General features: G+C 60.4%; 12 protein-coding genes and 1 long non-coding RNA gene across 18 annotated transcripts; 7 read left to right on the top strand and 6 right to left on the bottom strand.

Moving 5' to 3' along the window:
• Positions 1-2,460: 2,460 nt before the first annotated feature.
• TMEM132A (transmembrane protein 132A) lies at positions 2,461-6,523 on the top strand (the record flags this gene model as incomplete). Its single annotated transcript, XM_062637119.1, has 3 exons — positions 2,461-2,743; positions 4,866-5,057; positions 5,414-6,523. Coding segments are annotated over 3 exons (1,558 nt in total), but the record flags the coding sequence as incomplete, so codon positions are not given.
• Positions 6,524-8,410: 1,887 nt separating this feature from the next.
• Positions 8,411-15,503, top strand: CD6 (CD6 molecule). Its single transcript, XM_062637118.1, has 11 exons — positions 8,411-8,668; positions 9,811-9,879; positions 10,160-10,219; positions 10,314-10,622; positions 10,808-11,107; positions 11,241-11,306; positions 11,421-11,549; positions 11,674-11,970; positions 12,220-12,300; positions 13,883-14,050; positions 15,136-15,503. Exons 1-11 carry the CDS (start codon positions 8,614-8,616, stop codon positions 15,396-15,398), a joined length of 1,797 nt encoding a protein of 598 aa, XP_062493102.1. The 5' UTR covers positions 8,411-8,613; the 3' UTR covers positions 15,399-15,503.
• Positions 15,504-19,920: 4,417 nt separating this feature from the next.
• On the top strand, positions 19,921-26,188 carry CD5 (CD5 molecule). The gene is made up of 10 exons (XM_062637117.1): positions 19,921-20,014; positions 20,644-20,682; positions 22,001-22,294; positions 22,582-22,635; positions 22,802-23,110; positions 23,762-24,043; positions 24,185-24,316; positions 24,659-24,712; positions 25,830-25,952; positions 26,060-26,188. Exons 1-10 carry the CDS (start codon positions 19,975-19,977, stop codon positions 26,143-26,145), a joined length of 1,413 nt encoding a protein of 470 aa, XP_062493101.1. The 5' UTR covers positions 19,921-19,974; the 3' UTR covers positions 26,146-26,188.
• Positions 26,189-27,650: 1,462 nt separating this feature from the next.
• On the bottom strand, positions 27,651-31,630 carry VPS37C (VPS37C subunit of ESCRT-I). The gene is made up of 4 exons (XM_062637130.1): positions 31,196-31,630; positions 30,506-30,677; positions 30,052-30,134; positions 27,651-29,540 (listed from the first exon to the last, which is right to left on the bottom strand). Exons 1-4 carry the CDS (start codon positions 31,286-31,288, stop codon positions 28,860-28,862), a joined length of 1,029 nt encoding a protein of 342 aa, XP_062493114.1. The 5' UTR covers positions 31,289-31,630; the 3' UTR covers positions 27,651-28,859.
• An 8,022-nt stretch (positions 31,631-39,652) lies between these two features.
• On the bottom strand, positions 39,653-40,875 carry LOC134173289 (uncharacterized). The gene is made up of 2 exons (XR_009968200.1): positions 40,451-40,875; positions 39,653-40,125 (listed from the first exon to the last, which is right to left on the bottom strand). It is a non-coding gene; the product is annotated as an uncharacterized LOC134173289 (long non-coding RNA).
• A 2,393-nt stretch (positions 40,876-43,268) lies between these two features.
• LOC134173288 (pepsin A-like) lies at positions 43,269-46,838 on the top strand. Its single transcript, XM_062637129.1, has 9 exons — positions 43,269-43,409; positions 43,625-43,772; positions 45,025-45,142; positions 45,344-45,462; positions 45,555-45,754; positions 45,941-46,057; positions 46,155-46,293; positions 46,412-46,504; positions 46,594-46,838. The coding sequence occupies exons 1-9, from the start codon at positions 43,354-43,356 to the stop codon at positions 46,741-46,743; spliced, it is 1,140 nt and encodes a 379-aa protein (XP_062493113.1). The 5' UTR covers positions 43,269-43,353; the 3' UTR covers positions 46,744-46,838.
• A 1,681-nt stretch (positions 46,839-48,519) lies between these two features.
• VWCE (von Willebrand factor C and EGF domains) lies at positions 48,520-60,191 on the bottom strand. 2 transcript variants are annotated; one of them, XM_062637132.1, is made up of 20 exons: positions 60,067-60,191; positions 58,067-58,161; positions 57,208-57,297; positions 56,926-57,054; positions 56,711-56,827; positions 56,080-56,196; positions 55,772-55,900; positions 55,366-55,682; positions 55,181-55,277; positions 55,021-55,103; positions 53,674-53,761; positions 53,449-53,534; positions 52,235-52,352; positions 51,137-51,222; positions 50,888-50,984; positions 50,493-50,575; positions 50,251-50,341; positions 50,063-50,145; positions 49,901-49,976; positions 48,520-49,771 (listed from the first exon to the last, which is right to left on the bottom strand). In XM_062637132.1, the coding sequence occupies exons 1-20, from the start codon at positions 60,174-60,176 to the stop codon at positions 49,368-49,370; spliced, it is 2,496 nt and encodes an 831-aa protein (XP_062493116.1). In that variant the 5' UTR covers positions 60,177-60,191; the 3' UTR covers positions 48,520-49,367. The 2 variants fall into 2 exon arrangements, with proteins under 2 accessions (XP_062493116.1, XP_062493115.1); XM_062637131.1 differs by lacking the exon at positions 49,901-49,976 and having other exon boundaries at positions 49,392-49,771; positions 60,067-60,180.
• Positions 60,192-62,244: 2,053 nt separating this feature from the next.
• Positions 62,245-80,556, bottom strand: DDB1 (damage specific DNA binding protein 1). Its single transcript, XM_062637123.1, has 27 exons — positions 80,460-80,556; positions 78,662-78,810; positions 78,433-78,549; positions 76,170-76,391; positions 73,591-73,705; positions 73,382-73,479; positions 71,725-71,883; positions 71,284-71,367; positions 71,025-71,141; positions 70,569-70,671; positions 70,338-70,413; positions 69,606-69,714; positions 69,246-69,424; positions 68,996-69,159; positions 68,811-68,918; positions 67,938-68,145; positions 67,090-67,185; positions 66,774-66,885; positions 66,137-66,260; positions 65,337-65,501; positions 64,884-64,978; positions 64,577-64,747; positions 63,717-63,826; positions 63,394-63,563; positions 63,026-63,128; positions 62,575-62,698; positions 62,245-62,408 (listed from the first exon to the last, which is right to left on the bottom strand). The coding sequence occupies exons 1-27, from the start codon at positions 80,518-80,520 to the stop codon at positions 62,325-62,327; spliced, it is 3,423 nt and encodes a 1,140-aa protein (XP_062493107.1). The 5' UTR covers positions 80,521-80,556; the 3' UTR covers positions 62,245-62,324.
• TKFC (triokinase and FMN cyclase) lies at positions 76,405-87,279 on the top strand. 2 transcript variants are annotated; one of them, XM_062637124.1, is made up of 18 exons: positions 76,405-76,408; positions 82,905-82,933; positions 83,012-83,201; positions 83,270-83,380; positions 83,706-83,887; positions 83,963-84,041; positions 84,142-84,231; positions 84,335-84,369; positions 84,466-84,550; positions 84,630-84,719; positions 84,794-84,910; positions 85,025-85,144; positions 85,255-85,392; positions 85,922-86,028; positions 86,109-86,212; positions 86,295-86,328; positions 86,859-86,948; positions 87,050-87,279. In XM_062637124.1, the coding sequence occupies exons 2-18, from the start codon at positions 82,928-82,930 to the stop codon at positions 87,200-87,202; spliced, it is 1,731 nt and encodes a 576-aa protein (XP_062493108.1). In that variant the 5' UTR covers positions 76,405-76,408; positions 82,905-82,927; the 3' UTR covers positions 87,203-87,279. The 2 variants fall into 2 exon arrangements, with proteins under 2 accessions (XP_062493108.1, XP_062493109.1); XM_062637125.1 differs by lacking the exons at positions 76,405-76,408; positions 83,012-83,201 and having other exon boundaries at positions 82,642-82,933.
• A 313-nt stretch (positions 87,280-87,592) lies between these two features.
• LOC134173286 (lysosomal membrane ascorbate-dependent ferrireductase CYB561A3) lies at positions 87,593-93,021 on the bottom strand. The gene is made up of 6 exons (XM_062637126.1): positions 92,897-93,021; positions 91,267-91,472; positions 90,993-91,201; positions 88,792-88,946; positions 88,448-88,600; positions 87,593-88,346 (listed from the first exon to the last, which is right to left on the bottom strand). Exons 1-6 carry the CDS (start codon positions 92,926-92,928, stop codon positions 88,055-88,057), a joined length of 1,047 nt encoding a protein of 348 aa, XP_062493110.1. The 5' UTR covers positions 92,929-93,021; the 3' UTR covers positions 87,593-88,054.
• TMEM138 (transmembrane protein 138) lies at positions 92,994-96,441 on the top strand. The gene is made up of 5 exons (XM_062637128.1): positions 92,994-93,113; positions 94,309-94,544; positions 94,624-94,795; positions 95,931-96,006; positions 96,110-96,441. Exons 2-5 carry the CDS (start codon positions 94,417-94,419, stop codon positions 96,220-96,222), a joined length of 489 nt encoding a protein of 162 aa, XP_062493112.1. The 5' UTR covers positions 92,994-93,113; positions 94,309-94,416; the 3' UTR covers positions 96,223-96,441.
• A 258-nt stretch (positions 96,442-96,699) lies between these two features.
• TMEM216 (transmembrane protein 216) lies at positions 96,700-98,126 on the top strand. Of its 3 annotated transcripts, none has more exons than XM_062637115.1 (5): positions 96,700-96,827; positions 96,943-97,044; positions 97,155-97,247; positions 97,600-97,801; positions 97,892-98,126. In XM_062637115.1, the coding sequence occupies exons 1-5, from the start codon at positions 96,815-96,817 to the stop codon at positions 97,905-97,907; spliced, it is 426 nt and encodes a 141-aa protein (XP_062493099.1). In that variant the 5' UTR covers positions 96,700-96,814; the 3' UTR covers positions 97,908-98,126. The 3 variants fall into 3 exon arrangements, with proteins under 3 accessions (XP_062493099.1, XP_062493100.1, XP_062493098.1); XM_062637114.1 differs by having other exon boundaries at positions 96,725-96,827; positions 96,926-97,044; XM_062637116.1 differs by lacking the exon at positions 97,155-97,247 and having other exon boundaries at positions 96,712-96,827; positions 96,926-97,044.
• A 1,298-nt stretch (positions 98,127-99,424) lies between these two features.
• Positions 99,425-110,385, bottom strand: CPSF7 (cleavage and polyadenylation specific factor 7). Of its 2 annotated transcripts, none has more exons than XM_062637121.1 (10): positions 110,319-110,385; positions 109,059-109,172; positions 105,181-105,402; positions 104,611-104,714; positions 103,656-103,801; positions 101,883-102,291; positions 101,682-101,800; positions 101,401-101,569; positions 100,685-100,858; positions 99,425-100,233 (listed from the first exon to the last, which is right to left on the bottom strand). In XM_062637121.1, the coding sequence occupies exons 2-9, from the start codon at positions 109,110-109,112 to the stop codon at positions 100,690-100,692; spliced, it is 1,392 nt and encodes a 463-aa protein (XP_062493105.1). In that variant the 5' UTR covers positions 109,113-109,172; positions 110,319-110,385; the 3' UTR covers positions 99,425-100,233; positions 100,685-100,689. The 2 variants fall into 2 exon arrangements, with proteins under 2 accessions (XP_062493105.1, XP_062493104.1); XM_062637120.1 differs by lacking the exon at positions 110,319-110,385 and adding an exon at positions 110,086-110,182.
• Between the last annotated feature and the right edge of the window lie 842 nt (positions 110,386-111,227).

Genomic DNA, 111,227 nt, shown 5'->3' with positions numbered 1-111,227 from the left:
ATCCCCACGTGCCGGTACCACCTGTGCCCCCCATCCCCATCCCCTGCTCCCCCCCGTGTCCCATCCCCATATCCCAGTACCCCCCATCCCCACCCCTGTCCCTGTGTCCCATCTCCATGTCCCCATATCTGCCATGTCCCATCCCCATGCCCTGGTACCACCCAATCCCATCCCCATCCCCGTGTCCTGGTGCCCCCATGTCCCATCCTCATCCCCGTGTCCCAGTGTCCCTGCGTCCCATCCTTATCCCCATCCCCATCCCCATCCCCATGTCCCATCCCCATCCCCATAACTCATCCCCATACTCTGCTACCACCCAATCCCATCCCCACCCCCGTATCCCTGTGCCCCCATATCCCATCCCCATCCCTATGTCCCAGTGTCCCCATGTCCCATCCCTATCCCCATCACCCTCCCCATCCCCATGTCCCATCCCCATCCCCATGTCCCATCCCCATCCCCGTGTCCTGGTGTCCCCATATCCCCATCCCCACCCTCATGTCCCATCCCCATCCCCATCCCTGTGTCCCAGTGCCCCCATATCCCCATCCCCATGTCCCATCCCCATCCCCGTGTCCCATCCCCATGCCCTGGTACCACCCAATCCCATCCCCATCCCCGTGTCCTGGTGCCCCCATGTCCCATCCTCATCCCCGTGTCCCAGTGTCCCTGTGTCCCATCCCTATCCCCATCGCCCTCCCCATCCCCATCCCCATCCCCATGTCCCATCCCCATCCCTGTGTCCTGGTGTCCCCATATCGCCATCCCCATCGCTCATGTCCCATCCCCATCCCCATCCCCATGGCCCATCCCCCATCCGCATCCCCATGTCCCATCCCCATCCCCGTGTCCCATCCCCATGCCCTGGTACCACCCAATCCCATCCTCATCCCCGTGCCCCCGTGTCCCCATGTCCCATCACTATCCCCATCCCCATCCCCGTGTCCCAGTGCCCCCATATCCCCATCCCCATGTCCCATCCCCATCCCCATGACTCATCCCCATGCTCTGGTACCACCCATCCCCATCCCTGTGTCCCGGTGTCCCCATGTCCCATCCCCATCCCAGGAAGCTGTCCCCATGTCCCATGTATCCCCATCCCCATGTCCCCCCCATGTCCCATCCCCATCCCCATGTCCCATCCCCATCCCCGTGTCCCAGTGTCCCTACGTCCCATCCCTATCCCCATCCCCATCCCCATCCCCATGTCCCATCCCCATCCCCACGCCCTGGTACCACCCAATCCCATCCCCATCCCCGTGTCCCGGTGTCCCCATATCCCCATCCCCAACTCCACCCCCATGTCCCATCCCCATCCTCAGCCCCATGTCCCATCCCCATCCCCGTGACTCATCCCCATGCTCTACTACCACCCAATCCCATCCCCACCCCCGTGTCCCGGTGTCCCCCTGTCCCATCCCCATCCCCATGTCCCATCCCAATCCCCATGTCCCATCCCTGTGGCCCGTCCCCATGCCCTGGTACCACCCAATCCCATCCCCATCCCCACCCCCATGTCCCATCCCCATCCCCATGGCCCTGGAAGCAGCAGTGAGGTCCCCATCTGTCCCAGTCTCCCCCTGACACCCATCCCCATCCCCATGTCCCCCCCATCCCCATCCCCATCCCAGGAAGCCCAGTGAGGTTGGGGTGGCCCCCCATATCCCCATCCCCATCCCCATGTCCCATCCCCATCCCTGTGAGGTCCCATCCCCATCCCCATCCCCACTCCCATCCCCCAATCCCATCCCCATCCCCGGAGTCCCGGTGTCCCCATATCCATCCCCATCCCCATCCCCATCCCCATGGCAGGAAGCTGGAGCAGTGAGGTTCCCATCCCCATGTCCCATCCCCATCCCCCCCATCCCCATGTCCCATCCCCATCCCCATGAGGTCCCCATCCCCATCCCCATCCCCACCCTCATGTCCCATCCCCATCCCCATCCCCGTGCTGTCCCATCCCCACCCCCATGTCCCCCCCCATCCCCATCCCCACCCCCATGTCTCCCCATCCCCATCCCCATCCCCATCCCCATCCCCATCCCCATGTCCCCCATCCCCATCCCCACGCCAGGACCACCCAATCCCATCCCCATCCCCGGGCCCGGTGTCCCCATATCCCCATCCCCATCCCCATCCCCCTCCCCATCCCCATGTCCCATCCCCATCCCCATCCCCATCCCCATGTCCCATCCCCATCCCCATCCCCATGTCCCATCCCCATCCCCATCCCCATCCCCATCCCCATCCCCATCCCCATGTCCCATCCCCATCCCCATCCCCGTGACTCATCCCCATACTCTGGTACCACCCATCCCCATCCCTGTGTCCCGGTGTCCCCATGTCCCATCCCCATCCCTGTGTCCCGGTGTCCCCATGTCCCATCCCCATCCCCACTCCCTGGTACCACCCTATCCCCCCCCCCGCCGGCCCCGTTCCCACCTCCCGGTGCCCCCGCAGCTCTCCGGAGGAGCCCGGTGCCGGTGCCGGTTCCCGGGATGGGGTCGGCCGGGGCCGCGGCTGCCGCCCTCAGTTCCAGCGCACGGCGCTGCGGGTCCTGGCTCGCTTCGCGGCGCGGCCGCTGGCCGGGGGCCGGCCCCTCGCCTTCCTGCCCGGCCCCGCCTGGCTCCTCGATGTCACCCCCTTGGTGGCCGCACGCACCCGCGTCCAGGACCCCCGCGTGGCCGCGCTGGAGCCGGGACCCGTCGTGGTGGGGCTGGAGCCAGGGGTCACCTCGGTGGAGGTAGGGATGGGGATGGGGATGGGGATGGGGATGGGGATGGGGATGGGGACAGGGATGGGGATAAGGATGGGGATGGGGATGGGGACAGGGATGGAGCTGAGGGGCCTGGAGGGAGCTGGGGGGGGAGCAGTGGGGTCCTGGAGGGAGATGGGGGGGGCTAGGGAGAGATTGGAGGGTCCTGAGGGGTCCTGGAGAGAGATAGGGGGGGGCTAGGGAGAGATTGGGGGGTTCTGGGGAGAGATAGGAGAGTTCTGGAGGGGGTCCTGGAGGGAGATGGGGGGGTCCTAGGGAGAGATAGGGGGGTCCTAGGGAAAGAGAGGGGGGTCCTAGGGAGAGATTGGAGGGTTCTGGAGGTCCTGGAGGGAGATAAGGGGGTCCTAGGGAGACATAGGGGGGTCCTGGGGGATCCTGGAGGGAGATAGGGGGGTTCTTAGGGGTGCAGTGGGGTCCTAGAGGGAGATAGGGGGGTCCTAGGGAGAGATTGAAGAGTTATGAGGGGTCCTGGAGGGAGATAGGGGGGTCCTTGGGAGAGATAGGGGGGTCCTAGGGAAAGATAGGGGGGTCCTAGGGAGAGATTGAAGAGTTATGAGGGGTCCTGGAGGGAGATAGGGGGGTCCTAGGGAAAGATAGGGGGGTCCTAGGGAGAGATTGGAGGGTCCTGGGGGGTCCTGGAGGGAGATAAGGGGGTCCTAGGGAGAGATAGGGGGGTCCTAGGGAAAGATAGGGGGGTCCTAGGGGGTCCTGGAGGGAGATAGGGGGTTCTTAGGGGTGCAGTGGGGTCCTAGAGGGAGATAGGGGGGTCCTAGGGAGAGATAGGAGGGTCCTGGGGGGTCCAGGGGAGAGATAAGGGGGGGCTAGGGAGAGATAGGGGGGTTCTGGAGGGTCCTGGAGGGAGATAAGGGGGTCCTAGGGAGAAATTGGAGAGTTATGGGGGGTCCTGGAGGGAGATAGGGGGGGCCCTAGGGAGAGATTGGGGGGTCCTAGGGAGAGATTGGAGGGTCCTGGGGGTCCTGGAGGGAGATAAGGGGGTCCTAGGGAGAGATAGGGGGGTCCTAGGGGGTCCTGGAGGGAGATGGGGGGGTTCTTAGGGGTGCAGTGGGGTCCTAGGAAGAGATAGGAGAGTCCTGGGGGGGGGGGTCCTAGGGAGAGATAGGAGGGTCCTGGGGGGTCCTGGAGGGAGATAGGGGGGTTCTGGGGGGAAATAGGGGGTCCTGAGAGGTGCTTGGGGAAGCTGTGAGGGTGCAGGGGTGTCCTTGGGGAAGCTGACATCGCGTAAAGGGTCCTGGAGGGAGATAAAGGGGTTCCAGGAGGGGTTATAGGGAGCTGGGGGTGTGTCAAAGGGGTCCTGGAGGGTGCCAGTGGGTTCTGAAGGGAGATAGGGGAGTCCTGGAGGGAGGTAACGGGGTGCAAAGGGGAGCAGTGGGAAGCTGGAGAGGTGCAGGGGCTGGAGAGATGGAGGGAGGAGGGGGTCTGGAGCCAGAGGGAGGGAGATGGGGGGCTCGAGGTGGGCAGAGGGGAGCTGGGAGGGATGCAGGGGGTGGAGGGGAGGATGCAGGGGGTGGAGGAAGGGATGGAGGGGGGGATGCAGGGGATGGAGGGAGGGGTGGAGGGAGGGATGGAGGAGACAGAGGGAGGGATGGAGGAAGGGATGGAGGGAGGGATGGAGGAAGGGATGGAGGGGGGGGATAGAGGGGAGGGAGGGATGGATGGGAGGGATGGATGGAGGGGATGGAGGAAGGGATGGAGGGATGGATGCAGGGGATGGAGGGAGGGGTGGAGGAAGGGATGCAGAGGATGGAGGGAGGGATGCAGAGGATGGAGGGAGGGATGGAGGGGATGGAGGGAGGGATGCAGGGAATGGAGGGAGGGGTGGAGGAAGGGATGCAGAGGATGGAGGGAGGGATGCAGAGGATGGAGGGAGGGATGCAGAGGATGGAGGGAGGGATGCAGGGGATGGAGGGAGGGATGCAGAGGATGGAGGGAGGGATACAGGGGATGGAGGGAGGGATGCAGGAGCTGGACAGAGGGAACTGGAGGGGCTGAGGATCAGGCCATGGGTGTCAGAGGCTGGAGGTGTGATCTGGGGGCTCACAGTGTCCCATTCCCCCCTCCAATGGCCCAGGTCCGCTCCCCGCTGTCGGACTCCATCCTGGGGGAGCAGACGCTGGTGGTGTCGGAGGAGAAGGTGACGGTGACGGAGCTCCGGGCCCAGCTCGTGTCGGGGCTGTCCCTGGCGGTGCGGGCAGAGCCGGGGCACCGCGGGCTGGTGACCGCCAGTGCCATGGGCACTGGGACCCTGCGGGTGCCCAAGCAGGTGAGAGCTGGGCTGGGGGTGAACCGGGGCTGAGCAGCTCCAGTGCCTGAAGGGGAAACGTGGAGAGGGGCTTGGGACAAGGGATGTAGGGACAGGCCAAGGGGAATGGCTTGAACCTGCCCGAGGGGAGACTGAGATGAGCTCTTAGGCAGAAGCTCTTCCCTGTGAGGGTGCTGAGGCGCTGGCACAGGGTGCCCAGAGAAGCTGTGGCTGCCCCATCCCTGGCAGTGTTCAAGGATACAGGGGCTTGGAGCCCCCTGCTCTGATGGAAGGGGTTGGGGTTGGGGCTGGATGAGCTTTAAGCTCCCTTCATCCCAACCCCTCCCACTCCTCCCGGTGCCATCCCACCCTTGCAGGAGGCGACGCTCTCGGTCTGGTTGTCCTTCTCCGACCACACTCTGGCCCCGCTGGAGCTCTATGGGTGGCAGGACACGGCTTTGACCGTAACCTCGCTCGACCCCACCGTGGCCACCATCGGGGGCTCCCCGGGGGTCCCCACCGCGCACCCATGGGTGGTGGCCGAGGGCCCGGGGCGCGGGGCGCTGCTGCAGCTCAGCCTGCACCCTCCGGACGCCTGCCGCCGGGGTCGGCACCGAGCCGCCGCGCTGGCCACCGGCACCGCCTGGCTCGAGGTGCTGGGGGGCCACCCCGCTGCCACCCCCGGTCCCCCCCATGGGCCCAGCTCCCCCTTCCAAAGGGCGGAAGGGGCCATGTCGGGGGAGGCGGTGACGGCGGCCAGCGAGCCCCGCAGGAGGGATGCAGCGGGAGCGGGACCGGCCGACACCAAGCTCCAAAGGGGGGGGTCTTCCTCGGAGGAAGAGGAGGATGGGTACGGCCGTAACCGCGCTGGGGAGGAGGAGGAGGAGGAGGAGGAGGAGATGGTGAAGGCTCCCGAGCGCGTAACCGACCTGGAGATCGGCATGTACGTCCTGCTGGGGGTCTTCTGCTTGGCCATCTTCATCTTCCTCATCAACTGCATCTTCTTCGTGCTGCGCTACCAGCAGAAGGAGCTGCCCGACGCCGCCGCCGCCCCCTCGGCCCCGCAGCCCCACAACTGGGTCTGGTTGGGCACCGACCAGGAGGAGCTGAGCCGGCAGCTGGACCGGCGGCAGCCCGAGCCCCCGGCCCCCGACGAGGCCCCCGATGGGCGCTGCTGCTGCGGCTCCGAAGCGGGGGGTACCCCCAGCCCCCCAACCCCAACGGGTGCTCCCCAGCCCCATAGGGAAGGTGGAGCCCCAAGGGGTGGCCGGAGGAAGAGGGTGGAATTTGTCACCTTCTCCCCATCGCGGGCCCCCGAGGAGCCCCCCGAGCCCGTCCCCAACGTCCAGTCCATCCTGGTGGCCAGCGAGGACGACATCCGCTGGGTGTGCGAGGACATGGGGCTGCGGGACCCCGAGGAGCTCCGCAGCTACATGGAGAGGATCCGGGGCAGCTCCTGACCACGGCAGGGGGCAGCTCCCAGTGTTTCCCCCCTCCTCCTCTTCCTCCCCAGCCCCGGGCAAGGCAGTAAGGGACCGACCTCCTCCTTGTGCCGCTATAGGGACACACATGCATGGGCTCGGGGACCGCTCCGTGGTGGTGGTGGTGGTGCTGGGGTCTTCACGCAGGTCCTTGGGGTCTGTGGCCATCACGCTGGTGAAAGGGGGGTGTCCTTACTGCTTAGGGTCTCGTTGTGCCCTTGTGTTCATAGTGATGCCGATGATGCTGGGTCCTGTGGTGGGTCCGGGTTTGTACGAGTGATGTTTTTGTACCTGTCCCATGTGCTGGGAGGGGGGGGGGGAAAGGGGGGGTGTTATTTATGGAGGGGGGTTCACCCCGACCTTGCGACAGGCAATAAAGTGTTGGAGAGGACACGAGCAGCTCCCGGCCGCATCCTGACCGCAGGGATGCAGGTCGTGGCATGGCTCCAAAGCCTCGTGCTGCCTGCGGTCCAGGAGGGTGACCTTGGCGAATGGGGGTCTCCTGCCTTCCTCCTCCTCCTCTTCCTCCCATCCAGCTCATCCCTGCCTGCTCCTGGGGTTGTCCCGAGCTCCAGCAAAGCACTCCCCCCCCCCAATGACAATGGGTTCCAGCCCATTCCCAGCCCCAAGACACCCCCAAATCACCCTTGGAGTCACCCTGCTCCTGCTAGGATCCCCATCCTTCCCCTTCCCGCTGCCCCACATGGGGCTCAAACCATCCCCCCAGCTCCCCATGGGGACCACAGGGATGCGGCTCCCAGCCAGCACCGTGGTGATGGGCAGCAGAGCCCAGACCCATAGGAGGCACAGGCTGGGGCCCACAGACCCATAGGAGCCCAGGCAGGCATCGGCCTCCGATGGGTGAGCAGGAGGCCCCTGGGAGGAAGAGGCAGGCATGGGGTGCACAGGTACCCCCACAAAGGGGAAGGGGCTGCCCCAGGTTGGATGTGATGCTGCCTGCTCCAAGGCCTCCATCACCAGCACGGCCTTGCAAGGGGCCTGCCCCTCATCAGCCCTATTAAGAACCAAAGGGCTTGGTGCTGGCTCCTCACCCCACCAAGTGTCCCATCAGAGCCCTGTGCTCTGGTCCCTCCCCACCTCCCGGTTCCTCATGCCTGCTCCATGCAAGCCCCATACGATGGCCCAGGACTGCAGGTCCCCATCAGCCAACGTGGCTTCTCCTTGCTGGGGGCTTTCCTTCTGCTTCCTCCATGCCTGGAGGCCTTTGCTCACCCTCACTGTGGTCCTCAGCACCAAAGCTGGGGGCTCTGCTGCTGTCGGGGCGTCTGAGCCCCACGTGCACCCATCAGCACCCATCGGGGTCAGCACAAAGCCCAAACAACCCTCCCCTGGGGTTCCCTAGGGTTGGAAGGGAGCTTCAGGCTCACCCAGTGCCATTGCAGGGACCCCTGTGTCCAGCCTGGCCTTGAGCACTGATGGGGCAGCTAGGGAATGGGGCACCCTGTGCTAGGGAAGAGCCCTTCAGGATGGGACCCAGTCTGGTCACAGCACCCAGCTCCCTGCTGCCGACCCCCTTCCTCCAGTGCTAACTGGTGGCACGTCCTCATGGTCCCCATGGGCTGTCCCCTGCGGGTCTGTGGCATGGATCTGGATGCATCCCACCTCCCAAGCATCCTCCTGCCCACATCCCACCCCAGAGGAGGAGGAAGGAGCCCCGCGCTCTGCTCCATCACCCCATAGAGGTCCTAGCACCTGGGGGAGCCTGAGCCCCACCGTGTGATGCTGTCCCAGCCCCGTGATGGCAAAGATCCACATCCTGCAGGGGCTGAGCATGGTCCTGGTGCCTCCCGTCGCCCCGAGGGATGCTGCAGGTGCGTGGCATGGACCTCGCCTCCCCCGGACCCCCCATTTCCTCCCTCTGAACGTGCAGGATGGAGCCACCCCATCGAGCTCCTCCGCCCCACGGCGCTGAGCTGGCTTCCTGCACCCCCAACCACAGGCAAGGAGCAGAGAGCAGTGGGTACCGCGCTGGGGCACATCCACACCATGGCCCTGAGCTGCTAGAACAGGACAGGACCACGCGCCCCACAGCCCCCCCCGACCGCTATGGGGCTGCCCCACATTGCCTGAGGAGGATGGAGAGGATCTGCCTCGTCGTGGCAGCTCTTTCTGCTGCGGCATCTGGACAAGGTACATCAGCATCCTCATCCCTTCCCTTCCCATCCCTTGCTGCGTGCCAGGGCAAGGAGTCCTGGTCACCTCCTTGGCTGGGTGCTGCTGGGGCAGCGGGTGCTGTGGTGTGGATAGGGAGGGTGCTCTCTAAAGGCCAGGTTTTCTCCTTCCCGAGGCGCTTGCCGCGCTCATCCCATCCTCACTGGGTGGGAGTAAGGAATATGGGGCTGGGAAGCCCTCAGGTCCATCCCCCCTGCAGCCCCGCAGGGACAAGGCGATGCTCTCCTGCTGCCGGCAGCACCAAAAGCCCTCCTGGTGTCAGCAGCATCACGCAGGGATGGTTTTGGGGGTGATGCCGCTTGCTCCCCACTGTCCCCGGTGGGGCTTTAGGGTGGTTTCACATCCACGAGGGTGCCAGGAGCAGCCTCAGATCCATGGGGAACGGTCACCATCACCCCCGCTTCCGCTAACGGCTCCTCTCCATGCCTTCCACACGATGCTCTGGGCTGGAGCACGGTGCCAGCAGCACCAGGAGCCCATGGAGCAGCTCATCCCGAGCTCCTACGTTCATCCCTATCCTTCTCCTTTAACACTAAGCCAAAGCCTAAAAGGGGGGGGGGTTTCCCATGGAGACACCCACCCAACGCATCCCCCTAAACACCTATGGGTGCCTCTCGCAGTGGTGGATGAGCACAGGTGGGAACGGGCTCCAGCAGTGACCCATGGCCAAGGACTGGGCTCCATCAGCACGCTGGGAGGACACAGCAGTGGCAAAAAGTGCCCTTTTTTGGTCAAAACTCATCGGGGCACCGAGCAAGCCATGGTTTTGGCGGTGGTGATGCTGAAAGCTACCTCAGCTTCAACCATGGGGGTGCATCCTTCATCCCAAAGGAGCAACGGCTGGGGTTTTCCAGGGATAACCATGGAAAAGCGGCTTGGCTGCAGGCGTGCAGTGAGGGGAAGGGATGGGAAAGCGGGGACAAGGAGGATGGGATCGAGCCTAAAGCAGCACCGTGGTGGAAACAGCATCCACGCACCTGCAGTGATGGCTCAGAGGGGCTGGGTTGGGGATACAGGCGGATACAGGTGGATACAGGTGGATACAGGTGGATACAGGTGGATACAGGCAGATACAGGCAGCAAGAACCCCTCTCCATCAGCAGGAGCAGCGAGCTGGGCAGCGGCAGCATCCCGGGATCGTGGTACCCAACGCTTTGGCTTCTCCACCCGTGAGTCCTGCCCCTAAATCACCGCCTTTAGGGCCAGATCCTGCCTCCCCCATCCTGTGAGCGGATCCCGCACCAGGATTGGGCCCTGGGGGGGCCGTTCCCATCCCAAGGCGGATGTAAGGCCCATTGGGATCGAGGTTGAGGGGTGCAAGAAGAGGCCGTCCATTTTGTGCGGCTGGGGAAGCCATTTTGAGCATCCTTCCCCATCAGAGCATCACTTCACGGGCGCTCATTCCTGCCCCCCTTCTGCCCCCCATCCTCTTCGCCTTCCTCCTCGCAGCCCCCACGGATCCACCAGCACCTCCCAGCACCCCAGTGGGCACCGCCTCGGTGGCGCCAGGTGAGCAGGGCAGGACCAGTGCCCCATTGGGATGCCGGCACCGCTGCTCCCTATGGGGGACCACCGCGGCCGCCCTCATCCCGCTCCTCCGCAGGTCCCGGTGCGCTGCGGCTGGCGGGGGGCCGGAGCCGGTGCGAGGGCCGGGTGGAGCTGGAGGAGGAAGGCGCTTGGGGCACGGTGTGCGACGACGGCTGGGACCTGGCCGATGCCAACGTCGTGTGCCGGCAGCTGCGGTGCGGCCGTGCCGTGAGCGCCCACGGCGGTGCCGCTTACGGCCGCGGCAACGGCTCCATCCTCCGGGATGAGATGGGCTGCGAGGGCCACGAGGAGCACCTCTGGCAATGCCCGGCGGAGCGGGAGCACGACTGCAGCCATAAGGAGGATGCCGCCGTGGTGTGCTCAGGTGGGATGGACACCGCGGTAACGGGTGCGTTGGAAGGGCTCTTAAACCTCCCCCCGGTTCAAGCAGCGAAACCTTCATCCCCCGGAGCATCTCCCTTCCATCCCAACCCGTTCCCTGCTCCGCGATTGCTGCGCCAGAAGCCGCGGGGACGCATCGGCGCGTCCCAGCTCCCCGTATCCCTGCAGAGCATCACCGGTGGCGGCTGTCGGGGGGCCGGGATGGCTGCGCTGGCCGGCTGGAGGTGCTCTTCCAGGGTACGTGGAGCACGGTGTGCGACAGCGCCTGGTACGAGCTGGAGAGCAGGGTGCTGTGCAGCTCGCTGGGCTGCGGGGCCCCGCTCCGGACCCTCTCCTATGGGCACACGCTGCCGGCGAGGATGTTCTACAAGTGCGAGAGCCTCCAGCCGTCGCTGGCTTATTGCCACTGGGTGTTCAATAAGTCATCCCCTTGCTACCAGTCCCGGGCGGCCGGCGTGGTCTGCAACGGTACGGCTCCCCATCCGCCTGCTCTTGGTGCCTCGGTGGGTATTGGGGCAGCTGAGCCACTGGGGACCACCAGGGATGAGCTTCTTTGTGTGTGTGTGTGTGTGTCCCCCACATCCTTCTCCCCTCCTTCCAGGCTCTTTGGGTTTGCAGACCCCGACCCCGATGGCAACGGGGACCCCGAATACCACGGTCCTGAGAGGTGGGTGCTCTGCAGAGCAGCCCGTTGCCCTAGGGAGGAAAAAGGGGGGGGATCCGGGTGTCCCCCATCCCTGCGGGAAGGGGCATCCCGAGCTGTGCCCGTTCTCTATCCCAGCCGATGGAGGTCCCTCGGATGCAGGATTGGGATCGCCCCTCCTCATCCCCTGCCTGGTGCTGGCAGCGCTGCTCCTGCTCACCGTGCTGGCCTTCACCGCCGCCCTGCTGAGGGTGAGGAAGAGGAGCGGTAAGGAGCCAACCCCCCAGGGGAAGGGCAGGCTCTGCCCATGGATGGGGCCACACTTCCAGCCCATCCACGGCCACCCCACACCCGTGGGGCCGCTGAGCATCACATCCCCCTTGTCCCACAGCCCACACCGTGGCCTCCCTCGGGCTCTCTGGACCAGTCCTGGTGACCCACAGCGCCCAGCACCCCGCTGTGTCCTCCGGGACCTCCAATGACTACAGGGAGATGCCCCCGAGCGTTCCCAAAGGCCCGGGTACGTCTCTGCTCCCCCCCCTTTCCCTATGGGCAGTGCCTGCCCCAGCCCCATCTCAGCCCTGCATCCCGCTGCTCACAGCCCTGCCCGAGGGCTCCGACTCTGATTCCGACTACGAGCACTACGACTTCAGCAGCAAACCCCCCGTGGCCCTGTCCACCTTCCACAGTGAGCATCGCACCCGCCACGGGACCCCCATCCCACCCATCCATGGGGTGGCCCCACTGATGGCCCCTCCATCCACCCCATCCATGGGGTGGCCCCACTGATGGCCCCTCCATCCCCTCCATCCATGGGGTGGCCCCATTGATGGCCCCTCCATCCCCTCCATCCATGGGGTGGCCCCATTGATGGCCCCTCCATCCCCCCCATCCATGGGGTGGCCCCATTGATGGCCCCTCCATCCCTTCCCCACAGATTCCCTGCGGCGGCAGCCCCGGGAGCAGCTCCTCCTGCTGATGCCCAACAGGGATGGGATGGAAACGTTCCCTGAGGAGGGTACGAGGTGATGGGGGTTCATCCCATATGAGGTGATGGGGGCTCATCCTATATGAGGTGATGGGGGTTCATCCTATATGAGGTGATGGGGGTTCATCCCATATGAGGTGATGGGGGTTCATCCTATATGAGGTGATGGGGGTTCATCCTATATGAGGTGATGGGGGTTCATCCCATATGAGGTGATGGGGGTTCATCCCATATGAGTTGATGGGGGTTCATCCTGTATGAGGTGATGGGGGTTCATCCTATATGAGGTGATGGGGGTTCATCCCATATGAGGTGATGGGGGTTCATCCCATACGAGGTGATGGGGGTTCATCCCATATGAGGTGATGGGGGTTCATCCTATATGAGGTGATGGGGGTTCATCCTATATGAGGTGATGGGGGTTCATCCCATATGAGTTGATGGGGGTTCATCCTGTATGAGGTGATGGGGGTTCATCCTATATGAGGTGATGGGGGTTCATCCCATATGAGGTGATGGGGGTTCATCCCATACGAGGTGATGGGGGTTCATCCCATATGAGGTGATGGGGGTTCATCCCATATGAGGTGGTGGGGGTTCATCCCATATGAGGTGATGGGGGTTCATCCCATATGAGGTGATGGGGGTTCATCCCATAAGAGGTGATGGGGGGTCATCCCATATGAGGTGATGGGGGTTCATCCTATATGAGGTGATGGGGGTTCATCCTATATGAGGTGATGGGGGTTCATCCCATATGAGGTGATGGGGGGCTCATCCCATATGAGGTGATGGGGGTTCATCCCATATGAGGTGATGGGGGTTCATCCCATATGAGGTGGTGGGGGTTCATCCCATATGAGGTGATGGGGGTTCATCCCATATGAGGTGATGGGGGTTCATCCCATATGAGGTGGTGGGGGTTCATCCCATATGAGGTGATGGGGGTTCATCCCATATGAGGTGATGGGGGTTCATCCCATATGGTGTGATGGGGGTTCATCCCATATGAGGTGATGGGGGTTCATCCTATATGAGGTGATGGGGGTTCATCCTATATGAGGTGATGGGGGTTCATCCTATATGAGGTGATGGGGGTTCATCCCATATGAGGTGATAGGTGCTCACCCCATATGATGTGATGGGTGCTCACCCCATATGACGTGATGGGTGCTCACCCCATAGAACGTGATGGGTGCTCACCCCATATAACGTGATGGGTGCTCACCCCGTATGACGTGATGGGTGCTCACCCCATAGAACGTGATGGGTGCTCGCCCCATATGACGTGATGGGTGCTCACCCCATAGAACGTGATGGGTGCTCGCCCCATATAACATGATGGGTGCTCACCCCATATAACATGATGGGTGCTCACCCCATGTAACATGATGGGTGCTCACCCCGTATGACGTGATGGGTGCTCACCCCATAGAACGTGATGGGTGCTCACCCCATATAACATGATGGGTGCTCACCCCATGTAACATGATGGGTGCTCACCCCATATAACATGATGGGTGCTCACCCCATATAACATGATGGGTGCTCACCCCATATGACGTGATGGGTGCCACCCGCAGTGTGGGGCTGATATCCCTGTGTCCCTCAGCACCGGCCAGGCCGGGATCCACATCCCATGGCAGCACCTCCACCTCTTCATCCGCATCCATGGCGCCCTATTGCAACGCCACCGTGTCCCCATCGCTCTGCACGGGGCACCCTGACAGCGGCACCCACCAGCACGTGGCACCCACTGCCCATGGCTGCACCGGCTCCGGTGGGTGCTGCCGGAGGGATGCGTGGCCATGGGGACCCCAAGGGATTGGGATGGGAGCAGAGATGGGAACGGCCCTGGGGAGGGGAATTGGAGTGAGGGGCCCATAAGGATGGAAGGAGATGGAAGCAGGGATGGAGGGGCCTCAGGAGATGGGAGTAGGAACAGGAATAGGGATGGAGATAGGCCTTGGAATGGAGTAGGGGACTCCAAGGATGGGAGCAGGGATGGGGATGGAAGCAGGGATGGAGGGACCCTATAGGATGGGAGCAGGGATGGGGATGGAAGCAGGGATGGAGGGACCCTATAGGATGGGAGCAGGGATGGGGATGGAAGCAGGGATGGAGGGACCCTATAGGATGGGAGCAGGGATGGGGATGGAAGCAGGGATGGAGGGACTCTATAGGATGGGAGCAGGGATGGGGATGGAAGCAGGGATGGAGGGACCCTATAGGATGGGAGCAGGGATGGGGATGGAAGCAGGGATGGAGGGACCCTATAGGATGGGAGCAGGGATGGGGATGGAAGCAGGGATGGAGGGACCCTATAGGATGGGAGCAGGGATGGGGATGGAAGCAGGGATGGAGGTACCCTATAGGATGGGAGCAGGGATGGGGATGGGAGCAGGGATGGAGGGACCCTATAGGATGGGAGCAGGGATGGGGATGGAAGCAGGGATGGAGGGACCCCAGGGGACAGGAGCAGGGATGAAGAGAGCCCAAAGATGGAAGCAGGGATGGAGAGATCCTATAGGATGGGAGCAGGGATGGGGACAGCCATGGAGAGGGGAATTGGGGTGAAGGGGCCACAAGGATGGGAGCAGGGATGGGGACGGGAGCAGAGATGGAGAGATCCCAGGGGATGGGAATAGGGATGGGGACAGCTCTGGGGAGAGGAATTGGGGTCGGGGGTCCCCAGGGATGGGGATGGAAGCGGAGATGGGAGTAGGGATGGGGACAGCCCTGGGGAGGGGAATTGGTGTGGGGGGACCCGAAGGATGGGAGAGGGATGGGGATGGGCGCAGGGATGAAGAGACCCCATGGGATGGAGCAGGGGTGGCGGGTACCAATCTGACCCCATCTCCACAGCGCCCCATGTGCCCCCCCCAGCACTGCCCCATAGGGGATGTGAGGGGGTCCCCGTGTCCACAGCAGCCCCCGAGCCCAACGACAGCTCCAGCACCTCCTCGGGGGAGTGGTCCAAGAGCCAGGGCATGGAGACACCGGGGGGCCCAGCCCCATGGATGGGGGGGGACCCAGCCCCATGGTACGGGGGGGACCCAGCCCCATGGATGGAGGGGGACCCCTCCGAGGGCAGTGACTACGATGACATCCAGGGCTCCTTGTACTGAGGGGCCCAATGGGGGCCCTGGCACTGCTGGGTCTCCTCCACCCCTCTCCCCCATGCTGGGGTCAGGATGCGCTGTGATGGGTTGTGTGCTCCCATTAAAAGCTTTTCCCACTGGATCACCGCATCCCTTGGTCATGGAGGTCACCGGCCCCATAGGGAGGCTGGGCCACCAATGGTTCCCAGTTGGGGGTAAGTGACCCAAAGTCTCTCCATCTCTTCCTGTGGTCGCAGCCATGGTGAGGAGCATCACCCGTGGGTCTGGAGCCAGACCAGACCCATGGCATGATCCAGCCCCATAGCGTTGGGGTGGCCATCAGCGCAAGGGGAACGTGAAGTGGTGGTGTCCCACAGTGTTCCCAGCACTCCACGGTGACACAGTGATGGATATGGAGGTTACTGGTCCATGGTCCTCCCCATCCATTTCCATCACCTCCATCACCTCCATCTCCATCATTTCCCACTGGGCCCATAAATGTGGCTGGGGGACTCAAAGGATGCTGGCACCAGGGTCCAAACCTGAGCACCTTGGATGGTGCTGGAGGTAAGGTGGTGCTGGGGGGCCTGGACCCTTCTGACCCCCATATGGGGCTGGGAGAGGGACACCGAGGTGAGACAGAGCCCACATCCAGCCCAGGGTGGGTTTACCCCGCTCACCCAGGGCTCAGGAGGTGGGATATGGGTCCCAAGGCATGGGTCCTCGCATCCAGCATCCCCCGTGCTGGGGTGAAAGCTGCAGCATCCCCTGGTCCAGCCAAGCCCTGGCGGGATGCAGAGCAAGGGAACATCACCCGGAGCCAGGCACGGCCTGGGGACAGGGACACTGTGCTGTGGGGGCTGCACGAGCCACAGTCACTGTGGTGGGGGCCCCATGGGCCATGCAGCCCACAGGGATGCTCCCCACCGCTCCATCACCTCCGTCTCCATAATCTCTATTGCCATCACCTCCACGTCCATTGTTTCCATCATCGCCATCATTTCCATTCCCAACATCTCCATCACCTCCATCTCCATCATTTCCATCTACCCTCTCCATCTCCATCATCTCCACCATTTCCATCTCTATTATTTCCATGTCCATCATTTCCATCTCCATCACCTCCATCTCCACCACCTCCATCTATCACCTCCATCACCTCCATCTCCATCATTTCCATCTATCACCTCCATCACCTCCATCTCCACCATTCCCATCTATCACCTCCATCTCCACCACCTCCATCTATCACCTCCATCACCTCCATCTCCACAATTTCCATCTATCACCTCCATCACCTCCATCTCCATCTCCATCATTTCCACCTCCATCACCTCCATCTCCACCATTTCCATCTATCACCTCCATCACCTCCATCTCCACAATTTCCATCATCACCTCCATCACCTCCATCTCCACCATTTCCATCTATCACCTCCATCACCTCCATCTCCACCATCTCTATCACCTCCATCACCTCCATCTCCATCACCTCCATCTCCACCACCTCCATCTACCACCTCCATCACCTCCATCTCCATCACCTCCATCTCCACCATTTCCATCTATCACCTCCATCACCTCCATCTATCACCTCCATCACCTCCATCTCCATCTCCATCATTTCCACCTCCATCACCTCCATCTCCACCATTCCCATCTATCACCTCCATCTCCACCACCTCCATCTATCACCTCCATCACCTCCATCTATCACCTCCATCACCTCCATCTCCATCTCCATCATTTCCACCTCCATCACCTCCATCTCCACCATTTCCATCTATCACCTCCATCACCTCCATCTCCATCACCTCCATCACCTCCATCTCCATCACCTCCATCACCTCCATCTCCATCACCTCCATCTCCACCACCTCCATCTATCACCTCCATCACCTCCATCTCCATCACCTCCATCACCTCCATCTCCATCACCTCCATCACCTCCATCTCCATCACCTCCATCTCCACCACCTCCATCTACCACCTCCATCACCTCCATCTCCATCACCTCCATCTCCACCATTTCCATCTATCACCTCCATCACCTCCATCTCCACCATCTCCATCACCTCCATCACCTCCATCTCCATCACCTCCATCTCCACCATCTCCATCACCTCCATCACCTCCATCTCCATCACCTCCATCTCCACCATCTCCATCACCTCAATCACCTCCATCACCTCCAACACCTCCATCTCCATCATTCCCATCTATCACCTCCATCACCTCCATCCCCTCCACCTCCACCATTCCCATCTCTCCCCTCCACCACCTCCTCCCCAGGGTGAGGTGGAGCTGCAGCAGAGCTCACCCTCTCAGCCCTGCCCCATGGAAACTGCCTCCCCACCACATCCTCCAGCTCCTCACCGAGGCGAGAGGCTCCCGACAAAGGGGCTGCACCGCAACAACGGCGCCGGAAGCACCAGAATAGCACCGGAACCCCACACAAAGGGATAGGAGCGAGGAGATGGGGGCCGGCAGCCAGCGGGGACAGGGGGTGCCCCACTCCCTCCCTGCTGTGTCCTGGTGATGCCACCTTCGCGCTCGGTGCTCCCCATCCCGCCCTGGGGGATGCTGATGCTCCCATGTAGGGTACCAGTGCCCTTGGGGGTATCGATGCGCGAGGAGGGGACACCCCGATTCCCACGGGGAACGTGCCCCCTCCAGGTACATGGAGACCACGGGGAAGCCGCTGCTTCCAGCCGCTGCTGGAGCCCACAAGCCCCTTCCTACCCCGCCAAGGGCACCTCCTGCCTCTGCGAAGGGAGCGAGCGAGCGCATCCCATCGCTCCCCCTTCCACCGGCACCTCCGGGACATGCTGCAAGCACCCTTAGGTGTCCCAGCAGCCGGATGGTGCTGAGCTGCCTCGCACCGCCGGCACCGAGGAGGGATGCTCTTAACCCTGGCGGCAGCATCCCGGCGGCTCCAGAGGTGCTGGAGGGGGGGGTCAGGGAGCCTTGGATAACACACGGGAGGTGGAGCTTCCTCATCCTGGCTTGCCCAGGGTGGATCACGGACCCCAGGTCCGGTTGGGGTGATGGGGCTCAGCTCCTGCCCGTAGGACGGAGCCCTATGGAAAGGGTTAACCCAGGAGCAAGCCTTGCATCCCTATCCCGAAGCGTTGCCCAAGCCATGGAGGCTGCAAGGGGATGGGATCCAGTGGGGTTATCCCCGGGGGCTGCTGGAGATGGGATGCTCGTGGTGCTGGCATCACCCCGCACGCATCGCTGCCTGCACCCAGCACCCGCAGGCACTGCAGCACCCAATGAGCTTCCTCTTGTGTCATGGAAAACCTTCAGCCCAAAGGGCAGGAAACTCCCAGGGGAACCAGAGCATCCGGATGGCCACGGAGGGGATGGGAGCTCTCATAACCCCACTGCACCGCTTGGGAAGCTCATTGCCCCCCCCCCCCCCAGGGCCCAATCCTGTCGCTGTGTCGATGGGAGCAGAGCGCGTGAGCTGGCTTCACCGGGATTCAATAGCACTGGATCAATGCCCTGACCCTTCCTGCTGTGCCCCACGTGTGCCCTTGTGGGGAGACAGCAATGGGGAGAAGAGGGGATGTGCCCTGGGGAAAGCCTTCCCCATCCACAGCACGGGGTTAGGGTTGGGGTTAGGGTGCTTTGGGTGCTGCTGGGGTCTGCGGTGGCTTGGAGGGGTGTGGGATGGGATCAGAGAACCATGGGATGGGGTGGGATGGAGGGAGCTTAAAGCGCATCCGGTTCCAAGCCCAAGCCCTTCCACTGGAGCTGCTTGCTCCAAGCCCCCCCTGTGTCCAGCCTGGCCTTGGGATGGGGCAGCCACAGCTTCTCAGCACCCTCATAGTGAAGAATTCCTTCTGGATCCCCTCTGGTTCAGCTGGAACCCAGCACCCCTCGTCCCATCACTCCCATCCCTGATGGAGCCCATTCCCAGCATCCCTGCATCCCCTTCAGACACTGGAAGCTGCTCTGAGCTCCCCACACAGCCCCAGCGGTGTCAGCCTGGCTCCGGCCGGGGGGAGCTGCCCCACGGTGCCGTGCTGTGCCATGGGTGCCCTGCACCACCCCATCTGCAGCACCCCCCAAACCAGGGCACGTTTCCTGTCCTGCTGCCTCTCACCTCCCTTGGTGACTGCAGACGGTGGTGATGGGGATGCTGCAGCCAGCAGGAGGAGGAGGAGGAGGAGGAGGAAGCACCAACAGAGCCTGCTTTGGCCTCAGGTCTCCCATCGGAGCCGGTGCTCGGGGTCATGCTTACACTGGTTTCCCCACACAATCCAGTGTGTTTGCTCCCCAAACACCTTACTGGGAGCTCCTCCTCCCATCTCTGCTCCCACCCCAATCCCCCCAATCCCCTTTGGACGCCCCACGCTGCCCCCATCCCTGCCTCCATCCCTGCCCCATGTGCTCTGCAGAGATTGCGGGAGCCCAGGAAGGGGATGAGCACCGAGCCCCCCATCTCCCCCCCTTTCTTTATAGGATGTGGGGAGGCAGCTGCCAGGTTGAGGCTTCAAACAAGGCCAGAAGTGACGCAGAAAACCACAGAGGGAGGAAAACAGCCTCTGCCTGCCCGCCCCGGCCCCACTGCAGCACCCCGGGGCCGGCCGTGCCGATGGCATCCCGGAGCCTGCTGCTCCTCCTGGGAATGTGGGGTGAGTGCCAGGGCGATGGGGCTCGGTGGGATGGGGGGTGCCCAGTGAGCACCCAGCCCTTGGGGTGATTCAAAGCACATGGGGACCCCCCCAACCCCCCGGGTTTCCTGCTGTTGGGAATAATCTGGGGGGCTCAAGCTTGTGGGTTCTTATGGGGGTCGCTGGTGATCATTTGGGGGTAAACCCAAAGCATGGGGGGCTCTGGACAGGCAAGGGTCCTAGAGGGGGCCAGGGTGCACCAGTGGGTGCTGGGGGCATCCATCCATCCCTCTGTCCTCATTCCAAGCTCACTCCATCCCTGGCTGTGCCAGGAGATGCTCTCCTATGGCCAAGGAATAACCCAGCGTGATCCGAGCTCCCCACTCACTCCCATACACTGGGATATGGGGACAGGAGGGTCCCCCCAGCCGGGTATGAACAGGGAGCTCCTGGCCACCATCACCAGCTTCTACCCACCAGCAGCACCCTTACATGGGCACAAGGCTGATCTGAGCCCCCAGAACGGCCTTTTCTCCCCCAAAACAACCGCTGAGAGGCCGAAAGCTGGGAGCTGCTGCCCCAGGTGGGGGGATCCCACGTGCCCTGGGGTGAGGAGCTGGACTGATGCTCTATGCCCATCTTCCTTGCAGCCATCACCAGCCATGGAGGAGCTGCGCCGAGCACTGGAGGTAAGAGCAGGGATGGGGACCATGCTATGGCTCCGTTAGCATCCCTTTGGGCATGGCTCCGTCAGCATCCCTTCAACCATGGCTCCATCAGCATCCCTTTGTTCATGGCTCCATCAGCATCCCTTTGTCCATGGCTCCATCAGCATCCCTTTGGGCATGGCTCCGTCAGCATCCCTTTGGGCATGGCTCTGTTAGCATCCCTTTGTCCATGGCTCCATCAGCATCCCTTTGTCCGTGGATCCATTAACATCCCTTTGACCACAGCTCCATTAGCATCCCTTTGACCGTGGGTCCATTAGCATCCCTTTGACCGTGGCTCCATCAGCATCCCTTTGGCCATGGCTCCGTTAGCATCCCTTTGACCATGGCTCCATCAGCATCCCTTTGGCCATGACTCCATTAGCATCCCTTTGTCCATGGCTCCATCAGCATCCCTTTGACCATGGGTCCATCAGCATCCCTTTGACCATGACTCCGTTAGCATCCCTTTGACCATAGCTCCATCAGCATCCCTTCGACCACGGGTCCGTTAGCATCCCTTTGTTCATGGCTCCATCAGCATCCCTTTGACCATGGCTCCATCAGCATCCCTTTGACCATGGCTCCATCAGCATCCCTTTGACCATAGCTCCATCAGCATCCCTTTGACCATAGCTCCATCAGCATCCCTTTGTTCATGGCTCCATCAGCATCCCTTTGACCACAGCTCTATCAGCATCCCTTTGGCCATGGCTCCATCAGCATCCCTTTGACCATGGCTCCATCAGCATCCCTTTGACCATGGGTCCATCAGCATCCCTTTGACCATGACTCCGTTAGCATCCCTTTGACCATAGCTCCATCAGCATCCCTTCGACCATGGCTCCTTCAGCATCCCTTTGACCACAGCTCCATCCCCCTTTGTTCATCCCTTTGGCTCCATCAGCATCCCTTTGACCATGGCTCCATCAGCATCCCTTTGACCATGGCTCCTTCAGCATCCCTTTGACCACAGCTCTATCAGCATCCCTTTGACCACAGCTCTATCAGCATCCCTTTGACCACGGCTCCATCAGCATCCCTTTGACCATGGCTCCTTCAGCATCCCTTTGACCATGGCTCCTTCAGCATCCCTTTGACCACAGCTCCATCAGCATCCCTTTGACCGTGGCTCCATCAGCATCCCTTTGTTCATGGCTCCATCAGCATCCCTTTGGCCATGGCTCCATCAGCATCCCTTTGGCCATGGCCTTCCGCAAGAAGCCCTGGTGGGGACATGCCTACAGAAAACACGCTGTGGACGGAAGGAAATCCCCTTCCACCCTTGGTTTCCCCACAGAACCCAGGCTGCGGCTCACGGGCGGCGGGTGCCGCTGCTCCGGGATGCTGGAAGTCAATTGGGACGGCAAATGGAGCCGCGTGTGCCAGGACGTTGTGGTTGGAGCCAGTGCTGATGGCATGTGCCGGAGCCTGGGCTGTGGTCCCCCCATCACCGGGCCCCTCCGGCTTGTGCCCAGCACCGGGAAGGAGCCACACCTGGGTCCGCTGCGGTGCCCGGTGCTGGTGGATGCTCCAATGGGATGCGTTTGGGAGCCGGCAAACTGCACGGAGCACGCGGTCCTCAGCTGCAGCGGTGAGTACAGATCCCAGCTCTGCTCACCAGCATCCCCATGGGCCTGGCCCCTCTCTTCACCATACAATCACGGCATGGGTTGGGATGAAGGGAGCTTAAAGCTGATCCAGTTCCAGCCCCAACCCCTTCCACTGGAGCAGGGTGCTCCGAGCCCCTGTGTCCATCCTGGCCTCGGGATGGGGCAGCCACAGCTTCCTTCCTTACATCCAGTCTGGATCCGCCCTGTTTCAGTCCGAACCCATCACCCCTGCTCCAACCCCTCCATAACCACCTTGTTCTTGCTTCAGAGCCAGCAAAAACCACCCCGGCACCTCCTCCAGCCACCACACCGGAGCCCACCGGTAAGGCCCCAGCCTTGCTATGATGGAATGGGTTGAAAGAAGCAATGCCCAACCCAGACCCCCTTTGTTGATTGCTTCGCCCCATTGACAGCGTTTGGGGCCAAAAAGTGATGTTTTGGGGGACTTCCTGCTCTATAACACAATGACCCCCCCCCATTGCTCACAGCCCCCCCCCGGCTGCGCCTGGTGGATGGTGATACCGCTTGCTCGGGCTTCCTGGAGCTGCACAAGGCAGGGATGTGGGGCTCGGTGGCCTCGGGCCGGAGCATCCCGGTGGCGTTGGCGGCCCGCGTGTGCGGGGCCCTGGGCTGCGGGAGCGCCCTGGAGGGCTCCGTTGCCCCACAGCCGCGGTGGGGCAGCCCCCTACCGGTGCGCTGGGAGGTGATGGAGCCCTGCGGGAGCCTCCGCCTCCTCGAGTGCTTCAATGGGAGCAGCGGCCGGAGGGGAGCGGAGCCCGCGTTCATCCGGTGCTCAGGTGAGGACCGTCGGGGTTTGGATACGGGGGTGCTGGGGGCAGCTCCCACCGCCTTCACCCCACTCATCGCGTTCCTCTCCTGCATGCGAGGGTAAAACAGGGGGGCCCCCAGGGCAGCTCTAAGTAGGGGAGGGGGGGGTCCCAATGGATATCCCTGTGGAGCTGCTTGGGGCTGGCGCCCTGGGAAGGAGAGCTGTGAGGAGCGGGCTGGCTCCCCCCATCGTGGATTCATGGGATGGGTTGGGATGAAGGGAGCTTCAAGCTCATCCAGCTCCAACCCCAAGCCCTTCCCACTGGGGCAGCTTGCTCCAAGCGCCTGTGGCCTTGAGCACTGCCAGGGATGGGGCAGCCACGGCTTCTCTGGGGCCGCAGCCCCCATCCCAGAGCAGGATTCCTTCCCAAAGCGTTCCCACCATCTGCCCGCGCTCCGAATCCCTCCCGTGGGATTCAGGGATGAGCCGCAGCAGCCGGCAGAGCCACGGGCACAGCTCCCAGCTCCTTCTCCCTGCGGCACAAAGGGGAAGCGGTGATGCCAGGAGCCCATCCCAGAGGATGGAGGCTCACACCGCGGGCGGGATTCCAAGCCCTGGCAGCCGGTTCCAACGCCTCCCCATGGATCTGATCCCTCTTTCTCCCCCCCCCCCCTTTCAGACTCCCAGCCCAAGGCCCTGCGGAGGCTGGCATCCGGCCCCACACCATGCGAAGGGGACATCGAGGTCTTCCATAGGGACCAGTGGCGGGTGCTGTGCGACAGCAGGACCCTGCGGGCTCAGTGGGGCAGGGAGCTGTGCCAGGAGCTGCGCTGCGGGAACCTCTCATCCAGCACCGAAACGCGGGACCCCCCTCCTTCCACGGGGGTCACTTGTGGGGTCCCCAACCTGCACCTCTGCCCCCTCAGGGACACCCCGAGCTGCTCCAGGATCCGAGTCGTGTGTAAGCCGCTGGGGGATGCTGAGCTCTATGGGGGTTACACTGGGGAGCGGGGGGGCAAAGGAGATGGGTCCAACGGGGGCTCAAGCTCCCAGCATCAGCGGCAAGGGTCTCATTCGGTGAACGCTGGTCCTCTCTCCCCAGGCCAGGACTCGAAGCCGCATCCCAGCGGCACGGCCCCGGGTACCATCGTGAGCATCTGCCTGGCCCTGCTGCTTTTCGGCATCCTCTTGCTCCTCTGCGGGCCTCCCGCTTACAGGAGGCTGATGAAGAGAAGTAGGGCACAAGCCCTGGATCCCCTCTTCCTATGCCCTTTGCAGTGCATCCATCCCTGCCTTGCTCCTCCACTGAGGGCCTTCGGGAGATGCTCCGCGCTGATGCCCATTGTCCCTGAGCCTGCCCCACATGGGGTGGGCACAGAGAAGGGGGGGGATTAAGCACTGAGTACACACAATAGAGCAGACAGGGGGGGTCGGGAAGGGGATTACCAGGAGGAGGAGGTGATTGGGGATGACATATGGGGCCGGCGGGGTAGCGGGGGGGACAGCAGCCGGAGGAGGAAGCGGCATCGGGTCCATGGGGAGCTGCACATCGCATCCCCTGCCCTCTGCCTTCCAGGGTCCAGAAAGAAGCAGCGCCAATGGATCGGCCCCACGGGACTCAACCAGACGGGTGAGGGGGTTGGGGGTGGGTTGGGGCTGGTTTGGGGCTGGTTGGGGCTGGTTTGGGGCTGATTTGGGCTGATTTGGGGCTGGTTTGGGGCTGGTTGGGGCTGATTTGGGGCTGGTTTGGGCTGATTTGGGGCTGGTTTGGGGCTGATTTGGGGCTGGTTTGGGCTGATTTGGGGCTGGTTTGGGGCTGATTTGGGCTGATTTGGGGCTGGTTTGGGCTGGTTTGGGGCTGATTTCGGGATGGTTTGGGGATGGTTTGGGCTGGTTTGGGGCTGGTTTGGGCCTGGTTTGGGGCTGATTTGGAGCTGGTCTGGGGCTGATTTGGGGCTGGTTGATGGCTGTTTTGGGGCTGGTTTGGGGCTGATTTGGGGCTGGTTTGGGGCTGATTTGGGGCTGGTTTGGGGCTGGTCTGGGGCTGATTTGGGCTGATTTGGGGCTGGTTGGGGCTGGTTTGGGGCTGGTTTGGGCTGATTTGGGGCTGGTCTGGGGCTGGTTTGGGCTGGTTTGGGGCTGGTCTGGGGCTGGTTTGGGGCTGGTTTGGGCTGATTTGGGGCTGGTTTGGGCTGATTTGGGGCTGGTTTGGGCTGATTTGGGGCTGGTTTGGGGCTGGTTTGGGCTGGTTTGGGGCTGGTTTGGGGCTGGTTTGGGGCTGGTTTGGGGCTGATTTGGGGCTGGTTTGGGCTGATTTGGGGCTGGTCTGGGGCTGATTTGGGGCTGGTTTGGGCTGGTTTGGGGCTGGTCTGAGGCTGAGTTGGGGCTGGTTTGGGGCTGGCTTGGGCTGATTTAGGGCTGGTTTGAGCCAATTTGGAGCTGGTTTGGTGCTGATTTGGGGCTGGTTTGGACTGATTTCGGCCTGATTTGGAGCTGATTTGGGGATGGTTTGGTGCTGATTTCGGCCTGATTTGGGGCTGATTTGGGGCTGGTTTGGGGCTCGCAGCAGGCAGAGCGCTCCCGTTTCCTGCCTCCACATTGACTCATAGCACGATGCGAACCCGGCCCCGCTCGTGGGTCCTGCTTTGACTCAGCCCCTTCCCCTCCGAGCAGCATCACCTCCAATGGGCTGCTTCAGCCCCAAATCCCCCCCCCCTATTCCCCACTGTTCCCATCTTCTCCTCCAGTTTCCTTCCACCGCAACAGCACCATCACGCAGAGGCCACGGGCAGAGGGGCAGCGGGTGCAGGGGGGGGACAACGACTACGCTCAGCCCCCCAAGAAGAGCCCTCACACCCCGGAGTACCCAGGTGAGGGCAGGAGGATGCTGGCAACGGCTCCTCCGGGCTCCATTCCCAATGGGAACCACCCACCCATGATAACCCCTGCATCCATCCATCCATCCATCACCCCACAGCCCTGGAAGGAGCGTTGCGACCTTCCAGCCCTCCGGAGAACACCTCGGACAGTGACTACGACCTGCACTCTGCGTGCAGAGTGTGACCCCAAAGGGTGCTGGGTCCCAGCCCAGCCCTCCCCCTGCTCATGACACTCTGCAAGTGCTCTTTTAGTGGCTTTCCCTGCATTCTTTTTTTGGGGGGGGCAAATGAACTTGGTTTCCTTCATCAGTCCCCCTTTTCCATGGGGGTAAAAGGGGGGGATGAAGCACCAGGAGCAACCGGATCAAGCAAGAAGATGGCCTTGCCTGTGGTTAGGGGTGGAAGGAGATGATCCTGGAAGGTCTTGCCCAACCCAAACCCCTTCTGTGTGCCCACGCAAGGATGAACGGATGGGAGGTGATGGAGGATGCTGGCACAGGGTGCCCGGAGGAGCTGTGGCTGCCCCATCCCTGGCAGTGCTCAAGGACGCAGGGGCTTGGAGCACCCTGCTCCAGTGGAAGGGCTTGGGGTTGGAACCGAATGGGGTTTAAGCTCCCTTCATCCCAACCCATTCCATGGCTCCAAGAGATGTCAACACCCTGCACTGCTCCCCTCGGAAGGAAGCCTGCATCCCCAAAGGGATGGGATGAGCTCTACTCAGCCCAGAGCCAAACCTGCCCCTGCTCCTACCAGCACACGAAGCCATCCTAAACCCAGCTGGGGCTGCTCCCTGGTGCTCAAGCCCCATCTAAGGAGGCTTCTCCCACTGGAGAGCGCGAGGAGAAGGGGGTTTAAGCTCTTTGCATGGGTTTAAGAGGCACATCCATACCTGCATGAATGGGGCAGCCATGCTTTGATCCCTGCTGAGCGGCACCACCAGCTTCTCCGTGCCTCCAATCCCGGATCCACCACACTCCTCCTCTGAGCCAGGCCAGGCTAAAAGCAGCTTGAGCTGCCCTGTGCCAGGCAGCTTCAGGACAAAGGATGTGAGCCCCTCGTCTGCCTGATCCCGTTGGAGCTGTGAAACAGGGGTGTGAGGAGCAGGGGAATTACTGGCAACAGGTCAGGTGTTTAATAAGCACCAACCACGGCAACAAAATTGGGAATTCTAGGAATTACGTCTTGTTTCCTTCCTTCCAACCCTAGCAGTGCTATTCCCAGGCTAGAGAGCTCCTAGTGATGGAGGACAGGTCCATGGGGAGGCTGCCCCTCTGCTCCGTGAGATCCCACCTGGATGCTGCATCCAGCCCTGGTGTCCTCAGCATCAGGACATGGAGCTGCTGGAGCGAGTCCAGAGGAGGCCACGAGGATGCTCAGGGGCTGGAGCAGCTCCCATAGGGAGCCAGGTTGGGAACATTGGGGCTGCGTGGAGAGCAGCCTGAAGGGGATGCAGGGATGCTGGGGATGGACTGGAGTGATGGGATGAGGGGCAATGGGTTCAAGCTGAAACAGGTCCCTTAGGAAAGATGGGAGCAAGGAAGAGGAGTTTGAAGCTGATCCTGAAAGAGGCTGAAAGGTTTCAGTAATGAAAGCGAGAGGAAGCTGCTCTGAGGATGCCAATGGGAACCAGGATCAGGATCAATGCAAGCGTGAGGCTGGTGCTGGTGCTGGAAGCAAGCACCCCACACACAGTTCATCGAGTTTTATTACTGCCATTAACCAGAGCTATGGAATGCCTTCCATCAAACCTTGTCCTAGGCCATTAGTAACAATTCCTGATAAATAACTTACAGGGAGACAGGCAGGAGCTGGAGGATAAAGTGCTGAGCAAAGCAATCCCATTCCCATTCCCATCCCGCATCGGCGCTCCTTCTGTTAGTGTTACCTGAGAAGGGGGATGTAAGGAAAGCTGGAGCCTGGGGCACCTCAATAACAACTCTGCTCTCCCCATGGGAGAGGTTGGGATATGGGAAGCACCAATTCCCGACTCCCAGATGCAAAGCAGCGATGCCCCAGGTCACTGTGCCAGCCTGGTTTACATCAAAACCATGGAGAAGATCCATGCAGTGAGCCCTGGGAAGGGACTGGAGGCTCCAAACCCTTGGTGGGACAGGGAACAGTGGCAGAGCGAAGAGGTTTGTGCTTCCCAGTGGGCTGGGATCACTGGGGCCCATCCAAACTGGGAATTGCCTCTGCTTTGGAGCACACCAGGACTCACCACACAGGCAGAGGCAGTGCTGGGATGGGCTTGAGCAGAGCCGGAGCGGAAGTTATCCCACATCCAAGGATAACACCTGGATAGATCCCAAGGCCTGGCTCATCCAGGGAGCTGTTTCTCCCTGCTGCAACCTGTTGGGAATGCCCTGCAAGCCAGGCTGGCTCTGCCTCTCGCTTCCAGGCGCATCCCAGGACTGCTTTGGGGCCCCAAACCGGTGGATGTGGGGCAAGCAGCGGGTGGTTTTGTGCCAGGAATACTGTCCAAGATTCCCAAAGTGTCCTCTGAGCACTCGTGGAAAGGTTTAGGATTAGGATATGACATCTGAGACCCATAGAGCACACAACTCTTGCACGCTCATGCTCTCTTGCACACACAGAGGGGGTCTGGCTCTTGGAGCTGCCATCACCTCCCATCGAGTACCACAGGGTCTACCTGGATTTCACACCAAAACCTGGATGAATCCACCTGGGATTGGCCACTCCAGCCCCCTCAGATGAGCACAAACCTCAGGAGATGTGGCCCATGGGGACAGCATCAACCTGCCTGACCCCCGGTGCTGCTGCCCGTGTAATGCTTCTGCCCCCATGGGTTGAAGAGCATCACTCTTCCTCCTCACTCCCTGAAACAGAGGAGGGGACTGCAGCAGATGTCCCACATTCCAGGAGCCAGGAGTCCCACGTTTAGTAGCCAGGCCAAGCAGGGCGCTGGGGATTGGGAGGTGGGGGGAATCCAAAGGGTGGAGGTGCTCCAGGAGGATAAGGAGGTTGGGGGGGGATTGGGAAGTTCGGGAGAGGAGGCTGGGTTGGGTACGGACACTGGGGCCTCGCTGCTCCAGGCGGGAAGAAGGGAGGGTATCCGGGTCTGGGCGGGGGTGGAAGAGGAGGGGGATGAGAGCCAGGAAAAGGGGGGGGCTGAGGTGGGCCCCTGGATGGAGACCAGGAATAACCCGGGGCTGGAGCAGAGCCTCCTGAGGGGGGTTTGGGATAGCCGGCTTCAGCAGCTGGGGCTGGAGGAGGTTTATAGGGAAAGGTGGGCTGGGCGTTCCCCATGGCGACTGGGGAGCCAGAGAAGGGAGCAGGGGGCAGAGCTCCATGGGCTGTGGGCCCAGCTGGCACACTCGGGGCTGGGCTGTAGGGCAGGGGGAAGGAAGGAGCTGCTGAAGGCTTTGGGGTCTCTGTGGGCACAGGTCCGTGAGGAGCTGGCTGCTCCTGAGGCTCCTGCGGCGTTCCCGACTTCCTCAGGATCTCCTGGAGCTTGTCCACCCTCACCCGGCGCAAGTGGGACAGCTTCCTCAGGCTGGAAAACTGCTCCAGGAAGGTGTCCAGGGGCACGGCGCCCTCCAGGAACTTCTCAGCCATTTGCTGGAAGAGAAGCCAGGATCAGTGCTTCAGCCCCAAACCCAGCTCAGGATTTAGGGGGGGACACACAGGAGGCACCAAGGACTGTAGGGACAGGCCAAGGGGTGAGGGGTTTGAAGTGAAACAGGGCAGATTTAGGCTGGATTTAAGGAAGTTCTTCCCTGTGAAGGTGCTGAGGCGCTGGCACAGGGTGCCCAGAGAAGCTGTGGCTGCCCCAGCCCTGGCAGTGCTCAAGATGGGGCTTGGAGCAAGCTGCTCCAGTGGAAGGGGTCCCTGCCTGTGGCAGGGGGTCGGGACTGGATGAGCTTTAAGGTCCCTTCCAACCCAAGCCATTCCATGCTAAGAGCATCACCCCCCACACCACCAAACAGAGGGCAATCCAGTTCCTTTAGGAGCACGAACACCAAAGCACAAAGAGATAATCCTTGATTCAAAGCCTTAAGCTTGGGATTGTAACTACAACTGGGAGGACTTCATCGCTTGCCTTGCTCAAGGATTTAAACCTTAAGCTCACCTCAGACTCCTCTTCAATCTTCTGGCTTTCCACCTGCAGGAGATCCAGCAAGGTCTGGGGATGCAGTGCTGCAGAGAACTTCTCTGGGGAGGGAAGGAACAAGGAGAGCAGCAGAGCACAACATCAGACACAAAAGGAAAAGGAACCAGCAGCACCCAACCCTGCTGCGCTCCGCCAGGAGCCAATTCCTGCCTTGGGAAGTGGTGGTGCAAGGAGAAAAGGAGAGGAAAAGGTTCTGGGCACTGCTGCACCAGGAGGGGGGGGTTTGCTGGGTGATCTGCTCAACTGGATCTGACTGGGAAACGGGAGAAGAGAGATCTTATAGGCAGCCCAGTGTGCCACCACCCCCCGACAGCTCAGCATGGCCAAGGGAGGGAGAAGCAGACGGGAAAGCTCTTGCTCTAAGTGCAGCCCTTGTGCCTGTATCGGCCAGCAGAGGTTGGCAACCACTCACCCAGCTTTGCCTTTTGCTCCTGGCACCTCTGAGCCAGCTTCTGCAGCTCCTCGTACTTGCTGCCCAGCTCCGTGCGCCCCGTCTCCAGCGGTGCCTGGAACTTGAGGTTCTGCTCAGCCAAGCTCCTGTTGGCAGCCAGGGACATTTCCCTTTCCAGCTGCAGCTCCTGGACCTGGGCAAGGAGATGGGGAACTCATGGAAGCAGGGAACCAACCAGGCTGGAAGAGACCTTGAAGAGCATCACGTTGCCCCAGCACTACCAAGGCCACCCTAACCCATGGCAATGAAGCCTTCTCTATAGGGGTTGTGAACATGCGCAGGGCCGCTGCCCTGGGCAGCCTGTTCCAATGCCTGAGCACCCTCTGGGGCAGGAATTGTTCCTCAGCTCCATCTAAACCTGCCCTGGGGCAGCTTGAGGCCGTTTCCTCTTGTCCCATCCCTTGTTCCTTGGGAGCAGAGCCCAGCCCCTCCTGGCTCCATCCTCCTCTCAGGCACTTGGAGGCAGCCATCAGGTCCCCCCTGAGCCTCCTCTTCTCCACACTGAACCCCCCAGGTCCCTCAGCCCTTCCCCATCACACCTGGGCTCCAGGCCCTGCTCCAGCACCCCAAGGTCTCTCTTGCAGTGAGGGCCCCAGAGCTGAGCACAGGATTCAGGGTGCAGCCTCACCCCCCCCCTCCATCCACACGCACCTCCTGGGACTCCAGCGCCAGGCGCTCGATCTCCTCCGTGTTCTCCTGCAGCTCCTGGAGCTCCTGCACCGTCCGGTTCCTCAGGGTCTCCATGCTGCCCGCAGGAGCTGCACCCTCCCCTGCCACAGGGAGGAAGCCCAATAACACCTAGGTTTCCTAAAGCCACCTGCAAACAGGCACTAATCCTATCAGGGATTGAAGCAGCTTTGTTAAACTGCTTCAAGCGGCCGCATCCTCCTGGGCCTCAGCTCCCATCTCATTTGCCTGCTGTTGCCCTTTCCGGATACAGGGTGCCATTGCTTCCCTCGGAAAAGGCATTATTCACCCATGGGGAACGGGATCCAACACTTGGGACTTGGAAAATGGGTGAAACGTTACTAAAATCAGGGAATAAATCCGGTTTCCTGCACTATCCATGACTTATTTCTCCACTCTCCATCAAGTAACCGGGGCTGCCCGATACTATTAAGCAAATAGCAATGTTCAAGGCACAGTTTAGAAGAGGTGGGATGGGACAATGTGGGAACACAAGAAAACCAAGGGAGAGACACAGCAGTGAGAGGGGAAAGGGAGCTACAATGGGAATCCCAGTGCTGTCCTCATCACCTGTGGTTCTACCTTCCCGTGGGTGACGCAGCCCAATGCTGAGCCAGCCTCTGCGCCTACCATGGAACGACAAGGGAAGGCTCAGGGTTACCAAACGTCCTCACCCAAGATCCAGCCAAACTTGTCTGTGGAATTACCACGTGGAAGAGAGGGAAGCTGCTGCTACGGACACACGGGGGTGACTTCATCCCTCTGCCAACAGAAATCGACTTATGGGGTGGCTTTTGTTATTAATGAGGCTCAAGGAGGGAAAAGGGAGAAAGAGGGGTGAAGGGAACGTTCAGTCCCTGCTGCTGTGCAGGTGTAGAGGGCATGGATCATAGAATCATTGAGTGGTTTGGGTTGGAAGGGAGCTTAAAGCTCATCCAGCTCCAACCCCAACCCCTTCCACTGGAGCAGGGTGCTCCAAGCCCCTGTATCCTTGAGCACTGCCAGGGATGGGGCAGCCACAGCTTCTCTGGGCACCCTGTGCCAGCGCCTCAGCACCCTCCCAGGGAAGAGCTTCTGCCTAAGAGCTCATCTCAGTCTCCCCTCGGGCAGGTTCAAGCCATTCCCCTTGGCCTGTCCCTACATCCCTTGTCCCAAGCCCCTCTCCAGGTTTCCTGCAGCCCCTTCAGGCACTGGAGCTGCTCTAAGGTCTCCCCTTCAGGAGCCTTCTCTTCCCCAGGCTGCCCCAGCCCAGCTCTCTCAGCCTGGCTCCAGAGCAGAGCTGCTCCAGCCCTATCTCCATGCCCTCCTCTGGCTCCCTCCATCAGCTCCACGTCCCTCTGGTGCTGTTCCCGCAGCGCTGGCTCAGGGCCGCAGTGGGGGGGGGGGGGGTCCCCCTCCCCGGAGCACACCAGGAGGAGCTCAGCCCCCTCCCTGCGCGGTCAATGGGCAGCAGCCGAGCGAGGCTCCCCCGTCACGGATCTCACCGGTTTCCGCAGCGAGCCGGTGCCACCACCGGGACACAGCGGGGCCCGCTCCGCGTAGGCCGCGCCTACGGCACCGGGAAGGCCTCGGCCTAGGGGACGGCGCTTCCGCCGCTCCCGGTGCAAGGCGCGGTCGGAACCGACTGCAGTGCCCCACCGGAGCGGCTGCGAGCGTTGGACCGGGTGGGGGGAGCCCCGTTACCGGCACTCACCGCCGCCTTACCGGACACCCCCCCCCCTTCCCTGTCCCCTCAGAGCGCTTCCGGGTTCCGGTGCCGGGGTGGGCGGTACCACTGTGAGGGGGGGACGGGGGGGAGGAGGCGGGTGGTACAGCCCGGCGCCGCCATCTTGGAGCGCTCCAGGAGAGGAGGGATGGGGGGGGGTTGTGGCCTTGTGGAGGGGTTTATTAATGGTAATTAAGACAGTAGTGATTAATTAATGATGGTTTAGGTGATGAATACTCTGTATGGGCCTGCTGGAGGGGCTTTCCTGAAGGGGAGACCTGAGAGCAGCTCCAGTGCCTGAAGGGGCTGCAGGAAACCTGGAGAGGGGCTTGGGACAAGGGCCTGTAGGGACAGGCCAAGGGGAATGGCTTGAACCTGCCCGAGGGGAGACTGAGATGAGCTCTGAGGCAGAAGCTCTTCCCTGGGAGGGTGCTGAGGCGCTGGCACAGGGTGCCCAGAGAAGCTGTGGCTGCCCCATCCCTGGCAGTGTTCAAGGATACAGGGGCTTGGAGCAAGCTGCTCCAGTGGAAGGGGTTGGGGTTGGACAGTGGGATTGAGTGAGCCCTCAGCAAGTTTGCCGATGGCACCGAGCTGTGTGGTTCGGTTGATACGCTGGAGGGAAGGAATGGCATCCAAAGGGACCTCGACATGCTTGTGAGGTGGGCTGATGCCAACCTCATGAAGTTTAACCATGCCAAGTGCAAGGTCCTACACCTGGGTCGGAGCAATCCCAGGCCCAGCTACAGGTTGGGCGGAGAAGAGATTCAGAGCAACCCAAGGAGAAGGACTTGGGGGTGTTGGTTGATGAGAAAATGAACATGAGCCGGCTTCAGTGCGCGCTCACAGCCCAGAAACCAACCGTGTCCTGGGCTGCATCCAAAGCAGCGTGACCAGCAGGTCCAAGGAGGTGATCCTGCCCCTCTGCTCTGCTCTCGTGAGACCTCACCTGGAGCATTGTGTGCAGTTCTGGTGTCCTCAACATAAAAAGGACATGGAACTGTTGGAACAAGTCCAGAGGAGGCCACGAGGATGATCAGGGGACTGGAGCACCTCCCATATGGAGACAGGCTGAGAAAGTTGGGGCTGTTGAGCCTGGAGAAGAGAAGCTGCGTGGAGACCTCAGAGCAGCTTCCAGTGTCTGAAGGGGGCCTATAGGGATGCTGGGGAGGGACTCTTCATTAGGGACTGTAGTGACAGGACAAGGGGTAACGGGCTCAAACTGAAACAGGGGAAGTTCAGATTGGATCTAAGGAGGAAATTCTTTCCTGTGAGGGTGCTGAGGCACTGGAATGGGTTGCCCAGGGAGGCTGTGAATGCTCCATCCCTGGCAGTGTTCAAGGCCAGGTTGGACAGAGCCCTTGGGTGCATTGGTTTAGTGTGAGGTGTCCCTGCCCCTGGCAGGGGGTTGGAACTGGATGATCTTAAGGTCCTTTCCCACCCTGTTCTATGATTCTATGTATCTTAAAGCAGAAACTTGTCAAGCTTGCAGATGTTGTTACTCTGGCTGTCTTCTGTTCCTTTTCTTTCTATGGATCCCATTTAACCAAGAACGTCTTCAATGTTAAGTTATGAATCTTACCTACTACAATTCTGCTTCACCAAGCACAACGGCTGCTTAAGCAAGCAGGCACCGCGTTAACCCCTTATTCCCAGGTACCAGGAGCTCTTCCTCGTCTGAAACAGGAACATCCCCGAGCAGATGAGACCCAGGAAGCTCCAATCCCTTCACCCTCTTCTGTCCCAGCGGTGCTTCTGCATCCCCACAGACATTCCCTCTATTCCAATGGAGCAGGTTGGAAAAGACCTTTGGGATCCTCCCTGAGCAGGCCTGGGAGCTGCCTTAGGAGGAAGGGAAGCTCGGTGCTGAGGTGAGGAACACGAAGGGCACTGCTGAGGGCTGGGCAAGGTCCTCCAGCAGAGCTGCGGTCCAGGTGCGTATCCGCTCGTCCCGGCTGGAGACAGACCCTGTGTTGATTGAGTTATGTGGATCCCGATAGGAAACCTGGCCTTTAATCACTGGGGCTGATAACCAGGTCAAAGCCCGGTGTTAGTGCGCCAAGGGACGTGGCTTTCCAAAGGGAGATGGAGATTTCCATGTGGAATTGTTGCCGTGGCCCTAGAAGGACATTGAGTTAACAGCTTCCGCTCAGCTCTAAGGGCTGAGTAGAGGATGCACTACGTTCTGCTCCGATTTACTCCTTGCAAAGAAGGAAGCCTTGGGTGAAATGATGCAGTGTGACCCAGTGGGCACATCCCAAGTGCCAAGTGGGTGCTTTCTGGTTAACTCTGGAGCCCTCTGTGCCTTACATCTGTTAGGCAGCATCTTTGATGACGTTACCACCGGTCCTCGGGACACATCCCACGGTTACTGTGAGGCTGAAAGGTGCAGAAGTCAATATCCAATACACACCAAGAGCAAGAGTGACTGAGGACGGGTAAATACCCAGCTTACAGCAAGCAGGAGCTGAGCTGAGGATCCACAGAGCACTCGCCTGGGGGTAAAGACACCAGAAAGGAGCAAAATGCTTGCAGAAGGGAGCAAAATGATGCAGAAAGGAGTAAAATGCTTGCAGAAAGGAGTAAAACGCCTGCAGAAAGGAGCAAAATGATGCAGAAAGGAGCAAAATGCTTGCAGAAAGGAGTAAAATGCTTGCAGAAAGGAGCAAAATGCTTGCAGAAAGGAGTAAAATGCTTGCAGAAAGGAGCAAAATGCTTGCAGAAGGGGGCAAAATGATGCAGAAAGGAGTAAAATGCAGAAAGGAGTAAAAGGCCTGCAGAAAGGAGCAAAATGCTTGCAGAATGGAGTAAAATGCTTGCAGAAAGGAGTAAAATGATGCAGAAAGGAGCAAAATGCTTGCAGAAAGGAGCAAAATGCTTGCAGAAATGCTTGCAGAAAGGAGTAAAATGCTTGCAGAAAGGAGCAAAATGATGCAGAAAGGAGCAAAATGCTTGCAGAAAGGAGCAAAATGATGCAGAAAGGAGTAAAATGCTTGCAGAAAGGAGCAAAATGCTTGCAGAAAGGAGCAAAATGCTTGCAGAAAGGAGTAAAATGATGCAGAAAGGAGCAAAATGCTTGCAGAAAGGAGTAAAATGCTTGCAGAAAGGAGCATTTGGCTCCAGAACTGGCTTCTGAAGCAGCTCAGGGCAGTCGGGAGCCTTCCTATGCCAAGGAAAGGAAGCTGGAAGCTGGCAAGTGAGTGCAATGGAAACTTTGTGGGGTTATCAGTGCAGGAGCTCGTTGGCACTGGTGTTTGCAGGTGATGTTTGCAGCTCCTTGGGGTCCCAAGAGGAGGGTGGCAGCGTCGAGAGTGGGGAGCGAGTGAGCACACAGGCAGGGAAAGGTTAAACCAACAAAGCCTCACGTGCGGAGCTGATGGCAGCTTTCCCCCCTGGCGTTGTTATCAAAGGCCAAGTTCATTTGTGGCTTTGGTGGAACGTTCCTTCGGAGCCCAGGGGTCAAATGGAACTTGGAGAGTTTCCCAACTAAAGGAAGAGCGCGTTGATGGGGATGGTCTGGTTTCTCTCTTAATGTGATGCTGGTTGGTTTCAAGCCGATGTTGTGGGTGTTCCTCAATGGGATTCAGAGGTGGAAGAGCCTGTGGCAGAATCCCACCCTTCTGGAGCTGGTCTGAGAGCACCATGTCCACAGGAGGCCATGGAGATGCGGCGAGGGCTGGAGCAGCTCTGCTCTGGAGCCAGGCTGAGAGAGCTGGGCTGGGGCAGCCTGGACAAGAGAAGGCTCCTGAAGGGGAGACCTGAGAGCAGCTCCAGTGCCTGAAGGGGCTGCAGGAAAGCTGGAGAGGGGCTTGGGACAAGGGATGTAGGGACAGGCCAAGGGGAATGGCTTGAACCTGCCCGAGGGGAGACTGAGCTGAGCTCTGAGGCAGAAGCTCTTCCCTGGGAGGGTGCTGAGGCGCTGGCACAGGGTGCCCAGAGAAGCTGTGGCTGCCCCATCCCTGGCAGTGCTCAAGGACACAGGGGCTTGGAGCACCCTGCTCCAGTGGAAGGGGTTGGGGTTGGAGCTGGGTGAGCTTTAAGCTCCCTTCCAGCCCAACCCACTCTGATGCTCTGGTGGCTGCCAGCTCTTCTCAGCACCACGTTCCCCAGCAGCCTGGCTGCTCACCTCAAAGCAGTTCCCCTCTGCTCTTGCTCTTGCACACTGGAAGCTTTGTGGTCCGCGTGGTCCAGCCCTAACTGATTTAACAACCGCAGACCGAGCCACTAATGGTTTTTAGTCACCCACAGCAGGGAGGAAGAGCTGGGCCACCCTGAGCTCCTAGCCCAGCAGAAGCCCTCCCACCACCCGCTCAGCCTATATCTCAGGAGGCTTCCTTGATAACTCCATCAAACACTCGTAAATCAAAGGGGTTTTGACACTCTCAAGAGTCAAACTTGGCCTCCCTCCTCTCCGCCTTTGTGCCTTTCATCTGATAAAGCCACAGTGTGATACCGCCTTTACGGGAAGGACAGGGAAAACCAGGAGCAGGGGCTGGAAAACAAGTTTGCTTCCTTAATCTGCAGTTCCTAAGATAAGGAATATCTCCATGAGGTGACTGTTTTTCCAGCTCCACAGATAACGTTCAGGCTGTTGTGGGCTTAGTCAGCCAAGTCTTTGCCATGGAGAAAATCCATATATGGTCCCATTTGGCCCAAGGGGTGAGTCCTGTGGCACTTAAACCCATCCTGAGCGTTGTTACCCGGTCCTGTGCAGTTCCCATTGACAATCCCAGGCAGGTGGCTGTCAGGATTGAGTGTGGAAACAGGCTCCTGGCCTTGTGTTCCACATGAACGTGATGGGTTGGTTTGATCAGGAGCCAAGCAAGATTCTATTCCATAGAACCGTGGAATGGTTTGTGTTGGAAGGGGCTTCTGCCTCAGAGCTCATCTCAGTCTCCCCTCGGGCAGGTTCAAGCCATCCCCCTTGGCCTGTCCCTACAGGCCCTTGGCCAAGGACCCTCTCCCCGTTTCCCCTTTAGGCACTGGAGCTGCTCTAAGGTCTCCCCTTCAGGAGCCTTCTCCAGGCTGCCCCAGCCCAGCTCTCTCAGCCTGGCTCCATCAAAGTTCTCCAGCCCCTTCTCCTGTTGTCCATGGCCTGGATTGCTCAGGGTACCCTACAAGTGACCTCCAGTCCATCCCATGTACCCTTTAGTGTTCCTGTGTCCTCACACACTGATTGCTGCCCATCAGGGACAGCAGCAAAGCATCAACCATTCCTAGCAGCAATCCCGCAGGAATGGAGGGGTCAAAGTCACCTCTCAGCTCTTCTGCCTTTGCAGGCACCCCCAACCACTTCAACCACCAGTTATCCTGCACCCATCAGTGCTCTTGGGTGCTTTAGTTTAGAGCTCCTTACTTACTTAATGCATCTACAATAGCCCAAACTCGTCGTGAGGCCAGGCTGAGCCTCCAGATGCTGGGATCTCACTTGGAGATGGACACAACAGGCATTAAATCCTACATTTCTCTGGATAGAAACATCTGTCTTTGTGGATTTGATCCAACAGGAATCCTCACCCAGCCACCAATGCGTCAGGCCCAGGCAAAGCAGAGCTGAAAGCTTCCAGATCCATCCCTCCGCCTGGATTTGGGGATCTCAGCATCGTTTGGTGCCCTCTGCCGCCCAGTAGAGCTACAACAGAGCACCCGAACTGGGCACCCAGCCTCCTTCCTCCTTCTTTGCCGCGGTGGGCGTGCAGCAGAGTTGTGTTTCACGCTCTTCACAGCTTGGTTTCGAGTTTCCTCAGGGATTCCTTCTCCTTCTGGGAGCAAATGGAAGATTATTGCAGAACTGGCATGTCTCATTCCCTCCATTTCTCTACCAAATGCTGATTTCCCTCTCCCATCCCATGCCATGAGGCTGGAAGGGGGTTACTTGAGTCACACCACATCTGCTTCCAAAGTTCCCCAAAGGACTTTGAAAGCCATAAAGACTTGAAGGGAGCCTGGGTGGGAAGAGGTTGGGAAAGAGGCAGAGCCTTGGAGTTACACTGCCACCAGTCCACAAGGAAAGGGCTGGAATTCATCTTGTCCTGCCAATGGAACTGCCCTGGGGCTTCAGGAACAAGAGCCAGGTCCTGGAGGAACAGGACCCTTATCTCTGGGGCCATCAACATGAACCTCGACCACTTCCAACGCAGGACAAACCAAGCCTGTGGGTTTCTCCAGGCAAATCCTAGGAAGGAGGGGATTGAAGGGAATCTTCTCTGGGCACCCTGTGCCAGCGCCTCAGCACCCTCACAGGGAAGAGCTTCTGCTTTATCTCCAACCTGAACTTGCCCTGTTTCAGTTGGAACCCATCACCCCTTGTCCTATCGCTCCAGTCTCTGATGAAGAGTCCCTCTCCAGCATCCTTGTAGCCCCCTTCAGACACTGGAAGCTGCTCTGAGGTCTCCACACAGCCTTCTTTTCTCCAGGCTCAACAGCCCCAGTGTTCCCAGCCTGGCTCCATACGGGACCTGCTCCAGCCCCTGAGCATCCTCGTGGCCTCCTCTGGATTTGCTCCATCAGCTCCATGGCCTCCTGATGCTGAGGACACCAGAACTGCACCCAGTGCTGCAAGTGGGGCCTCACGAGGGCAGTGGTGATGCCAACTCCGTGACCTGCTCCTAGACCTCCCCTCCAGCCCCCACGTTCCCAGCAGGGTTTCCTCACCTCAGGAGCTGTCTCCACAGCCCTTACGAAGTCATCTTGCACCTAAAGGTGGTTCTTTTTCAGCCTCCCCCCCCCCCCCATCTCTTTTGCTCCTCATGGGAACGGTGCCAAATATTTGCTCTGGGATTGGTTTTGTGGGGCTGAATTCCATAACTGGAATTCTGGCTGTACTTATACATACCAAAAATCAATACCTGTCTGGGCACAGCTTCCCATTGGCTGCTGGTGATGGAATCTATTGACAGAGGAATGAGCTTATCCGAAAACTTCCCCTGCTTTAACAAGTTAGTTCTTTCCGTTGGAAGGAAAACTGAAACCTGGATCCTCCGTGATTCCAACTGTCCAGTTGCCTCCAGGAGAACCTTGGAAAATGGCTACGGGTCATCACTGCATGGTAGAATCCTGAATTTGGGATGCCGTTTGGGTGTTTGGAAGAGCCCAGCTCAGCTAAAGGTCTGTGTAAGGGCTCAGAAACATGGGATGGAGATAAATGGAACTGGTTTTAAGCTGCTGTGCTGGATCCAGTCCAAACCCATCGCTGCCAGGGTGGAGAACGAAGCAAGTTGTGTTCCCTGGCATTACAGACCAGGTTATAGATCCCTAAAACATGAGGCTCTTCCAGTTTCTTTGCTAAATACAAGGAGAGGATCCATCCCAAAGAATTTAGCACTTGACCTTCCCATTCTTCCGCTCATTACCACAGGGAATGCAGGAGGAGCCCTTTGAGGTAGCTCATCCCTCCATCACCCCACCATGAGCTCTGGATGAACATCCCAGCTCACACCTTTCCCAGTAACAGAGGAGAATCCACCTTGGCATCACCAGGACCTCCACCTCTCTGCTTCCAAACACCCAATGGTTACCTCCTGTTCCCCACTACGGGGCTGGACCAAGGACCAGTCCCAGCAGGACCTTCCTCTCCATCACAAGTTCTCCACTGTGGGAGCAACAGCAACACATGCCCGTGGCTACTTCGTGGAGCTCCAGCCACCTCCACCAGCTCCCATGGACCTCCTATGGTGTTCTCTGCCCCAGCATGGAGCACATGGACCTCCTATGGTGTTCTCTACCCCAACATGGAGCACATGGACCTCCTATGGTGTTCTCTACCCCAACATGGAGCACATGGACCTCCTATGGTGTTCTCTACCCCAACATGGAGCACATGGACCTCCTATGGTGTTCTCTGCCCCAGCATGGAGCACATGGACCTCCTATGGTGTTCTCTACCCCAGCATGGAGCACATGGACCTCCTATGGTGTTCTCTACCCCGACATGGAGCACATGGACCTCCTATGGTGTTCTCTACCCCAGCATGGAGCACATGGACCTCCTATGGTGTTCTCTACCCCAACATGGAGCACATGGACCTCCTATGGTGTTCTCTACCCCAACATGGAGCACATGGACCTCCTATGGTGTTCTCTACCCCAGCATGGAGCACATGGACCTCCGATGGTGTTCTCTACCCCAGCATGGAGCACATGGACCTCCTATGGTGTTCTCTACCCCAACATGGAGCACATGGACCTCCTATGCTGTTCTCTACCCCAACATGGAGCACATGGACCTCCTATGGTGTTCTCTACCCCGACATGGAGCACGTGGACCTCCTATGCTGTTCTCTACCCCAACATGGAGCACATGGACCTCCTATGGTGTTCTCTACCCCAACATGGAGCACATGGACCTCCTATGGTGTTCTCTACCCCAACATGGAGCACATGGACCTCCTATGGTGTTCTCTACCCCAACATGGAGCACATGGACCTCCTATGGTGTTCTCTACCCCAACATGGAGCACATGGACCTCCTATGGTGTTCTCTACCCCGACATGGAGCACATGGACCTCCTATGGTGTTCTCTACCCCAGCATGGAGCACATGGACCTCCTATGGTGTTCTCTACCCCAACATGGAGCACATGGACCTCCTATGGTGTTCTCTACCCCAGCATGGAGCACATGGACCTCCTGTGGTGTTCTCTACCCCAGCATGGAGTACATGGACCTCCTATGGTGTTCTCTACCCCAACATGGAGCACATGGACCTCCTATGGTGTTCTCTACCCCGACATGGAGCACGTGGACCTCCTATGGTGTTCTCTACCCCAACATGGAGCACATGGACCTCCTATGCTGTTCTCTACCCCAACATGGAGCACATGGACCTCCTATGGTGTTCTCTACCCCAACATGGAGCACATGGACCTCCTATGGTGTTCTCTACCCCAACATGGAGCACATGGACCTCCTATGGTGTTCTCTACCCCAACATGGAGCACATGCTTCCGAGCAACCTTCCTGGAGGAAAACCCAGGCTCTCAGCCCTTGGGGAGTGAATGGGTGGGAACGTGGGAGCTTTGTCATCTCCAAACCACCCCCCAAAAGGACGATCTCGGCAGGGTCCAGCCTCTGCCTTCCACCAGCACCAAGGTGGCAGGAAGCTTGCAACGCGTGGGATAACGGGGGAAGAGCCAGGCCAAGGAGCAAGCCCCGGCTGTGGATCTCCCTGTATCCCAACGGAATTTGAAGCAGCTCTTCCCAATACCTGCAGGAAGTCACCCAGAGCCTTGTGGAGATGTGAATCCCCCTGTGGAGCGCGGAGGAAGGAGTGGGAACGGCCTCATCCCTGGGTGCCGGCGCGCAGCGCCTTGGGGAGAAGGAGTGCTGCCTTCACAGTGGGGATTCTCCGAGCACATCCTCAAGGCCCCTTCTCCAGTGCCTTCTCCAGCTCTGTGTTTTCCCTGTGGAAGCACACGGATGTGGGTGCAGGGAGCCAGCCCCTTGGCTGGGGCTGCTCCGTATCCGAGCTCCTGTGCATCACCCACGCTGCTTCCCTTGTGCAGGGCAGGGATAGGCTGGAGTGAAGTGGGAATTAGATGCTCTCTGGTTCTCTTGGCAGTTCACAGCTACCTGCAGGCCCAGACTTGGCTCCTGAAGCTGCCAAGGCTCCATAGGGGGGTTGGTTTTGAGGCTCTGGCTTCCATCCAGCTCCAGACTTTCCATCCTGGGGGTCAGCCAAGACCTTCTCCTCAGCAGAGCCTGCTTACCCCAACAACGCATCCCGTCTTCCTTTGGACGAGGTGCTTTATCCCTTTCCTCCCGTCACCAGCCACCAAACCCTCCCAGGATCTCCTTGATCTCATTTCCTTGGTGCCATTCAACATCTCCCCTCAATTCTCTGTTACCCAGAGCTGGGGTGAAGCTGGTGCTGAGGGATGAAAGCCAGTTCCAGCCCCTATGGTGCCTGTGGTCCTCAGCACAGGGTCTGCCTTTGTTTTCCTGCAGGCCAAGGTGACCGTGCCAGCACGGGGTGCTGTGATGGAGGCCAAGGAGCCTGGTCCAGCACCGCTGACGTAGCCCAGCACCAGTGACCTTGGCTTTGCTCAACCAGCAGCATCCTGAGCTGGGTTTTCCCCTGTGAGGTCCCACTTTGACCCTTCCCCATCCCACTTCCCCCCACGCAGCCATGGGACGGATGAAGGACCAGCAGTGCCTCGCTGTTGGGACACCTGAGGATGCTGCTCTCCCAGCTCCAGCCTTCCCCAAGCATCCCCCACGGCCCAGCTTTGGACTGGGGTGAAGATGGGGAGCCCTCCGCTTGACATTGCCCCGGTGCCTCCGTTAAGGACGTCGTGATAAGTGCCCCACAGAGCTGTTTGCCTTCCTTATCGTGAGCGCTGCCCAAACAACGCGCTTGGGGATATAAGGAACCTGCTTGGGACGCCCTCACTGGGTCTGCACCTCAGCTGCTAGAACCAGCATGAAGCTGCTCCTGCTCTTCAGCTTGGTGGCCCTGGCTCAATGCCTCCTCCACAGGTAAGCATGGGAGAGGGGTGGGATGGGATTTAGGGTGCTGAGGACCCCGCAGAACCCATGCAGGGGACAACGTGCAGCCCCCCCCAAGCCATTACGTGGCCAAGGCTCCCCACAGCAAGGAGATGGCTGGGTCCCACATGAGGGGAGGGACCTGCAGGTCCGCTGAGCACATCCCTGCCTGGCTCCTGGTGAGGGATCCCTCTGCTGTGTCCCAGGATCCCCCTGAGGAAGGGCAAGACCCTGCGGCAGTCCCTGCAGGAGCATGGCTTGCTGGAGCGCTACCTCAAGCAGCACCCCTACAACCCGGCTGCCAAGTACTTCAGGACCCTCGTCTCTTCTGAGCCTATGCAGAACTACATGGATGTGAGCATGGCAGGGAGAGGGCTGGCCCCTTCCCATCCCACTGCCCCCTTTCCCATCCCTCTAGCTCCTTACCTGACCCACTAGCTCCTTACCCGTTCCCCTAACCCATTCCCTCCCCTGCTAGCCCTTTACCCATCCCAATAGTTCCTTACCTTTCTCTCTAACCCTTTACCCATTCCCCTAACCCATTCCCTACCCTGCTAGACCTTTACTCATCCCAATAGTTCCTTACCTTTCCCTCTAACCCTTTACCCATTCCCCTAACCCATTCCCCACCCTGCTAGCCCTTTACCCATCCCAATAGTTCCATACCTTTCCCTCTAACCCTTTACCCATTCCCCTAACCCATTCCCTACCCCGCTAGCCCTTTACCCATCCCAATAGTTCCTTACCTTTCCCTCTAACCCTTTACCCATTCCCCTAACCCATTCCCTACCTCGCTAGCCCTTTACCCATCCCAATAGTTCCTTACCTTTCCCTCTAACCCTTTACCCATTCCCCTAACCCATTCCCTACCCCGCTAGCCCTTTACTCATCCCAATAGTTCCTTACCTTTCCCTCTAACCCTTTACCCATTCCCCTAACCTGTTAACTTACCCACTGGCCCATTACTTGTTCCACTAGCCCCTTACCCATTCCCCTAACCCGTTACCCATCCCACTAGCCCCTTACTTGACCCACTAGCCTCTTACTTAATATGCTAGCTCCTTACCTGTCCCTCTCATCCTTTACCAGTTTCCCTAACCTATTGAGTCATCCCACTAGCCCCCTACCTGTTCCATTAGCCCTTTACCCTTTTCCCTAACCCATTCCCTGTCCCACTAGCCCCTTACCTGACTCGCTAGCCCCTTATCCATTCCCTTAACCGGTTAACTCATCCCTCTGGCCCCTTACCTGGGCCACTAGCCCTTCAACCATTCCCCTAACCCGTTACCCATCCCTCTAGCCCCTTACCTCACCCACTGGCCACTTACCTGACCCACTAACCTCTTACTTGATAGGCTGGCTCCTTACCTGTCCCTCTCATCCTTTACCAATTCCCCTAACCCATTAAGTCACCCCACTAGCCCCTCACCTGAACCACTAGCCCCATACCTGACCCTCTAACCCTTCACCTGGTGTTAGTTCCTTACCCTAATCCTTTACCAATGGCACTCATCCCACTAGCCCCTTCTGCATCCCAGTAGCCCATTACCCACCTTGCTAGCCCCATCTCCACCCCACTAACTCCCCACCCACCCTCCTTTGGCAGAGCTCCTACTATGGCACCATCTCCATCGGGACCCCCCCCCAGGAGTTCACCGTCATCTTCGACACCGGCTCCTCCAACCTCTGGGTGCCCTCCGTGTACTGCACCAGCCTGTCCTGCAGTAGGTGTCTGCTAGCCCTGTGGCCACTGGGCGAGGGGAGAAGCCCCCAGGATTCCCTGGGAGCCCTTGAAGGGATCAGGAGATGAGGATGGCTCTGCCCTGTCTCTCCCAAGGGATTTAGGGCCATGGGGAGGCACTGGAGATGCATCCTCAGCCCTTGGGGTCAGGCTGGACCGTGACCATCTCCTTGCATCCCCACAGGCAACCACAAGCGTTTCAACCCAGCAGAATCCTCCACCTTCATCAGCACCAACGAGAGCCTCTACGTTGCCTATGGCACTGGCAGCATGACTGGTATCCTGGGCTATGACACCGTCCAAGTAAGGCACCGTGCCCCAGCTGCCCCCATCCCATGGGACTGAGGCCATTGGGACACCCACACCGAGCCTTTCTCCCCCGTTTCTTTGCCCAGGTTGCAGACATCGAGGTCTACAACCAGATCTTTGGGCTCTCTGAGACCGAGCCTGGGGACTTCTTCTACTACAGCCCCTTCGATGGCATCCTGGGGCTGGCTTACCCCAGCATCGCCTCTGCTGGAGCCACCCCTGTCTTTGACAACATGATGAGCGAAGGTCTTGTGGCCAGGGACCTCTTCTCTGTCTACCTGAGCAAGTAAGTCCTGGCCAGAGCCACCCAAGCCCACGGGGAGGATCTTCTCCCATTGTCTCCCTACCGAGGCTGACTCCAGGACCATTCCTTGGTGCTGTGACACCCTATGGCTCCCGGGGACATGCTGGTGCAGGCATTGCCATGGTGGTGATGGGACAGGGCCCTCATCTGATGGTTTCCCCCTTCCAGGGATGAGGAGAGCGGCAGCTTTGTCCTCTTTGGTGCCATCGACCCCTATTATGTCACCAACGGCATCGTCTGGATCCCCCTCTCTGCTGAGACCTACTGGCAGATCACCATGCGCAGGTAGCCCTGGGGTAGCTGCAGTGGGGGGGGCTCCCCTCGCCCTGGCTTTTGGGGGTGCAGCACCCATGAGCCTCCCCCTGCGTCCCTTTGTCCCCAGTGTCTCCATCAAGGGCAAGGCAGTGGTCTGCCAGAACGGCTGCCAGGCCATCGTGGACACGGGCACCTCGCTGCTGGCCATGCCCAACCAGGACCTCACTGAGGTCCTCCGTGCCCTTGGTGCCACCTCCAGCGGCGAGGTGAGACCCAGGGGAGCGCACAGAGCTTTGGGGCTCCCATGGGGTGCGTGGTCCTTCTTGGGGTGACCACAGACACACACCCCCCCCACTTACCACCGTGTGTCCATCCCCACCCCAGATCGACTGCAATGACCGGTACAGCCTGCCCGACATTGTGTTCCACATCAGCGATGCAGAGTTCCCTGTGCCACCCAGTGCCTACGTGACGGAGGTGAGCATCCTGCTGGGCTGGGGACCGGGAGGGCTCAGGGAGGAGATCCAGGAGCTGGGAATCACCCTCCACCGTGTCCTTGCCTGCAGAGCAATGGGGTCTGCAGCCTGGGCTTTGAAGGCATGGATGTCCCCACTGAATCCGGCGAGATGTGGATCCTGGGTGATGTCTTCATCCGTGAGTACTACGTGGTCTTCAACAGAGGCACGAACATGGTGGGCTTGGCCCGCCTGCCCTGAAGGACGAGGCAGGGCTGCCCCACTGCCCTGCAGCCCCAGCTTGGCAGCTCCCCGCCACCTCCTGCCGTGACCACCAATAAAGCTGTATAGAAGCACCCTTGGGTTGTGTCTCTGGGTTCAGGTGCCACCACGGCCCTGGGCATGGAGCGTGGGCACCTTGGTGCCACCTTCACCCCCCTGATGAAGCTCTTGACCATGCAAACATGGCCAGGGCTCCCCAAACCCCTTCCTCAGCACCATTCCCTTAGGATCAACCTCCAAAGGTCCTGTCTGGGTGCTCTGCTGATGCTCTTGACCATGCAAACATGGCCAGGGCTCCCAAACCCCTTCCTCAGCACCCTTCCCTTAGGGTCAACCTGCAAAGGTCCTGTCTGGGTGCTCTGATGATGCTCTTGACCATGCAAACATGGCCAAAGACTCCCAAACCCCTTCCTCAGCACCATTCCCTTAGGATCAACCTGCAAAGGTCCTGTCTGGGTGCTCTGATGATGCTCTTGACCATGCAAACATGGCCAGGGCTCCCCAAACCCCTTCCTCAGCACCATTCCCTTAGGATCAACCTCCAGAGGTCCTGTCTGGGTGCTCTGATGATGCTCTTGACCATGCAAACATGGCCAGGGCTCCCCAAACCCCTTCCTCAGCACCATTCCCTTAGGATCAACCTGCAAAGGTCCTGTCTGGGTGCTCTGATGATGCTCTTGACCATGCAAACATGGCCAAAGACTCCCAAACCCCTTCCTCAGCACCATTCCCTTAGGATCAACCTGCAAAGGTCCTGTCTGGGTGCTCTGATGATGCTCTTGACCATGCAAACATGGCCAGGGCTCCCAAACCCCTTCCTCAGCACCCTTCCCTTAGGATCAACCTCCAAAGGTCCTGTCTGGGTGCTCTGATGATGCTCTTGACCATGCAAACATGGCCAAAGACTCCCAAACCCCTTCCTCAGCACCATTCCCTTAGGATCAACCTGCAAAGGTCCTGTCTGGATGCTGTGATGATGCTCTTGACCATGCAAACATGGCCAGGGCTCCCCAGACCCCTTCCTCAGCACCATTCCCTTAGGATCAACCTCCAAAGGTCCTGTCTGGGTGCTCTGATGATGCTCTTGACCATGCAAACATGGCCAAAGACTCCCAAACCCCTTCCTCAGCACCCTTCCCTTAGGATCAACCTCCAAAGGTCCTGTCTGGATGCTCTGATGATGCTCTTGACCATGCAAACATGGCCAGGGCTCCCAAACCCCTTCCTCAGCACCATTCCCTTAGGGTCAACCTGCAAAGGTCCTGTCTGGGTGCTCTGATGATGCTCTTGACCATGCAAACATGGCCAAAGACTCCCAAACCCCTTCCTCAGCACCATTCCCTTAGGATCAACCTCCAAAGGTCCTGTCTGGGTGCTCTGATGATGCTCTTGACCATGCAAACATGGCCAAAGACTCCCAAACCCCTTCCTCAGCACCATTCCCTTAGGATCAACCTCCAAAGGTCCTGTCTGGGTGCTCTGATGATGCTCTTGACCATGCAAACATGGCCAGGGCTCCCCAAACCCCTTCCTCAGCACCATTCCCTTAGGATCAACCTCCAAAGGTCCTGTCTGGACACAATGAACTCCCCACTGGACAAGGCACATCCCTCCTGTCCCCAAACCCAACTTGGGGGGGAGATGAACAGCACCATCCAGGGGGGGTGGAGGGGGGGTTGCACACCCCAAATCCCCCTCCAAGGACACCTAGAGCAGCCCTATAGTAGGTACAAGCAGGAGTAAGGGGAGAGGGCATAAATATCAGGGTGACTTTATTGGTGGCAGGGAGGGCAGGTCCCCTGTCCCCAGGCCAGGAGCTGGGGCAGCAGCACCCCAGGGGTCCATGGGGCACTTGGGGGGCTGGTTTGGGGCTGGGGGTCCTCAGGGATGCTCCAGGGCTTCCCTGCGCCATCCTGCTGGGAGGATCCAGCCTTTGGGGCTGGGGGTCCTTAAGGATGCTCCAGGGAGATGGAGGGGGTGCTCCTGGGGGACCCCAGCACCCCAGGGGGGATGAGGACCACGCAGCCTCTGCCTGAGAGAGAAGCAGTGCCCATGCACCCATGGGAGGTGGGATGCACCCATGGGAGGGGGGATGCACCCATGGGAGGTGGGATGCACCCATGGGAGGTGGGATGCACCCATGGGAGGTGGGATGCACCCATGGGAGGGGGGATGCACCCATGGGAGGGGGGATGCACCTATGGGAGCTGGGATGCACCCATGGGACATGGGATCTACCCATGGGAGCCAGGATGTACCCGTGAGAGCTGGGGTACACCCTTGGAGCTGGGATGCACTCATAGAGCTGGGATGCACTTAGGGAGCCGGGATGCACCCATGGGAGCTGGGATTCACCCATGGCAGATGGGATGCACCCACTGGAGCCAGGATGCACCCATAGAGCTAGGATTCATCTATGGGGCCTGGGATGCACCCATGGGATCCGGGATGCTATTGCCCACCCCATCTACTTGGCACCCCCTCCCCAGCCACCCATCACCCCAGGGGCCTGGTGGGCCAGACCTGCTGGTCCTGCAGACCCCTTCTCCTCCTCTTCCTCTTCCTCCTCCTCCTCTCCATCCTTACCAAGTGCCACTTGGTCCCTATGGGGCCCTGGCCCTGGGGCTCTCCCCTCTGGCCGGGGTCACAGCAGAGGGCTCCGTGTCCCTGGGGGGTCCCTGAGCTCTGGGGCTGCCTGTGGGAGCCGGGGGTGCTCCGGCCTCAGAGGGGGCATTGGGGGGCAGAGATGGGTGCCCCGAGGGGCTCAGCGTGGCCTCGGGGGGTTCCCCAGCCCCTGCACCCCCCAAAGAGGGGCCAGGGGGGGCTGTGTTGGGGAGCAGGAGCTGGGCCAGGCGAGGCCGGGGGGGGCGGGATGGTTGGGGGGGCGTTGGGGTTGCAATGGGGGTGTCCTCATGGCTTGGGGATGGGGATGAGGATGAGGAAGATGAGGATGGAGATGGGGATGGGGCCAGGTCACTGCTCTGCAGCGGGAGCCGGACGTCTGTGGCTATGGAGAGATGCTTTGCGTTAGCACCCACCTCCCCCTTGGGGACCCCCATGGGCTGCATGGGTGCACCCCAGGGTGCTCCAGAGGGGGGGGGGGTCCCCATGTGAACCCCATCACCCCGAGCATCACCTTGAGCCTGGCAGGGCGCAGCGAGCTCCGCGCAGGACCGGGGGCACAGCCTCTGCTCGCAGCTCACCTCCCCGAGCTGGTACCGAGGGGAAGGTTGGGGGTCAGCCCCCCCACCCGGCACCTCCATCGTCCCCCCCACCCCATCCATGCCCCCCCATTCACCTGGCAGGTACAGCGGGTGCAGGGCTGGCCCTCGGGGGTGAAGGTTTGGCCATTCCCCACCTTCCGACCTTGGTAGTTGCAGTCTATGGGGCAGGGGGGGGGGGAGGCAGCGATGGGGAGGGGAACCACACACACACACTCAAGGTGGGGCCAGGACCCCCCCCCCGGTTGTCCCCTTTGGTCCCTACCGGTACAGACGGGGCAGCACTCGCCCTCAGGGTGGAAGGGGTACGTGCAGAAGATGGCACAGTCCATGGGGGAGCAGGCCACTGATCCCAACTGTGAGAGATGGGAATTAGAGCCCACAATGGGAATGGGATGGGGGGGGGTGTGGAAAAGGGGGAATTCCCTAAGGCTTTTTCCTGCAAAGGAGGAAGAAACCTGGGCTGAAGAGCCAAGAGCATCTCGTGGTACCCGGCACAGCCCTCACCAGGCAGATGCAGCTGAGGCACGGGTCCAGCACGGAGGGGAAGGTCTCGTTGTTGTAGAAGATCCTCCCCATGTAGGTGCAGCCTGGAGGGAGAGGGGGGGATTTATGGGGGGAGCAGAGATGGGTTTGGGACCCCCAGAGTGTCAATGGGGTTGGGAAAGGGCTTTAAGAGCATCGAGTCCAACCCCAAGGCCACCATAACCCATCGCACCCTGGCTCCATCCTCCTGTCAGGCAGCTGTGGGGAGCGATCAGGTCCCCCCTGAACCTTCTCTTCTCCACACTGACCCCCCCCAAGGTCCCTCAGCCCTTCCCCATCACTCCTGTGCTCCAGGCCCTGCTTCCACCCCCCTGTATCCCTATGGATACAGCAGCTACCCCCAGCAGCATCCTCACCTGCGGAGCAGTCGGGGCAGCACTGCCCAGGGATGCGGATGGGATAGGGACACGTCTCCACGCAGTCTGTCCTCTTGCAGCTCACGGAGCCATCAGCCTGCAGGGGAGAAGCACTTGACCGAGACCTCAGGCTGCCCAAATCCATGGGGATCAACACCCCCCCCCATCCATGGGGAGTGCCAGGGATCATGGCCAGGAGGAGCCCGGCGTTCCCAGGGGAGGAGTGGAGCAGAGCAGGTTCTCATTCACCTGGCAGATGCATAACTCACAGGGATCGCCCGGAGACCAGATCTGTCCGACGGGGAGCTCCACGCCGTTGTCATCCAGGAAGCAGCCTTGGGATGGGGGTGGCATGGAGGGGACGTGGGTACCCCCCAGGGATGGACGTGTGTGTGTGTGGTACCCATCGCCCCGCAGGGACTGCAGCCTCCCGATCCCTGTGCGCCCACATCCAGCTCCCCTGCCCTCCATGTCCACATGTTCCCTAGATCCCGTCCTTCTGGTCCCCGTATCCCCTACATCCCATCCTCACTATTGCCCCAAGCCCATTTTCCTTATCCCCAAGCATCTCCACCTGTCTCACCCCACCCCATCCCATCCCACCCCATCATGTCCCATCCCACACCCTCCCATCCCACCCATCCTTTCCCACCCACACCCATCCCCTTCCATCCCACACCATCCCACCCCACCCATCCCCAGCCATCCCACCCCACCCCATCCCCTTCCACCCCATCCTACCCCATCCCATTGCTTTCCATCCCATCCCATCCCATCCCGTCCCACCCCATCTCCTCCCATCCTACCTCATCTCACCCCATTCCATCCTCCCCCATCCCACCAATCCCATCCCTCCGCATTCCATCCTCCCCTCCCACCCCATCCCACCCCATCCCATCCTACCGCATTCCATCCTCCCCCATCCCACCTATCCCATCCCACCCCATTCCATCCTACCGCATTCCATCCTCCCCCATCCCACCTATCCCATCCCACCCCATTCCATCCTCCCCTATCCCACCCCATTCCATCCTCCCCCATCCCACCTATCCCATCCCACCCCATTCCATCCTCCTCTATCCCACCCCATTCCATCCTCCCCCATCCCACCTATCCCATCCCACCCCATTCCATCCTCCCCTACCATCCTCCTCCTCTATCCCACCCCATTCCATCCTCCCCCATCCCACCTATCCCATCCCACCCCATCCCATCCTACCCCATTCCTCCCCCATCCCACCCCATCCCATCCCACCCCACCCCACCCCATCCCCATCCCACCTCCCCCCCATCCCACCCCACCCCACCCATCAGATCCCACCCACCCCATCCCACCCCTGCTCTCACCGGTGGGGGCCGGGGGTTCCCTGCAGCTGAAGCAGCACTGCCCGGGGCTCAGCTGCTGCTGGTGCTGGGGACAATCCAGGGCAGGGCAGGGGGCAAAGGAGCACTCGACCTCGCCAGCCTGGGGGCAAGGGACCGGTGACCCCCGGGCATGGACCCCCCTGTGCCCCCTGTCCTGCTCCAGAGCCAGGCAAGGACCCCTGGATGGTGCAGGGGAGCCCTGGAGCATCCCTGGTTCCCATCCATCAGGATAATACAGGGAAGCCCTGGAGCATCCCTGGTTCCCATCCATCAGGATAACCCAGGGGAGCCCTGCAGCATCCCTGGTTCATATCCATCAGGATAATACAGGGGAGCCCTGGAGCATCCCTGGTTCATATCCAGCAGGATAATACAGGGGAGCCCTGCAGCATCCCTGGTTCATATCCAGCAGGATAATACAGGGGAGCCCTGGAGCATCCCTGGTTCATATCCAGCAGGATAATACAGGGGAGCCCTGGAGCATCCCTGGTTCCCATCCAGCAGGATAATACAGGGGAGCCCTGGAGCATCCCTGGTTCATATCCATCAGGATAATACAGGGGAGCCCTGGAGCATCCCTGGTTCATATCCATTAGGATAATACAGGGGAGCCCTGCAGCATCCCTGGTTCATATCCATTAGGATAATACAGGGGAGCCCTGCAGCATCCCTGGTTCATCTCCATTAGGATAATACAGGGGAGCCCTGCAGCATCCCTGGTTCATCTCCATTAGGATAATACAGGGGGGTCCTGCAGCATCCCTGGTTCCCATCCATCAGGATAATACAGGGGGGTCCTGCAGCATCCCTGGTTCCCATCCATCAGGATAATACAGGGGAGCCCTGGAGCATCCCTGGTTCCCATCCATCAGGATAATACAGGGAAGCCCTGGAGCATCCCTGGTTCCCATCCATCAGGATAACCCAGGGAAGCCCAGGAGCATCCCTGGTTCCCATCCATCAGGATAACCCAGGGGAGCCCTGGAGCATCCCTGGTTCCCATCCATCAGGATAATACAAGGAAGCTCAGGAGCATCCCTGGTTCCCATCCATCAGGATAACCCAGGGAAGCCCTGGAGCATCCCTGGTTCCCATCCATCGGGATAACCCAGGGAAGCCCTGCAGCATCCCTGGCTCCCATCCATCGGGATAACCCAGGGAAGCCCTGGAGCATCCCTTGGGACCACAGGACCTACCCTGCAGACGCAGGTCGTGCACTCATCCCCATCCAGGCTGAAGCGGGCACCGTGCGCGTACGTCCGACCTCGAAAGCTGCACTTGGCTGGGGAGGAGGGAGGCAGCAGGCCCAGGAATGGGATCATGGAGCAAAGCACAGCTCCTCCGGAGCCCCATCCCCATCCCAGCAGGGCCTGGGGTCCCCCTGCCCCACACACCCCACAGGATGGGGGTCTCGCACCCACCGGGCTGGCAGGAGCAGCAGTCGGATGAGGAGGAGCTGGGGCAGGAGCCGGGGGGGCACTCGGGGGAGATGCAGGAGATGTTCCCAGCCTGTGGAGGGGAACACGGAGCTGCCACAAGGTCCCACATTCCTCAGGCATGGAGGAACCGTGGCAGGGCAGCATCTGCAATAGCGCATCCCAAGCCATGAGCCCGAATGGGGATGCAGGGGGATGCTCCCTGTCCTTGGGGACAAGGAGGATGGGATGCAGGTGACATGGGGACAAGGAGGATGGGATGCAGGGATCAGGGGGGACAAGGAGGATGGGATGCAGGGGATATGGGAACAAGGAGGATGGGATACAGGAGACACACAGGGATGATGAGGATGGGATGCTCCCTGTCCTTGGGGACAAGGAGGATGGGATGCAGGGATCATGGGGACAAGGAGGATGGGATGCAGGGATCAGGGGGACAAGGAGGATGGGATGCAGGGGATATGGGAACAAGGAGGATGGGATACAGGAGACACACAGGGATGATGAGGATGGGATGCTCCCTGTCCTTGGGGACAAGGAGGATGGGATGCGGGTGACATGGGGACAAAGAGGATGGGATGCAGGGGACATGGGGACAAGGAGGATGGGATTCAGGGATCATGGGGACAAGGAGGATGGGAGGCAGGGGACATGGGGCCAAGGAGGATGGGATGTAGGAGACACATGGGCTCAAGGAGGATGGGATGCAGGGGACATGGACACAGAGGGAATGGGATGCAGAGATCATGGGCACAAGGAGGATGGGATGCAGGGATCATGGGGACAGAGGGAATGGGATGCAGGGATCATGGGGACAAGGAGGATGGGATGCAGAGATCATGGGGACAAGGAGGATGGGATGTAGGGGACATGGGCACAAGGAGGATGGGATGCAGGGATCATGGACACAAGGAGGATGGGATGCAGGAGACATGGACACAGAGGGGACGGGATGCAGGGACACAGGGACAAGGAGGATGGGATGTAGGGGACATGGGCACAAGGAGGATGGGATGCAGGGATCATGGACACAAGGAGGATGGGATGCAGGGATCATGGACACAAGGAGGATGGGATGCAGGAGACATGGACACAGAGGGGATGGGATGCAGGGATCATGGACACAAGGAGGATGGGATGCAGGTGACATGGGCACAAGGAGGATGGGATGCAGGGATCATGGACACAAGGAGGATGGGATGCAGGAGACATGGACACAGAGGGGATGGGATGCAGGGATCATAGACACAAGGAGGATGGGATGCAGGAGACATGGACACAGAGGGGACGGGATGCAGGGACACAGGGACAAGGGGGATGCCGGGTGCTCACCAGGCAGACACAGACGGTGCAATTCCCATCGGACAAGGAGAAGACGTCGCCCTCAGCCCGGGCCACCCCTTCGTGCAGGCAGCCTGCGGGAGCAGAGGGGTCGGGGGGGGGCTGCCCCATGCAATGGGGCTGGGATGGGGGGGGGGGGGTTGGGGCTCACCTGCACAAGTGGGGCAGCAGCTCCCGCTCGGAGCAGGCAATGGATGGGAGCAGGACACCGTGGGGCAGGTCACGGCCTCACAGAGCACTTGTCCCCCCTGCATGGGCACGGGGATGGGGGGGGGCTCAGCAGGGCCATGGTGGCATGGGGGTGGTGACACAATGGGGAGGGGACACGGTGCTCACTAGGCAGGAGCAGCTCCGGCATCCCGGCTCCATCCAGCGGGCACCGGGATCCCGAGGGATGCCCCGGTCCCAGCAGCGAGGGGCTGATGGGGTGGAGGATCCAGGAGCTCCGTGTTGGGATGGCTCCGTGGCCGGGAACGCCGGAGAGGAGGGAGGGAATTGGGTCCCGGGAGCCGCAGCGGGGAGCTGGGATGAAGGGGAGCCCCTGGGCACCAATAGGGATGCTCCGGAGCCGGGAGGAGGGAGCAGGACCAGGGTGGGAGGATGCTGCAGGGACTGCAGGATGGGCGATGGAGCCAGGATGGATTTGGGGTAACCTGGGAACAGAGGGAGCAGGCATCACTTGGGGCAGGGAACGGGAGCATCCCGCTCCGCTTCCCAGCGCCAGCGCAGAGGGGATGGATACCTTCACAGGACACCCTGTCCCCGCTGAGGCGGTACCCGGGCCGGCAGGAGCATTGGAAGCTGCCCGGGGTGTTGTGGCAGGAATGCTGGCACGCCCGGCCCTCCCCGGGCCTCCGGCACTCGTTGACATCTGGGAACAAGGGGATGCGGCGGGGCCATCCCGGGAATGTCGCTGCCATCCCAGGGATGGGCCCGGGAGCCTCGAGCCCGTGGAAGGATGAGGATAAGGCGGTAACAGCCCATCAATGGGGTCAGTGGTCGCCTCCATCCCATTGGGATTGGTGGCGTGGGGAGGGAAGCGGCGCTCACCCACGCAGGAGTGCCTGTTCCCATGGAGGTGGTAGCCGGGCCGGCAGGAGCAGCGGTAGCTGCCGATGCTGTTCTTGCAGCGGTGCTGGCACGGGGTGGCCAAGCACTCGTCTGTGTCTGCAGGGAGAGGATCGTGGAGTGATGGAAGGGGTCGGGATGAAGGGGGCTGAAAGCTCCTCCAGCTCCAACCCCAACCCCTTCCATCAGAGCAGGGTGCTCCAAACCCCTGTGTCCTTGAGCACTGCCAGGGATGGGGCAGCCACAGCTTCTCTGGGCACCCTGTGCCAGCGCCTCAGCACCCTCATAGTGAAGGATTCCTCCCTTACATCCAAGCTGGATCCCCCCTGTTCCACTCTGACCCCATCACCCCTTGTCCCATCACTCCCATCCCCAGCATCCTTCCATCCCCTTCAGGCGCTGGAAGCTGCTCGGAGCTCCCCACACAGCCCCAGTGTTCCCAGCCTGGCTCCACGCAGGAGCTGCTCCAGCCCCGCAGCATCCTCACGTCCCGATGCTGAGCACACCGGGGCCGGATGCAGCACCCAGGCGGGATCTCACGGAGCAGAGGGGCAGGACCCACACCCCCCCTGCTCCCCACACCCCCCCCTTTCCCCCCAGCCCCCCAAGGCACCCCGGCAGCGGTGGCGGTCGGCAGCGAGCTGCATCCCGGGCCCGCACTCGCAGACGAAGCCGCCCTCGGTGTTCACGCAGCGCCCCTCGCAAGCCGCGCTCAGGCACTCGTCGATGTCTGCGGGGTGGGAAGGGAGCGCTGGAGATTGCGGGGAACCCCCCCCCCAAACCCCCTGCACCCCGCATCCCGCCCCCCACACCCCGAGCGCCTCTCACCGGTGCAGCGGATCCCGTTGGAGGTCTCCACCATGGCGAAGCCGAGGGGGCAGACGCGGGCCACCTCCTGGCAGCCGCCCTGGTTACAGGCCAGGTCGCAGCCGTACTCCCCGCACGTCCCCGGGGGCTCTGGGACACGGACATTGGGGTCCACGGGGAGCCGGGGCCAGCCCGGAACCCGTCCCCCTGCCCATTGGAGCCCATGGGGATGAGGGGGGGAGCATCCCTGCCCCTGCCCCTGCCGGGGATGGGGATGAAGGGGACGAGGTCTGGGAGCGGTACCTGGGCAGGTGATGCCCTGCTCTCCATCGGGGCAGGAGCACAGGTTGGGGGCGATGCAGAGCCCACGGCCGCAGCCAAAGGGGCAAAGGGCTGCGGGCAGAGGGGACAGGCGGCCATGAGGAGGGCAGGGACCCCAGAGACGGTCCCGTGAGCCCATTCCTCACACAGGGACCTCCACATCCCCCCTATGAGCCCATTCCTCAGGCAGGGACACCCATATCCCCCCTATGATCCCATTCCTCATACAGGGACACCCATATCCCCCCTATGATCCCATTCCTCACACAGGGACACCCATATCCCCCCTATGATCCCATTCCTTACACAGGGACCCCCATATCCCCCCTATGATCCCATCCCTCATACAGGGACCCCCATATCCCCCATTCCTCATACAGGGACACCCATATCCCCCCTATGATCCCATTCCTCACACAGGGACCCCCATATCCCCCCATTACTCACATAGGGATGCCCATATCCCCCATTCCTCAGGCAGGGACCCCCATATCCCCCCTATGAGCCCATTCCTCAGGCAGGGACACCCATATCCCCCCTATGATCCCATTCCTCAGGCAGGGACACCCATATCCCCCCTATGATCCCATCCCTCATACAGGGATCCCCATATCTCCCCATTACTCACATAGGGACCCATATATCCCCCATTCCTCAGGCAGGGACCCCCATATCCCCCCTATGATCCCATTCCTCAGGCAGGGACCCCCATATCCACCCATTACTCACATAGGGACCCCCATATCCCCCATTCCTCAGGCAGGGATCCCCATATCCACCCATTCCTCAGGCAGGGACCCCCATATCCCCCGTTCCTCAGGCAGGGACCCCCATGACTCACGCAGGGTGCACTGCCCGCTGCCCGGGGACAGCATCCACCCGGGACAACATCCGCTGCCGAAGGCGGAGAAGCAGACGTGGGGCCCCAGGCGGCGCCTGAGCGAGGGATGCGGGGATGAGGCCGGGCCCATCCCAACCCCCTGGGGCAGAGCAAAGGTCCTGGCCTTGCTCCTTGAGCCAGTGGGGAACCCTCGGCCATGGGGATGTGGGATAAGGGGATGCCCGCGGCCACGCTGTGCCGGGCAGCGCATGGATGCAGGGGGAAGAGTGACCCCTGAAACGAGTGGGATGGAGGGAGAGCTGTGGCCCAAAGCAACCTGAACACAGGGATAAAGGAGCAGGATGAGGATGCAGGGGGAAGAGTGAACCCCGAAACGAGTGGGATGGAGGGAGAGCTGTGCCCCAAAGTGACCTGAAAGCAGGGGTAAGGGAGCAGGACATGGATGCAAGGGGAAGAGTGACCCCCAAAACGAGTGGGATGGAGGGAGAGCCATGCCGCAAAGCAACCTGAACACAGGGATAAAGGAGCAGGACATGCATGTAGGGAGAAGAGTGACCCCTGAAACAAGTGGGATGGAGGGAGAGCCGTGCCCCAAAGCAACCTGAACACAGGGATAAGGGAGCAGGATGAGGATGCAGGGGGAAGAGTGACCCCCGAAACGAGTGGGATGGAGGGAGAGCCGTGCCCCAAAGCAACCTGAACACAGGGATAAGGGAGCAGGATGAGGATGCAGGGGGAAGAGTGACCCCCGAAACGAGTGGGATGGAGGGAGAGCTGTGCCCCAAAGCAACCTGAACACAGGGATAAAGGAGCAGGATGAGGATGCAGCAGGGAGAGTGACCCCCAAAACGAGTGGGATGGAGGGAGAGCTGTGCCCGCAAAGTAACCTGAAAGCAGGGATAAGGAGCAGGATGAGGATGCATGGGGAAGGGTGACCCCAGAAATAAGTGGGATGGAGGGAGAGCCGTGCCCCTAAGTAACCTGAAAGCAGGGATAAGGGAGCAGGACATGGATGCAGGGGAAATTGACCCCAGAAACAAGTGGGATGGAGGGAGAGCCATGCCCCAAAGTGACCTGAAAGCAGGGATAAGGGAGCAGGACATGGATGCAGGGGGAAGAGTGACCCCCGAAACAAGTGGGATGGAGGGAGAGCCGTGCCCCAAAGCAACCTGAAAGCAGGGATAAGGGAGCAGGACATGGATGCAGGGGGAAGAGTGACCCCTGAAACAAGTGGGATGGAGGGAGAGCTGTGCCCCAAAGTAACCTGAAAGCAGGGATAAGGGAGCAGGATGAGGATGCAGGGGGAAGAGTGACCCCTGAAACAAGTGGGATGGAGGGAGAGCCGTGCCCCAAAGTAACCTGAAAGCAGGGATAAGGGAGCAGGATGCAGATGCAGAGGGAAGAGTGACCCCAGAAACGAGTGGGATGGAGGGAGAGCCATGCCCCAAAGCAACCCAAACTTAGGGATAAGGGAGCAGGACATGGATGCAGGGAGAAGAGCGACCCCTGAAACAAGTGGGATGGAGGGAGAGCTGTGGCCCTGAGTAACCAGAACACAGGGATAATGGAGCAGGACATGGATGCAGGAGGAGATTGACCCCAGAAACAAGTGGGATGGAGGGAGAGCCGTGCCCCAAAGTAACCTGAACGCAGGGATAAGGGAACAGGATGCGGATACAAAAGGAAGAGTGACCCCGAAACGAGTGGGATGGAGGGCGAGCCGTGCCCCAAGGCAACCCGAAGGCAGGGATAAGGGAGCAGGACATGGATGCAGGGAGAAAAGCGACCCCCGAAACAAGTGGGATGGAGGGCGAGCCGTGCCCCCAGGGCAACCCGAAGGCAAGGGATAAGGGAGCAGGACGCGGATGCAGCGGGCAGGACGCGCGGGGATGGGCGGCACGGAGCGGGGCCGGTTTGGCTCGGCTGGAGCCAGGTGTAGCCGGGATCAGAGCAAGGAGGAAGGGAAGAAGGAAGGAAGGGGGGAAGCCCCCCCCGGGTACCTCTCGACGGCAAAGCCGGGCGGGTTCTTCCTACCGGGGTGCGCAGTGCCCTGGCCGGGGGGGCCGAGCAGGGAGACGCAGGCAGCGTGGAGGAGCAGAGCCCGCAGCATGACCGGGGCTTGCGGCTCGCTCCTGCCTCGCTCCGGCAGCCTGGCCCCTTGGCCCCGCTCCTCCTCCCGGCTTCCACGCCGGGAACAATGCGGGGGGTGGAGGGAGGGCGAGAACGGGGAGCGAACCCATCGGCACCCGGGAGGCGGTGCACGGGGATGCTCGCACCGAGCCCGGCTCCTATGGACGGAGCGAGCGGTTCCCATCCCAGCCATAGGGAACGTTGGGGGGCTCGGGGATGCAGGGAATGGGAGCCGCCCCCCCCCCCCTTTTTCTCTCCCCCTTTCCCACATCTGGCAAAGCTCCGGCCTGGCCTCTCCCTACCGCTCCTCCTCCTCCTCCTCCTCCTCCTCCTCCTGGAGGCACTGGGCCGCCTGCCCGGCCCTGCACAGGGACCCACCAGAGAGGAGCACGCAGCAGCCAAAGGGGCCAAAGTGGTGCTGTGGGGGGGGGCACCCATATGGGGTGGTTTTGGGGTGCAATGGGGTCACCCCCAACCAAGCAATTCCTTCCTCCCCCCTTATCCCAACCAAAGGCCAGGGGCTGGAGCGAAGGTCGGAGGCAGGTAAATGATTGATAGGAGGGAGCAAAGGGCGGGTGCTGCTCCAGGGTCAAGCCCTGCAGGCTCCAGGTCCCCATTCCATAAGGATTTCCTTCCCCCCTGCCATATACAGCCCTGTCCGAGGTTGGACCCAGCATCAGGCACCCCCTGCATGCTTAGAAGTGAGGGTTAAAGGGTGTTCAGTGGCGGAATAGGGTGGGTTTGGAGGGGGGGCAGGACCCCTAGGGTGGTCACGGACATGATCCCAATGCTGGGATAGGGATGGAGCAGGGGCAGTGCATGGGATAAGCACCCACCACAGGGGCACAGTAAAGGGGGGGATGCTGCCAGCATCCCCAGTGTTGGGGATAGGAGCCATGTGGAGCTGATGTGGTCCTCCAGTTGTAGGGTGGAGGGATGTCCAAGGAAGAAGGATGCAGGATGCTGTCCACCTCCTGCTGCTGGAGGGAAGAGTTTAGGGAAAACCTGCCCAGGATGGGACACGGGGATCTTAACATGAGGGGTTATGGATGGGGATCGTGCATGGGGTGGGATCAATGGGCAGAGAGACAGGGGAAGAGCTTCTTCCCTATCTCCACCCTGACCTTCCCCTGGTTCAGTTTGAAACCATCACCCCTTGTCCTATCCAGTCCCTGATGAAGGGTCCCTCTCTGAGGAAGAGGAGGGCAGGAGCAGCAGAGCAGGGGCTGGTTCCCCTCTTCCCTATGGAGAAGGGGATGCTCCACAAGAGCCAGGCTCAGCTCAGAGCCCCAAGGAACAAGAACACAGGTAAGGAGCAGTCAGACGAGGCTGAAATCGCATCCTAATCCCCCCCAGATCCATAGGGATAGGGGCTGAGCACAAGGAAAAGGCTGCTGGAGAAGGAGCCCTGACTGCAATCCCCTCCACTACCGGTGCCTGCTGCCAGGGTGGGTGCTTCCATGGTCCAACAAGCTTCCAAGTGCTGTTGCTCTAGGGCCAGGAATGCATGGAATAGTGTCTAAATGCAGGGAAAAACGCCTTGCAGCGGGAAGGGGGAATCCCTCCGGGTGCCAGCAGCCAAACCTTTTCCTTGGACTACTTTATTTGGTAAAACTCAGAAACCACCAACTGCTCCCAGAACTTCCCTCCTGGAGCGAGCCAGTGCAGAGAGGAGCATCCCTATTCAGCTTCAGCACTTGGGATGCAGAGGAATCCTCCTCCTCCTGCTCCGTGTCTCACCACCACCACCCCCTACCCCAGCCCTCACCCCTGGGGCAGCTTCGCTTCCTCTTCCAAAGAAATCCCAACGAATCCATTAAGAATCCAAAGCAAAACTGAAAGGAACAAGATGCTAAAGACAGCGATGAAGAGGGAATCCAGGCCAGGGCATCCCATCAGCCCCAGGCACAGCGACCAGTTCCGGGGCAGCAGAGTCCATAGGAGCCCTAAATCCAAGCAGGAGATGAGGCAGTGGCTGAGGAACAACCCCCCAGAGAAGCTGGATCCCCTCCAGAGCCTCCTTCCCCCATGGCCCCCATGGTTGGTGTTTGGTGCAGGGGTTGGGGGGGGGGGGTTGATTCCTTTGCTCCCCATGGAGGAAGGTGGTTGGGAATGAGCCCAAATCCTGCTAATGGATCCGGGTCAGCTCCTCCACGATCTTTATGAGGTCGTCTACGGTGGCTTCCCTCTTCATGCCACTGCCATCATCGATCTGCAAGGAGAGGAGGGCTCAGAGCTTGGAGGCAGCAGGAAGAGCTCAAGAACAGTCCCAGTTCATGGCCGTGGAGGAAGGGAACAACTGGGATCTATTCCTTTAGCAGAGCCTGGATTCCGGAGTGGGATTGTGAAGGATCTAAGAGGGAGGAACCCCAGCTCACCTGCAAGTTTGCCACCACCTCCTGCATCTTGGGCCTGCTGATGTCCAGGAAGCTCTCGATCAGGTCGCCATCGATGAACCCCGTGGCTGGTTCCGTCTTGCGCTCGGTGTGAAACGATCTCCAGGTACCACAGTCAAGGAGCCAAATCCATAAGGAATAAGCCCAACCCATAAGGAATAATAAACCCAGCCCTGGTGGGGAGCACAGAAGATGCCCCAGGCTGCCAGTGCCACATCAGGAGGATCCCAGGGCCACTACCAAGCCAGATTGAACCTCAACCCCCCCCAAAAGAGACCCATCCCTACCTCCTCTATGAGCACAAAGGTGTCAGCACCTAAAGACCTCACAACCATCCTCTCCAGCTGATGTCCATCCCAACCAGAGCATCCCAACAGGAAGAAACCCCCCCAGCACCCCACAGGCTTCCACAGAGGGAATGGTGGAAGGATATAAGGAATGCTCAATCTTGCCCACACTCTTGATGACTTTATTCAGCCTGTTCTGCATGTCCAAGAGGAGGTTGTACCAGCTCTCTGACAGCGAGGTCACCAGGCCTGTTAAGGGGAAAGCAGAGGTAAAGGATGAGGGCTCATCCCAGCAGCCTCCTGGGACTGGAAGTGCGCTGGGAGAGATGGGATAAGGAAGTGCTCAAGGAGACCCAGAGGACTTCCCTCTTCTGGAAGCAATCCAGAGGGAAAAGCAGGTTTCTGAAGGGATTACAGGTGAGGAATGGAGAAGAACAGAGGCGTGAGGGAACCCAGGCCAGGATCAGCAGCAGGGACGGCACCTCCTGCCCTCCGTTCAGGATGAGACCCTTACCAATCATGCCATTGACTGTGCCGAAGAGAACCGAGCCCTGGGTCGGTGTGGAGGTCTCACCCAGGTTCTGCATGACCAGAGATCCGTGGCAGAAGACATTGACAAACTCTCCCAGGTGAGACAAGCCCACCTCCTGCAAGTGCTGACGTTCCTCATCGGTCGTGGCCGCGCTGCAAGGCAAAGCACCCTGCGTTGGGGGGTACCTGAGACCTTGCCCTGCTCTCCCCACCTCGCTCCTCAGAGCTGGATACGCTCCTCTCCCAGCTTCCCTGCCCCTAGGTGGGATGGGGAGGAGACCAGAAGGTCCTGTCCCTGCAGCTCACCTGTCCTTCTGGCACACAAACAAGTTGAAAGCATTCTCTGCTCCCAAGAAGTTGTCATCGTCCAGGATCTCCACAGCACTCATCCAGTTTGGATTGAAGTCCCGGGCAATCTGGAAGGGCACAAGAGGAGACCCAGTGAGCCCAGATGGCTTTAACTGTCATCCAGCATCATCATTCCACCCAGCACCACCACTCGGAGCGAGGATCCAGCCTGGCCTCTCTGCTGGCTGAAGCAGCTGAGTGGGAAAGGCACCAAGTCCTTCTGGACATGGCCCATGGGGTGCTCAGGTGATGCCACAGCATTCCCATTTCAAACCCAGAGAGCCCAAAGCCTAACAGAGGAAGTGCCTGCTCCATCCTCCCACTGCCAGAGCTGCAGCTATGGTCACGCTGAGCTCTTCCAACTGGACAACGGGCACTCCAGATGGCAGCTCCCCACCCTGGCAGGCAGCAAGCATGTACCCAGAGCATGCTCTTCTCCAGGCTGCTGGTACATTGCCCAGGTCCACATTGCTCCACAAAGCACAGGCATCCATGTGGAAGCATGCCTGGGTGATGCTGCCCTCATTGCACAGCCCTAGATCATAGAAGGGTTTGGGTTGGAAAGGTCCTTAAAGCTCCTCCAGTTCCAACCCCCTGGCACGGGCAGGGACACCTTCCACTAGAGCAGGTTACATCCAACCTGAACTTGCCCTCTTTCACTCTGAACCCATCACCCCTCATCCTATCACTCCAATCCCTGATGAAGAATCCCTCTGCAGCATCCTTGCAGCCCCCTTCACACACTGGGAGCTGCTCTGAGCTCTCCATGATCTGGGCCTTCAAGGTGGGCTGAGGATCTTCCATCACCTCCAACGCACCTCCTCGAAGTTCCCTTCCATGGGCTTGTATGCGAGGAGGAGCACGGACCTCATGAGGTCTCCCACCAGGATGAAGTCCCCTTTGGTCTTCAGGTAGAGAGCCATGATGTTGTTGTAGTGGTTGCACTCCGTGCGCAGCTCCTTCTCGGCTGTCCACTCATAGAGGCGCACCTGAAGGCAGGGACAGTGCTCTGAGCCACCATGGACACCCCACAGCAGCCAGGACAGGCTCCTCCATAGGGATCAGGAACCTGACTGACAGCCAAAGGCGTTCCCAAAACCAGGCAGGGTCTTGCAAGAGCCTTACCGTGCTGTTGATGCTGGCTAAGAGCTTCCCATTGAATTCCACCATGGAATACACAGCTCCCTTGACCTCCTTCTCAGCCAGACTCTGCAGCTTCCCTGGAATAAAGCCATGCACCCTATGGTTATTCCCCTTGCATTCCCAAGGGTGGCAAGGCAAAGGGAGCTGCTGTAAACATCGTTCTCTTAGAGGGCAAGTAACACAAGAAGTGAGATGACAGCAGGGGCAGCCACTGAGAAAGGAATCCCAGGATCCTGGCAAAGGATTCCTGGGCTTCTCTAAGAGATGGGAGCAGTGGCAGCCCCTACAGATCCTGTCTATGGGCAGCTTACAGCAGGACCCTCTGGTAGAGCTCTACCTGCTCCTGGCACATGAGACCTTTTGGGTGTGAGGAGCTCATCTCTGCACCCATCTCAAGCAGCTGAGCTCGGCCCCAGGAGAAGACCTCGCTCTTACCGTCGGAGTAGTGGAAGACCACGATGCGGCCCTGCTTGGGCTCTGCCTCCTCGGGATACACCATGGCAGTGCCCACGATGAAGTAGGTGTTGGGGTCCTTGCCAAGCTTGCAGGAGACCAGGCTGAGGGCGTACTCGTTCTGTAGGAACTGGTGAGCGTGAAGCACTGTGCACAGAGGGAGAGGCAGGAGACAACTGAGTCCTCCCAGCTCCTTCCTGTTAGGCAGCACCTCCAGGTAGAGCAGGCTGAAAACTTAACACGTGTCCCAAGTAGATCCCATCTCCTGTCTCCCACCACCACCTTGTGCTATCAAACCCCACTATGCCTTAAACCTGTGCCCTGGGGCTGATACTCCACCAGGAAACACACTCTGTCCAAAGGAATATAGAATCATAGGATAGTTAGGGTTGGAAAGGAGCTTAAGATCATCCAGTTCCAATCCCCTGCCATGGGCAGGGACACCTCACACTAAACCATGGCACCCAAGGCCTCGTCCAACCTGAACACTGCCAGGGATGGAGCATTCACAACCTCCCTGGGCAACCCATTCCAATGCCTCACCACCCTTAAAGAACTTCTTCCTTATATCCAAACTAAACTTCCCCTCTTTCAGTTTGACCCCGTTACCCCTTGTCCTGTCACTACAGTCCCTCATGAAGAGTCCCTCCCCAGCATCCCTACAGGCCCCCTTCAGATGCGAGATCACAGATCTCCCCATCACCAAACTCAGCCCCACGCTCATGGGCTTGTCCTGGAGGAGAAAACAGGAGTCTGGCAGAGGCAACACTTGGGGTTGGTACCTTCAAAGGTGTGCTGATCTATGATGAGCAGGTTGTGCACCTCCACCTCCTCTCCAAAGGATGTCTCGTGGGGGGCTGTGCTGCTGGAGAACAGCTTGCTGGTGCTCACACTGCTGGAGAGGGCCTAGGACACACAAGAGTCAGTCACATCCTTGGGCTATCACCATGTCCTCACACTGCTCCTCATGGGCTGAGGCAGCCAGAGACCAGGAAAAGGAATGGGACAGAAGGTGAGCCAAGGAGCTCCCTGGGCCCGAGTAAAGGGACACACTCCCTGCAGGAGAGCTGAGCAACAGCATCCACAGCATTATTTACACACTGTTGTAGCTTCCACCAGTGCTCCTGGCCTTGAAGACCACTTGTGCTGCATCCCTGCCAGAAGGAAACCACTGGAGACCGAATGGAAGCCTGAAGGAGCAGCACCCAAAGGTGACCGCACACAACAGCGATGCTGAGGCTGCCAGAGGGCCCTGGGAGGTCTCTCACCACCCCATCTCCTCTCAGGCTGCCAAAGGGAGAGCTTGCACTCAGAGCTTTGCAAGAGCACACTGTCAAGGGTGATCTGCATCATGTGTTGGCCTGAGGAGCTAGGAAACCCCCAGCCCAGAGCTCAGGATGATCTGCAGCTCCCCCTCACCTGGGTGCTGGCGCTGGGTCTGAGTGCAGTGGTGCCTCCACTGGCATCCTGCACCTCGATACGACTCGAGAGCACCCCAAAGCATTGGGACACCTCCTGGTAGCAGATCTTCCTGCGGGACAAATTGAGCTGGGTGAGAGGCAGGACAGGCCACTGCAAGGAGAGCACGGAGGCTCTGGAGACAGAGCTGTTTGCTTGTCCAGAGCGCTCTCAGCACAAGGCCACCACCACAACAGTGACCGTGAAGTCTTGCCCCCAAAGCTCCCCCCATGCAGCAGAGCATGGAGCTTCGAGCCAGGCTCCTTCTCCAGCTCACCTGGGTGATTCATAGAGGGGAACGGTGCGGATATGCAGCTTCTGGATCTCATCAATGGTGCCAATTGTCAGGGTGCTGTTGTTGGCCAATGCCAAGCTGTAAGGAAACAAAAACACATGAGCACTGGTGCTTGTAGCATAGAATCACAGGATCACCTGGGCTGGAAAAGACCTTTAAGGTCATCAAGTCCGACTGTCAAAGGCAGGTGGCATGTCAAGAACCTCCCTTTCCTCCACACCCCTCAAAACTGCTGATCCCAGGACAGAATCCCAGCCTGGGTTGGGTTGGAAGGGAGCTTCAAGCTCATCCAGCTCCAACCCCAACCCCTTCCACTGGAGCAGCTTGCTCCAAGCCCCTGTGTCCAACCTGGCCTTGAGCACTGCCAGGGATGGGGCAGCCACAGCTTCTCTGGGCACCCTGTGCCAGCGCCTCAGCACCCTCCCAGGGAAGAGCTTCTGCCTAAGAGCTCATCTCAGTCTCCCCTCGGGCAGGTTCAAGCCATTCCCCTTGGCCTGTCCCTACATCCCTTGTCCCAAGCCCCTCTCCAGGTTTCCTGCAGCCCCTTTAGGCACGGGAGCAGCTCCAAGGTCTCCCCAGAGGGCAGCAGAGAGGCAGAATCACCTCCCGGAGCTGACGCTCTGGGTGCACAGCCCAGCACATGGAGGGTTTCTGGGCTCAAGCACACACTGCAGCCAGGTCATGGGGAGCTTCTCCTCACCCCAAACCCTCAAGTCCTTCTCGTCAGGCTGCTCCATGCCATCTCCCCCAGGCTGTGCTTGCGCTTTGGATCCCTTTCCACAAGCCAACCCTCCCCAGCCCATGCCCCACGAGGCAAGGAGCAGACTCACCTGTCAGGATAGCCATCCGAGTTGAGGGGACACATGTAGTTCACCTCCTTCAGGTTGACGTTGGAGAAGACCAGCTTGTGGTTACTGCTGTAGATGACGGTGGGACGGTCGGAGCAGGCAAACACGTTGGTGGTGGACAGAGAGCGGAAGGTCCTCAGGACAGTGGGCTGGGTGCCAAGGGTCACCTTCTTCCTGTCACTCAGCAAACCTGTGGGAGAGGAGCTTGGTGCTGGGTGCCACAGGAGGAGCATGGCAGAGGGCAATGGGGCAAATGCATCCTGTTGTCAGCACAGGGCAGCTAAGGAATGGGTGTAAGCATCCGTGCATCTCCTTTCTCCACAGTTCACTCCCAGTGCCCACAGCCTGAGCACAACCCCGTCACAGCGAGAACACAAGGCAAAATTGGGCTTTTTCAGCCCAGAGAAGAGAAGGCTCCTGAAGGGGAGACCTGAGAGCAGCTCCCAGTGCCTAAAGAAACCTGGAGAGGGGCTTTGGACAAGGGCCTGTAGGGACAGAACAAGGGGAATGGCTTGAACCTGCCCGAGGGGAGACTGAGATGAGCTCTTAGGCAGAAGCTCTTCCCTGGGAGGGTGCTGAGGCGCTGGCACAGGGTGCCCAGAGAAGCTGTGGCTGCCCCATCCCTGGCAGTGCTCAAGGGCAGGTTGGACACAGGGGCTTGGAGCAAGCTGCTCCAGTGGAAGGGGTTGGGGTTGGAGCTGGAGGAGCTTTAAGCTCCCTTCATCCCAACCCCTTCCATGATTCTGTGAAAGAGAGCTCTCGAGAAGGATGACAGAAAACACATGAAGCACATGAGAGGGCACGAGTCCAGCCTCCCTCCCCAGCACCCCTCTCAGTGCTGGGCCCTGTACTCACCTGTCTCAAGGCTGAGCCCGAAGTAGAAGAGCGCTCCATCCCCCAGGGCACACAGGAGGTAGTGGCTGCTCTCAAAGGTCGTCATCAGGATGGAGCGAGGGATGATTTCTGCAGGGAGCACAAGGGAAGGCTGATGTCAGCCAGGACTCCCCCAGCACCACCCAGCACCACCAGGAGATTCCTACCTCCTCCCAGCATCTCTTTGTGCAGCAGCTCAAAGGAAGGCAGTTTGAGGATGCGGGCAGAGATGTCAGTCCAGAGCCCGATTGCACACAGCGGGGACATCCCATTGCTGTCCCCCAGAGGGGTGATGTCCAGGCAGGCAACTTCATGCTCCATTTCTGTGCAGCTGGAAGCAGAAGTGTCCATCCTGAGCCCAAAGGCAGACAGGAGAGGCTGAGAGCCCTCAGGTTGGGATGGGAGACCTGCACCCACCTGATCTGCCTGAGCTCCTGGGGTCGGATCTCCAGGTAATACAGGGCTCGTCCCACAGCCACCACGACCTGGTTACTGTTGCAGGAAGCCACGCTGATGTTCTTGCCATTGGGCTCTTTCCATTCACTCACCAGGGCTTTGGGCTCCTGACTAACCAGTCTCACAGAGGCAGAGGTGATCTGGGGAGAGAAAACCCCTTTGCTCACAGCTAGAACATCACCTTCCTTCCCACACCGGCCCAAGGAAGGACACCAAACCCTGCCCCAGGGAAGCAATGCAGGTCTAGGTTAGCCCAACATCAATAAGGGATGTGGGATCACCACAAGAGACATATCTGCAGTGCCTTAGAACTGGACTTACCTGGATCAATTGCTGGTGTGCCACATTGCCACAGAAGAAGGTCTGCTGATCATCCACAAACCCCGTGAGCTCTGTCTCCTCTACCTCCTCTCCATTTAACATAAGAACCCTAAGCAAGAAAGAGAACTCCTGTTGTATCATTAGATATGGGTGCAGGAAGTGATTCTGCCCCTCTCCTCTGCTCTGCTGAGACCCCTTTTGCAGCACTGTGTGCAGTGCTGGTGTCCCCAACATCAGGAGGACATGGAGCTGCTGGAGCAAGTCCAGAGGAGGCCACGAGGATGCTCAGGGGCTGGAGCAGCTCCTGTATGGAGCCAGGCTGGGAACACTGGGGCTATTGAGCCTGGAGAAGAGAAGCTGCATGGAGACCTCAGAGCAGCTTCCAGTGTCTGAAGGGGGATACAAGGATGCTGCAGAGGGACTGTAACAACAGGACAAGGGGTGATGGGTTCAAACTGAAAAGGGCTGGAGATAAGGAAGTTCTTCACTGTGAGGGTGGTGCTGGCACAGGTTGCCCAAAGAAGTGGTATTTGCACTCCCATCCCTGGCAGTGTTCAAGGCCAGGTTGGACACAGGGGCTTGGAGCAAGCTGCTCCAGTGGAAGGTGTCCCTGCCCACGTTAGGGGCTGGAACTGAATGATCTTAAAGTCCTTTCCAACCCTACCTTAACTATTCTATGATCCTGCTCCAATATGCAGCTGAGAGCCCAGCTCAGCCTTAACCCCAGCTCACCTGGTCTGGCCAACGAAGGACAGCACCAACGTATTGTCTGTCTCCCGATGAGAATCCGACCTCAGGGGCCACAATCCTGCAACAAAGAGCCCACAGGTTGGCTCCCAGGGAGTATTCCAAGAGCTTGTGGGTGCCAAGCACCTGCCCCCCATCCCAGCCTCAGCCCCTGCACATGATGTGTCCCCTCTGAGGCTGCAGGTTGTACATGGCAGCACTGAGGAGCTCACACACCTTTAATCCCTGGCAGGTCAATGCTGGCGTGTTCATGGATCCCAATGCCATTCCGGATGATCCGCAGGGAGCCCTCTTTAAATGCACCTGAGCATGTGACCAGCTGCAGGAAAACGAGGTGATCTTTACCCACCATTCCAGGGAAGCTGCCCCGCTCCTCCCTGTAGCAATGGGTTCAGAGGGAGATGGGGAACCCCTCTTCACTTCCCAAAGGAAGGCTTTTGGCAGCTGCTCTTCCCCTGGTGCACAAAGACAACCCTTGCCTCATGAACTGGGTTGCCCAAGAATTAGCCTTCCCACTCATATCACTCTTCAATACCATCCCTGCAGCTGGAGAAGACTTTGAGATCCTCCAGGAAACCATCTGTGGTCTTTTCCTCCCATGGACAACCCACGTGCATCCATGTGGCTGGCCCAGACACCAAGCAAAGCAAAGCAAAGCAGAAGCAGCATTACCTGCCCTTGGCCTTGTCTTTCCAGGTCTACCACACACATATCAACAATGGGCCCAAGGTTGGTGAAGGTCTCCATGGCCACCACGTAGGAGCCCTGCTCGTTGCTGTCCACGTTGAGCTGTGAATTGACCCAATGGTCAGCTCACGACACGCAAGACCATGTGGAAAGGGTTTAGAGCAGACAAGGGGAAGGAAAACTGATCCACATACACCCCAGATGAAAAGACACGGGTGCAAACCCCTGTCTGAGCACACTGTACCTTCACAAGCTGGGAATCCCCAAGGCGAGAGCCAACGAACACAACTCCGTTGTCCAGGTAGGTCAAACACTCTGCTATGGATGTCTGGGAAGGGAGAAGATGCAGCTGAAGCATCACGGGTGTGAGAAGGACCCTGTCACACCCCACAAGCAGCACATCTGAGGTGCAGCCCCATAGGAAGACCCTGGGCACAGGATGGAGAGGCCAAGATTCTCCCAGGGATAGCACATAAGCACCAGGCAAAACCTTGGGAAGATGGTGCAGACTTTGAGGTGCTCACAAAGGGAATTCCCCACCAAATGCCAGTCAGATCCAGGACAACTGTGACACAGCACCCGTGTCAGGCTCCAAACCAGCCCTCTGTGGAGCACTTCTATCCTATGGAGCCTCCCAGCCCCATGGTGAGAAGTGAGAGGGCCACACGATGCGGCCAGGTCCTACCTCTCCGAGCAGCTCCACGCGCAGGTCCTTCAAGGTGACAGTGCCATCCATCTGCTCCTCCTTCTCCAGGAGCAGCATGAAGAGGCGTCCTTCCATGTCCCCCAGCAAGTAACGGGATCCATTGGGATCCACGCGGTTGTGGCACACGATTGTGCTTTGCTGCATGGAAAGGAAGAAGGAAGTTTTAGGATACCCAAAGGGGTATCTTGGACCATCTCTGCCCGTGCCTGAAGGGAACGAGCACATCCACCTTGTGCTGGCTGTAACCATGGCAAAGACCCACTTCTCCTGTGGGTCCACCCTTCAGCCATCTGTCTCAGCGACCACAACCACAACCTGTGCTCAAACAGTCTCATTTCAGGCACTAGGAACCATCTCATGTTCCTAAATTAAACACAGGATCATGGGATGGGTTGGGTTGGAAGGGAGCTTAAAGCTCATCCAGTTCCTAGGTCCATCATTCAGGGACACCTTCCACTGGAGCAGCTTGCTCCAAGCCCCTGTGTCCAACCTGGCCTTGAACACTGCCAGGGATGGGGCAGCCACAGCTTCTCTGGGCACCCTCCCAGGGAAGAGCTTCTGCCTAAGAGCTCATCTCAGTCTCCCCTCTGGGAGGTTCAAGCCATTCCCCTTGGCCTGTCCCTACAGGCCCTTGTAAAGCCCCTCTCATGTCACTGGCTTCTTCACAGCCCAGGCAAGATGCCCTCAGAGAGCCTGTTCTCCAAATGCTGCCCCTTCTGTGGATTCAGGGATGCTACCTGGGACCTGCAGAACTCCAAGCTCTGCTGCATCTCCAGCCCCAAGCTCTGCAGATGAATGCAGCCTGGCCTCCTGCCAACAGATTTGGTTCTGGTTTAAGAAATTCCTCATCTTGCAGATCTTTATTGGATGCAAACATCCCACTGGCCTCAGCACAGACGTGCCTGCAGGTCAAAGCTCTGCCTGCTCCAGTATCTCCATCGCAGAGCTCCAGGAGCAGTTTGAGAGCCTGTAGCATTCAGGCAGCAGCATTAGGACTTCTTTACTCCAGATTTATTCCTCTTTCCTAGCCCATTGTTATTCCCAGTTTAAAAGGAGCTTCTGATCCCAGCTCCAGCCTCTTTCAGCCCTAAGTGGCACCTCAGCTATGCCATTTGTGTTTCCTGCATCGTTTCAATGTGGGAACTGGTCCATCCCTCTGACAAAAGCCACAAGCTCAGCCTCTGTCACAAGCTCTGTCTCCCTTTAAACAAGTGCCCCTGTCACACACTGGTGGACTCAGGTCTCCAAGGGGCTCTTTCAGATCTTTTCCTGCTTGAAATGAAAGCAGGCTCTGGCCTGGACCCATGCCCAAACCATGCTCTGCATCCTGATTAAGCCCTTTCTCTGGGGCCCAGGCATGATTTCAGCCTTACTGCACCATTTCTATGCACTCCACAGAGGCAGAGCCACCAATACAAGGATCACACGTCCCTCAGCCCCCAGAACCACAGACAGGTGTGAAACACACACACCAAACCCAGTCTGGGAGTGAGTGGCCCTATTAGACTAAACCTGGAGACAACAGCAGTTGAATTCATGACTCCAAGCAGCCCAATACCCTGGCAGGACTCTTAAGAGATGGCTGGGAAAGGAGGAATTGCATGGGATGCATTTCTGGATCTCAGCAGGCACTCACCTTGATGATAGGTGGAGCTATAGCCAGGTATTTGTCTCCGTTGTGGTAGGTGATGGACTCCTGCCCAATGATGATCGCGCCTCCGAAAGGCTCTGGCACTGCGCAGGGGAGAAGATAAAGGGCTCATTGGAGAAGCTCTGCAGCAGGGCTGAGGTGCTCAGCCTGGAGGAAGGAACAGGAGGGAAGATCTCTGACAGAGCAGAACCAACCTGCAATGACCATGGAGGCTTCAGCTTCCACGTTCTCCTGTTTCCAGGGCCCTTTGTTGAACTCCTTCTCGCGCAGGGACACCTCGTACGTCTTCACGTGGCGACCCTGAGGGTCCTGAAAGAGAAGCCACGGGGCATGATGCACAACAGCCATAGCCTTGGGTGCACTGAGACTCCAACCTGCGAGGCAAGGAGGCTCCACCTCATCTGCAAGAGCCCCATCCTGAGGCTTCCCACCTCGTCCGCCCCCTCCTCTTCATCCTCCCACAAACCACCCAACGTGTCCGAACACCCCCTGATGTCCTCCTTCGCCTTATCCTGGTGTAGGACAAGCTCTGAATAAATCCCTGGGCCAAAAAGAGGCTGAAAACTGCTTTTTGTGGGTTCAGACAAGTGATTTTGCTAGGACTTGTATTCATCTGGGCACAAGTGGCATTACACTATCACCATCACCCCCAGCTTCAGCTGAGGAATCCAGCTGCAGCAATGCAGGTGCCACTGAGCTCCCATCTGATGCTCCTCAGGCCTTTCAGCCTCATTTCCTGAGGAAGCATCACCTGCTTGAGGAATAATCCCCCTGAAGGCTCTGCCATTCCAGTATTCCAAGCCCAGTGGGTGATTCCAACCATACCTGATGTGCGGAAGGGTCGGCATGGGAGCAATTCCATGTGGGCTTCACTGTGTGGTGGGTGGAGAAGAGGCCCCCCAAATTAACACCCCACTATGGGGAAGGTGGGTCTGTGCTAACAGGCACTTGGGAACCCATATGAAGAGAAGATATATGAGCACCCAAAGCACACAGAGGGCTTTGAACATAATCCTCTGACCTATTTCATGTCTAAGATGCTAAGACAAAGCTCTAAATCAGAGGGAACCACGTTTCTTTAGTGATGCTGGCCACAAAAGAGGCTATAAAGAGGTGTTCACCCCTTCATTTGTTATGCCACCACCTTCCAGATCTGAGATCCTGGCAAATGCCCCATCCCTGGCAGTGTTCAAGGGCAGGTTGGACACAGGGGCTTGGAGCAAGCTGCTCCAGTGGAAGGCGTCCCTGCCCGTGGCAGGGGTTGGAGCTGGATGAGCTTTAAGCTCCCTTCCAACCCAAACCAGGCTGGGATTCTATGAAACATCCTCACTGATGATGCTCCAGAGCCCGAGGGATGCAAAGAGCAGCACAGGCTGATAGAGAAGGGGAAGCTGAAGGAGAAACAGCTCCGTGGGGAGGAGAAAGCTGAAGTGGGGCTGTGAAAAGGGCAGAGGAGGCATTCAGGAAACCACTGCCGTTTCTGCACCTTTTCGCTCCACCCCACAGCAGCTCTGGAGCCTTTTTCTGCATCTGTTTTTACCAACTTCCCCTTTTTTTGTGGCACCTTCCTCCTGTTTCCCAACGGCACAAACATCCTCTCCCTGTAATTCTCTTCGGTCCAAATCCTACGGTAATGATTGATAAACTGAGAAGGAAGCCAAGCAGCAGCTTGGAAACATCCCCCTCTCCACACACACGATTCAGACACCCTAGGGCCTAAAACAGAGCCAGAGCTTTATGTAAGGCTCAATGAGTCAGGCAGAGCTTCCACCTCGCTCCTGCTGCAAGGAGAAAACCCGGATTAAGGGTTAGACATGGAGCAAGCTATTAATTTACTCCTCCTTTGTGTCCTACATGCTTAGAATGAGTGATCCATTAACAGCTCTGCTGCTTTATCCAGAGATCTGGCATCTTCACAGGTTAAGACTTCACTGGCTCACTACATGGGGTCACCAAGCTCTCCTTTTCAATGCTCTTGAGCACTGAGCTACCACAAGGCACAGGAGAACTCCCCTGCCCTGGAGCTGCATTCCCAGGCCCATGGTGACAAAGGGGTTTCTTCCCCATGCTTTTACTCAGTAACTGTTTGCAGGGGGGGTCCCACAGCACCCAGGTAGGGAATAACCAAGTCTCTGTTGTTGCACAGAAGCTCTCATGGTAGGAGTTTGCCACCGTGAAGCAGAACTAAGCTCACAGCAGATCCCATGTGCTGCTGCACCAGGAACTTCCAGCTAAGCCCAGCCTGGGCTGGAATTTGACACAGCAAAGATAATCCCTTGCTCAGTCAGCACAGCAAAGGCTCTTTAGGTCAAAGTAAGCAGGAGAAGGACCTACAAACACTGCCTCTGTGAGGACCCAGGCAAGAGGAGAGGGGATGGCCTCTCTTTACACTCCTGAGTGGCCACACAAGACATTCCCTTCTTCTTTAAGGGGAAGGCTCAGGTCTCACTGCAATGCCTGTAGGAAACAGGACCCTGGTTCTAACTGTGCTCAGCACTTGCTGGGAAGATCCATGCACCCCATGTTTAACAAGGAAATGGTCCCATCTGAAGCATCAGCTCCTCAGTTTTCCTATGGGAGTCTTGTTTCCTCAAGCCCAGGAAGGGAAAAAAGCAGCCCAGAGGAAACTGGACTTTCCTCAGCTACACAACGAGCCTGCAGGAGGGCAGAACCACCTCTTGTTCCATCCCAAGCACTGCCTGCTGGTAGCCCCAGGACACTTCTACTGCTCCAAGCCCTTGCCTGGTGCCTCTGCCCATTGAAATCAAGGTACCTGGTAGACAAAGCAGATGGTGGGAGCCTGACAGCCATAGAGGAACTTCACATCGATGACTTGGAGCTCTTCCAGGCGGATGTTAAAAGCCTTTAATTCCTTGTTCTCCCTGTCCAAGGGGATGACCTTGAAGAGGCCATCATAGAGCCTCAGGCCGATCATGCGGCACTCGGGGTCAATGATGCCGATGATGCCGGTCTCCGAGGGGCGGCCGATGCGATCCTGAGCCAGGGATCCATGGAGAGGGGAGAGAGAAAGAGAGGTTAGATAAGAGATCCCCGTGTGGGGCTGGAGAAGAGCAGGTACAAGAGTTACCACCCCCTCGGTTGAGGAACAACTCCCTGCACACCTCCCAGTGGGTGTTTAAATAGGTGGTACCAAAGGCAATTGAAGCATCTCCTGCCTTAAGCAGCAAGTCATGGAATCATGGAATGGTTTGGGTTGGAAAGGACCTTCAGATCATCCAGCTCCAACCCCTGCCACGGGCAAGGACACCTTCCACTGGAGCAGCTTGCTCCAAGCCCCTGGGTCCAACCTGGCCTTGAGCACTGCCAGGGATGGGGCAGCCACAGCTTCTCTGGGCACCCTGTGCCAGCGCCTCAGCACCCTCACAGGGAAGAGCTTCTGCCTTATCTCCAACCTGAACCTCCCCTGTTTCAGTTTGAACCCATCACCCCTTGTCCTATCACTCCCATCCCTGATGAAGAGTCTCTCTGCAGCATCCTTGTAGCTCCCTTCAGACACTGGAAGCTGCTCTGAGGTCTCCACACCTTCCCATCAGAGCTCCTGTAGCAGGAACTTGCTCTTTCCTGGGAGGGAGGCATTCCAGGAGCAGAACCTGACTGGTTTCCTAACCCCAGCTCTCTCCTGAGTGACCTCAGAGCCCCATTGCTTTCCTAGAGCCGATGGAAAGTGATGCCCCTCGCTGCTGTGAAGCACTTTGATATCCACAACCAAAAATCACCCTCCTGATAACCAGGACACCCTGTTATCAGCCTCCACAGGCCCCTCACCGTTACTCACTGGGGGCTGGTATCAGCATCTCCATATGCCACGAAGCAGAACTGTGCCATAAGAAGATTAAGGGCTTCTCCCCAAACACATTGACATGCTACTGATGGGACATGTCCACCTACATCTCCTGCCCATAACCCCCTGCTCAGCTTCAGCAACAGTCAATCAGCAAAGGCTCAGTGCTTGGAAACAGATGGAAGATATTTTAGCTTGACAAGTGATGGAAAGCATTTGGCTAGTGACTAATGGAAAGCCAAGGATCCATATGGAATTGGGACCTGCTCAGAAAGGCCATTTTCATCTACATAAAACAGAATAATGGAAAATATAGACAATTCTTAATGATGCTGTATGGGTGGGGTGGGAGGATTAACTCCAGCAGCCATGGTTCTGGTGTGCAGGGTGTACCAACCCAGTCACGAAATACCAAAGAAGCCATTTCCCAGGGAGAATTCCACCTTATGTTGAGTTTTGAGCATTAATTCTCTCTGTGAGAGGAGTATCTCAAATGAACCTTATTATTCTGGTGCTGAGGCACTGGTACAGCCTGCCCACAGAGGTGATAGGTGCCTCATCTCTTAAAACATTCAAGGTCATGAGAAACAGGGCTCTGAGCAACCTCATCCACTTGAAGATGGATGTTCCTAAATTAAACACAGGATCATGGGATGGGTTGGGTTGGAAGGGAGCTTAAAGTTCATCCAGTTCCAACCCCAACCCCTTCCACTGGAGCAGCTTGCTCCAAGCCCCTGTGTCCAACCTGGCCTTGAGCACTGCCAGGGATGGGGCAGCCACAGCCTCTCTGGGCACCCTGTGCCAGCGCCTCAGCACCCTCCCAGGGAAGAGCTTCTGCCTCAGAGCTCATCTCAGTCTCCCCTCGGGCAGGTTCAAGCCATTCCCCTTGGCCTGTCCCTACAGGCCCTTGTCCCAAGCCCCTCTCCAGGTTCCCTGCAGCCCCTTTAGGCACTGGAGCTGCTCTCAGGTCTCCCCTTCAGGAGCCTTCTCTTGTCCAGGCTGCCCCAGCCCAGCTCTCTCAGCCTGGCTCCAGAGCAGAGCTGCTCCAGCCCTCGCAGCAGCCCCACGGCCTCCTCTGGCCTCGCTCCAGCAGCTCCAGGTCCCTCTTGTGCTGCTGCCCCCAGAGCTGGACCCCCATAACTCCATAATCAGGCATTAAGAAGGTCGAACCCCATCACCAGCCAACCCCAAAGGACGGGCACTGCTGCCTCCCAGGTTCTGCAGCTCCGCTCACCTGCACGTTGCCATGCGCTCGGGTTATGATGTCAATGTTGTCTCCGTTCTGCTTGTACTCCAGGATGCAGGCGTTGTACTTGGCTGTCAGGATGAACAACAAGTCCTTGCTCTCCCCCTGCCAAAGCAGAGCAGCGCCGAGCCTTGAGGAGGGTGTCAGAGCCAGGGGCACCAATGTCCCCGGCCCCTTCCTCCCCACGGCAAGGTCCCTGGCCCCACAGCACACCCACCTTGGGGCGGAAGAGCTCCATCACTGCTGTCTTGCCGTACATCCCCACCTCCTTGACGGGTCTCAGCCCCTCTGCTGTCACCACGTAGATCTCCAGCCGCGTGTTCTTGGCAATGAGCAGGTTCAAATCCTCTGCCGAGGTGAAGTGTCCTGGAGAGCAGGGAGGAGAAAGCACGGCTGAGGCACAGGGATGTGACAAGGGGACAACGTGGGGCGGTGACACTGAACAACCGGGGCAGCCCGGTCCATAACCCCCAGCCACAGCATCCCAAGAGCCCAGCTTCTTCCTCCCACAAGTCCCAGCTCCCGCAGGACCCACATCCCCTGGGCTCTGAGTTCTCATTGTCCCCCTGGAGCTTCATTCCCGGGGCTCTTTCTACTGTACCCCCTCTCCAGAGTACACCCCCCTTGGCCCCTGTCCCAAGGCCCCATCCCCACAGTGCCCCACAGAACCCCAACAAACTCAGTCCCCTCCCCTGCTCCCTCCAGTGCCCCCTAACACACCTACAGACCCCCAGGCACCACCTCAGCACCCCCCAGGGTACCCCTGTGAACTCACACCCCCCCATGGACCTCAAGGAACCCCCTGACTCCCCCATCCAGCACCCCACAGCTCCCCAATGCCCCCCCACTGCCCCATTTCCCCCCACCCCACAACCCCCCCCAAAGCCCCACAGAATCCCCCAATGCCCTCCCAGTGCCCCATTTCCCCCCACCCCACAGGTCCCCCCCATGCCTCACAACCCCCAATGCCCCACAGACCCCCCCAATGCCACCCCAGTGCCCCACTTCCCCCACCATACAATACCCCACAGACCCCCAGTGCCCCACAGACCTCCCCAGTGCCCCATTTCCCCCCACCCCACAGCTCCCCCCCATGCCTCACAACCCCCCAATGCCCCACAGATCCCCCCAACGCCACCCCAGTGCCCCACTTCCCCCACCACACAATGCCCCACACACCTCCCCAATGCCCCACAGACGCCCCAGGCCCCCCCAATACCCCACTTCCCCAACCACACAATGCCCCACAGACCCCCGCAGTGCCCCAGAGACCCCCAATACCCCACTTCCCCCACCACACAATGCCCCACAGACCCCCCCAATGCCCCACAGACCCCCTCAATGCCCCACAGACGCCCCCAATACCCCACTTCCCCCACCACACACTGCCCCACAGACCCCCCCAATGCCCCATAGACACCCCCAATACCCCACTTCCCCCACCACACACTGCCCCACAGACCCCCCCAATGCCCAACAGACGCCCTCAATACCCCACTTCCCCCACCACACAATGCCCCCTCAATCAATGCCCCACAGACCCCCCCAATGCCCCACAGACCCCCCCAATGCCCCACAGACCCCCTCAATACCCCACTTCCCCCACCACACACTCCCCCAATGCCCACAGACGCCCTCAATACCCCACTTCCCCCACCACACAATGCCCCCTCAATGCCCCACAGACCCCCCCAATGCCCTACAGACACCCCCAATACCCCACTTCCCCCACCACACAATGCCCCACAGACCCCCCCGCAGTGCCCCACAGACACCCCCAATGCCCCATAGACACCCCCAATACCCCACTTCCCCCACCACACAATGCCCCACAGATCCCCCCGCAGTGCCCCATAGACGCCCCCAATGCCCCCAATACCCCCACAAGGCCTCAGCCCCCTCCACCCCCCCGGTGCCCCATTGACCCCCATGAACCCCAATACCACCACCACCCCCCCCATAGCCCACACAGGCCCCGGCTCCGCAGCCGTTAGGCCGGGCCCCCCCGGCGGTACCGGTGACGCAGCCGTTGACGGCCGTGGGCTTCTGCGCCGTCACCACGTAGTTGTAGGACATGGTGGCGGCGGGGGGGGGGGTTCGGGAGGGCCGGGAAAGGGGACGGGGGGGGGGGTTCGGGAACCGGGGAGCAGGAACGGAGCCGCGCACCGGGAGCGGGGCCTAGCGCGGCCTGTCCGCCGCTTCCGCCCGCCGCGCTGACGTCAGCCGGAAGTGAGGCGCGAGGGGCCGCTCTAGGCTGCTTGGAGGACCCCGAGGAGCAGAGGAGACGGGAGGAGGAGGAGGAGGGGGCGGCTGAGCTGCGGTGGGGATGGAGCCCTTTGGGATGGATCCGTACGGGATAGATCCCTATGGGATGGATCCGGAGGGCATGGATCCCTATGGGATGGATCCCAATGAGATGGATCCCTATGGGATGGATCTGTAAGGGATGGATCCGTGCGGGATGGATCCCTATGGGATGGATCCGTACGGGATGGATCCGTACGGGATAGATCCCTTTGGGATGGATCCGGAGGGCATGGATCCCTATGGGATTGATCCCAATGAGATGGATCCCTATGGGATGGATCTGTACGGGATGGATCCGTACAGGATGGATCCGTATGGGTTTGATCCGTATGGGATGGATCCCAACGGGATGGACCCGGAGGGGATGGATCCGTGTGGGATGGATCCGTACGGGATGGATCCCTATGGGATGGATCCCAATGAGATGGATCCCTAAGGGATGGATCCGTACAGGATGGATCCATATGGGTTTGATCCCTATGGGATGGATCCCTATGGGATGGATCCGTATGAGATGGATTGCTATGGGGTGGATCCCTATGGGATGGATCCGTATGAGATGGATCCCTATGGGATGGATCCGTACAGGATGGATCCGTATGGGTTTGATCCGTATGGGATGGATCCCTATGGTATGGATCCGTATAGGATGGATCCCTACGGGATGGATCCCTATGATATGGATCCCTATGGGATGGATCCGTAAGGGATGGATCCGTGCGGGATGGATCCATATGAGATGGATCCCTATGGGATGGATCCGTAGGGGATGGATCTGTATGAGATGGATCCCTATGAGATGGATCCCTATGATATGGATCCCTATGGGATGGATCCCCTTGAAATGGATCCCCCCAACACACACACTCCGGGAGGGGTCCCCACTGAGGAGGGGGTCCCTGATGGGCGGAGCATCCACCCCGGTCCTTTCACACCCCATAAAGGGGATCCCTGCTTGGGGGTGCATCCCCCCTGGATCCCTCTTCCCAATGGATAGTGCCCCCCCCCCCCTTCCTTTTTCCCCCAGGAGGGGGATCCAGCTTGGGGATGCTCCCCTCTAACACAGGAGTGGTCACTTTGGGGGGGGGGGGGGTCCATCATGGTCCTCCCCTACCCCATGATGGGGTCCCTGCTTTAGGGGTGCTTTCATCCTGGTCCCCCCAACCCCATTCATGGGTCCCTATTTTGGGGGGGGAGGGCTCACTCCTACCTTGGTCCCCAAGCCAGGATGGGATCCCTGCTTTGGGGATGCTTTCATCCCGGTCCCCAGGTCCCCATCTCCATGAGGGGGTCCCTGCTTTGGGGATGCTCCCACCCCAGTCCCCAGGTCCCCATCCCCATGAGGGGGTCCCCGCTTTGGGGATGCTTTCATCCTGGTCCCCAGGTCCCCATCCCCAGGATGGGGTCCCCGCTTTGGGGGTGCTTTCATCCTGGTCCCCAGATCCCCATCCCCATGAGGGGGTCCCCGTTTTGGGGGTGCTTTCATCCTGGTCCCCATCCCCCCATCCCCATGAGGGGGTCCCCGTTTTGGGGGTGCTTTCATCCCGGTCCCCAGGTCCCCATCCCAATGAGGGGGTCCCCGCTTTGGGGATGCTTTCATCCTGGTCCCCAGGTCCCCATCCCATTGAGGGGGTCCCCGCTTTGGGGATGCTTTTATCCTGGTCCCCAGGTCCCCATCCCCATGAGGGGGTCCCCGCTTTGGGGATGCTTTCCCCCTTGTCCCCAGGTCCCCATCCCCATGAGGGGGTCCCCACTTTGGGGATGCTTTCATCCTGGTCCCCAGGTCCCCATCCCCATGAGGGGGTCCCCACTTTGGGGATGCTTTCATCCTGGTCCCCATCCCCATGAGGGGGTCCCCGCTTTGGGGATGCTCCCACCCTGGTTCCCATCCCCATAAGAGGGTGTCTGCTGTAGGACTCGTTCCTCCCCATCCTCTCCCCATCCCCCTGGTTGAGGTCCCTGCTTTGGGGGTTATCCCCATCCTGATCCTGCCCCATCCCAGACGTTATCCCCATGCAGGACCACACTGAACCCCTCTCCCCGATCAGGCGCTGTGCCCGTGCCACCGTACCCCGTGTCCCCGTCGGCAGCGGACCTTGCCCTGCCTCAGCCCCTTGGACTCTGAGCTGCAGCTGCGAGGGATCCATCACCACCACCACCACCACCACGCTGCCCTATGGAGGTGAGCCCCTACACACCCCCTTTACAGTGCTATGGGGTCCCCATGTTACCCCTTTGTGTCACCCCTTTGTGCCCCCAGGTCCCCAAGAAGCTGGTGAACTCGGTGTCGGGCTGCGCTGACGATGCTCTGGCCGGGCTGGTGGCCTCCAACCCGGGGCTGCAGCTGCTGCAGGGCCACCGGGTGGCCCTAAGAGCTGACCTGGTGGCCATCCGGGGCCGGGTGGCTCTGCTTTCCGGTGGGGGCTCTGGCCACGAGCCTGCCCATGCAGGTATGTGCCTCACCACCACGAGCCGGCATTCCCTGGCGCAGCTCTGAGCTCCCTATCCCCTTCCATAGGGTACATCGGGAAGGGGATGCTCACTGGCGTGGTGGCTGGAGCCGTCTTCACCTCTCCGGCTGTGGGCAGCATCCTGGCGGCCATCCGGGCCGTGACACAAGCTGGGGCAGGTAGGGATGAGCTTCCAACCCAAAGCAGTCCTTGATTCCAGGGTTCCATAATCCCATGGTTCCATGACTGAGGGGCTGTGGAGACCCTGTCCCCTAGGAAGCAACAACTGAGCTCATGCTTCCCCTCTTCCCCAAGAAGGAGAGGTCCCAATGAAGACCCCACTCCCTGGGCTACCCCGTCCCCACAACCCCTGCCCCATTGCCCTCAGCACCCACCTCAGCCGCCCGCGTGGCCACAATCCCCATCTCCAGCATCCTGAGCCCATCCTGCACATCTGGGCTTCACTTCCCCCCCCACCCCAACCCATCCCATGTCCCACCGCAGCCGGGACCCTCCTCATCGTCAAGAACTACACCGGGGACCGGCTCAACTTCGGGCTGGCGCTGGAGCGGGCGCGGGCGGAGGGGGCCGACGTGCGCATGGTGGTGGTGGGCGACGACAGCGCCTTCGCCACGCTGAAGAAAGCCGGGCGCCGCGGGCTCTGCGGCACCGTCCTCATCCATAAGGTGGCCAGGATCCAATGGGAATGTGGGATCCGGGGTGCCGGGGGTGATGGTCCTTACCCCTGGTGCTCTTGGCAGGTCGCAGGAGCTCTGGCTGAGGCAGGAGCGAGCTTGGATGAGATCGTGGAGAAGGTGTCAGCGGCTGCCAAAGGCTTGGGTAGGTGGGGGACACCCTTAGGGGGATGCTGAGCCTCATCCCTGGCAAAGCAGAGCCCCCCATCAGCCCCACGTAACCTGTCACCTCCCTCCCCACGCAGGTACCCTGGGGCTCAGCCTGTCCCCATGCAGCGTTCCCGGCTCCAAACCCACTTTCCAGCTGGCTGCTGATGAGATGGAGCTGGGCCTGGGTGAGGAGCTGCCCCCCCGTGTGCCCCCCATTCCGCATGGGACAGGCATCCCTTGGTGCTGGAGGGGGCCACGACATGGGCTGATGCTGCCCTATCTCTGCAGGGATCCACGGTGAGGCAGGAGTGCGTAGGATGAAGGTGAGCGGGGTCCTGCTGGGTCCCCCCCAATGCTCTCCAGATCCCCCCCAACTCTTCCCTCAATGTCCCCCCGTTGTCCCCCTACTATCCCCCTAGATGCTGACAGCGGATGAGGCGGTGGAGATGATGCTGGCCCACATGACAGACCCCTCCAATGCCTCCCACCTCCCCCTGAGCCCTGGTGAGCCCCCTTTCACCCTCCTCCAACCCGACCCCCAGACCCCATAGGCAAAGGGTCTCATTCTGCTCCTCCCCTGCAGGAGCCTCCGTGGTGCTGGTGGTGAACAACCTGGGTGCTTTGTCCTGCCTGGAGCTGGGCATCGTGGCCGGGGTTGCTGTGCGCTGCCTGGGTGAGTGCCGGGGGCTCCATCCCTCTGCTCTGCTCCTGCTCCTGCTGCTCATGGACCTCCCTCCATGGCCGCAGAGAGACGAGGGCTCAGCATCGCCAGGGCACTGGTGGGCTCCTTCATGACGGCGCTGGACATGGCCGGGGTGTCCCTCACCCTCATGCTGGTGGACGAGGAGCTGCTGGGGCTCATTGGTGAGCGCCTGCTGCTGGGGCTGTCCCCAGGTGATGGGGATGCTCAGGACCGCACGCATCCGGTGTGGTCCTTGGGGGGGGGGGGTTGGCAGCACTCACCTCCTGCTTCTCCAGATGCCAAGACCACGGCTATGGCATGGCCCAACCTGGCTGCGGCGCCTGCCACGAGCCACAGACAGGAGCTGCCAGCACCAAAGGAGGGAGCGGGCACCACGCAGCATGAGGCCAGCTCAGGTAGGAGGCAGCAGCAGGGAGCTTGGATCCCTTTGGAACCATCACCTCCCCATGCCTTGGTTTCCCCGTATCCAGCCCGGGATGAGCAGGGCGATGCCTCCTCCTCGCAGGGCCCGGTGCGGCGCGGGTGCAGCGGGTGCTGGAGCTGGTGTGCAGCACCCTGCTCGCCATGCAGGACAGGCTCAACGAGCTGGACCGTCAGGCAGGGGATGGGGACTGCGGCCACACGCACGCTCGAGCTGCTCAAGGTGGGTGCTGGGGGGATGTGGGGCAGGGAGTTATGGGGAGGGGGCACCCCAGGGAGCAGCTCCTGGGAGCTGGGGCTTCTGTTTTTTGGGGGAACAGGGAACGCTGAGCCGTTGAGTTCTCCCTTCAGGGTACCTGAATCATGGAGTCATGGAATGGGTTGGGATGAAGGGAGCTTCAAGCTCATCCAGTGCCACGGGCAGGGACCCCTTCCACTGGAGCAGCTTGCTCCAAGCCCCTGTGGCCTTGAGCACTGCCAGGGATGGGGCAGCCACAGCTTCTCTGGGCACCCTGTGCCAGCACCTCAGCACCCTCACAGGGAAGAGCTTCTGCCTCAGAGCTCATCTAATCTCCCCTCGGGCAGGTTCAAGCCATTCCCCTTGGTGAAAGCCCCTTTAGGAACCCAGTCTCAGCTGCCCCAGGGCACTGGGGGGGGTCTCCCTGCTTGTCCCCATGGCCCAGGGGGGTCACTCCCCCCCCCAGATCCAAGGGCTCCCTCCCTCCCAGCCTCTTCCCATCTCCTCCCTGCAGCCATCCAGGAGTGGGTCCGTGCCCGGCCCCCCCCAGCAGCCCCAGCCCAGCTCCTCTCGGCCCTGGCTGACCTCCTGCTGGAGAAGATGGGGGGCTCCTCCGGCGTGGTGAGTGCAGGGGGGGCAGGAGGGGACCTCACCCCCCCAGCGGTGACACCGGCCGGACCCTCAACCCCAGTGCCCCACAGCTCTATGGGCTCTTCCTGACGGCGGCCGCCCGGCCCCTGCTCCGCAGCACTGAGCTCCCAGCGTGGGCTGATGCCATGGATGCGGGCATTGAAGCCATGCAGAGGTGAGTGAGCAGGGCCATGGCACCCCCGGGACCCCCAGACCTTCTGTAGGGTCCTGCTGACCCTCTCCTGCATCCCACACAGGTACGGAGGTGCTGCCCCGGGGGACAGGACAATGGTGAGTGCTGGTGTCCTGGGGGATGCACTTGGGACTTGTGGGGTCCACAGTGCAAGAGGGATGTGGAGCTGTTGGAGCAAGGCTGTGGGGCTGCTGCGAGGGCTGGAGCAGCCTGGACAAGAGAAGGCTCCTGAAGGGGAGACCTGAGAGCAGCTCCAGTGCCTGAAGGGGCTGCAGGAAACATGGAGAGGGGCTTGGGACAAGGGTCTGTAGGGACAGGCCAAGGGGAATGGCTTGAACCTGCCCGAGGGGAGACTGAGCTGAGCTCTGAGGCAGAAGCTCTTCCCTGGGAGGGTGCTGAGGCGCTGGCACAGGGTGCCCAGAGAAGCTGTGGCTGCCCCATCCCTGGCAGTGCTCAAGGGCAGGTTGGACACAGGGGCTTGGAGCAAGCTGCTCCAGTGGGAGGTGTTGGGGTTGGAGCTGGATGAGCTTTAAGCTCCCTTCCCAACCCATTCCATGCCTCCACGCGGGGTAGAGCCACAATCCAGGCTGCCCCCAGCCAGCTCTCAGCCCCTTCCCCATCTCTGCAGTTGGACTCTCTGTGTGCTGCAGCCCAGGCTCTGCACCCCCTGCGCAGCCCCGGTGCCAAGCTGCTGCCCGTGCTGACCAACGCTGTGCAGGTACCGTGTGTGTGGAGGGGGGATCCCAGCGCCGGGCTGGCTTGGGAATGGGATGTGGGAACCCCTTTGGTGTCCTGACCCCATCCCCTTTATCCCTGCAGAGCGCGGAGGCTGCAGCAGAGGCCACCAAGCACATGGAGGCCGGGGCGGGCAGAGCCAGTTACATCAGCTCAGCGCGGCTGCTGCAGCCCGACCCGGGGGCTGTGGCTGTGGCTGCAGTGCTCAAGGCGGTGCTGGAGGGGCTGCAGAGCTGAGGGGGGGGGGCTGCATCTCATTTCTGACCCCCCCCCTTTCCCCAGTACCCTCAATAAACCTTTGTGGTCCTCCTAAAGCTGCTCCAGAGCTTCCATCCCCTGGGCGAGGGCTGGGGCGGTGGGGATGCAGCAGGGGAAGGGGAGCAGGGATTCTGTGCTTCCTCATCACTGAGGAAGGAAGCTTCTGGGCTGGGCATGAGCTCAGCACCAGGGTAACCACAGGGCTCACATGGCTCCAGGCACGGGGCTTGGAGGAGACTCAGGGGGGGGAAAGGCAGAAAGAAGAAGCAGGGGATGGGGGCCAGCACCGGGATCTGCTCCTCTGGCCCCCACTGCTCCCATCCCGGCTCCTGCGGCCCCACTTTGTCCCCAGGGATGCGGATGCAGGAGCACTGCAGAAGCCAGTGCTTTATTAGGTGGCCAGGAGGGCCCTGTGAGGCTCCTGGGCTGGTCCCACCACCGTGGGGTGGAGGGAGAGGCACCCTGGTGAAGGGCAAGGCACGGGGTGAGGGTCCCCCGCATCCCCAGCAGGGACATGGGTGCTCCTCCAGCAGCTTCTGCCAGCTCCGGGGGCTGCTTTGAGCTATTGTGGAGCACAGCAAAATCCAGGCAGGAGATTCCAGCCGCATGGAAGCAGGAGGATGCAGGCAGGAGCATCCCCCTGTGGCTGCCCTCATCCTGCCCCAGGCCACAAAGGAGGCAAAGAGATGTCCTCACGGCAGCAGCATCTCCTGCGGGGCAGCTGAGCGTGTTCCTCCCATGGATTTGGGAGCGTTGGGTGCAGGCTCCTGGGTGAGGACAAGGTGATGGCCACGAGCAGGGCCAGCAGAGCCGGCAGGGAAGAGCTGGGATCTAAATCTCAGTGCTGGGATCCCGGGAATGGCAAGGAAAGACCTCAGCTGCTCCAGCAGAGTAAGCAGGGAAGCGATGGATCCAAAGCTCGGGAAGGGCAGGGATAGACCTCGGCTGCTCCAGCAGTGCAGGCAGGGAAGTGATGGGCTTCCACAGCTCGGGAATGGCAGAGAAGAGACCTCGATTGCTCCAGCACAGCAGGCAGGGAAGTGATGGGATCCAAAGAGCCCAGGAAGGGCAGGGAGAGACCTTGGCTGCTCCATCGGCATCAACGCTCAGCGGCGAGCAGTGGCTGTGGGGAGCACACGGCTGAGCCCCACATCCCTCCCCACACAGGGACAGCTTGTGGGGGGAAGCAGGACCCCCAAAGCCACCCCACAGCAGAGCTGGTACCTGACGGGAGTCCGGGCAGTCAGCATCAGGGCGCTTCCAGCTCGGCCGGGCCAGGGCACCCAGCACCAGCACCCCAAAGAGCAGGATGAGGAGCCCCAGGGTGTTGGCAAAGACGGCCTCAGCAGGCAGGAGCTTGTACTGCGCTGTCCCGTTCTTCCTTAGGGGGGGAAAAGGAGCCCAGAGCTGTCCTGGATGTGCCCAACCTCCCCCTCTAAGCCCACACAACCCCTGCAGCAGGGAGCGGAGGGGGCATCACCCCTTTCCCTTTGCCCCCAGGGCTTGGGTTCACTCTGGGCTACTCGGACCCCAAAGTCTGCTCGCTCCCCACCGCACGCGATGCTCACAGGCTGAAGAAGAGCTTCTCGTTGATGCCCGACACGCAGGAGGCCACGGCCAGCAGCAGGATGGTGGAGCCAAAGAAGATGTGGACGGGCTTGTAGAGCCCCCGGAGCCAGGAGGGAGCCCAGGGCAGCAGGAAGGTGCTGAACCCAGCCAGCCACTGCAGGGAGGGAAGTGAGGATGGGGAGTGCATGGAGCAGGACCAGCACCCACTAACAGGAGAAGAGCAGGATGGTGCTGAACCCAGCCAGCCACTGCAGGGAGGGAAGTGAGGATGAGGAGCGCATGGAGCAGGACCAGCACTCACTGACAGAAGAGCAGGATGGTGCTGAACCCAGCCAGGCACTGCGGGGAGGGAAGTGAGGATGGGGAGCGCATGGAGCTGGGATGCAGGGAGCAGGACCAGCACTCACTGAGAGAAGAGCAGGATGGTGCTGAACCCAGCCAGGCACTGCAGGGAGGGAAGTGAGGATGGGGAGTGCATGGAGCTGGGATGCAGGGAGCAGGACCAGCACTCACTGAGAGGAGAAGAGCAGGATGGTGCTGAACCCAGCCAGGCACTGCAGGGAGGGAAGTGAGGATGGGGAGCTCATGGAGCTGGGATGCAGGGAGCAGCACCAGCACTCACTGAGAGGAGAAGAGCAGGATGGTGCTGAACCCAGCCAGGCACTGCAGGGAGGGAAGCGAGGATGGGGAGTGCATGGACCTGGGATGCAGGGAGCAGGAGCAGCATCCACCTGACAGGAGAAGAGCAGGATGGTGCTGAACCCAGCCAGGCACTGCGGGGAGGGAAGTGAGGATGGGGAGCGCATGGAGCTGGGATGCAGGGAGCAGGACCAGCACTCACTGAGAGGAGGAGAGTAGGATGGTGCTGAACCCAGCCAGGCACTGCGGGGAGGGAAGCGAGGATGGGGAGTGCATGGAGCTGGGATGCAGGGAGCAGGACCAGCACTCACTGAGAGAAGAGCAGGATGGTGCTGAACCCAGCCAGGCACTGCAGGGAGGGAAGTGAGGATGGGGAGCGCATGGAGCAGGACCAGCACCCACCTGACAGGAGAAGAGCAGGATGGTGCTGAACCCAACCAGGCACTGCAGGGAGGGAAGTGAGGATGGGGAGCGCATGGAGCAGGACCAGCACTCACTGAGAAGAGAAGAGCAGGATGGTGCTGAACCCAGCCAGGCACTGCAGGGAAGGAAGTGAGGATGGGGAGCGCATGGAGCTGGGATGCAGGGAGCAGGACCAGCACTCACTGAGAGAAGAGCAGGATGGTGCTGAACCCAGCCAGGCACTGCAGGGAGGGAAATGAGGATGGGGAGCGCAGGGAGCAGGACCAGCACTCACTGACAGGAGAAGAGCAGGATGGTGCTGAACCCAGCCAGGCACTGCAGGGAGGGAAGTGAGGATGGGGAGCGCATGGAGCTGGGATGCAGGGAGCAGGACCAGCACTCACTGACAGGAGAGCAGGATGGTGCTGAACCCAGCCAGGCACTGCAGGGAGGGAAGTGATGGAGCTGGGATGAGTGAGAGAAGAGCAGGATGGAGCCAGGCACTACAGGGAGGGAAGTGCATGGAGCTGGGATGCAGGGAGCAGGACCAGCACTCACTGAGAGAAGAGCAGGATGGTGCTGAGCCCAGCCAGGCACTGCAGGGAGGGAAGCGAGGATGGGGAGTGCATGGAGCAGGACCAGCACTCACTGACAGGAGAGCAGGATGGTGCTGAACCCAGCCAGGCACTGCGGGGAGGGAAGTGAGGATGGGGAGTGCATGGACCTGGGATGCAGGGAGCAGGAGCAGCATCCACCTGACAGGACCAGCACTCACTGAGAGGAGAAGAGCAGGATGGTGCTGAACCCAGCCAGGCACTGCAGGGAGGGAAATGAGGATGGGGAGTGCATGGAGCTGGGATGCAGGGAGCAGGACCAGCACTCACTGAGAGGAGAGCAGGATGGTGCTGAACCCAGCCAGGCACTGCAGGGAGGGAAGCGAGGATGGGGAGGAGAGCAGGATGGTGCTGAACCCAGCCAGGCACTGCAGGGAGGGAAGTGAGGATGGGGAGCGCATGGAGCTGGGATGCAGGGAGCAGGACCAGCACTCACTGAGAGGAGAAGAGCAGGATGGTGCTGAACCCAGCCAGGCACTGCAGGGAGGGAAGTGAGGATGGGGAGCGCATGGAGCTGGGATGCAGGGAGCAGGATCAGCACCCACCTGACAGGAGAAGAGCAGGATGGTGGCCATGCCCAGCCAGCTGTGCAGTGAGTACATGTTGGGGGTGCCGTGCTCGTTGTGGAAGCGGAAGACGGCCACCAAGCCCAGCGCTGCCAAGGCGAGGGCTGCCAGGGCCAGGGAGCTGTGCAGCACCTTCCAGGGCAGCTTGGGACCGCTCCAGGATGCGGGCAGGCGATAAACCAGGGATGCTGCGGGACGAGGAGGTGAGGCAGGCGCCGCGCTGGCTCCGCGGCCCCCTCCGTACCCCGCTTACCTGCCCCATAGAGCACCACCATGGCCGTCACCATGAGCACCGGGTGCCAGTTGAACATCCGGGCGCTGCCGTCCCAGGCGAAGCCCCCCCGCCAGTACTGGCACCAGGAGCTCACAAAGGCCACGCACACGAAGCCCAGGAGGCCCAGGAGGAGGCAGAAAGGCAGGAAGGGCACATCCAGCATCTCCACAATGCGATGGGGGTACCTAGGGAAGAGCAAGGCAACGGCTCAGGTCTGTGCTTGGGGTTCCCCCCCAATCCTGCCCCATCCCAGGGAGGAGCCAGGCTCAAAGGGGAACTGAGGACCACGGAGGAGGTCGGGGTCCAGCCCAGCTGGTGCCTGCACTGGGAGGGATGGCAGGGTCCATGCAGGGTGAGGGCAGCCCATAGGGGACAACATTAAGGGTCTCTCCTGTATCCCCCCCCTACTGTCCTCAGGACCCCATTGATGTGATCCCCTCCCTCTCCACACCCCCAAACCCCTTCCAACTCTCTCCCATCCCCACCATAGGGCTCACCCCAACTGGAAGCAAGGCCCCCAGCATCACCCCTCGCCCCATAGGGTTAAAGGGGGACCCACGGGCAGCACCCATCGTGGTACCTGCGCTATGGACGGCCCCGGCAGGCTCCTGCCCTCAGCCTGTGGGGCTCCAAGCGTGAGGCTGAGCTCATTTGCCTGCGGATTTGCATCTGCCTCCAGCAATGGCTATTTCTGGCCCGGCCCGGGGCGGGGACGGCCCCGTCCTGCCCCACAGCGGCCGCCCCACGAGGGTGGGACACGGCCCCAGAGCCGGGGTTGGGGGGGGGGGATCCGGAGCTCGGACACTCATTGCTTGAGGTACTGCAGTGGGCACCGCGGTGCTGAGCTGCCCCATGGCACCCACAGAGCATGGGGATCGGGCCTGGCCCCATGGCACCCACAGAGTATGAGGATCGGGATTGGCCCCATGGCACCCATAGAGCATGGGGATCCGGCGCTGCCCCATGGCACCCAAAGAGCATGGGGATTGGGAGCTGCCCCATGGCACCCAAAGAGCATGGGGACTGGGCCTGGCCCCATGGCTGCCCCATGGCACCCACAGAGCATGGGGATCGGGCCTAGCCCCATGGCTGCCCCATGGCACCCACAGAGCATGGGGATCGGGCCTGGCCCCATGGCTGCCCCATGGCACCCACAGAGCATGGGGATCGGGCCTAGCCCCATGGCTGCCCCATGGCACCCACAGAGCATGGGGATCGGGCCTGGCCCCATGGCTGCCCCATGGCACCCACAGAGCATGGGGATCGGGCCTAGCCCCATGGCACCCACAGAGCATGGGGATTGGGCCTGGCCCTATGGCTGCCCCATGGCTGCCCCATGGCACCCACAGAGCATGGGGATTGGGCCTGGCCCCATGGAACCCACAGAGCATGGGGATGGGGCCTGGCCCCATGGCACCCACAGAGCATGGGGATGGGGCCTGGCCCCATGGCTGCCCCATGGCACCCACAGAGCATGGGGATCGGGCCTGGCCCCATGGCTGCCCCATGGCTCCCCCAGAGCATGGGGCTCGGCGCCGGCCCCATGGCTCCTATCACACCGGGCACACAGGGCCCTGCCCCACGGCTCCCCCCGGTACCGGGGCCGTACCTCGCCCCCTCGGCCCCTCCGGCCGCCTCCATCGTGGCCGGCGCCGCTCGCCCCGGTGGTGGCGCCGAGCCCAAGCCTCCAATGCCCCCGGTGATCAGCGAGAGCGGCGGCCAGAGCGGCCCCAGCGCGGCCCCAGCGCGGCCCTTCTAGCCACGCACTTCCGCCTCCCTCTCGGTGGCCGCGCCGTTGCCGTGGAGACGGAAGATGGCGGCCGCAGGTCAGCGCCGGGCCGCGGTGCGATGCGGGGACATAGAGGGGCTATGAGGGGACAGGAAGGGACAAGGGGGGAACACAGCGGCACCCACAGCCCCGGCACCACCGGTGTCTGCGCTCCGGGGAGCGGGGAGCCCGCTCTCGGTGGGGAACGGGGGGTTCGGGGGGTGTCCGGTGGGGCTGCGGCCTCCTTAGGGCCTGGTAAAGGGGGGTCCGCCGGGGGGGGGGGGGGGTGAGGGGAGAAGAGGGGGGCACATCGGTGTTGGGGCTGTGTAAGGGGGTGGTTGTCCCCTTCCCCCCCCCCCCCCATCCCAGCCCTATGGGTGCCAGGACAAGGGGCGCTGCACCCCACATTGCCCCCAGCGCCCCCGTTACCTGCCCGTGCTCCACGTCCCTCCTTTGTCAGCGGTGCGCAGGGAGGGTTGGGCCCCGTGTGGCCTCAGAGCCGCCCCAGGGCTGGGTGCGGGTTCCGGGAGGCACCGCGTGTCCAAGCCTGTCCCCACGGCGTGGCCTGCTCAGCGCTGGCCCCGGCGCCTGAACCCCGGCATGGGTCTGCTCCCTGGGACTCACCCGTGGGCCTTGGGGCTGGAAGGGGCGGGGGGGAATGGGACTGGGGAGGCTGCACCTCGAATCCTGTGCTCAGCTCCCGGCCCCTCACTGCAAGAGAGACCTTGAGGTGCTGGAGCAGGGACAGAGAAGGGAACGGAGCTGGAGCAGGGCCTGGAGCCCAGGTGTGATGGGGAAGGGCTGAGGGACCTGGGGGTTCAGTGTGGAGAAGAGAAGGCTCAGGGGGGACCTGATGGCTGCCTCCAAGTGCCTGAGAGGAGGATGGAGCCAGGAGGGGCTGGGCTCTGCTCCCAAGGAACAAGGGATGGGACAAGAGGAAACGGCCTCAAGCTGCACCAGGGCAGGTTTAGATGGAGCTGAGGAACAATTCCTGCCCCAGAGGGTGCTCAGGCATTGGAACAGGCTGCCCAGGGCACCGGCCCTGCAAGTGCTCCCAGACCCTATAGACAAGGCCCTCAGTGCCATGGGTTATGGTGGCCTTGGCAGGGCTGGGGCTGCTGATCTTTAAGGCCTTTTCCAGCCTGGTTGATTGTAGGGGTGAATCTGAACCTGCTGCATGGGGAGAAAGGAGGGGGGACACAGCCCAGGGCTTCATCCCATGCTGCCAAACCAAACCTCTGCTCCCCCTCCAGGTCCTGGCAATGGAGACGAGCAACACTGAGCCCCTCAGCTCCACGCCATGAGCTGCCTTTGCCTCTGGGGACGCTGGAGCTGAGAGCTCCAACACCAAGGGAAGGAAGATGCTCCAGACCAGCAACTACAGCCTGGTGCTGTTCCTGCAGTTCCTGCTCCTCTTCTACGACCTCTTTGTCAACTCCTTCTCGGAGCTGCTCCGCACGGCTCCTGCTGTCCAGCTCGTCCTCTTCATGTGAGTGCCCCCAGGGGGCTGTGACCACCATGGTGGGACAGGAAGGGTGGGATCTCACCCCGTTTCTCTCCTCCTGCAGCATCCAGGACATTGCTATTCTCTTCAACGTCATCATCATCTTCCTCATGTTCTTCAACACCTTCGTCTTCCAGGCTGGGCTGGTCAATCTCCTCTTCCACAAGTTCAAGGGCACCATCCTGCTGTCTGCAGCCTACCTGGGGCTCAGCATCTCCTTCCATGTGTGGGTTATGGTAGGTTGGGGCCGCTGATTCCTCCTGAGGGTGGCCAGCACAACCCTTTGCTCCCTCCTTCAGCCCCTCTTTCATGAGAGGAAAACCATCGTCTACCCAGCAGGGACAGTTTGGTGTCCCCCCATTGGCATCAGGCTGGAAGGAGGGAGCTGCCCCATCCCAACCCCTTTCCTAAAGGCTGGAAAATCCTCTTTCCCCCAGGGAAAGCAGCTCCAGCTCCGTGCTGGCACGGGATAATCCCTGCTGAGGGCTGGGACAGCAGCTCCTGCTTTACCTGGGATTAATCCCTAGCAAACACCAGCGCTCAGAGCCTGGGCACAGCCACGTCACTGCTGGCACTGGACAGCCCTGAGGGCTCTCAGGGGGTCCTGGCTCTGTTGAGGCAGCATCTTCCCCTTTTCATCCCCAGATAAACTCCCTCTTATCCCCATCCCCTGAAGAAGCAGCCCCACACCCTGCCCAGCCCCTGGGCATCCTCCTCCATGGGGTCTCATCCCCCTCCATCCTCAGGGTGAGGGTCTCTCCTCACCCCATTGCCCCTGGGGGCTGGAGCGGTTATGTTGGTGCTGCCCACACCCCTCAGGCAGGGGATTGACAAGGGATTTGCAGGGATCTGAAGCAGGAATAGGTCCTGGCTTGTTGGCTAAATCCCCTGAGCTGCTTAACCTTTGGGGTGGGAGTGCCCCCAAAGTGATGGAGCTGCTGCGAGGGCTGGAGCAGCTCTGCTCTGGAGCCAGGCTGAGAGAGCTGGGCTGGGGCAGCCTGGGGAAGAGAAGGCTCCTGAAGGGGAGACCTGAGAGCAGCTCCAGTGCCTGAAGGGGCTGCAGGAAACCTGGAGAGGGGCTTGGGACAAGGGATGTAGGGACAGGCCAAGGGGAATGGCTTGAACCTGCCCAAGGGGAGACTGAGCTGAGCTCTGAGGCAGAAGCTCTTCCCTGTGAGGGTGCTGAGGCGCTGGCACAGGGTGCCCAGAGAAGCTGTGGCTGCTCCATCCCTGGCAGTGTTCAAGGGCAGGTTGGACACAGGGGCTTGGAGCAAGCTGCTCCAGTGGAAGGGGTTGGGGTTGGAGCTGGAGGAGCTTTAAGCTCCCTTCATCCCAACCCATCCCATGCCTCTGACTCCTGTCTGTGCTCAGAACCTGCGCTGGCGCGACTCTAGCCGCTTCGTGTGGACCGAAGGCCTGCAGACCCTCTTCGTGTTCCAGCGCCTGGGTAAGGGCTGGGGCTCACAGGAGCCCTGCTGGGGCCCTGCTGCTTTTGGGGTGCCCCTGGGGCTGCCCACCTTCACACCCCTCTCCCTCCCTCCCTCCCGCAGCGGCTGTGCTCTACTGCTACTTCTACAAGAGGACCGCGGTGCACCTGGGGGACCCCCTCTTCTACCAGGACTCCCTGTGGCTGCGCAAGGAGTTTGAGCAGTTCCGTGGCTGACGGTTCCCCTCCAGCTCTTCATCACCTCCTGGCCCCCACTGCGGACAGCTCCACCTCAGCCTCTTCTTCCTCACTGCTACCAGCACCTCAGGTGGATGCTAGGAGCCAGCGGGAAGCTCATCTCCATCCCACTGTGCATCAGGATGGAGCCGCATCCCTTGGTTTGGGACTCCAGTGCTTTTGTAACCAGTAAAGAAATAAATGAGCTGTGTTTTCCAACGCTGACCCCCCCCCACCCCCCGGGCTCTTCAGGGGGGTTGGAACTAGATGATCTTAAGGTCCTTTCCAACCCTAATTATTCCATGATTCCCTCCCATTCACTCTCTGCACCCCAACATCCTTCCCCCAGCTCCTCGCTGTGTTTCCAGCCCGCTCACGGGGCAGTGCCCACCGTGCAGCGGAGAGAACCGCGGCTCAACCCGTGTGTGTGTGTGTTTGGGGGGGGAACACCGGGCTCCCCCCCACACCTTTCACCGTGCCCCATTGCCGGCTGCGGGTCTCGAACCCGCGGCCTCCCGGCTCAGTCCTCCGGGACCATAGAGAGGGCGGAAGGAGCGGGCGAGGCCGCCGGCGGTTCCCATGGAGACGGAAGATGGCGCCCAGGAGTGAGTGAGGGACCGCGGCCGGCGGCGATGGCGAGGGGCGGGGTGGGGGGGGAGCAGAACGGGACCGGGAGGGCCCGGGGCTCGGTGCCCGCCCACAGCCGCGTTGTCCCCGCAGGCCGCCAGCGCTCCTCGGCCCCGCTGCAGGTCCTGCTCTTCCTCAACGGCTGGTACAGCGCGACCTACTTCCTGCTGGAGGCCTTCATCTTCGTGTACAAGGGTGAGCCCCCCCACCACATCACCCCCGGTACCCCTTGAGCGCACCGCGGGTACCGGGTACCGGCCCCTGCGGGGGGGTGAGCTCTGAGGCAGCCGTGGCTGTGCCCGCAGTGCTGCTGCTGCCCTATCCCTTCACCAACCTGGCGCTGGACGTGGTGCTGCTCTGCCTCTACCTCGGCACTGAGGCGACGCGCATCTTCTTCGGTGAGTGCTTCGGACGAGGGCCTGGAGGGAGAGGACAAGGGGAATGAATGGCTTGAACCTGCCCGAGGGGAGACTGAGATGAGCTCTGAGGCAGAAGCTCTTCCCTGGGAGGGTGCTGAGGCGCTGGCACAGGGTGCCCAGAGAAGCTGTGGCTGCCCCATCCCTGGCAGTGTTCAAGGCCACAGGGGCTTGGAGCACCCTGCTCCAGTGGAAGGGGTTGGGGTTGGAGCTGGATGAGCTTTAAGCTCCCTTCCAACCCATCCCATGCATCTAAGTCCTGGTGACACCAAGCTCCAGGAACCGATGGGACCCACAAGCACCCCCCCCATCCCACTTCCCATCCCCACCCCAGGCTCCAAGGGCAACCTGTGCCAGCGGAAGGTTCCCCTCTGCATCAGCCTGGCACTGACGGTGCCGGCAGCCGTGATGGCCACCTATTACCTGCTGCTGCAGACCTATGCCCTGCGCCTGGAAGCCATCCTCAACGCCATCCTCCTCCTCTTCTACGCCCTGGAGCTGCTGCTGGCTGTCCTGGCGCTCCTCTCCTTCTCCAGGTATCTTTCCCAGGCCGTTCCCTATGGAATGCCGGACTTCCAAGCTGCTTTGGCACTCCTCCATCCCTCTTTCTTCCCCTTCTCTTACAGCACGGATTCATACTGAGGCCCTGTGCCACGCCAAAGGACCAGGTACAGGAGGCACTGGGTGCTCAGCACCCCCCCGGTTGGGTGTCTCCCCATCGGCTAGGAGTGACCTGCGAGGCAGCCCCCTCCCTGCTGCCCCCCAGGACGTGCACGGCAGCTCCAGGTACAGAGAATTCCTATTTTTTTTTTGCTACCTTCTCACAAGAATTCCCTCTTTTCCAATAAATATTTATTTTTACCTGGTGCCTGAGCACTTGGGGTTCCCCCAACCCCGGGCACCCCCCCCACTGCTGCTTTGAGGGGCAGAAAAGCTCCTCAGCAGTGGCCCATCAGTCCCCAACCACCCCTAAACCACTCCAACCCCCTCTTTATCACTTCCAACACCTCATAGGCAATGCAAGGTCCTACACCTGGGTCAGGGCAACCCCAGGCACAGAGGCAGGATGAACAGAGAAGAGATGGAGAGCAGCCTGAGGAGGACTTGGGGGTGTTGGGTGATGAGAAACTGAACATGAGTGGGGTTTAGTGTGCGCTTGCAGCCCAGAAACCAACCGTGTCCTGGGCTGCATCCAAAGCAGCGTGACCAGCAGGTCCAAGGAGGTGATCCTGCCCCTCTGCTCTGCTCTCGTGAGACCTCACCTGGAGCATCGTGTGCAGTTCTGGTGTCCTCAACATAAAAAGGACATGGAACTGTTGGAACAAGGCCAGAGGAGGCCACGAGGATGCTCAGGGACTGGAGCAGCTCCCGTAGGGAGCCAGGCTGGGAACATTGGGGCTGTTCAGCCTGGAGAAGAGAAGCTGGGTGGAGAGCTCAGAGCAGCCTTCCAGTATCTGAAGGGGGCTACAAGGATGCAGGAGAGGGACTCTTCATTAGGGACTGGAGTGACAGGGCAAGGGGTGATGGGGTTCCAACTGAAACAGGGGGGATCCAGCTTGGATGTAAGGAATTCATTCTTCACTATGAGGGTGCTGAGGCGCTGGCACAGGGTGCCCAGAGAAGCTGTGGCTGCCCCATCCCCGGCAGTGTTCAAGTCCACAGGGGCTTGGAGCACCCTGCTCCAGTGGAAGGCATCCCTGCCCACTTGCAGTGGGTTAGACCTGGATGAGCATTAAGCTCCCTTCCAACCCAACCCATTCCCCGCTTCCACACCGGACACCAAGGGAAGAGCCCTCCAGCACCATCTAAAAGATTGACAACGTCAGCCAAGTTTTATTACACAACGTCCAACCTATCAGAAAGACAAACCAAATCTCTCTACTCACTGCGGGCAGGAGGGGCACTGCCTCCGGGGGGGGGGCTTGCTCTGCACTCGTCTTCTTTGTCCCCCCCCCCCCGTCCCCTGTCCCCCCCCCCACTATTTGCAAAGAAACCTAAAAATGTGGCATTAAGTAGAAAAGAAAATCCATCCGGAAGCCTCCTGGCACCTCCCCGGGGGGGGTTCAGGCTCTTTGGGGCTCATTTCAACTTAAAAAGCCCTCCAGAGGCAGGTTTGCTCCTTGGCCAGCGACAGTTTGGAGGTGAAGGGGGGGGGGGGGAGCCACCAGCCCTGGAAGTTGCCCCTTGTCTCCTCAGCTCAGCCCGACCCTTTGTGGGTGCTTCCCTTGGGATCCCACCCGGCCTGGAGAGGTGCAGCCCCCTCGAGCATGGGGAACAACCCCCCCCCTGCCATTGTGCCCCCTGGAAGGGTGGTTGGGGAGAGCATCCCCAGGGATAAGCATCTGGGGGGGGGGGGGGTTGCATCCTGCCCTGCTGCCTCCTCTTCCTCTAAAACAAGGAAGGTGCTGCAGGAGAGCCCTGGAATGTGGGGCAGAGGGAAGGGCTGAGCCCCAGCTCTGCTCCAGCCCTCCTGGGCTGAGCAGGGAGGATAAAGGGGAAAAGGAGCAGCATGGGGGCCTGTGCTGGCACTGCGGGGCAATGGGGACACGAGCGTCCCCACAGGAGGGGGGCAGGAGGCTGGGGAACCCCTGGTACCGCTTCCAGCAACCCCAAGCACGGAGCGGGATCCGTGCAGCCTTGGGAAGGATCCATCCTCTTCCCAGCACGGCCTCACCACCCTCCCTCCGTGGAAGGAAAAGCACCATTTCTCTTTGGGTCCGAGTATCCGTGGAGCAGAGCGGGCTGAGCCGGGTGCTGGCATTCCCTCTGGGAAGCAGAAGGGAGCAGGGGCTCCGGCCCCAAGGCCACGAGGTGTCCGGTGGGAGGCCCGGCTGCTGGCGTGCTCCACGGCTTTCCTGGGGTGTCCGGAGGGAGCTGGGGGGGGAGCCTGGGATGGGGTGGGAGAGTGGAGCAGCCTCGTCGAGGGGAGGAGATACGAGTCCATTAAAAACCACTTCCTGCCAAATTCCTGTGGGGAAGAGGAGCAGAGGGGTCAGGGCAACCCTTGGAGGGCCGACAAGGACCAGGGGGATGGCTTTACCCTGCCAGAGGGGAGATGGGAGAGCGCTCAAGGCCAGGTTGGACACAGGGGCTTGGAGCAAGCTGCTCCAGTGGAAGGGGTTGGAGCTGGATGAGCTTTAAGGTCCCTTCATCCCAACCCATTCTATGATGCTGTGGGATCCCCAGTGTAAGGGGGATGTGGATGGAGGTGTTGGAGGGAGTTTGAAGGAGGCCGTGGAGATATAAGGGAGCTGGAGCAGCTCTGCTCTGGAGCCAGGCTGAGAGAGCTGGGCTGGGGCAGCCTGGACAAGAGAAGGATCCCAGCTCCAGTGCCTGACCCATCCCATGAGAAGCTCTTCCCTGGGAGGGTGCTGGCATTCCCACAGCACCTGCTCCAGTGGAAGATGGACACCCCTCACCTGTCTCAGTGGTGCCGGTCCCTCTCTCTGTCCCTGTCCCGATGCCGCTCGTGCTCCCGGTTCCGCTCCTGGAAGTAGTCCTCGTGCCGGTCCTCGCTGTGGAGCACGTCCCGGTGCCGCCGGCTGCTTTCACGGGACCGGCTGGGGGAGCGCTCCCGGGATCGGTGCCTTTTCCTGGGAAAAGAGGAAGGAAAAGGACTTCTGGTGTGCGCAGTTGTGGTGTCCTCAGCAACCGGAGGACATGGAGCTGTTGGAGCAAGGCCAGAGGAGGCCACGAGGATGCTCAGGGGCTGGAGCAGCTCCCGTATGGAGCCAGGTTGGGAACATTGGGGCTGATCAGCCTGGAGAAGAGAAGCTGTGTGGAGAGCTCAGAGCAGCTTCCAGTGTCTGAAGGGGGCTACAAGGATGCTGGAGAGGACTCTTTATCAGGGACTGGAGTGATAGGACAAGGGGTGATGGGTTCAGACTGGATGTAAGGAATTCATTCTTCACTCTGAGGGTGCTGAGGCGCTGGCACAGGGTGCCCAGAGAAGCTGTGGCTGCCCCATCCCTGGCAGTGTTCAGGGCCAGGTTGGACCCAGGGGCTTGGAGCAAGCTGCTCCGGTGAAAGATGTTGGGGTTGGAGCTGGATGAGCTTGAAGCTCCCTTCATCCCAACCCATTCCAGGACGGGATGCAACGAATCCAACCCCATGGCAGCTCCCAGCCTGGCAGTACCTGGAGGAGCTGCTGCTGGCGCCGGTGCTGTAGGACTTGGCCTCGATGCCGTGCAGGCAGTCCTTGAGGGACGAGAGGAGGACGCGGCACCGCTCGTCGCTGGCCACGCGGGACTGTTTGATGACGGCGATGGCCGTGAGCAGGGTCTCGATGGCGTCGCTGTAGTCACCTGGGGGGGGATGACACGACACAGAGCAGGGTTGAAGGGGGGCAAACCCAGCATGGGACAAGGGGGGGGCAATCCCAATCCCACAGGGACATGGGGACACGGTCACTGGTACCTGCGCTGGCGCCGGACACCGCCTTGGAGATGGCGCTGCTGGAGATGGCCCGGTTCCTGTTCATGATCTCCTCAAACTCCCCTTCACTCACTGGGGCCGGGGGAGGGCCCAGCTCCCGGCTGCACAAGAGACAAGTGGGGGTTCAGCAAATCCCCCCCCCCCAACCCCATTTGTACCCCACTGAGACCCCCACCCCCTCACCTGCTGTGGTTGTAGGGAGCCATGGCCTTGCCGTAGGTGTCCGGTGGAGGACCCAGCGCCGCGTTGGGTGGGGGGAAGAAGGCAGGGTTGAGGTGCAGGGCAGGGGGGACAGCCCCTGGGGGGGGCACAGCGAGGTGTGGGGGCAGTCGAGGCGGGGGGGGCATGAGATGCTGGTAGTGGATACCGGGGGGTGGCGGGGGGACACCGAAGCCGGAGGACAAGGGAGGAGGTGGTGGCATGGGTGGAGGGGGCAGCCCCATAAGGGGCAAAGCAGTGGGGGGGCGGTTGAAGAAGGGAAGGACCGAGGGGGGTTTGTCCGGGCGGGCTGCAGGCAAAGCATTCTCTGTCGGTGTGGCACGGCCATCCACGGAGTCCACGGAATCCCGGGAATGGGCCCTCGGAGGCACACCTGGAAGCGGGATGGGAAAAGAGCCATGAGCTACAGGCAGAGCACCTGCAGGTCTTGGGAGCGCTCCTCCTCTTCCTCCCCACCCGCAGTGACCAGTGCAAGGAGCATCCTCTCCCTCAGCCCCGGGAGAGCTCAAGGTGCCCAGAGCAAGATCCAGCCACAGCCACACGTAGCCTCCGCTTCCACGTGCCTCCAAGAGGGGAGCAGCTCCCGGTGCCGAAGCCACCGAGTAAAGTGGGTTCCAAAGAGAGAAGGCAAAAAAAGCCACAAGAGAGGGTGAGAGGGTGCCCAGGAGAGAGCTCGCTGGGGCCCCGAAGAGATGAAACAGCCCCGAGAGAGATCCGGAAAGGCCTGAACATGGAGGAACACAAGGGGCCAGAACCCAAGTGCTGAGAGCAACGGAGCTGCTGGAAGAAGGAGAATTTGGGAGCCTTGGTTGCCCTCAATGAGGACCAGGAACGTCTGCTGTGTCCCAAGAGGCTCTGAGGATGAGACTGATGTTCAATGAGGGCACGGAGCCCCTGTGGGGGAGCCACAGCTCCCCACCAGGCTCTGCTGGCCATCAAGCCAAGCACTGTTCAGGCTTCATGCGAGCTCATGATGAGGCCCCTGGGGCCAGGCTGAAGGCAACACCCCTGTGCTCCACCAGAACACAAGGGCAGGTCCAGCCAGGGTCTAACAGCGCCCAGTGCTGCCAAGCAGCCGATGGAGCTGAAGGAAGGAAGCTGTGACTCTGCCAGGGTGCTTAGGAAGAAATGGTTTTCCCCTTGGCTGAAACAGGCCACGGGATGTCCAATGGCCAAGACCTCCTCTTGCCAAACACGCTCCTGCCCAAAGAGTGCCTGTGGGTCCAGCAGAGCCCCCCCCAAGCACCGGGGCTGGGCACGTCACATCGCTGCGGAGTGAGGCGAGGACCACCGACTGCCATCGTAGAAAGCCCCACGGCCAGGCCCCAGCTGGAATACTGCGTCCAGTGATGGGCACCTTACCTCCGCAGGGATGGACAAGTTCTGGAGGAGATCCAGAGAAGAGCTACTACTAGATATGGAGGGTCTTAGCTATGTTGATAGGCTGAAGAGCTTAAGCCCATTCAGTTTGGAGAGGAGGAGGAGGAGGCTACGAGGGATCTTCGCAGTGTGTGAGCACCTAAAAAAGGGGATCATAAAGACTCGGGTCAGGATCTAAGCAGACTCAGCAGCAATAGGAAACAACCCCCAGAGGCTCCTGGCAGCGTTCCCCCCCCAACCCTGAAGGTGCCGGCGGGCTCAGGCTGACAGCGCTGTGGGGGGGAGCCCTGCAGTGTGGAGAGCCCCCCCACCTCTGACCCCATGCCCGGTGCCGCGCCGTGCCCGCGCCCCACTCACGTTTGCGAGCCTGGGCCTCGAACTGGGAGAGGTTCTGCCGGGTGGCCAGCCTCACCTCCACCTTGTCCCCGTTGAGCATCTTGCCAGGCAGGAGCTCCAGGAGCTTGTGCACCGAGTTCTCGGAGGCGACCACCACCTCTGCGTACCTGCAGGGAAGCCCAGGGCTTGGGCTGAGCATCGCTTGGGAGCCGGTGGTTGGGCTGAGTGCACCTTGGTGGCCTGCATCCCTTCCTCCTCATCCCGTGCTGCCTGGGCTGAGTGCACCTTGGTGGCCTGCATCCCTTCCTCCTCATCCCGTGCTGCCTGGGCTGAGTGCACCTTGGTGGCCTGCATCCCTTCCTCCTCATCCCGTGCTGCCTGGGCTGAGTGCACCTTGGTGGCCTGCATCCCTTCCTCCTCATCCCGTGCTGCCTGGGCTGAGTGCACCTTGGTGGCCTGCATCCCTTCCTCCTCATCCCGTGCTGCCTGGGCTGAGTGCACCTTGGTGGCCTGCATCCCTTCCTCCTCATCCCGTGCTGCCTGGGCTGAGTGCACCTTGGTGGCCTGCATCCCTTCCTCCTCATCCCGTGCTGCCTGGGCTGAGTGCACCTTGGTGGCCTGCATCCCTTCCTCCTCATCCCGTGCTGCCTGGGCTGAGTGCACCTTGGTGGCCTGCATCCCTTCCTCCTCATCCCGTGCTGCCTGGGCTGAGTGCACCTTGGTGGCCTGCATCCCTTCCTCCTCATCCCGTGCTGCCTGGGCTGAGTGCACCTTGGTGGCCTGCATCCCTTCCTCCTCATCCCGTGCTGCCTGGGCTGAGTGCACCTTGGTGGCCTGCATCCCTTCCTCCTCATCCCGTGCTGCCCGCGAGTCCCTGCTTTACCACCCGCAGCCAGGAAAAGCATTGCCTGTCCCCTCACCACAACGGATGTGGGGCTCATGACCCCCCCCTGCCCCGTTCTGCCCCAGCTCTCACCCTTTGGACTGGCCGTTGGCTCGGTTCTCTGCGAACTTCAGCTCCACCACGTCGTAGACGCCGACGGAGCGGATGGTTTGGATCAGCTGCTGGTCAGTCGTCCACTGAGGGGAGGAGAGAGATGCAGGGGTCACCTCTTGTCAGCCCTCGGTGTTCCCAAACACCCCCCCCAGCTAACCCAGGCGCAGGACACGTTGAGTACTTGCACCCTCAGAGCCCCTGCCATGGGGTTTACAACCAACCAACAGGCTCTGGGCAGAGCCACCAGAGGTCTGGATGAGACAGAGCATTCCCAAGCTGTCCATCAAGGAGAAGGGGACGCATCCACGCAGCCCCAGGAAGGAAGAGCCAAGCAGGGCCAGCAGCCAGCACGCTGCAGTCACCGGCCCCCCCCCTGCTTCAGGCTCCATCTGAAGCCCCTCAGCGCTGACCCCAAAGTCAAGCCACAACCTCCAAAGAGCCCCTCGATGGGGATGGGGTCTGAACCTCCCCATCCCCATTCCCACTACAGGAGACCCAAACTGGACCCCCCAGAGGGGGCCAGAGGCGAGGCGGCGAGACCCCACTCACCCAGGAGAAGCTGCCCACGTAGACGGCAGCCCTCTTGTTGCGCAGCCCGCTGTAGGTGTACAGGATGGCGGGGGCCTTGCTGTTGGCTTTGGGAGAGGGCTCCTGACGGATCTCAGGGGGGGGCTCGGAGCTGCTGCTGCTGCGGCTCTCGGGGGGCTGGGAGCTGACGGCCAGCACATCGTCGTACAGGTCCATCTGGTCGGCGCTGCTGAACTCTGAGTCCTAAGGGGACATCCCCGGGGTGTGGGGGGGGAAGCAATTGCATGTGTGCCCCCCACCCAACCGCAGCCCTGCTCAGCACCTTCCATCAGAGCACCGGGCTCCAAGCCCCTGGGGCCTTGAGCGCTGCCAGGGATGGGGCAGCCACAGCTTCTCTGGGCACCCTGTGCCAGCGCCTCAGCACCCTCCCAGGGAAGAGCTTCTGCCTAAGAGCTCAGCTCAGTCTCCCCTCGGGCAGGTTCAAGCCATTCCCCTTGGCCTGTCCCTACATCCCTTGTCCCAAGCCCCTCTCCAGGTTTCCTGCAGCCCCTTTAGGCACTGGAGCTGCTCTCAGGTCTCCCCTTCAGGAGCCTTCTCTTCCCCAGGCTGACCAAGCAACACTCTCATCCTGTCCATCTTCCCCCCAAGCACCCTCTCAGCACCAACACCACTTGTAACGTTTCCATCCAGCCCTTTCAGCTGGGGAGCTGATAAACAGGTCACAAGAGCTCCAACAGGGAGCCGTGTTTTCCTGCTCCTCAACCCAGCCCAGCTGTTTGTTTAATCCACCTCACACATTCCTACCCCTGCTCTAAGTGCTTTGGACACGGCCCAAGGCTGGAAGATTCCTGCCTGGAAGTTGCAGAAAGTCGAGACCAAAACCAGAGGCGGGCAGGGAATTCCTCACTTGTGCTGCTATGGGGATGCTGCAGCTTGGGAGATTTTAGAGCTCTTCTGGGATCTCTGTAAGTGCTCCCCTTTACTCATGGAATCAACTGGGTTGGAAAAAACCTTTAGGATCATCCAGTCCAATCGTTCCCCACCACTAACCCATGGCACCGAGGCCTCGTCTCCAGGTGTGTGAACACCTGCAGGGCCGGTGCCCTGGGCAGCCTGTTCCAATGTCTGAGCACCCTCTGGGGCAGGAATTGTTCCTCAGCTCCATCTAAACCTGCCCTGGGGCATCTTGAGGCCGTTTCCTCTTGTCCCATCCCTTGTTCCTTGGGAGCAGAGCCCAGCCCCTCCTGGCTCCATCCTCCTCTCAGGCACTTGCAGGCAGCCATCAGGTCCCCCCTGAGCCTTCTCTTCTCCACACTGAACCCCCCAGGTCCCTCAGCCCTTCCCCATCACACCTGGGCTCCAGGCCCTGCTCCAGCTCCGTTCCCTTCTCTGGCCCCGCTCCAGCACCTCAAGGTCTCTCTTGCAGTGAGGGCCCCAGAGCTGAGCACAGGATTCGAGGTGCAGCCTCCCCAGTGCCCAGCACAGGGGCCCAATCCCTGCCCTGCTCCTGCTGCTGCACTGGTGCTGTTGCAGTACCAGGATGCTGGGGGCTTCTTGGCTGCCTGGGCACAAGCTGCTCCTGCTCAGCTCCTTTTCACGAGCAGCTTCCCAAGCCTGCAGCGTTCCATGGTGGCTCAAGCGCAGGACCCAGCACTGAGCCCTGTTGGAGCTCAGGCAATGGGTCCAGCCTGGCCACATCCCTCTGCAGAACCTCCAGCAGAGCAACTCCCCCTCCACCTGGTGTCATCTACAAAGTGACTGGGGGTGGCCTCAATCCCCCCGTCCAGAGCATCAATGAAGATACCAAACACTGGCCCTGGGGGCCACCACCAGTGAGCAAGCTGATGGGACCCCCTTCAGCACCGCTCTCCGGGCTCTGCCATGCAGCCAGGCCTTTCCCCAGCAAGGAACCCAGCCAGCCAGGCCAGGAGCAGCCAGTTCCTCCAGGAGAGCACTGCAGGACACAGTATCCATGCTCTACTGAGGGCCACCCAATGGGCTGATGGTGCAGAAGAACCCAAAGCCCCGCTCTGCTGCTCTCTGCCCTTGCCATCACACCATGCTTGCAGAGCATCGGTGGTGAGAAGCTTCCTCCATCCCCAACGCCTTCACTGCTGCCACCCAAACCCCAGCTCAGTGAACACACCACAACTTGTGAGGTCCGTGAGGCTGAATCCGGGCACCACCAGCGGCATTCCCATGTTGTTCCATGGGATCTGGGACCGCACCAGCATCCCCGGTGTGCCCTGGGGCAACCACGGCACCTTCCCCCTGCACTTTGATCCCATGGATTAAGCAGTTCCTTCCTGCTGCAGCACGGCCTGAGGTGCTCAATGAGCACTTCCAGCTCCAAGAAGCCACCATCTACTATCAAAGACCTTGGGTCTCCTGTGCACCAGCCCCTCCAGGTAAAGCTTTCCCTGCTGTGCAGCCAGGATTGCTCCATCCTCCTCCCAACGCTGCTCCACTTCACTCCTAAAGATCCCCAAGACTGGAGCAGCACCGGACCAGATCCATCAGAGCCCTCTCAGCATTCCAGCCACCATTCCCATGTCAACTCCAGCCACTGCTTCCATCACCATTCCCAATCCTGGGAGCCAAGCCTTCATGGGAAAGCCTACCTGTAGGCATAGGCAGGACTTGTCCACCTCCACAGAGCACCCATGAAGCAGCAGCACAGCTCTCCCATTAAATCCTACCACCTGTATTCCCGCAGCTAGCCAGCAATTCCCTCTGCTCCCAAACCCAGATGGGATTGGGTATCCCCAGGCATACCCATTTCCTAATGCTTTTCAAAGCAAACTGCATGAAAGCATCCAAACTGAGGTTATTCCTAAGCCAGAGCAGTTCCATTTGGTCCCAGCACCATCACTAGACAGTTTCATGCACGGAGAAGTGGGATTATTCCAGGGTTTTTCAAGGAAGGATGCAGTATGTGGGAGTCAGAGGGCATCCAGGCAGGAATTCACTTTACAACCCACCTTCCTAGAGAGGATCCTGTTGCTTTGGCAGCGCCAGAGCCAGCTCAGAGCAGAGCCCCCTCTGCTCCGAGGGCCTCAACACCGCTCCCACCATCCTGCTTTTCCCAACACGGCAGGAATAATTCCTTGGAACAGAAGATTCCTCCCCCTCCGCTCCTCTCCAGCCCTCCAGGAGCTCACGGGGATTCCCTTCCTCCATGTGCTTTGCTCCCAGTTCACGTCTTCCCTCTTAGTTCATTCCAGCTTCCCTCCTTGGCTGCTCCACAGCAGTTTCTAACCTCCAAGCATCCACGTCCAGGTTTGCTCTCCCGCATCCCTGAATCCTCCAAAACCTCCTTTCCCAAAAGCCACGCACTCTCCTTCTCCATCACTTCTTCCTGAGGTTCCCAGGCAACCCCAAGGTGGGAGAAGGTGGCACCTTGGGCATGACCCTGACCACAGCTTTGGTGCTCTGGGTCCCTTCCCTGCGCCGTTCCCTCGCAGAGCCTCTTCCTGTTGGGATTTCTCACTTCTCCAACCAGGATGATGCTCTCCCTCCTTCCATCCTCACTCATCACTTCCCTGGCAAAGGCTCCGCTCCAGACCCTGCCTCCCCTTCCCAAACACTGGGTGCCAGGGGAAGGTGTCCCTACCCGTGGCAGGGGATTGGAACTGGAGGAGCTTTAAGCTCCCTTCCAACCCAAGCCACTTCTATATGGAAATCCACCAGGATTTAGGACCATTCCTGGTGGATTCTCCCCATAGGAACTCCTCCATGCTGGCCCACACCTTCCCGGGCGCATCTTCTCCTCCAACTCAACGCGTTCACACCCCTCCATGGGTCCATCCATAGTAACGGGTCCAGCTCCCGTTAAGGAGCTGGCTGCTGCTGCTTCCAGTGCTTTTCCCACCGGGAAGCGGGGACGTGCAGCCTCTCACCTGGTTGAACTCCTCATCGGCGTAGATATCGATCAGATCCACCCCCTCCGACATCCTTCCAGAGGCGGGAGCAGAGCAGGAGCCCGGGCTGGGACCGGGAGGTCGGGATGAGCACTGCAGCGACGAGCAGGAGAGGAGGGGGAAGCCCATCAGCGACCCCCTCTGTGCCCCACACTTCTCCCTATGGGATTGGGGTCCCCCCTATTCCCTGCAGCACCCCTTTAACGGGACAGACCCCACCTCGACTATGGGGGGGGCAATTCGGGTTCCCCCTATTCCCTGCAGCACCCCTTTAACGGGACAGACCCCACCTCGACTACGGGGGGGGGGCAATTCGGGTCCCCCCTATTTCCTGCAGCATCCCTTTAATGGGACAGACCCCACCTCGACTATGGGGGGGGGGGAATTTGGGTCCCCCCTATTCTTTGCAGCACCCCTTTAACGGGACAGACCCCACCTCGACCCCCGGGGGGGGGGGCAATTCGGGTCCCCCCTATTCCCTGCAGCACCCCTTTAACGGGACAGACCCCACCTCGACTATGGTGGGGGGCGACTGGGGTCCCCCCTATTCCCTGCAGCACCCCTTTAACGGGGCAGACCCCACCTCGACTATGGGGGGGGGCAATTTGGGTCCCCCCTATTCCCTGCAGCACCCCTTTAACGGGACAGACCCCACCTCGACTATGGGGGGGGCAATTCGGGTCCCCCCTATTCCCTGCAGCACCCCTTTAACGGGACAGACCCCACCTCGACTATGGGGGGGGGGTGACTGGGGTCCCCCCTATTCCCTGCAGCACCCCTTTAACGGGGCAAACCCCACCTCGACTATGGGGGGGAGCGACTGGGGTCCCCCCAATTCCCTGCAGCACCCCTTTAACGGGACAGACCCCACCTCGACCCCCGGTGTGTGGGGGGAAGGCAACGTGGCCCCGTTACCCCCCAACCTCCCCCACACCAGGGGGCGACCACCACCACCACCACCGCCGCCCCCCTCCCATCCTCTCCCCACACCCCCTCTCTATGGTACCCCACACCCCCTCCTCACACACTGAGGCCTTCCCCCCCCCCCCACAACAACCGGGGCCGAGACCGCCATAACGGGCCGGGCGGGGGGAGAGGAAGGGGTGGAACCGGAGGGGGGGTAACGAAAAGGGGGGAGGGTCGGGTCGGTTCCGTTCCCCCTCCCCCATCCCGGTTTCCCCCCCCGCCCCCCCCGTTTCCGCCCGCAGGCCCCGAGCGCGCGCGCTCAACCGCGCTCACCGCCACCGCCAGCGCCGCCGCGCCACGCCACGCCCCTTCCGGCTCTGGACACGCCCCCTTCCGCCCCGCCCCTTGCTTCAGGGATCATAGAGTTGGTCCTCCAGGGCGTATAGAGCGGCGACAGCGGGAGGAGACATGGCGGCCGCCGGGGTGAGCGGGGACGGGGGGGTGAAGGGAGGCCTGTAGGGGCATGAAGGGGGATAGGTGGGGATCAAGGGGTCGGAGTCATAGAGGGGCCGAGGGTAGGAAGGGCAAGGGGGTTATAAATGGGGCTGAGCGTTTGGAGGGGGGTGTATGGAGGGGTATATGGGTGGTTGGGGGGCGTATGGAGGGATATATGGGTGGTTGGGGGGTGTATGGAGGGATACATGGGTGGTTGGGGGATGTATGGAGGGATATATGGGTGGTTGGGGGGTGTATGGAGGGATATATGGGTGGTTGGGGGTGTATGGAGGGATATATGGGTGGTTGGGGGGTGTATGGAGGGATATATGGGTGGTTGGGGGTGTAGGGATATATGGGTGGTTGGGGGTGTATGGAGGGATATATGGGTGGTTGGGGGGTGTATGGAGGGATATATGGGTGGTTGGGGGTGTACAGTATATGGGTGGTTGGGGGTGTATGGAGGGATATATGGGTGGTTGGGGGTGTACGGAGGGATATATGGGTGGTTGGGGGTGTACGGAGGGATATATGGGTGGTTGGGGGTGTACGGAGGGATATATGGGTGGTTGGGGGGTGTATGGAGGGATATATGGGTGGTTGGGGGGTGTATGGAGGGATACATGGGTGGTTGGGGGGTGTATGGAGGGATATATGGGTGGTTGGGGGGTGTATGGAGGGATATATGTATGGAGGGATATATGGGTGGTTGGGGGGTGTATGGAGGGATATATGGGTGGTTGGGGG

The sequence above is a fragment of the Pezoporus occidentalis genome, unplaced genomic scaffold (assembly GCF_034315485.1).
Source record: "Pezoporus occidentalis ecotype Australia unplaced genomic scaffold, CSIRO_AGI_Poc_V1 ctg502, whole genome shotgun sequence".
NCBI lineage: Eukaryota > Metazoa > Chordata > Aves > Psittaciformes > Psittacidae > Pezoporus > Pezoporus occidentalis.
The sequence above is the reverse complement of the archived record's forward strand: the minus strand, read 5'-3'. Positions and strand labels throughout refer to the sequence as shown.

Excerpts from the sequence above, each read along its gene's own strand:
- CD6 (XM_062637118.1), top strand. The coding sequence starts at position 8,614 with ATGGAGAGGATCTGCCTCGTCGTGGCAGCTCTTTCTGCTGCGGCATCT. Across the intron at positions 9,880-10,159 it reads ACGCTTTGGCTTCTCCACCC|CCCCCACGGATCCACCAGCA; the intron begins GTGAGTCCTGCC and ends TCCTCCTCGCAG. Across the intron at positions 12,301-13,882 it reads GGAAACGTTCCCTGAGGAGG|CACCGGCCAGGCCGGGATCC; the intron begins GTACGAGGTGAT and ends TGTGTCCCTCAG.
- LOC134173288 (XM_062637129.1), top strand. The coding sequence starts at position 43,354 with ATGAAGCTGCTCCTGCTCTTCAGCTTGGTGGCCCTGGCTCAATGCCTC. Across the intron at positions 45,463-45,554 it reads TGGGCTATGACACCGTCCAA|GTTGCAGACATCGAGGTCTA; the intron begins GTAAGGCACCGT and ends TTCTTTGCCCAG. Across the intron at positions 46,058-46,154 it reads TGGCAGATCACCATGCGCAG|TGTCTCCATCAAGGGCAAGG; the intron begins GTAGCCCTGGGG and ends CTTTGTCCCCAG.
- TKFC (XM_062637124.1), top strand. Across the intron at positions 83,888-83,962 it reads GCACCGTCCTCATCCATAAG|GTCGCAGGAGCTCTGGCTGA; the intron begins GTGGCCAGGATC and ends TGCTCTTGGCAG. Across the intron at positions 84,720-84,793 it reads GGTTGCTGTGCGCTGCCTGG|AGAGACGAGGGCTCAGCATC; the intron begins GTGAGTGCCGGG and ends CCATGGCCGCAG.
- TMEM138 (XM_062637128.1), top strand. The coding sequence starts at position 94,417 with ATGCTCCAGACCAGCAACTACAGCCTGGTGCTGTTCCTGCAGTTCCTG. Across the intron at positions 94,545-94,623 it reads GTCCAGCTCGTCCTCTTCAT|CATCCAGGACATTGCTATTC; the intron begins GTGAGTGCCCCC and ends CTCCTCCTGCAG. Across the intron at positions 96,007-96,109 it reads CTTCGTGTTCCAGCGCCTGG|CGGCTGTGCTCTACTGCTAC; the intron begins GTAAGGGCTGGG and ends TCCCTCCCGCAG.
- VPS37C (XM_062637130.1), bottom strand. The coding sequence starts at position 31,288 with ATGGAGACCCTGAGGAACCGGACGGTGCAGGAGCTCCAGGAGCTGCAG. Across the intron at positions 30,678-31,195 it reads TGGCGCTGGAGTCCCAGGAG|GTCCAGGAGCTGCAGCTGGA; the intron begins GTGCGTGTGGAT and ends CTCCTTGCCCAG. Across the intron at positions 30,135-30,505 it reads GGAGCAAAAGGCAAAGCTGG|AGAAGTTCTCTGCAGCACTG; the intron begins GTGAGTGGTTGC and ends TTCCCTCCCCAG.
- LOC134173286 (XM_062637126.1), bottom strand. The coding sequence starts at position 92,928 with ATGGAGGCGGCCGGAGGGGCCGAGGGGGCGAG. Across the intron at positions 91,202-91,266 it reads GGTGGTGCTCTATGGGGCAG|CATCCCTGGTTTATCGCCTG; the intron begins GTAAGCGGGGTA and ends CTCGTCCCGCAG. Across the intron at positions 88,947-90,992 it reads TCCTGCTCTTCTCCTGTCAG|TGGCTGGCTGGGTTCAGCAC; the intron begins GTGGGTGCTGAT and ends CCCTCCCTGCAG.
- VWCE (XM_062637132.1), bottom strand. The coding sequence starts at position 60,176 with ATGCTGCGGGCTCTGCTCCTCCACGCTGCCTGCGTCTCCCTGCTCGGC. Across the intron at positions 57,055-57,207 it reads GCAGGGCATCACCTGCCCAG|AGCCCCCGGGGACGTGCGGG; the intron begins GTACCGCTCCCA and ends TCCGTGTCCCAG. Across the intron at positions 49,977-50,062 it reads GCACCCGCTGTACCTGCCAG|CTCGGGGAGGTGAGCTGCGA; the intron begins GTGAATGGGGGG and ends CCTCGGTACCAG.
- DDB1 (XM_062637123.1), bottom strand. The coding sequence starts at position 80,520 with ATGTCCTACAACTACGTGGTGACGGCGCAGAAGCCCACGGCCGTCAAC. Across the intron at positions 73,480-73,590 it reads AGCCTCCATGGTCATTGCAG|TGCCAGAGCCTTTCGGAGGC; the intron begins GTTGGTTCTGCT and ends TCCCCTGCGCAG. Across the intron at positions 64,979-65,336 it reads GGTCTTCCACTACTCCGACG|GGAAGCTGCAGAGTCTGGCT; the intron begins GTAAGAGCGAGG and ends GCTTTATTCCAG.
- CPSF7 (XM_062637120.1), bottom strand. The coding sequence starts at position 110,154 with ATGGCGGTCTCGGCCCCGGTTGTTGTGGGGGGGGGGGGAAGGCCTCAG. Across the intron at positions 105,403-109,058 it reads CCGATGAGGAGTTCAACCAG|GACTCAGAGTTCAGCAGCGC; the intron begins GTGAGAGGCTGC and ends ATGTCCCCTTAG. Across the intron at positions 104,715-105,180 it reads ACGTGGGCAGCTTCTCCTGG|TGGACGACTGACCAGCAGCT; the intron begins GTGAGTGGGGTC and ends TCCTCCCCTCAG.
- CD5 (XM_062637117.1), top strand. The coding sequence starts at position 19,975 with ATGGCATCCCGGAGCCTGCTGCTCCTCCTGGGAATGTGGG. Across the intron at positions 20,015-20,643 it reads GCTCCTCCTGGGAATGTGGG|CCATCACCAGCCATGGAGGA; the intron begins GTGAGTGCCAGG and ends TCTTCCTTGCAG. Across the intron at positions 25,953-26,059 it reads TCACACCCCGGAGTACCCAG|CCCTGGAAGGAGCGTTGCGA; the intron begins GTGAGGGCAGGA and ends ATCACCCCACAG.
- TMEM216 (XM_062637114.1), top strand. The coding sequence starts at position 96,802 with ATGGAGACGGAAGATGGCGCCCAGGA. Across the intron at positions 96,828-96,925 it reads ACGGAAGATGGCGCCCAGGA|CCGCGTTGTCCCCGCAGGCC; the intron begins GTGAGTGAGGGA and ends GCCCGCCCACAG. Across the intron at positions 97,248-97,599 it reads GGCGACGCGCATCTTCTTCG|GCTCCAAGGGCAACCTGTGC; the intron begins GTGAGTGCTTCG and ends TCCCCACCCCAG.